Raw genomic sequence first — 136,432 nt, forward strand, 5'->3', positions numbered from 1 at the left:
AAGTCCAGATAATAGGATGGATGTGGTGGAACAGTCCAGCCTAAATTGGCAGTGTCATCCACGGTCTTCATACTAGTATGGGGCATGGAGTTACCGTGTTACAGGAGAAAGGCTGTCTTCTTTTTTGGTTTGTGTCGCATCCCGTCTATCAGCTAATTGTCATGGCAACAGCTTTGCACTGCAGGTGTTTGAGACATACCAAGCACACCCCAAAAAGTCATAAAGTATTTTTTGTTGATCTTTTACAGCCTGACTGTGGAAGTTTGAGCCTTCAGCTTAATCAGTGTCATGATGGTCAGAGTGGATGGTTTATCTGGGTTTCAGGAAATCCAGAAAGACTGCCGCTTTCCTATCTCAAAATACCGTGCAAATATTTTGCCTGCTGAGGGCTGCATAATGAACTTTTTCTTTGAGGAATTCACGCTCAATGGACTGCTGTTTTTGAAACTGGCTCAAAATTTTGACAGCAAATCTCTTCACCAGTAGTGATGCGATCCAGAAAACTATCACTTTCAGCCTTGCGTCGGATTCCTGGTCATAACTCACTGATTCACACAGATGGTCTGATTGAGACACTCCTCATTTCATGACGTGACAGCTGTGTACAGCCATCTGGAACATAGCTCGTCTTTCACATCGCTTACCACTGAAACGCACCACCCACTGCCTCGCTGTGCTCGAATCCACTGTTGATCTCCAGAAATGTTGTGTCAGTGAATGCCAATGGGTGCAATTGTTTCCTGTTTTGTTGGAGGAATTCCAATCACACGCACTTCACACCCACTTCCTCAGGCTGCCCCTCTGCTGCCATCTGTCACACGGCGACAAAATGTAATGGACTATTGGAGGGAAAGCTCAGCCTCTACTGCTGTACTACCACCATCTGCCTCCAACATTGTTGTCCGACGTAAAACAATAGGAGGCATTACTTTTGGAGCAGCTAACATACAATCAAATTTAATTCCTTCAGAGACATTAGCATTCTGTGTGCTAAATGATTAAGAGAAACAGGATTTACAGGGAGAATACTTACCAAGTTTATTAGAAAAGCCAATAGTTGGTCTGATATTGTAAAAGTTGTGGGATTTTTTTTGTTGTTGTTGTTTTTGCTTTAACAAATGCAGTTGTAAACAGGGGAAAGAAAATCTATATTTTTGGGGGTGTGCTTATTCTTTTAATAGCATTTCATGTCCATAACAGTTTGATTTTTTTGTTTTGTTTTGTTTTTTGTTTGTTTTCCTGTGGCCACGGTACCAGATTTCTTCTGAAATCAATTGAATTTAACAAAACATTTGTGGAAGGAAGAAGGGCCTGATTCTCTTTTTTAATTGAGCATCAAAGTAGAAACTCATCAGCTGTTGTAGGATACAACTAAGTTTAAAAGAGCAAACCTAAAACCATTTTTGTGTCTCATGTTGTGTTTGGATGCTCTTCCCATTCATTGCAAGATATTCTCACATCTGCAAGGTGTTTCTGTTTTCCCTTAAATACTGTTAAGTATAACCTCAATCTCTTTGCATGTGTTTTTGTTTTTTTTTCCCAAGTTTTGTATATTAGTACTAGTGAGTCTGCCAAAATGTGAATTACGCGTTTTCTACTGAATTGAAAAAACTTTAACTTTTAAAAAAATATTATTATTTAAAAGACTATTTCTGTGCTGCCTTCTGTTGTCTGCATTATGTTTGTTGGTAAGTAAAGTATGTACATATGCATACATATACACTGTAAAAAAGAATAATCTTTTTACATGCAGCTGTATTTGAACCAGTGCACAAATTCAGCCATATCTGTTAAATTTAAGGTGTAGTTTTATCCATTAGTGAACTAAATAAGTCAAAGTTCTTACGTAACTGGAAGCCTCGTTTGGTATCAAAATATCTTTATCACATACTGATTGATTCAGTGACTTTAAAATCCTCATACTGATTTTACGTAATGAACTGTTAATAATTTGTTGTTTTATAAATTATTTAAAAAAAAAACACAACTAAATGCATCTTACCTGAGTTTGTTTTATGTGTGAATGTGCTACCAGTCTTCTTTTTTATCAAAATGGAAAACGTCAGTAAGCAAATGCTCACAAGCACTGCTTTGACCCACAGCTGTTTTCAGAACTGGATGTACTATAGTGTATTCTGAGCATTAGCTTTGCCTGTGCTTGTATAGAAGTGGTAAATCTTTTATTAATAGTATTTTGGGGTTTGTTTATTTTTATTTTTGTTTTTGTTTTTAAATTATTGGCTGCTGTGAACTACTGTGTTTTGAGTTAGGTGGTTGGATGGCTACTACCGTTTATGTTTCTACAGGAAAAATAGCAACCTTTATAGCTGTAGCTACTGACCTTATAGTGCCTGAAATGAAACGTGCTGTTCCTGAGGGCTTTTAATAACTCCACTGTGTTAACTTGCAGATATTCTTGACAATAAGTTGGTAAGAATGATTTGCCAAGGTATAAATGATGACAATTAATTCTTACTTTCCTAAATGTTATAAAAACAATCACTTCTAGAATCTGAAGGAGAAATGTGGGTAACTCAAAGGCTTACACTTAATTCAGGGGCGTAGGGACAAAATGCTGAAACACGCACTTGCATCTTTTGTAAAGTCTTATGCTACTTTGTTTTTCTTCAAGCAGCAGGCTTAGCAATGCAGATCCACTTCATTTAGCATCTTCCAATTAGAAATCACCGTAGAAAAAGAATGTACTGTACTCAGGGAGTTTAAAAGAATGCACTTGCAGAGGGACCAAAATCACTGCAAAATATCCCGTGTTAAAAATAACACCTACTTACCCAAACTAAATTTTAAGTCATCAATAGAAGTTAAAACAACATGTACAGCTCCTCATCTATATAATTCGTGATGTCTTTGTAGTAATTGTGTTCTGGGTTGAGATGTGATAATCTAAATCAGATCAGTAAATCACTTTTTTTTTTTTTTTTTTTTTTTTTTCTTAAAAGTGATTTATTGAGCATTTTCTTTCTGTAAGTTTTAACAGAAAGGGAGAATTTATGCCATCATAGCTGTATTCATAAGTCATCTATGCTGGTAGTGACTGGACCAAATATTGATCTTCAGCCTTCTAATGCAGACTAAGGCTTGCTTTTAAATTCAAGTCATCACTGAGTGAGAAATATAATTTACTTTCTTAGCGGTTTCACTTAAAGCCAACTTCATTTACACTAAAACCTCAGTTCTACTGTGAGACTTGTGTGTACATTGCCCTTTGTAGGTGCAGAGATGACCTGATTCCTGTAGGTGCTGGCTGTGTGCAAGTAAAAAGGTTCTTCTGTACCTATTTCAGAGAATATTAGGGCACACACACAAAAACATCCTTTTCTTTGCTATTCTTACTCTTGTCACAACCTCATTTCTTAATAAATGTATGGGGCAGCAGAAATCGAATCCTGCTTCAGTAAGCTTCAAGGGGCTTAATAATATGTAGCTCACTCTGAAAGTAATGCCTCCTATTTATTTTCATGGAAACTACAACGTGTACAGAGAGCACAGTAACACTTTGATAGAGCAAATTCTCAGCTTCAGAACACTATTTTTTACCACAGTTGCCACCATTAGCTGTGCATTCTCAGCAGTAATGAACAAGAGCATGCATGCTACAATTGTAAAAATCTGTAGCAGTGAAGGTGACCCACTGTTCCCCAGCCACTATGATGCAGCATTGAAAATGTTGCCTATACAGTCCTTCTTTCACCAGCTTGAACAGAGGGAAATGAGAAGGCCCCAAATCCAGACTATGTGGTAGGTGTGGTAGGACAGTCCAGTCAAGACTGGCAGTGTGATCCATGGTCTTCAAACAGGTGTGGGGCCTGGAGTCATCATGTAACAGGAGAAAGGTTATCTTTGTCTCTGGCCTGACTCTGGAAGTTGGAGCCTTCAGCTTAGTCTGCATCATGATGCATGGGTCAGAGTTGATGGTTTGTGCACGTTCCAGGAAATCTGGATGGATCGCACCTTTCCTATCCCAAAAGACATTACTGTGCCTGCTGAGAGCTCTCTTGTCTTTTTCTTTGATGGGGAATTCACACCTTGCTGCTCCAAGGACTGCATTTTTGACTGTGTCTCTCAGTGTAGACACCACATCTCATCACTGGTAATGGTGCGGTCTAGGAACCTGTCACCTTCAGCCTCATATTGGTTCTGTAGGTACAGACAAACTTTCATACAATGTTCTTTCTGTTACTACGTTAGCATTTATGGCACCCACCTGGTGCAAACTGTGATATTTCAACCTTATTTCTAAAACATTGAAGCAGATACTTATCCTTTACAGCTTCCTGATTATAATCTGCAGATTGACATGGGTGAGTTTTGTAGTGTGACATCTGTGCGTAGCCATCCAGAATGTGGCTTGTCTTCCACATCACTGTCACCACTGCTGAAACACACCACCTACCACTTCACTGTGCTCACATCCACTGTTGGACCTCCAGAAACGTTCTGCAAGTGTTGTACATCAGTGGGTGCCATTTTTTCCACATGGAGGAATTGAGTTCCACACCATTATTTCAACTGTACTTCCATGTCAGGCAGCATTGTCAGAGTGCCATTCTGCAGCCATCTGTCACACAGCAACAAAATGGAATGAAATGTGGATGGGAAGGTTCAGCATCTGTTGTTGTACCACCAACATCCATCTCTGATGTTGTAGGGCAATGTAATAAAACAGGAGGCATTACTTTTGGAGCAGCCCTTGTAGCATATGGTGTTTTACTACAAGGGTTTGTCTGAGAAATGGATGTGGTTCTGGGAATCTGGTCTTCCATGATCCAAGTGTAGTAAATGGATGTCACTTAAGACTTCATTAGAAATCTTGGTAAGGGTGGAGCTGTTTCAAGTTATTTTTCAGGCCTGTATTTAAGTAGCTTCTGAGTTCTGTGGGCAAAGCAACTGCTAGTGAAGGCTTTGGTGTGTAATGATACTTGAAACATTAAGAACCAGATCACAGAATCACAGAATGACTTGAGTTGGAAGGGACCTCAAGGATCATGAAGTTCCAACCCCCCTGCCTGGCAGGGCCACCAAACTTCCACAATTACTAGATCAGGTTGCCCAGGCCCTGTCCAACCTGGATTTGAACACCTCCAAGGACGGGGCATCCACAGCCTCCCTGGGCAGCCTGTTCCAGGACCTCACCACTCTCCTAGTAAAGAACTTCCCCCTAACATCCAACCTAAATCTACCCTCTTTCAACTTAAATCTATTTCCCCTTGTCCTGCTATTATCAGCCCTTTCAAAGAGTTTACTCCCCTCCTGGGTGTAGGTTCCCTTCATGTACTGAAAGGCTGCAATGAGGTCGCCCCGCAGCCTTCTTTTCTCCAGGCTGAACAAGACCAGCTCCCTCAGCCTGTCTTCATAGGGATCATTTTTAGGTGCTCTACTTTTCAAGTTCCTGTTTATCTCCAGCTGTCCAATTCTGAAAGATGTTGTTCAGGTTTGTGAAATTCTTGCTTGAACTGTTGGTTAGAGCCTCCATGCAGTCATGTCTTCAAGAAGCTGGCTGTAACCTTTTGAGCTTTAGAAATGATTGGAATTTGCTTGAGTTTATAACAGGGGTATGTGAGAGTGTTTTGCTAATTCACATTTCTACCATGCTTTTATTGTTTCAAGCATGAATTGGAGGCGTATGTTCTCTTTTCCGCTGCAGTGGAACTTGTGAGGCAGTTATTTTTGCTACGTTCTATGTCAGAGGGGTATTTTCTGTTTTATGTGAAAGTTTGGGACTGTTTTGGTTTTAGTATTTACCTCCAGATTGATAAGCATTCAAATAAAAACAAAAGCCATCTGGCTAAAAGGAGGGAGGATTTTAAAAGCACGTTTCACTTGTCAAGAAGGTAAGTTGTGATCTTTGATCAGTTTGAGGGGGGTTTTGTCTATTTCCACCCCATCCTTCATGCAACACCCGCAAATCTGATCTTGCCTCAATATTTCAGACTTAACGTGTGACCTCCTTTAAAATTGCAAGCATACTTGTCTTTCCTTAAGAGGGTGGACATAGTGAGTTCCAGTCTAGTTTATTCATGCTTATAGCAAAAAATTATTGGCTTCACTTCTTCATTTAGCATCTAACTCCAGGAAGGGGTTTTGTTTCCGAATGAGCCAGGATGGATAAAAAGCACAGTGCTTCTGTGAGTTGGTTGAATGCTGCCTGTTGCCATTCAGCGCAATGTTATCTCTGTTTTAACAGATAATTCTTTTCAGAATACTACGTAAGGAAAAAATAGCTTATTTTTTCCCCACAGGTGTTGGCAGTGGTTTCACAGTGGGAGGAATTAGGCTGAAAAAAAGACACCCTTTTGAAATTCTTTCCCCTCTGATTCAGCTGGAGGGAGGCAGTATGTAATTTTTCAAGGCACCTGCTATTTCAGAAAGCACTACCAGTGAGAGGGGCTAGTAGCTGTGTATCGCGTACCCGGCAGCCTGCTTTTGTTACCTCCTTTGAAACATGCAGTTGCCCCACTTTCTGCAGTGTGGTAGCAGGCCTGTTCATACAAGTTCTAAGGGTTTGTGACTTTAATGTTTCTCCGGTCTCTGAGGTTTGCAGCCATTATTTCTTACAGACCTTCTGCCTTAGAAACGTAAGGGCTGCCTTTTTTTCCTGCTGATAATATGGTACATATTTGCGTCAGGAATGAAGCACTGATGCTCAGGAAGTAAAGGATAACATTCAGCAGGTCCAAATGAGAAAACAAAAACACTGCTTAGCTCATTATGTCTATTCTTCTGTGAAGTGAAGGTAAGCATTGTGTGCCCCGGTGGCGCAGCGGTAGAATTCCCGTTTGCAACACCAGGGGGCCCGGGTTCGAATCCCCGCTGTGGAGCAGGGAGCAGGGGGTAGAAGTGCCGCTCTGCTACACAGAGGGCTCGAATTCCGGGAGTTGGACTCGATGATCTCTAAGGTCCCTTCCAACTCGCACAATACTATGATATGGGGAGATGCAAGTGACCCTAAAAGTAAATTTATTTCACCTTTGTGAATGACAAGGCTTTTTTAGAAACAGAGGTGATCACATTTGTAGAGGTGTTTTGCCTTTTAAAGGTATTTTTCCTTGCAAAAGTAGTGAATTGGGCGCCTCAATCTTTAACGCTTCAAATGTGGACTTTACACATGCAAACAGTCCAATATAAGGAATACATAAAGCTCCAGGATACTTAAAGGAAAGCATAAAGGCACAAACATGATTAAACATGTGCCTAAGTGATTACAGGGCTTGGTAATCAAAGAAAACAGCCGGCCTGTTCTTCATTTAGTAACAAATACCTGGTGAAGTTACTTCAGTCAGCACGGTCTGTCCCATGTGGCAAGACGCACTGCAGGAATGAGGGAGAGAACAGAACGGGGAGATAGATGTAATCTGTTTAGAAAAGAGCTTGCCAATAGTTAACATGTTGAGGTTTTAGTGTTTGCAAAGCAATTTGAAGCTGCTTAAAATAAATATTAATGACTACTTTTGCATCTGTGTTCTATTTTTGAGTGTTTGTAAACAACTTAGATTTTCTCTTTGCGTGGGCTGACTTTAAAAGCAGTCATGTGCCAGGTGGCAGAAAAGTTTCACTGGATCTCTACTAATTTATATATATATATATTTTCACTTCCCAAATTAGAATTAATGCTTAGATAGTCTTTTAAAATAGCTTTCCATGGTCAAATACCTTTGGATTAATATTGAGTTGGTAGCTAGGGGAAAACCACTTCTATTTGCAGATGGTAGATTTGATTTATGGGTCCAGTAGAGGAAGCGTTGCTGTAAGTCTAGGAGATACAGTGTTATGTAGGACTGTACTGTAGCTGTGCTTAGGGGGCTTTTATTACCTCAGTGGAACCCACCTAACTTCTACGTCAGTTATGGGAACAGGTGAAGGGGAGAGTGAGCTATGTTTTTTATTTTTCCCGATATATTATTATTTTTTTAGATCTTTTTAAAGTATATGGTTATATGCTGGAGAATGCAATTCTGCTATAGTATCCCACTTGTTTCTAGCGTACAATATCAGAATGTTTGCATTGAAAGGAATGTATTTGATAACGGGAAAAGTTATTTTCGAAGTCTGCCGTGTTTGTGTCTAGCAATTGGAAATACTTTTCCTATATAAAAATAACATTATATATATATATGTGACCTCATATGTACATTTGGATGAACTGTCTAATGACCACATCAGGGCTGCTAGATACTTATCTGAAAAAAAATTAAGACTTGCCTCTTTTGAACTGTTTTAAAAAGCCTTTTTTCTTGTCTCTTTTTGGCAGAAGGTGACTATCCTTAGCTGTGGGTACAGTATGCTCAGACTTGCATTTGTGCTCTGTTCAGTTTTTAAACTGAAATATATATATATATATATGTATAAAAATATGTATAAAGAGAAGTGTAAATAAAATATTTTTAAGCTTTAAACCCTCTGCTGTATGCTTTGTAATACTTAGTGTAGCGTGCCTGGATTTCAGGACTCCAGTGTTTACTAAGCTAAACAAATCTTGAAAAATGTCATGTGTTGCTATCACTGATAATGCTGTGTTAAGGATAGCTGGTGTCATCGTGACAGGAAAAGATGGATGTCCTTTGATAGCATCACACTTGTGTCTTTTGCTATATTTTATAATCTTCCCTCTGTTAATTGCCTTGTACGTTCATTTGTATGCACTGTATTTCAAGTGTGAATCTGTGTTCTGAGACTTACTGGTTACGTTTGTAACCTAGCATGAAGGTACATTGAAACAACAGTGGGAATTAAAGCCAGCTTTTGGTGTTAGTCTGAGCTGGGAGAAAGATGGTTCAGTCAAATCTATCAAATGCAAGGAATCAAGGGCTCTGAAATAACATGCGTTTACACACTTGGACATCAAAGTGCCAGAAGCCTGAGTCATAATCCTTTAAGTTTTCCATAATGAAGCATTCATGTCAGGATTAATGCCTCAGATTAGGACAGCATCCAGTACCAAGGGAAGGGGTGAGGTAAAACAGGAGAGAGACCGTGATCTCGACTTGCTTTCATGAGACTGCTTGAACAATCTTCCCTGTCAGTCCCTTACCACAGCTTTGTTTCTGCTGCTGTCCGTTCTTCAGCAGCTCTGTGCGTCACAGTCCCTGCTTTAGAAATCTGCCACAAAAAATGTCTGAAGCAACTCTGAAGGTCTCTCTCTTTTTTTGCCTTTCTTTAATCTCGAGTTCTAAAATAGTGTTTTGATTTTGTTTGCATGAAATCATTTTCCCCCTCCCTCTTTGCTAACTGAACTTGATGCTACACTTAGTTCTGTTTAATGAGAGAACGGTGGAGATGTGGAGTGCATCACAAGAGAAGGGGCCTCTCTTATTTGTGATATTCCCTAATTGCATTGAAAAGGAGACCAAACGTTGTGGACTGATAGAGTGGAAGAGGAGAAGACTGCAGTCATTCCATGTTGTAATTTTATTTCTTTAATTTTTTTTGTCTTTTTAGCTTTCGGTTGTGAGCCAGCTTGTGTTTTTGGCAATACCTTTTTGCCATGATAGCGGCCCACGTATAGATTCTGATTCTATATGTTTTTGGGTTCATAACATACTTGTTGATGTATCTCCTCCCTTCTCCCAGCCATTAACCCATCAAGTCTTATTTACTCAGTGTCATCCTTTCACCAGCATACCTATTTGGCCAGTGTAATGTTCTTGGCACATGAAAAGTTTTTGCTTGTTGCAGAGAGAGTGCGGGGAACATGAGTAATTTCTTGTTTTCATTAATGCTTTTCACTTCTACATTCTTCCCTTTAGTTGCACTGACAGGTGCTCTTTTTTCTTTTCATTTTTTTTTTTTTTTTTTTTTTAAAATAAACCTCATCCTGATCTCTAAGTACCCCAGTGACTCTTCAGTTTTCTGTCCACATGAAGGAATGTCAGCATTGTGTCTCACCCTGATGTCACCCATGGTAACAGTTCTCCTAAGGATAAATGTTCAGTAAATGGCTCTGAATAAAAAAAATACTATTTTTCTAATCAGATAGATGGCTTTAATTGTTAACCTTTTTATTGCACTATTTGATTTTATGAGATACATCTTTGACATAGATTGCCAGCTTTCTTTCCCACACCCACCTTCTGCATGTCCTCAGGCACAGTCTAAGTATTGCTTCATGTACTCCCTTTTTGTCACGTAGCTCACCTCACACATTTGAGTTAAACCAATCATATAATCCTTTATTCTGTGTGAGAATCTTCTCTCTGCTGAAGTCAAAAGTGTATGTGATGGGTGTGTTCCTAGCTATTTCAGACTGTCTAAGTTTACCATCCTGAAACAAAATATTTCATCCATATGCTGCTGTGTGGTTTAATCCGAAGGGAGGAATTCCAGGCTGGTCAGTGTATTCCTCTCACGTTTACTTTCCGAGATTGCTGAGTCATCAAAATGCATGGAATTGTGTTTATGGTGGTGACGCTGGTGCCAGTACAGGGGTGGCCTAAGCACTTTCCTCCATATCGGTGTAGCAATAGCCTTCATTTTCACTCCTGGGAAGTGAGGGATTGCTGACTTCTTGCACCTCTCAGAAAGCCCCGCTGGCTGATTTATTCCCAAGATGGAGCCTTAATTATTTGCATGTTCTTGACCAGCTGTGGATGTTCTGTGAGATTTGCCTTGTAACAGCTCTTCTGGCTCTGGACCTTGCAGGTTGTTTCCCTTGGATTTCTTACCTCACAAGGGTGGCAGCTTAATACCAAGAAATTACTGTAACTTCCAATGGTAATTTTTAATATGACAAACTCAAAACATTAAAAACGTAGGCATTTTACAGTGCAAAACATTGCCCCTTGATTCTCACTACATTATTGCAGCCTTTGCTGTTTCTCCTGGGTCACAGAATCACAAGAATGGAAAGGACCTACAAGATGATCTAGTCCAGCCATCCTCCAATTACTGTAGCTGCAGCAAACCACTAAACCATCTCCTGTAGCTCCTCATCCAGACGCCTCTTGAACACTGCCAGGGATGGATGTGGATTATCCAAAGTGCTGGAAAGAATTGTGCAGTCAGGGGAAAAAAAACCAAACCACAGATTATTATAATTCACTGAACTAAAGCTTCTATTTTAATGAATATTCATGTTCTTAGTGCTGGGAGCTGATCCAGCTATTGCTAAGCATATTGGAAAACGTTAGCTGATTTCTGAAAGAACTGGATTTTGACTAAGTACTGTTTTCTGAAACCAAGAGGAGCAAGGCTCACCTCTGCATAAGTTAAATAAACTAAATACTCCAGCCAAAGGAATCTGCATTCAAGCTTTTAAACACCTAAATAACCATTTGTACTTCAGAGAAGTTCTGCTCCTAAGCAAGTGTGATAACTGCGTACATTCCAGTTCTATGCCAGCTTTGCGGTACAGTTGGATTTGGTTTTATTTTCTGTAGTTACAATGATCTGTTCTGCTAAAAACAGGTGTGAGAAGCTGTATTTTCGTATTTGCAGCTAACCTGCACCATGCAAGATGTAGCGCAGCACACAGCGGTTACATTCTCCAACAGTTTCCTTTGTATGTGGGAATGGGTAAGTCCCATAGATTCTCACTGTTAGAAGTGTGTGTGGATGCTGTTAGAAACATTAAAATACAGTTAGAATTCAGGTAAATGAAGTGCTACATTTTGTGTTTATATAGATAGATACTGAAGTCAATACCTCAGACAAAGATATACTTTCTCCTGCTAAGAAATTCAGCATTACTGTGAAAGTAACTTTTTAATTAATTTAATTAGCAGAAGAATTATTAAGCAGCGCTGGGATGGTGTAATTCCAAACGTGGAACTCGAGCTACTGATGGCTGCAGTAAGAAGTCAGAGACCTGGATTATGCAAGGAACAGTGCAGTGCTTAACCAGCGGCGCTATCAACAGTGAAACTCAATTCAATTGGATTACGCTCTTTTTGCAGGATACGTTGATCTGATTTACCTGTCACCCCTCAGGATTTAGACTGCACCAAGTATGTTTTGGAAGCTGTTAGAATGTGACAAAGTTGATGACACAGCATGTGCTAAAATGCAGAAGTGCCTTTGATGCAGTTCAAGGTAGGTCAGTGGGAAACCACGAAGAAATTTGCAATGGCACCTGTCCTTTAGTTTTCAGTTTAGTTCTTCAATGTATTGCTACAAACCTTGTAGCTTCCAAAACAGCAACTCTGAGAAGCATTCCACTCAGAACGCTTTAAAAAATACTCGCATTTAAGAATGGAAAGCAAAAGTTCAAGGTAAGTTTAACTCCAAATTAAAGAAAAAAAAGAAGTTATTAAACACAAAAATGATAAACTTGTTTTTTAACTGGGGAATGAGGAACACAGAATTAAATAGGATGCTTATGAGTATCCAAGCAATACTCCCTCCAGAAAGGCACATGGAAAGGTCCATCATTGCACATCCCTATGAAGGAGAGTTGAACTGGCTGTTTGTAACAACTGTGCTAAAATTCACGTGAAAAACAGACTATGTTTTGGAGACCCATCTGGCAAAGCTGTATACTTGACGTGCCATGTGTGACTGTGCTGACAGCAGAACATTTAGAAAGCCCACCAAAATATACAGCCACTTTCAGTTCAGTTTGTTGGAGCCCTGGTGGTTGTGTATATTCCATTAACAACATACTTTCAATGTAAGTTGAAAGGAAAAGAGAACTGCCAAACAGTGTTCCTTTTAGTTAAAACACACACAAGTGCAGTAGGAGGCAGGAAAGCAGAGTGTTTTATAAAGATTTTAGAAATTAGTGTTTAAACAGGCTGGCAAAACAGTAGTGGCAAGCCATGACATTATGCATTTCATTTTAGTGAAGAAATGGTGCATGGGAAAAATATGTTTTAAAGAATATACGAGATTTATCATGTAGGAGAACACCAAAATAAGCAAGCTTTTCAGGTCTGTAATGTTTTCCAGTGATCAGTGTTGCTAATTGCACTGGTATTTAATAAGTAGATATTACCAGCTCAGATTTTAACAAGACTGTGCAAGAAATCCATTTTTTTCTACCATGCCTTAAATATGTGCCAAATAAATACCTGTCATGCTGCTAGTAAAGGATTGTTCCTGTCCTACTGAGAACATTTCAGCTGTAAATAACAATCTAATATAGCATTAAGAAGGATCAGACTGGAAGGCAAAAAGTGAGTTTCCTTATATTTCTGCCTGGACTGGCATAGTTTATGAGCCGTAACAACATTTTCAATATTCTCTGAGCTGTAGCTTTCTAAACAAAATATTTCTTTCACGAGTATTTAGAAAAGCTGTTTACCAAGAAGAGGGAAAGGTACTGCATGCAAAATTAAACTCTACTTGGTATAGATTCTTACCTAACATTAGAAACAGCCATGAGGTGATCAGGCCAAAGGCCTTTATTCTTTAGCTTCAGCTGCAGAAACTTCAGTTTCGTTTGAAGTCTGACAACTCTTTGTCCTTTAGGTATTTATGTATCTATCAGTGATTGCTGTGTAGTCACTGCGTATCAGTGAATCACAGAAATACGTATTTGTAACATATATATACCGTTAATGAATAAAATACATCAAAAAATGTGCCTGCTTTGCGAACTGCCCAGTCACTCTGCACGCTCACAAAGCTACCAAAAAATACTGGAAACCACTTTTCCAGAAATGTTTGCTGTACTCTGATGGCTTATTTCCCACGTGTATCACTGACTGCATAAGTACAATTCAGTGGTGAAAGAAGCCCATTTGTATTCTTTAATCAGAGGTCATTTAGATGCAACTAAACATCAACTAACATTTTAGTTACAACTCTTGTTAAAGAGTTTACAATCAAACTTGTGATAATAGATTTAAAAGCATTCCTTACACGCATGTCATCTTTCACTGTAGCAATACGTGCTATGTTACCAATGCCTGTTATTAGTTGTGGTACTGAAACTCGTACCACTTGTTTGAAGTATTTCCAGTATCCCATTAACTCGCAAGCATCACCTGCTGCCTGTAAAGTAAAACAGAAAGATATGATAAAGCTTTAAAAAGAAAAGGCAGGCACAACCTGCGGTCTTCTCACTTCACCTCTTATGGCTCCTGACAATAGTTGAATCTATCAGCGAATAAGGACTGTGCTATTTTTACAAACAGCACACTGAGAAGCATTGTCCAGTTCTTTTATATGAGGTTTAAACATCCCCATTCATCAGGAAAATATTTATTCTTGCTTCACCTGGTACATCAAGTCTAGGCTGCAATGAACAGATACAGGAACTTTCTCTAGGAGGGACCAAGAAAACTAATCACAAAGAAAATCCACGATTGTAAGAGGTACGTGGCTCACCTGTCTTTCCATGATACACGTCCTGATGAACTATTTACTACTGTGTTCTTTCAGTGCTTTACCTTTTAGGTATTAATTCTTTTTGATATTTTCCGCAGGACTAATTGTCTTCGCGTTCTAAAGGCAATATTAAATATTTTAAATCACTGTGACTTTTGGACTTGAAAAAAAGAGAATGAAGAGAGGATCGATGTTATTTTCACATATTTATTTGCGTGTTTTAATTAGAAGTGTAGAATCACAGAATCACAAATGTTGGAAAAGAGCTCTAAGATCACCTAGTCCAACTGTCAACACATCCCACCATGCCCGCTAACCCTGTCTGTCAGTGCTGCATCCACACGGTTCTTGAACACCTCCATGGACAGTGCCTCCACCACCTCTCTGGGCAGCCTAACCCCGTGCTTCCCCACTCTTTCTGCTTCCTATTATCCAAGCTGAAATTCTCCTGCCACAGCTTACGGCCGTTTAGCTCTAATTCTATCAGCAGTTACCAGGGAGAAGAGGCCGACCCACACCTCACGTTGGCTTCTCTCCCGGTCTCAGGGAAAAGGACTGGGTAGATCGCAGAGCTCGTTTCAAAGCAGAGCGTGGGTGCTCAAATGCACGAAACTGCGTTACTATGTGAGCACGATTAAGCAGGAGATATAAGTGTCTACCAAAGCGCTGCCCGGCTCCATCCCGCAGACACCCCCACCTTCCCGCTCCCAGCCACAGCGCAGGCCCTACCTCTTACCCCGCCCATAACATGGCGGCGGCGGATATGCGCATGCGCCTCACCACAGCGCCGGGCGCAGGCCGTGACGTACGCACCCAGCGGCCGCTCACCGATGTCATCACAACGCGACGACGCGTAGTTCTACGTCATAACTGCGACGCGGTTGGCAGGGGTGGCCGTAGCCGGGTGGCACCATGCTCAAGGTGAGGGAGCCGTTGGTGGCCGGCACTGCCCGCCCGCCCGCGCGTCTGCCTGCTCCGCCGCTGAGCCCCGGGGCTGCTCGCCCTCACTGCTCAGCCTCTCTCCGCGGCCCGGCCCCGCGTTTCCCTCTTGCCCTCCTCCGGCCTCCACAGCCCCAACCGAGCCTCGCAGCAGCGAGGAGCCGGCGTGCCTGCGGGCGGGAGGCGCCGGGATGGTCAGGGGGCGGTGCAGCGCGGTGTGGCCGGCAGGGGGCGCCCCAGGAGCGGTGCCGAAGCCCGAGGGGGGCGCGGAGCTCGGCCCTGCGGAATGAGCTCGGAGACGCGGCGCCGCTTTCCCGCTGTACGTGCCGGAGCACGCGTTATTTATAGCTCCCGGCACTGCTATGGCTGCGTTGCTTTGGGATAGGCCACCCCGGTGCGGCTGTGGAGTCACTGTCTGTGATGGTGGTGGTCGAGAACCGTGTAGATGTGTCAGTAAGGGATGTAGTTAGTGGGCACGGTGCGGGCAGGTTGGATTAGCTGCTTTGTCTTTCTCTGTGCGAATGATTCTGACGTTCCGTGATTCTATTTAGCAACTTCATACACTACGGCAAATACCAGCTTTCCCCAAAGGTACGGTGAAGGACTCTTTCTGTTGTTTTCATCCCCGGCTTTTATAAGCTGATAATAATGATAACAAGTGAAACGTGAAACCTCAGATGTGAGGAAAAAATACGGCACAACTTCTCTTCCATCACTTGTTTTTGAGAACTGATATGCGATTTATGCCTCCTATTGGCGTTCTGTGGTTAAGAACTCGGAGGAGGGCAGTATGGAGCCAGGAGGCTGCCTAGAGAGGCTGTGGGTGCCCCGTCCCTGGGAGTGTTCAAAGCCAGGTTGGATGGGACCCTGGGCAGCCTGGTCTAGTATTAAATGTGGAGGTTCGTCACCCTGCCTGTAGCAGGGAGGTTGGAGCTTGATCATCCTTGCAGTCCTTTCCAACCCAAGCCATTCTGTGATTTCATGATTGCTGTTGGTCCCTTCCACCTCGAGGTATCCTATGTTTCTTTGAAATGTGATTATCTTTTCCACTCAAAATTGACTTAGGAGTGTTTTGGTGTCTTCAGATAAACTTTATTTCTTTAAAATAAATACAGAGCACTGCCCAGACAGAGCCTATTATTTTTTTTTGTATCAACTGAACAGCTGTAAGACAGGCAAACTGAAGGCACAGCTCTACCAAAATGTGACACTAAGTGATACTAAATGAGTTGGTTTGACAATACAAGATTAATATGGAACTAAGACATGAAGTCCAAATGTAAGGTTTGGAAGCAGGAGGCAGAACTGCTCATCTCTCACACCAGTGAATATGAGATTTATTGTGCTTGTATGTATATGTGGTACTTGATTATTGGTAGCATCTGACCTGGGAATGTAGTCGATATGGAGGGCCATTGCTGTGTAGCTTGGTTGGTGCACTAAGGAGAACTTGATCTCAGACTTCTGATGGTTAACATGTAAATGTGAAATGGTCAGAGACTTCTTGCACTTCTGTTATGATTAATATGAGCAGCAGAAGTTTTCTGTTTGAGTAGTTGTGTGGTCAGTGAGGTTTCTTTGGGGAAACCGGGATTGTTCCATACTTGTGCTTTACAGCTTATATGGAAAACTCAAGTACTCTGAAAGCATTTTGGACTTATTACTTCTGCTGGTGATGTTTAGAACGTAAGTAGTGTTTGAAGCAGAGCCTTGCCTACTGTGTAATGCAGCAGGCTGGATTTGTTTATCCCGATGAAACAAATTATGCTTTTAATTTTGTTATTATTTCACGATGATGCTGGGTTTCATTGTCAGTTTAATACAGTAAACACTTGTGGAAACATTATGTGGAAAATGTCTGCGTGTTTATTTTGCATAACAAACCTTTGCCATATTTGGGCATTAAACTTCAGCTCCTTGTCTCTGTGCCTTCCATGGAGTGATTTTTTTACAAGGCCTATTTCAAAAAGAACGTGCCTGTTCAGGTAACTGGTAGGTGCAGCTTAAATTTGTTTGAAATCACTTTGATGAAGGTGGATGGGTATCTTGTTCTCTTCTGTAGCCACGGGTTTTATTCTTAAGCGTTTGAAAGATCACAGGAAGTAATATTTTACTGAAAGCGTATTTCTCGGAATGAAAATGCATTTAAAATCTTTACCTTTTCAGTGAGAGAACAGCTTTGCAGTGAAAAAAAAGGCAAGAATGAGGAAATATATTCTGCAGTTCTGAATGGTTAGTGGTGTTTGTGCATCTTGGCTAATGGGAGTACGTGAAAAGTCTCTCAGCATCACCACTGCAGATCGTTCCCATCTTTCCTTAGCTCTGAACAGAGCTGACCCAGCCTTTGTGGTGTTCCATTATAGTGCTGTAGTAACGTGTTCGTAAATACAAATACAGAAAAACTTCACTTTAAGTAAGTTTTTCCATACCTTTTGATCCATCAGATCCCTCATGTTTTATTCCGAAAAGCAATCCTACGACATGGTTCCTGCGCTGCCTTCTCCTTCTTCATCCTCCCTTCTCTGGCTGCAGAGCCCTCTGGTGCTTGTCAGCACAAATATGTTCATGAGTAGGTTCGACTTGCTGACCCCACACGAAGCTCTCCACTTGTGCACGACTGGCCTGTGCCCAAATGGGTCAGGTTAGTTGCCTCATGATAGAGGTGTCTGCCACCAAAGCAAGACTGCTGGGAATGGACGCTGCGGGCAGAGCTAGGCCTAGCTGTAACTGCTGCACAACTGAAGCACAGGCTTATCAGAGCAGAAATGAGTGTGTGAGACACTGAGAGGTTTCTTGTTGAACTGTGTTTATTGAGTAAAGCATCGCTGTTAATAATGAGATGTGTTTGTTGGAAAATGCTTGCTGCGTATTCTTGCTTCATTATGCAGCTGATATTTTTATCTTTTATTTTTTTCTGTTAAGAAATGCAATTCAGTGTAGGTCGAGAACATAGGAAGAATTACATTCACCTTCTGTGAGGAAGTTGCGTTGTGTGGATTGAATCACGACTTTCCTACAAAGGCGGGCTGCACTCCCCTGCAGTGAACAGGGACATCAAAAGCTAGATCAGAGTGCTTGGAGCCCCATCCGGCCTAACCCTGAGTGTTTCCAGGGATGGGGCATCCACCACTTCTGTGGGCGACCTGTGCCAGTGCCTCACCAGAGAAGCTGTGGTGCCCCATCCCTGGAGGTGCTCAAGGCCAGGTTGGATGGGGCCCTGGGCAGCTGAGCTGGTGGGGGGCAGCCCTGCCCACTTGCAGGGGTTGGGGCTGGGTGGGCTTTGAGATTCCTTCTGTGATTCTGTGTCATTCCTAAGATTGTTAGAAATTGATCTGATGCTTTCAACAACTAGAAATAAAATGTTGAATTCTTTGGTACTGAAAAAAAAAAAAAAGAAAAAGAAAGAAAAAAAGAAAAAACAAAGGTGCTATGGGTACTCATAAAGCTGTTTAAAACATGAATATCATATTGTTAGAATTTATACTAGCAAGGTTGACAAATGTGGGAGTAAACAGAAGATCTCTCGTGAGATGAAAGCTTTTATAGCTACTCTCTCCTTTAGTGTTAGGCTTTTCTAAATACCATCCTAATATTTGAGACGTTGTCATATGGGTGCCTGACAGCATTAGATGTTGCACTGCTGACTTCTCCCTCTCTCCTGATTTCCGTGTTAATTTATTGTTCATCATCTACTGGGCCATATATATGGTCTATATGGGTGGGGTGTATTCAGACGTGTTTGCATTCTGTTTGAACTTACAGGTATGTTTGTCTTCCCCTCATGTTTCTAGGTAATTCGGCTGGGGGCCACCCCAGTAAGCCTGAGCTTGCTTTCTATCCAGGTTTATGCTTCCTCTTCAGAGAAGGAAACATCCAAAAAAGTGTTGTTGAAAATTGATGAAGTAAGTATGGTTAGAGCAGCTAGCATTCTATACAGAAATACCTGCACTATTCTGACAGATGTTATACTTTGATGTGTAAAACCCATTTAGGTACTTCTCTTTATACTTTGTATTCCTACCTGTAAACTTGCTTCTCAGTTTTTAGCATTAGAGACATTGATGTGACTGTGCTGCTTTTACCTAGGGCTGCATCTAATGCTCTCTGCTTGACAGCGTAGACGTGTCTGTGTGCAAGACTTCTTTGTGTTGAAGCCTTCTGTTCTTCATTCAGAAATTACCTACTCCTGTTTGTGGACGTACTGTTTCATGTTTAAAATCCACGGGACTGTTTTTTTTTTCATCTGAGTCAAACCACATATTTTTAATGATGAGTGAACAGTGCTGGAAAATTGCAGTAAAATTCCATTTGCGTTTTCCAATAAAAAAGCAAAATCAAAAGGTTTTATTATTAAAAACACAGCAATTTATTCTCTTTTTTTCAAGCGGAATTTTTTCTTGGTAAAGTTTAGTCCTGAACAGTGTAGCCTACAGGCTGGGCTGCCTCTGCCAAGAATTATACCAGTTTTCCCTGCCTCGCAGCATTCAGGTGTAACAAACAACTAATATGAGTAGTAATGATAATAACTACCTGTTGCTTTATTTCTTCTCTAAGCTGTTACAGATGTTTTGGTTGTTTCGTAAGGAGAGGTCTAGAACGCCTTGTTAGACTGTAGTGTAATTACTCACTGGCATTGCTGTATAGGCTTGAAACAGTCTCCAACAGTGAAATGATGTGTCTTTGTAGTTGATAACCATATATGGCTTTACGGTTCCCCTTAAAATGTTAAGTATATCAGCCCGAGCTCAAGTGTTATGTGAGCAGTAAAACAAAACATAACCTATGTTTGCGCGTTCCTGCGTTGTCGGCGTGTGTCTGCATCAGCAGCTCCCGTGGATGGTTTGAGAGGAGCAGTGGTTGAAGCAGCCTCCTGACCTCGTGTTGGTGACCATAGCCTGGACCCCTGTGTGTCCCGTGCCTCCACTGGCATGACCCGGTGATGAGGCAGCAGGCTGACGTTAAGTGTATGCTGAGTCATTGGTTTGCCTACCAGCAGCAGAGCAGACTGCAGCACTGGGTTTTTGGCTGCTGTTCTGAGCATTCACAGCCTATGTTCATTTCAAACTAATCAGCTGTCCAGCTTCATAAAATGTATGGGAATTTCATTCTCCCTGAGGCTTCTGCTCTGGTGTCAGGCACGTCCATTAGGGTGTCTGTCGGGGTCAGAGTTATAATGGTACTGAGTATGATAGCAAGAGATGAGCGCATTTCCTGAGAAATGAAACTTAAGATGTTTGTCTTTTAAAATATTATGGGAAATCCATATCTTACAAATGTGCTATAAAATGAAAATCTTCCACTGTAAGCATCGGTGCAGTGTATAAACCACTAGGAGCAGTTTTTAGTTTGATCTGAACTTTACTGCTGGGCAGTACGGACTTCGGCCTTTTAATGGAGTGCTGCAGTCTTGAATGTGTTAAGGTGATGGTAATAAATATATTGCGATGCAAAACTCTGAACACTGTTTTTGTATCTATCACGGTCTATCACGTGAGGCTGCTCACCGCTTTTCAGGTGGCTGTTACAGTTTCTGTTTGCTCAGGCACATGGTGCTATTAATTCTGACAGTTGCTGATGTGATTAATGCCTGCAACGCTGGGATGTAGCACCATTTTCTTGCTCAGTAGTAGCTAAATTTGTATTGGATGTTACCTGTGTTAGAAACAACTTTAAACTCTTTAATGATGGCTTGTGCAAATATAAAAAAAGATCAACTGTGATTTCAGAGTGTCTTAACTGGGAACCTGAAGTGCTGATTAAGACCAGAAACATTTTTCACTATTACGTTTTGTATTCTTATTAACTAGTTTAATATTAATCTACAACCTGTGACTGGGATCATATAGCAGCAATGGATTAATTGCATAGCAATTAGAAGTCATCTTCATCACAGTGTGTAATTAAACTTCATTCATAATGGTTGTCTCAAAGCTGTACCTGAATTTTTATTGCTCATTGTTCATATAGTAGGCACCATGTTAGATGTTCTCTGGTTAAGCTGTTTGTATCCTGAGAACTTATTTACACTTACACCTTTATTTTTAACCTCTTGTTTGCTAATATTCACAGCTGTCACTCTACTCCTCTCCAGCTCGTGAGACTAAATATGTGGAGAATCCACAAACCCAATTGGAGGAGGGGGTTTCACAGTTACGGCATGCTATGGAGCCATACACAGCCTGGTGTCAGGTATAACAGTTTGTGTTGCATCTGGTATTGGTATTTGCTGGTAAGGATGAACGTTGGGTCCTGGTTTTAGGCACAGAATTAATGGATAGCAACAAAGCATTTTTAGGAAGGAAAAAAACAGTTATGTGAGTATTTTTTCAAAATGCTGCACCTCCTAGTATTTTCCACAAGCTAGCTTGTATTTACCCCTTACCACATAAGCTATTTTTTCTTTCTGTTAATTAAACACCTACTTTTACACACTTTCTGTTCCAAAAAAGCTAACTAACTAAAGCTTAGAATTACTGTCTGTAATGTTCTTACAGTTAACTTTCATGAGGTAGTTATCAGGGAACAAAGTTACTTGAGAGGTTGATGATCAACTTCATAAACTGAGAATCAGTTGTTGTTGAAAGTGCTGATGTCTCCACAAACAAATCTTTTAAGTTTTATTTACTTATTCACAACAGGAAAACTTACTGTTTTGGAGTTGGTTTTTTTCTGAAGTTTATCTTCTAATGTTTGTAAAATTATCTTTTATTGTTTTTAGGGTAGTGCTGCCTGTAAAGGAAACTTTCTGTGCAGAGAGCGTTACAAAGGCTTTTGAGGTGTCCTTAGTGATAAAACTAGATACTGGAAGCTAATCTTTTTGACCAAAAATCTGTTCAAGTAGGTTAATAATGTAAAGTCATGTTTGTTCTTTTATAGCAGGCCTTTAGACTTGCTAATAAAACCTGAACTTATTTTTTAGTACGATTAATTTGCTGCCTGTTTTCTTATATAGAAGTTCAAAAGTTTATGGTATCACAAGGTGTGGTATATCTGGATTTGGTACTGTTCTGTGACTCAAGAAGACGGTGGCATTTTGCATGCTCAGGCAGTGTGTTTTGCAGGCAGCTGTACCGAATTGTCCTCATTACAGCAATGACACGTGATAACTTTGTAAAATAAAAAATAATAATAATAATAAAATAAATAAAAATAAGTATTTAATGAATTGGAATGTTGAGAGCAGGAACTTGGCTCTCCAGAGGAGCAAAAAATCCCCTAGCTGCTATTCAGGAGCAAACTTGGCCTCTGGGCCTTCCCCTGAAGCTTGCTTTTATATTTTGGTTAGGTATCACACTTATAATAAATAGTCATGCAGTACAAAAGTAGTCATTGGAGCATAGATGATAGCGAAGATCTTTGTAATCAGGGTTTAAGTTATTGGTGTTAGAGGACTGAACTGTATTGTATCTCTCCTGACCCAGGGAGTGTTGAAGCTTACTTTGGAAGCAAGGGCATCCTTGTCACCTGGTTGCCTCTTGGCAGTGTTTCTCTACTTTGCAAACTGACAGCTGTGAATCCTTTCGTTAAGCTGCAAACTGTTTCTCTTGCTCTGCATAAAGAGCCAAAATGTTCAGATCGGGGTGTCCTTCCTGCCTAGAAGTTGTGTTCTGTGGTACTGACCATTATGTACCATAACATTTGCAGAAATATTCAGTTCACAGAACGAAGTGTTTGACATTTTGAGAGATCATTCTTGTTCTCAGATTAGCGAAGTGTTACTAGTAAAAAGTACCATCATCAACAGAAGTACTAACTTCAGTTCTGAAGATGATGGGCAATTTTCTGTAATAGTTAAGAGTTCTGGCCTCTAATTCCCTCTTGGGTTACCTGTGGTAATTCTGAGATGAAATTTGAGATGAATTGAGTTGGCTGATAGGGCTGATTGCTCGTAAACTCTCAACACTGCTTCATGTCTCACTGCCTGGTGTCTTTTCATTTGCCTTTTTATTTTGTTTGTCTGGATAGTGGTCATGTACGTAAAACGTGCTGTTCTGTTTACATACAACAAACCATTTCCTGGCAGTGGTTTACTGACTCGTTCTGTGAAGAGAGCATGTAGCCTGTATGGGCCTGAGATCATCTTGCTTGCTTAACTGTAGTCAGGGATCATTTAGATTTTTACCCCAGATATGCTGAAGAAAATCATCTTTTAGTTGTCTAACAGTTGTCTTTAGAAACACAACCCACACTACCTAGGAAATTGATTATATTCATAATTTTACTTCTCTGAAGTTACTTGCTTAAGCCTATGGGAAACTCAATTCAAAACACAGACACAGAAATGAACTGGTTTTGTGTGAGCTGTGGTAGATCAGAGTTGCTTAGCCTATGTGATCCTTAGAACGGTGTGTTTGTTGTTTCCTTCACTGGCTTTTAATAACACCCATATAAATTTGTTGTGTGTCCCATGCTAAGACTTTTTTTTTTTTTGCCACAAGTTTTTGTTAGGTCACTGTTGGCTTTGAGGAAATGAAAGTTCTTCTAAAGGTGCCATCCATGTGCAGTATCTCCAACAAATGCTTTTCCACAGATAGAGCTCAAGTGGTATTGCAAGACCATTCTCTTCTTTAGCTTTGGGCATATGTGTTAATGAACTTGTTCCCTAATTAATGAATAGTCTTATGCTGTCTAACTTGTCAATGATTATTTGCTTAGTAACGATTAGCAAGGCTATACTTACCCAGTTGTTTGTTTTTTTTAATTTGATAAAAGATGATGTGAAGTCTGCATATATATTTATGTCTGTCTTGTATATTTTCAGTCCAAGAAGAATCTTACTTTGATACAGTCCCTTCAGTCTACGTAGGACAGTGTACCAGCATCTCTTTTTTCCAAGTCACCTCAGAAATCCATTTTTGTTAGACATAATTTCTTGAAAAGATTAATGTATCACCTCGCAAAATGAGCTACATCTCCCCATGTAAAGCACTAGGAAAGAGTTTGTTGCAGTGCTGTACTGCATTGACTAAACACGCTGAAAACCCTGAAATGATCTCTGAAAATAATTTGGATACGTGATCAGGAAGTCAGTGAAATACTGAAGTAGACTCCTATGTTTTGAGCTATTATGTTTAATTTCCATCCAAAGACCACTTGGAGGAAAAAAATATGTGCGCTAGCATAAGCCTGCAGTAAGTGGGTGGAGAAGTGGGAATAAAAATAAGTAGCTTTCTTAAGATGGGTAAAATTGAAACTGAAATTGTTCCGTTTTTCCTTGGTTTCTTTGCTGACTTTGTGTATTAGTATAAAGCAATGCATGTTTTTCTTTGTTTGTTTGTTTGTTTGTTTTGTCTTTTTTGTTTCCCCTTTATTTCTTTTTTATTGACTCAAAAGATATACAGGTAGGTTTTATGGGTCCAAAACTACAAAGGCATTAATAACTAGTTTAACCAGGAGGCTCTATGAGGGACACAGCAGTTTTTGGTTCTATTTTTTTGTTTTTTAGTGAAAATCTATAGTTAGTGTTTCACCTAATTGGTATCTATTTACCATTGTTTTCTTTTCTTTTTTTTAGGATCTTTATGCCAAAACTATGCCCAAATTAGAAAAAGCTGTTGATCATGGTAGAGGTAAATCAGTTTAGTTTTCTTAACTAGCAGTTTAAAATGTAGGACTGTACTGTATCTTTTATCAGAAGGTAGTCTCATTAAGAATCATTGCGTATGGTTTCCTTTATCCGGCTGAGGCTACTTTTCTGTGCACAGTATATCAGTTTAAATTTTCTTTTCTAAACAACTAGAGTCTGAGACTTGCGTCTATCATAACCAATGTCAGTAAGAAAGACACATAAGGAAGAAAAGACTGACAAAGTATTCCTAGCTGAAACCAAGCATAATATATTAATATTTGCTTGACTCGGCCCAGTAAATGACATTTGCCTCATGCTGGTTTGTTTCCTTGAGTCTCCTAAGAATTTTGAATTGATTCAAAGTACCTTATTATTCATTTCTGTTCTGGAAGCATCCTTCCATATCTAGTCTCATTGAGACTGAGCGTGGATGCTATCTAGGGCTCCTTTCAGATACTGCACCTCTTTTTCCTTCCTGAATTCAACAGTCGCAGTCTCTTGATCTCTTTAATGACAGGTTTTTCATCTTCCATCAGACTCCCATCTTGGAGTGAGCTTTGTTTTTGCTGTGTTCTTCCTTTGATCTGTGATGTTTTTTGTACAGTGTTTCACTGACACTAATACTTGTCATCATGTAAATGCAATAATCTATTTTGTAAAGGATATTGAACATTAATTTGAAAAGGTTATAATCAACATGCAAAAGAGCAAAGCAAAGCAGATGGCCTGGTAGCAAAGGCAAAATCTTCTATGAAAATTGGTAAATACAATGCAATATTCAGTTTCATTCATGTGTCACTAGAGAAGATCTCAAAGGCTTTGAATTTTATGCCAGCAGATCTCAAATGTGCATGATAGTTAAATGTGTTTTGATAACTCAGTTTTGTAACAATTGCCAGCATATATTGATGATTTCTTATCACAAAAACGCTTTCACATTACATTAATGCACTGTGCTCTGACTTCTTTTCAGAGGGCTGTGTATTTCTGCAAAACCCCCCTGCTGGATTTTATCCAAGGCTCGGTGTGATAGGTTTTGCTGGAATTCTTGGATTGTTTCTTGCCAGAGGTCAGTGGGAACCTTTTGAACTGTTTATGGTAAAATTTGGAATAAAGCATTTATTTGTGGGATTCTTTCTTCTTACTAATTTTTAACTGTGTCACGTGAGATCTGACTTAATTGTGCAAGCACGTTTCTACAGAATTCCTCAAATTATACAGAACCTTCTTGTAAAAGGTTAATATAACCATTAATTAATGTTTATGAATTTTGTATCTGTTACTGGACTCTAGCCTTTGATCCGCTTCAATTCTAACTTAATATAACAAAAGCAGGAAAGGTATTTATTTTTTTTCCTAGCCAAAAAGTCTTTTTTAGTTCTTGATCACATACATACGTTACTGTAGAGAACTACTGAGTTAGTTTCATTGCACTAGTTGAAGAAACTAATAACGTTCGTACTTTCACAGAAAGGAATGTTAATGTTACAAATGTTAAGAAATGTGAATTATGAACAGATATTTTGTGTTTGTGGTGGGATATTCTTAATGTGGTGAAATGAAGTAATACAAGATGAATACTTTTTGGTACTGGAACTGAGAAGTTGCAAAGCTTAAATCCTAGGGAGGATTCGCTTTGGTTAACGGTATACCTTAGTAGACTCCATGTGTGTTGAAGAAACAAAGTGTATGCTCGGCTACTCAGAAATTGAAGTAATCCTATGAATATATACATTCATATGTGTACTCCTCAAAATATTTAATAATGCTTTCTTTTCTGGTGTGTGCACTTTCATGACAATCAAGGTCTCTGTTTTAACCCATTTGACATTTTCTCTCTGAACTCCTGCTTCTTGAGTTACACAATTATGAATTATATCAATTTCCAGTTGACTGTAGCAAAATTATGAGAAACACAAAGATCATGGTGGGGGGGTGTCATGGTTTTGTGCTGTTGTTGTCAATATTCTACATCATGACATCATGTGCAGTATGAATCATTAACTGAGGGTACAAATAGTGGTAAACTGTTTTGGTGGTATAAGAAAGAGTAGTTGTACGGGGGGGGGGACGGGGGCGTGAAGGAAGCAGTATTGAGACTGAATCTGAAAGTGAAGGTCCTAAGTTTAATAAAACTAAAAATCCCATGTAATACAGATATTTGATTTTTATATAGTTGGAGCTTGATGATCCCTGAGGTCCCTTCCAACCCAAGCCATTCTATGATTTCATGGCAGTTATAACTAAAAATACCAACTGTTACTAGAAGTGCATATGACTTTGCACATAGAAAAAGACGTTCTATGAGGAACAGAATTACTGAATCCTGACTCCAGTATGTCTCTTCTGTGACCCCATTTCCCTTTTTTTTCTGCTTTACTACTTGCTTTGTTCCTGTAGCTGCTCCCATCTACATTCCTTGTTAAACTGCACTGTGCCCTGTGACTGACTCACCGGCACGCAGCTGTCTCACTGGCCAGCCAACAGACACGGCCTGTGGCCAGCTGTGATAGAGGATGTACTTTTTAGGCAGTTACACTATTCAGACTTGTGCATAACTGAATAGAGTTTGAACTGATTAAAATGTTCAGGATTTACCTGGTGATCGAGCCGTAGGCGTACAGCTTAATTGTTAGTGCTTTCTTCTGAAAAATACTTCTGTTTTTTTGTGAACTGCTGTAGTGAAACAAGAAAACTTAGTCTTAAGAACAGCTATGGACATATAAGTACTTGTGAATCAAGGGTAACTTACAAACTTCATAGTAAGCTTTTCTTGTTCTGTGTGATATATTGTAAGAATGGTGACCTAAACTTTCTTTGCCTCAGCTTTTCTTCCTTTAGAAAAGAATATCAGTTGGTATAATTCTCTTAGGTATCCCATAACTGTGGTTTGTGCTTCATTGGTTAGTTTGCAAATAAATTATGTATTGCTCAGTAATTGTAGTTGTAAGGTAATATTCACTACAGAAAGATGTTAGTGTTCCAGTAATACTTTTTTGTTCTTTAAATCAGTCAGACTAAGCAGAAGATATGTTAAACTCTACATAACAGAATGATGTTATTTATAAGTAAAAGTTGAGTAGGGGCATTCAGTTGTCTGTTAACATATATTCTAACAGTGTATTTTTCATTGCAAAACAGGATCAAAAATAAAGAAGTTGGTGTATCCTGCAGGTTTCATGAGTATTGGTGCTTCCATGTATTATCCTCAACAAGCAGTTGCTATTGCAAAGGTCAGTGACTATGCCTTTCTTTAAAGAAGTGTCTTTTACTTGGAATTATTGCTTGCTATCTTCAAATTAATCTGTTTTGTTAGAAATCTGGTCAGCATGCTCAGCACTTAACAAAATAATAGTTTCATCAAAGAAGATGTGGTATAGGTTGAAGGGCAGGCATGTTGTTTGGCGCCACATTCCTGGAGGAGTTCAGGGCCCGGCTGACTGGGGCCCTGGGCAGCCTGATCAAGTGGGTGGCAACCCTGCCCTTGGAAGGAGTTGGAAATGGATGGACTTTAAGATCCCTGCCAACTTAAGCCTCTCAATAATTCTAATTCTTTCAGTGACTTTGTTTTGTTTTTGAAAATCTGATGTTGTCTTCAGTTTGAGGTACATAACCTCCTTTCTGAATCCCAAACCTCAAGGAATTATAAATGAACATAAATGAGCTCAGTACGTACAGTTTGCAGGTTCAGTTACCAGGAAGCCTGAAATGTCTTGAGAACAAATGAAAACAGGGTTTAAAAGAAAAAAACAAAACACAAAAGGAGATTCTGTACAGAAATCACATGAATAATATTTTTGAGATAAAGATCATTAATTAGGTTTTGCTGAATAGAGTTTGAAGAAAGATACTGTGCACGTTCTGAAATGAGGTAAGGGTTCTGCTGCTTATTGAATGCCTTCTCTGTTGATGCATTTGTTGTTTCAGGCACTTGCACGTCATTCTAACTTAGATTTATGGTGCATTTCCTGGGGTGGGGAGGAGGGAAGAAAACTGAAGTGACAATTGCTGGCAGTCCCTGTTCATCTTATATGCCTTGTTGTCTACACACACTTTACTGTACTGGTAGATTCCCCACTTCTACATCAAATTCTGTTGTTTTTTTTTCTATCTCCACTAAGTGTCTGTACTTCAGTGTATTTGAAATATTATTTCTTTTTTACTTTAGGCTTTGATAAATTGGCTTGTGTATAATGCTGATATGTAAGGATTAAAGAATGATGTTCTCAAGAACGTAGGGCTTGAAAACTGAAATGTCATTGACTTAAGGAGAGTTCAGATACAGCATTTTTTACTTTGTCAGCATAGTGATATGCTGGTGTTGGAAGGAATTTGCTTTTAATGCTTCCAGGATTCAGATGCTCTAAATATGGATAATTCTGTTGACTTATCCACAGAGTGTGAAAATTTTATAAGTGGCAGGAAAAAGGACTCTTAACATTTAAGAAGCTTAGGTATTTCTGTTGTGAAACTTGACATTCTGTTTGTCTTCTGAACAGTGAAGTGGGAAAAGATAAAATGGTGATCAAACTGATGTTATTGTATTTAAAAAAAAGCTCTGTTCAGTCTTAACTGGACAAGCTGGAGAAGTGGGCCCATGTTAACCTAATGAGGTTCAACAAGGCCAAGTGAAGGGTGCTGCACTTGGGTCGGGGCAACCCCAGGTATTTATACAAACTGAGAGAAGATCTCCTTGAGAGATCCTGGGGGTCCTGTGGACAAGAAGCTGGATATGAGCCAGCAGAGCACACTTGCAGCCCGGAAGGCCAACTGTGTTCTGGGCTGCATTAAAAGACAGGTGGCCAGCAGGGAGAGGGAGGTGATTGTCCCCCTCTACTCAGCTCTTGTGAGACCCCATCTGGAGTACTGCTGCCAGGCCTCGGGCCCCCAGTACAGGAAGGACCTGGAGCTCTTGGAGCTGGTCCAGAGGAGGGCCACTGAGATGATCAGAAGGCTGGAGCACCTCTCCTGTCAGGAAAGGTTGAGGGAACTGGGCTTGTTAGCTCAGAAAAGAAAAGGCTCTGGAGAGACCTCATTGCAGTCTTACAGTACTTGAAGGGAGTGTTTAAACAGGAGGGTGGATAGTGATAGGACAAGGGGGAATGGTTTTAAACTGAGTCAGGGGAGGTTTAGGTTAGGGATTAGGAAAAAGTTTTTCACACAGAGGGTGATGGCACACTGTAACAGGTTGCCCAAGGGGGCTGTGGATGCCCCATCCCTGGAGGCATTCAAGGCCAGGCTGGATGTGGCTCTGGGCAGCCTGGTCTGGTGGTTGGTGACCCTGCATGTAGCAGGAGGATTGAAACTAGGTGATCATTGTAGTCCTTTTCAACCCAGGCCATTCTATGATTCTGTGATTAACTGTGGATTTGCTACTAACAGCTTCACAATACCTTGTTTATTTTATCATAACTTTGAAGTGCATGGTTGTGCTTTGATCAGTTCATGGTTCTCAGTTCAACTTGAATAACAAAAACATCCAGTGAGGGACTCTGAGCCTGGAACTTGATTGGAGTGGGTTTAGCTCTATTGACTTGGTCAGGGCACTAGATGTAAGAGTTTGAAAACTTCTGTGGAGAGAGCGATATCCTAGATACACTGTTTTGGTCCCTCTAACCTCACACGTGCTTTTCTTAAAGGAGAAAAGTTTTAAGCAGATCACATCTTTGTCATGGTTAACCCGTGTCTTATCTTTTGTATGTTTTAATCTGTAGTTGGAAACACTCCCCTAGTAACTATTTGGAAAAGTTTCGTAGGCCTGTGAAAAAGAAATATTCTGTAAGACTGAAAGAGATGCCTGCAGCACTAAGCTGGTGTGCCAGGTTAGTAGAGGACTATAGGAAATATTCTGGAACAAATCACGATTTTGTAAGGGATTTATGTCTTCACTGTCAGCATTGTTTTCATTTGTGTAACTCAGAACAACCAGTCAGGCTGTGTACGTGGTAAGGGAACCAAATTTAACATTAATGTTTCTTTTGTTGTAGTGGAGCTTCAACTAGTGTGTTAAAAGCTGCATTGCTTTTCAGCTAACCATAATGCATTTCAAAATGTTTTGTATTAACTGTGGTTTATATTCCAACTGGAAAACTTTCCATTATTAAATTACTTACATCAGTCTCTTCGTCATTAGAATTATTATTTTTTTCCCTGGTATTATAAGTTCTCATGTTCCATGTAGCAGCATGTGTTTTATGCTTGCTTGCTTCTTGAAATGAAAACTTCCTAATACAGAAGCTTACTTACTTGTAAACAAACACAATTGTTTTTCTTCTGAATGTATATCTCTTCCCATGTCCATTTGATTCTGCAAGGCATAAACAGCTACGCTGACGCAACTGAGAGCGTGACACAATTACAGAGACTATAGATTGAAAAGGAGGAGTTGGGATCAATTGATCCACATTCACTGCAGAATAAAAGAGGCATGTAAAATTGTACTGTGACTATTTCATTAGCAGTGTGTAGCAGAAAAGGCAACAGATCCTCAGTTTAGATTCTCAACATGCAGTTTTGGTAAAGATTTGCTACCTATAATTCTACTTGATAATCTTGATGTACAGAATACAGCATATTCAGTATTATATACTTACAGTCTTGTGTGGAATTAAAAGATGGAAGTGTGTTCACATGTGCGTTTGGCCTTAGGATATGCAGATGGTGCTACAGCAGGGCCAAATATGGCTACTTGTAGCCCAAGGTCACTTTCAAACTATTTCAGAGGCCCTGTGGAAAACCAGTCAGTCTGACTTTTGAACTTGTTTGTTTACATTTTAGCACGCAAACTTACTTCCAGTGTTGCACCGAACAGAGGTATTTTAGCATGTAACAATTCAACGCAAACAAACTGAAAATTACCTTCCTGAAATTAAGAATTGCAGATGATTGTCAGAAAAAAGAACATGTCCTTTTCTGTAGGGAACTCTGTATCAGTGCTCAAATGAACACTTAGTACAGTAGAATGAACTTCTTGTACTTACTGTTCCTTTTACTTTCCTGGATTGAAACTGCCACTCCCTAGAGCAGTGGTGCTTACTGCAGTACCTGCCTATTTCCTCTGAAACTACGCCATGAGAAAGAGAGAGGTATAAAGTACAAGATACAACACAACCTCCAGCGTTCTGCTAACAAGAGGGTGTCTCAGATGATTATCAAGAATTTCTTGGCAATAATTCTGTTGACCTTGTAACTTGCAGCTTACAGTCTTACTAGAACTGTGTTTCTCAGCACACATGAACTGTGAGCTTCTGTGTGGGTCCTGCCTCTTGAGAGGTGTGTGCAACATTGGAACATTGATTGACTGTGGTAGAATAACCTATGTGGGCTGCTGTACCTTATGATGGAGCTACTTTACTCCAACAACTTGAAGGGCCAATTTGTCATTTAGTATAATTCATAATAAATCATACGGCTCCTGTTATTAGAATATTTTTAAATTGTGCTGTTTAGTTTTTAAGCAGGACCAAGAGATATTTTATGGATACTTTTTGTTTCACATTTTGTGTTGATTTCTGCATGTCCTCAATGACATTGCAGCAAAAAACACCCAACCCGGCATTTGTGTTTTGTAGCAGTTATCTTCCAGTCCTGGTAGGTTTATGCTCCTTGCACCACCCTTCCAGATCAGGCAGAGGTTTTCAGAACTGGTTTGTTGGAGTATTCAACAGTTTGCACTCCTGAATACTGTTATATCTGTTTTGTTTGCATTGAAGAATTCTGGAGGCTTAACACCTTCATCCCCAGAACTGTTTGTATTTTGGGTTGGTTTATTTTTCTTCTGAAGACCTTTATAGACTTAAAATATAGGGGAAATCTCTGTGCATTGTATCAACTTGTTTAAAATCAAATCACTACTGTAATCATCAAAGATGATGACAGAGATCTTAGCTGTTGGCATTTGAAACATCCTACATCTCAAATTTAGTTGTGGCTGAGAAATGCTGTTGTTTATATGCATTTTGATTTCGAGTTTGTTTGATTTTTAATTCCTGATACGTTCATTATGAAGTAGCCTCTTCAGTAAGGTGTGTGCAGATTTGTGGCTGGCTGTTGAGATTGTCTGGTTTTCTCTGTATTTTGATAAGTCTGGATTTAAGAATGAGAGATTTGTTACTGAGATGTTGATGCCAAGCTCCTTGCATGGTGACGGTGGGCTTAATATATCAGCAGAAGGTCAGTGATGCTGCATAAAGCCTCTGGGTTTTCAATACAGTGTTTTTTAGAACCTCATGCATTTGTGGACATAAGCTGGTCTGTTAATCTGTTTCAAATCCTCATGTTACTGATCTGAGTGGAATTTTATTTGCCACCTGAAAAAGAACTCTATGATCCTTACTATGAAGTATTTATCCTTGTATGCAGCTTGCAGATGGGCAGGCTTTTATTTGCACTTCTAAAATATAATGCAGCACTAAAAAAAAAAATCACAATATGAGGCTGGAGTACAGTTTGAACGTTTGTTCTGTAAACTGCAATACAAGGGTGGCACAGTGATCTCTGCCCACATCTGTCATGGTGATGGAGCACAATTGATGTCGCTAATCTTGTTCAATCAAAAGGAGGTAGTTCTTTGTGTGATATGTGCCTAGCAGTAGAACTCAGCATGTGATGTTCTGGATGCTAAAAAGACGCATGTGACTTCAGGGGAGATGGGATGAGTTCATAAGGAGGTGTTCACTGGGCATTGTTACATACAGGAATTGCCTCTGTGAGCTCAGGGAAACTCTGAGCGGCGCATTGGTAGAGGCTGGAAGAAACTTCGGACAAATCACACTTGCTCTGATCTCATAGTGGTGGTTGTCCAGTTTTGCTATGGAAGAGAGAATGATACCTTCTCATTTCTCCATTTCATATAATCTTTAGTTTAATCCGTCTAGTTGGACAAATTGTCTTATTTTTGCTTCTGTCTTTATAAGAAAAAGGTACTAATCTGAAAATTACTACTGATGTGTGCCTGGAGCTGTGAAAACCTAAAACTCTTAGATGTTAGGATGCTATGGATCTATCAGTGCTATCGTTACTATAGTTCCATATCACAGAAGGGGTGGGAATTCTCTTATTAGACTTAGGAATTTGTCCTGTTACAGAATTCCCTGTAGGTGTAATATAGCAAACACTGTCTTTCCTTAGCTGTCTCCTGTTTTGAGGCTTAATAGCTAATTATTTGTTACAGCCATCTGTCAGCAAATCAGGTTTTTCTTCTAAATTGTAAATAAAAAGAAACAAGGGAGCATTCCTACTAGTTTATCAAGACAGCATAGATTACTCAGATTATAAAACCTAGAATTGCTTCCGTGCAGCATCGTTCCACTCCTTTTCATACAGATGTATTTCATGTAGTCTTCTAACAGCTTTTTCTAGCAAGTTGGCTTTTTAATTTCCCATGTATTATTTTTTCCCCAAAGATGTTCATTAGGTCTTTATTCTCTGAGTTTGAACAGGAAGATGTTAAAGTTTTTGGGTTCTGGGATTTTTTCCACGTGAATGAGAAATATGTTAATACTTCTGAGATTGTTAGACTCATGCTTTCAAATATCTTTTGTTTCAAAGGTTGCTGGTACCCAGCTGTATGACTGGAGTCTCCAGGGATATATTGCTGTAGAATCTCTTTGGAAGGATAATCCTAAAAAGAAGAAATCTGGGAAAAAAGGTGATAAGGTAAGAAGGCTGAGCAACTTGATTTCTGGATTAGGAGAAAACCTACCAGCGTGTTTTCAGACAAAGGAATGATTTTACCTACTCTGACGCAGCTTACATTTCTAAAGACAAAGATTTTATATTATATTTATAAGCTATGGAAAAAGTACTGGGCTTATTTCAATTTCAGAAAGTGGTTGGAAGTTTAACGATATGTCTATCATTGTTTATTTTTATTGGATCTGTATGTCGTGACTGGATAGCAATGCCTGATAGAGCAGCATGTAGTGGCATTGCTATGCTCAGGCAGCTATTCATAAATACTGCACAAAAAAGAAAACCCACAGAATATGAAGGAAGGTGCTGTTTTACTTCACACGCATTTTGTAGGATGCAAAGATTCAAAATTAGTGCAGTGTGATTGGTAAGTGATATTAGCTGACAATTAGAATTGACTTGTGAAGAAAGGGGAACTCGTTTTGTTGAATCATTACATTATGTAACGTCTAGATCATAATTTATAGGCTGCCTAAAGCTTCTGGAGTTAATTATCTTAATGATGCTTGTTTTTTATCTACTGCACGTTTCCATTAGCCCTCAGGGGCAGGCTGTCCTTGTAGTTGTACCTCTGATATAGATGAAGAAACTTTATCCGCATATATGTGAATGGCTCAGTGAATTGCAGTGTAAGACACCGAACGATTGTGCAGGTTGGTAAAATGTGCATGAGGGGCAGCCTGTAAGATTTTTCAGGGACATTTTTTAAACTTCTAGTTAAAAATTCGACTATGTAACATAAAGGATCTGAGGTTTAAATTCCACTGCTAGACTCAGTGCATATTTTTAATCCTCATTTCTAAGCAACTGTATTACTTCTGTTGATACCAACTGCTGCCTTAGCAGCAGTTTGCTTCCCTTCTCTTACTTTAGTTATTTGATTTAGCGTAGCAGAACTAAAATGGGATTTAAAACTAATTTTGAACCAGCAGAAAGCCTTGGTGGTTCACTGTGAACTGGTAACAGTTCATACTGATAAGTATGTTAGCACTTCATGCTAGATTGATGATGATGTGTTGCTTTAACGATGGTGTTCTGGGAACAGAAACCAGAAGTACTGTCTGACCACAGCAAGATATTTGCAACCCAGAGGTCTAAGAAGTTGGATGGCCACAAAGAGAAACAGTTTGCAGAGGGACAACTGCACTTGAGAGAGTATTGGGTATTGGAGTGAGTTTCCTGCGTGGGTCTAGGTGTAGCACTGGTTCCAAACAAAATGGGTTGGAGAAATGCTCAGCTGTCTTAGCAGTTGCTGAGTCTTTTGAGCGCTGTTGTCAGTTGGCTTTTCTTGTGGATACTTACCCTGTTTTGACTTCTAGGCTCTTCAATTAATGCACCTGTGTTTCTCTTTGAATAACCAAAGGTTAGTTAAGCATATTGTACCTCTCCTAAAACCTTGTCTATCAAAAAATGTCTCAAAAAAATAGGCAACATAAAAATATTTCAGGAAGGCAGATGGACTGAATCAGTAACAATTAGCCGAGCTTTTTATTTTATTGTGTCCTAAGATGTCAAAAGGAAAGACGTGGTTGTTATTGGAAGGCAAAAACTTTTGAAGCTTTCATCATACTATAATGTTTAGTCAAGCACTTGCTACCTCAGCAGAAAAACAAAGAACATGCAAAATTGAAGAGATCATTCAGTAAACAAGCTTCTTTCTCTTCCTCCTTGCAGAATCTTTATACCATGCTCCTCAGTTTCCAAAGTGTTATTTGCACAAAAGATTGAACAATTCCCTTCTGGTGTTAATCTAACTGGTCAGGTGTTGTTGGTGTTAACTGTTGTCAGTTCAGTTGGTGATGAGATAAACTGCCTTCGTTTCAGAAGTTTGATTTATTTTATTTTATTTCTATCCTTAGGTCTAGGTTGGTGAAACAGTACCAAATACGTAGTTGAGAAGATATGGGGTGTTTTGTTTTGTTTGTTTATTAGTGATAGTGTAGTGATGTTCTATGATGATGTGGTCAGCCATAACCTATTAATGAAAACCTCCACTTTTTCTTTTGTACATGTAGACACCAGAGCACCACTAAAATGAGAGGGGAAGCCTCCGGTAGAAAATCTTTTTATCTTTAATGCTCTTTTGCTCTAACGCACAAAGGTAGTTTTTGTTTGTACAGTTGATGAGATCCAGCAAAAGAGTACCAGCTATTACCGACCTTTACAGAAATGTCAAGAAAGAGAAATAAATACTTGTAATGATCATATACCAGTGCTGACAAAGCATTCTGGCATAGGTTGTAGGACTACAGGGTTTTTTTTCTACCTTAATTTGACAACGTGCTGAAATTATCAGGTTGTTTTTGTATATTCTTTCCTTCTTGATGTAGCAGGCAGCTCGGCTTCTTAAGTTCAAGCAAAGTTGTGCTTGAATTCTTATCCTGGTGGTTGTAACTTATTTCCTGAGGCCATGCCAGAGCAAATGATGTTACTTGTTTGTTTTTGTGACATTTGCACTAGCGTTTCTTTGTTGCTACATAAAGGATCCTTGCAAACAGTTGAACTGTATATGGGTGGCTCTTCTTGGCTTGTGTTAATTTGTTACACAGCTCATGATTTGTTTGATGGTCATAGGCACCACAGCTGTGCATAACTTCATGTTTGTGCAGCAGTAAGTCATTAAAATAGATGTGGTATGCTGATTTCCTAAAGGTTTTATGAGGCAGTAAGCTATGCCAGATTGAGGTCATATCACCTACGTTCTGCCAAGAAAGATGAATTCCAGGACTTTTTGCTGCAGTGTTTGAAATGCTGACTGGAGCCCCTCCATGCACCAAGTCAGTCTGTAGTTCTGAATATGTAATTTGCAGTGTAGCATTCTGGTATCCTGACACTGGCTCGTAGAAGGAAGTGGTTGTCAGATCAGAAGCGTTCAACTGAAACTATACAGGTACCATAAGCAACAATCTATGTCCGTGTTTACTATTTAAAGAAGGATGAAACACTTTCTTTGAAAAGGACACGAGGAGTAGTTATTCAGCTTCTGTGTCTGTTACCTTGATATCAAGTGGACAACTTTCCTATGTCTTCCCCCAGACAGAGAAGACAGAGCAGGAAATGTAACCAGCTAATTGGTGGGCCAGGTGTATTTTGAGCATTCTATCTTCTGAATATTTTTTGCTTACATGATTACTGTCTCCCAAGAAGTGATTTCACAAAAATCTGTGAAATTACTGTTAACGTTTATATTACCAAGTAGTAAGTCTTCAGGAAAGGTGACGGTGAAGTGTAAAGGTGGCAGTGAAGTTCAAACCTTGTTTATCTTGGTTTGCAGTTTATAGAGAATCATATCTGTGATTTTATACAGTTTTTAGGAACGATGAATACTGTTTGGAGCTCTTTTGAGTAGCCTTAGGCCATACCAAACTTTCATTACTGTAATTTTGCAATTATGAAGGCTCATACTCTGCATTGGCTCTGGTTAGTCTTTGTTAAGTAATTAGTCTCTTTGCCCAATTAAATCCATGCAAGATCTCCTTCCTCTACGCTTTTCTTCTTGCTTTACCATTCAGTGCTTGCTGAACTGTGAATTGCAGCTTCTTTTTCTCCCCCCTACAGGCTCTCTGTTTAATTCTCCATGAGTTTGGTAACTGTAATACCTGCTCTTAGATAAGATGGCTAAAACAATAACAATGGCTGGAGTATTTTTGCGCAACTGCTTTACGGGCTGTAGTTTTATATGCGAAAGATGATAACTTCTTTACTGAAAGCTACTTAAAAGTCTGTATTTCAGACCCTCAGTTTAATGTATCTGAGCTGTAAGTTTCTTGTTTGTCACTCGGCTCATCTGATGATAGCTGTCATAAAACGCAACCTTTTTTGTCCTTCCCCTTTTTGTCTCTGGTTTTGCTATTTTTGTCCTCTGTACTGTTCTGTAGGGTTGTTAGCTCTCATGCAGCAGTGGTCGCGTCTTCCAGTCATGAAGGCCTGTGTGTTGGCACCGAGTCACTTGCACACAGGTTTTGTTCCAGCCAGTGAGCTGAAACATACTGAAGCACAGAAAAATATTGTGTGCTTTTTCTTACCTTGTTCCAATCAGTAACAAGATCTTACAGAAGACTGATCTTTAGTTTTTCCTTATGCTGTCATTTGTTTATTTTTTTAAAGGGCTTCAGAAATACAGGGAAACTCATACAGCTCATTGTTTGAGTTTCATTCCTGGTCTAGTGACAGAAACTATCTGTAATTTACCAATGCTTTCTGCATATGCATAAGTACATATGTATGTATGTACGTAACTACACATGCTTAGTTAAGCACAGCTGTTTGTCTATCTTGTTAAGCATCAGCTGGTTGCAGAGTGCTTTCAAGCCTAAGGACTGTTCAACTTTGGGGTGCTCATTTCCTGCGCTTGCACCAAGGGAGTGATGAAAGTGGAAGTTGTGGTGTCAGTGTCTTGACTGGGTAACTTTACCATGAACACGATGAATGGTCACCACAGCAAACCTAAATTGTGTTTTTGAGAGTTTTGAGTCACTTGTGGTTTAAGTATATTTTAAAACAGAGCATAAGCAGCTGACAGATAGATAGGACAGATAGATAGGCATTTCCTGTAAAAATAAAACATTAACAATTTGGTGGCTTCTTGAGATTGACAGCTACCTGAACTAAGTGATAAACATCTGCCTCTGACAGAAAGTACTGCCTGCTGTCATGTATTCACGTCTTATTGTTTGGTAGTAAGACAAAAACAGAGTAGAACTTGAAAAGGTTGCAGTTTATTTTGGGCTGGATCCTTAGTTTGGGTTGTGATGAATATAGGTGTTGGGGTGTAGGGAGTTGGAACTACATGATCCTTGAGGTCCCTTCCAACCCGGGTCATTCTATGATAGGTGTTTGAGAGGTGAAAAAGGAAGAATCTACCCTACAAAAGGTTGTGCTTTTTAGGGTGACTTAAAATACAGTAACATTTTTAAAGTGCTCCATAGTTCTGAGAGGGCAAATTTGAAGCTCAACTAGAAGTAAGCAGCTGAGAATGTGTTGTTATTGACTGACTGGGAGAGGATATCTTTATGCTAAGCAATAAATACCTGGCAAACAAGAGACAGAAGAAAGTGCAAATTAATTATGTGTGAGCCTAAAAGCTTTGTTTTTCTTTTGTAATTCCTGTTCTTTTCTGGGGCCATACTCTATCTTTTGTGAGCCCCACTGCTCCCTCCCTCTTACTTCTATTATTTTCAATTTCAAATAATGATATATATATATATATATATTTCTTTAAGTCTTGTGGAATCCTGGTGTATTGAATGCGTTAGGGAGATTTGTTACAGTCACCACGCAGTTGAAAATGTCAGTTGCATAACAATACAAAATATTTCCGCTCCTGCTGTGGGATAGAAATCTGATGCATGAACTCCTCTGTTCACCCAGATGTGTTATGAAGTGCTTGTGTTGAGCCAGAAAATAGGAAGATTTTTGACTATGTGCCTGCTTCTAATTACAAGAAGGCATTGTGCCACGGAGGAGGCTGTCTTTTGGGTCACTGACCTAAACGTGTTTGTTTGCTTCTAATTTGTTTTGGGTGTGACTTGAGGACCTTGGCACTTGGTTAAATTAAATGTGTTTGTATCCTGTGCCAGCTCGGAGGACTTCTTTTTCTGGCTACCTGCTTTAATGCTTTATCAGGCTCACTACTGATGCAGTAAGCACAGGCTGTGGATGGAGTTAAAAGAATTTATTAACTGCTAATTGAGCAAATGTGTTTGTATATGAGGAGTGATGGTTTGGCAGTGGTTTGACTAGAATTAAACAACTCCTGATGGTTCTGATGAAGACAAGCCCTGTGATGAGACCTACTGATCTCACCAGCACAAAGGAACTGAGCAAAATCCCTGTTTCCCTACATTTGTTATTGTTTGTTGTATTGGCTTTTTTGTTTGTTTGTTTGTTTTTTCTCCTTCCAGGACCAAAAATACCCCCAGACAAACACAAAAAAGAAAAAACACCCTACCAGGGTATCATTTTCATTTTTACTAGTCAAAAGCAAGCAAGTGGAAAGAGCACAAACCTCTGTGAACAACTTATTTTTAGTTCATTTGCTCAGAATTGAGTAATCCCTGAGATGAGGCATCGTGAGTCACTTTGTTCATTGTGGACTGTGAAACGTCGGAATGTACAAGTTCCTGTACATGAGAATTATGAACTATGTCATTGCTTTGACATGGGTGTGTTCTGCGGATGTGACTTCATTTACTATGAAATATCCAGGATAGTGATCAAAACGGCGCTTTTTTTCTTTTTAAAGAAAGATTTATCTTTTAAAAGTCCTGCTAGTCATATTTTGAGTAGGAACTGTGAGAGTTATATTCATAATCAAATCTTAGTGCATTGGGTCCTTATCTCCAGCACAGCATATGAAGAGTTCCATGGACTCTGTGCCTCTACCATAGTATTTAACTTGTGCTGGAGCATAAATTGTAATGATCCTGTAAAACTGTCGTGTTTTCTAGTCTCTTCCTGCTTATTTTGTTATATTTTTCCATCACATTTATTTAAGGCACACTGATAAAAATCTCTCTTCTGAATACAAACAAGGCACAATTTAATTTTAGTGTTGAAAATGTAAAAATAACTGAGGTTGGGTGTGGTCTCCCATCATTTCATCCTTCCCTGTGTTCAAGGGAGAACCAGCTTTGAAGACAGATTTGGCGGCATGGGCCTTGTCCAGTCAAGTGGTGAATATCTCCAAAGATGGAGATTCAGTAACTTCTATGGGCAACCTGTGGTGTGATTTACTCTCCTCTTTCCTAAGATCTACTACTAGAAATTTGCTGTGCTGCTCCCATGTCCTTTGTTCCTTGTCCTTTTGGTGTGAACCTCGGAGAAGAGCCTGGCTCTTCCAAATATGTAAATGGCCATTAAATGACTGTGTATAGAAATTGGACTTCCCCTTTGTCTGGTCTTCTCGTGTCTGAAGAGGCCTAGGTCTTTCTGCCTCTTCTACAATGTCGTGTTCTTCATTCCTCTGTCCGTGTGCATGCCCCTTTAAGGTTTTTTTCTTTTTTATTGACATCTATTTAAAACTGTAATCAAGTGACTGTTTGTTATAGCATACTTGGCAAATAGATAGACCAGATGCTGTAACAAGCCTCTCTTCATTCTTTGATTTCCATCATTTATTTCAGAGAAAGTGTGAGAACCCTCTTTCAAAGGATATGTACTAAAAGAGGCCTATTGTATAAGTCCACACAGAATTCAAAGAATGCAAAATAGCAACTACTCTGTGGGAATTCATCCTCTGTTATTAGTGCAGGCAAAAATGAGTCAATTAAAGCATCTTCTCTTGAGCTACTTGTTCTTTCAAATCCATTAATTGCTGAGCTAACTACAGGAAGACTAAAATCTAGAAACAGTTTGGGGAGGGTATCACAATGAACCGGCCTCATCAATCACTCGATTTTTTTGCAAGAAGTTTTTGTTCCAGCTTTTGAGAAGGGCTCCTGTTCTAGCAAAAATGCTACTAGTGGCTTGCCTCAGTTGAAGTGTTGTGCCTGTTTTTCTCTCCTTAAGGGTGAAGTGGAGGGTGACAAGCACCTGGAAGTCCATGCTGCTTCAGATGAAGAGCGAGCCCTGAAGTAGAACACCAGATCACTTGATGTCAAACAGGTAGAGGATAAAAATCAGTAATAGTATATGACTGCAGCAGCAAAGTAACATGGACACATGCAGATTTGACTTTTAGGTAGTTATCTTCTTTATATTGATGTAAAGGAGAAGAGAGGTAATAATTTCAATTGTTTGTTTTTTTCTCCCCATCCCATTTCTGCCTCTAGTACCAAAAAACTGCTTGCCTGTGCAGGTATGAAGGGGAGAGGATCCTATTCTCTGCTCTTATGTTTTCTCTAAAGTTTTGGCAGTTTCAAGGTGCAGCCTCATCTTACAGCCTGTAACAACCCATGGTGTGCCTGACCTTTCATGGTGGGACACCTCACTAATGAGTCTTGCTTCGTCAGTTGGGAACCACAGTGGAGGAAATGGAGGCATTGTTCCCCAGTGCTCTGAGCCAGAAACTAGAGTTGATGAGACTCCAGTTGTGTTTTAGGCTGCTTTCGAAACTGTAGGAAGTCCTGTGATTGTTAATTTTCTAGAAAGAAAGAATACAAAACAAAAGACAGAAACATAACTCTTAACTTCTAAAGGTAGTTCTAGTTCATAGAACAGAAATAGCTGGGTGTGCAAGGCCTATTATTGCTAATGGTTATGTAATTAGACATCATTTAGGACAAAATATCTGATTACCTTCTCACACAGAAGATAATAAGAATGTCTTTTATTTATTTATTTACTTAAGGAAAGCAAAGAGGAAGTAAAGCTACTCTGAAATTGTGCTGCTTTTTAGTTAGGACAGCATTACTAAGTGATAAAGTGGTACTTTGTGCTTATGGCAAGATTTCTTTAAGAAGAAGAATTAAAATGAATAAAAAGAAAAAAAGGGAGGAAAAGCTGTCAGGAAGATTTATACTAAAGTTATCCAAAACCATTGTCCTCAGGATTTCAATCTTAAGTATACTCATACTGTATAAGTAAAGTGAGTTTTGAGGCATGCTTTTTTTAACAGCTGCTGCCTCCGATGTTCTGTTGTGAGAGTTAAGATCACTCGTCTGCTTTAAGTATCTGGGTGCTGCTGGTTTTGAAATCTGCTTGCTTTACCACATGTTGTTTCTGGAGGAGATACATAAATACAACTACTAGAGTTTTGACCTGGAGCAACCAAATGGTGGAAGTTCAATTCCGTCTCAGTTTTTAGCTGTTGCGTGGGGGTGGCAATTTGTTACTTCTGCTTGAAATCAAATCTGGTTATTTAACTCCATACTCAAGTCCAGCTGTTTTGTTGGATTTGGGTGATCCCAAACGTTGGAGAACACTGCTGTGATCTTTGAAAAGATGTGTTTGTTTATTCTGAATGAGATCAGTCCTGAAAGTATCGCTGTATTTTAAACTGTTGGCAATACTCCTAGTTGAATCTGGTTATACAGCAAACACGGTCTCATTTTCCTTATAAGGATTTGTCACAGTTTGGGTCTTTGAATTTTGACTAATCAGCCAGGGACAAAATTGCTTTGGCTTGGAAGGAGTAACACATTTCTCTGTTCCAAAAAAACCAGCAGCATTGCACTTCCTTTAGTGCATGTTTGTAGTTGGCAATTATATGCGAACTGCGGCCCAAACCACGTCCATCCCATTGTGAGAGAGACAGGCTTTAATTTTATCCAGTTATAGTGCTGGTGAACTTCATGGAGGTGACAAAAGTTTGTGGTTTTCCATGGCGTCTGTCATTTTTAACCTGCTCAGGTTCTATTTGTTCCAATTCCATTACCCTAGATTTATACCAGAGTAAATCAGATTAGAGAAAGTATACCTGATGGGGATGAAAATAGAGTTCCATTTGAGAACACTCATTTATTACGAAAGATGACAATTAATGCTTTGTTGCTATGAAATGTTCTTTCTCTTCTGTGTTTCCATACAGCACAGCTATAGGAACCAAGGAACTTGATGATCCTTGGGGTCCCTTCCAGCCTAAGCCATTCTATGATTAGTGCTGTCATGTCAGAAATGTGAATGCTTAAATCCCTACGCAAGATGTTAGTAGTGAGTGTTCATCAAATAGATTTTAATCAACTTTCAGTGTCAGAGAAAAAAGTATAAAAGGCCGATGTTGTAATTCTGTTTTTTCTCTCTTCTTCACCCCCATCCCAATATTATCTGTCCCCCCTCTTTTTTTTTTTTTTTATTTTTATTTTTTTAACTTCAGGCGAATAAAAATAGAGATAGAAGCAACGATTCCCTAGGAAAAAGAGGATAACCATCGGAATCCATTTTGATTTTGAGTATGACTAATCTGCCTTCTGCCTCAGGAAAGACTGCCAGTGTGCTGCTCGGGCTTCTGGAATGGTGTTTGTGAAAGGACACTACTACATATTTCGGGTCAATCTTGAGACCTTGTCCTCTGCTCTGCAGTGGGAGTTAAGTCTGCCATGCTTGTCCCGTTGCAGGATCAGCATTGCAAGTGGCAAGTCTCAAAATTCTTCAGTCTTGTTGTTATTTATGTATAAAATAAAATTCCTATTACATAAAATGGTTCTGATTTCTTTTCCTTTCCTGTGTTCTTTAAGATCATGTGTCTGACCTTGGTGTAATCTAGGAAAGGTTCTTAAGATGCTGTTGATAATGCCAGTACATCTAACAGTGAGGAAAAGCTTGCAGTAGCACAGTGTTTTGGTTGACACTAGCTAATGGAATTATGCATTGCAACTATTACAGCGAATCTTGTGTTTTGTCTGAGTCTCCCTCTCCTTTCTATAGGAATCTTCTGCCTCACCAGTGCCAGTGGGAGGTATATAATGAAGCATCTGTGAATTCCTGTCTAGTAGACGGCTGGGAATGGAGCTGTTAATGTTTGTCCTTGTTTTTGCTTGACTGCACGGTTCAGTGGGAATGAGAATACTATGGGGGTGAGAACCGGCTATAGAATAACTTGTCTGTTTTCTCATTCTGGGCTAGGGAGGGGAGAAAAAACAAAGCAAAGGGAAACACAAGAAGATTTCAAACGTTTCGAAATCTTTTCACTATAAAACCATTTCTCACAATAAAACCATCGTTTGGTGCCATTTTCAGGAATCAAATCTCTCCCTTGATGGTGCTTCAGGAGATTCTGATACAAAGTCAGTTTTGATGCTTGTCATCCAGGCAGCTCGTAGCATTTAAAGTTCTGTGGGTGAATCTTAAAATGTTCCTAAATTAATCATCAGTGAATACGAAGGAAGGATGGAACTAAACGAGTGCCTGTAAGATGAGTTCTGAAAGAAAAAGGCAAGAAACGACAAGGTAAACTGGATTTAAACTGTTTCTAAACGTCTTTGTTGTTACTTGCTGCGGTGTTCCGGCTGGCTGTGTTTCCAGACTTCCACAAAGGAAAAACAAATGAACCTTGGCAATGCTAATGCCAGTCTGTGTGGGCATTATAAAACAGGCACATTCTTTGATACAGGCATAAGGCACGTAGTTGCCTCAAGCAGAAAATAGTATCCCGCAACATGTTCAGCACATGTTTTTATGAGTGTTTTAGGCTGGTAAATAATCGTACGTGTTGTGTTTAAAGAATCCCAGGTTAACTAAGCGTAGTGACTTAAATGCTTTTCGTTTGGGTGCATCCTTATTTTGCCTGCTTACGCTGCTGCTTAGAAATGCCCCAAAACAATAGACTGCAAATGCTTTTATCTAGCAGGAAAAAGGCTGCCTTCAGCCACCTGCATACTCAGATGAGGGGATGGTTCCAAAATGGGAACAAGACGTCCCGAACTGGAATCCTTGTCTTACCTCTGCTAGCAACAGTTTTTTACAAATACAGAAAAATAATGTTGTGTGCTTTTGAGAGTGCAGGAGGTTGTAGGCATTCAGCTCATTCGGCACGCTCCCGATGAGGAACAGGAGAGCAGTTGGCTGCTGTTTGTATGTGTGTATATGTATACAGATGCTGTGGCCTCTTTTCTGCATGTGTTATCTTTTGCCTGGCTTTGCTTATGAGTATTATAAGATAAAAGCAGTATATTCCCCACCCAAGTTTCACATCAGCTATTTGATCAACCTTCCACCCTAAGCCTTTCGACTTGGTAACTGGGATCTGTGTAAATGAGGAAACTGTCCTCATCTCAGCACCCTCAGTCGCAACGTCAGCATATTTGTTAAGGATGGGTTGCAGTGCTGCCTCTTAAAAACACGTTCTTTAAGCTCTGCAGCTTGTGAAGATGTTCTGGTTATCCAATTCAGCCCTTGGTGTATTGTATTTTGACACAAGTGTTTACTGAAAGAAAAAGGAAAAGAAGTTGGGTCAGTGCTCTGACTGCAGGAGGCCCCCAGTACGAGTTTATCAGCAGAGGTGGTAACCGAAGTGTTCTGGAACCTTCCTTGTTGTAGCTGTCACTACTGAAGAGAGTTACAATTCTTCAGTGTGAGAAAACAAGATAGGGGACAGCAGGAGTGGTATTTTGGAGCTGGACGAGTGGCTTGCTGCCCTTCTATAAACTCCAAGGTCATTGTAAAGCCAGTTTTAACATAATAATTTGCTATTAATGGAGAGCGTTTCAGTTCTTCAGGCTTGCCAGAGGAGCCCACGTACTTTCCCTCTGGGCTTTTCTGAATCTTTCTGAATGTTGCATCTCAGAACAGGATCAACTTTTGCACCTGGATGGCCTGGCAGCCGCCTGGGTCAGCAGCCCTGGGCAGTGTTTTTGACAGGTACAAAAGCTGCTTGTTTACAAGGAAAACCTTTGATAGCAATGTGGTAACTACAAAGCAGAAGAGGAGATGTCTCTTAGCAGGAAAAGAAAAAGTGTTGTGTAACAAACATCCTGTCCTTCTGCATCTGGGCCATCAGCTGATTCTGGTGTTTCTTGGCTGTGTCGTCTTCTTGATATGTCAGGAGCTGACTGCTTTCTCAAGGCCTCTCTGAAAGCAGTGTAGGTGTATTGATGCGATTGCATTGTTCTCTCCCATTCCATGTCAGTGAAGTTCATTGTTGGTCATCTTGCTAAAGCCCAGTGCGTGATCTGGACTTTCATGTTGTTATCTTTATGTTATGGATTCTGCCAGAATGCTGCTCTCACTACCATGTTTTCACCTGGTGTTGCTGGTAGATGTTGCGTTGGGCTTGAAAGCTGGGGAAATCAAAGGTGGGCTCAGGATGTCTCACAGGTGGTTATTAGTCCTCTTCCTCTAAAAATGTTCTGTTCTCCAGTGCCTGCTCCAGGCCAAGCTGTCAGGTCTTTTGATTTCTACCTACCTTTTGTCTGCCAACACCCGGAGCCAGGTGGGTGTGTGAACCTTATCCAGCTACAGCAGGTGAGCTGGGTGTGATGCTCCATGGTGAGACCCAGACACTGAGGGGTGATCTTGGTAGACAGTGAGGTGTCCTGGGGGCTGACAGAGCTTTGCTGGGTGTTTTGGTTTTTTTGGTTCTGTAAAGAGAGAGGCTGCCCCTGGGTGACTTGTTAGTACGTTCCCAGGAGCAGCCATGCAGCAGTCTGAGCTGCACACGAACAGGATCCCAACATTCAGGTCTCTGCCCACCGTAAAGACAGAGAAGGTTGGGAAACTTACGTGTTTATACTGTGAATATTGGAACTGCATAAGCCTCGGGATGTTAACATGATGGAGATTAAAGCTAAAGGATGTGCTTTACTTGTAGTCTGAATGCTGAGGTTAGTAACATAGCCACAGAAGGTAGCAAGGTGGGTTGTTAGTTGTGGTGTGCTGTGTGGCAGAGGGCAGTTGCTCCAGAAGACTCTTGCTGTAGTCCTTTAGCTACTTGGCTTCTTCAGTCCTTCTGCCCAGGGAAGGCAGGTTGCAGGTTAGCAGTGGGGAGCTGGTCCAGGTGTTGGACCAGGACTTGCTCAACATGCCTTTTAACATAGAAATGAGTGACCATGTGGCTGAATTAACTTAGAAGCAAGAATGAGAATCTCCTTTTTTCAATGTTGCTGCATGATGGCTACACAACCACACCACTTCCCATACTGGAGTTCTTTGAAACCCTATGGTCTCTGTCCCATCGTATTAATAAACCCAATTTCTATGTAGTCAGTGTGATGCGCTCAGCTCCAGGGCACAACACCCACACTGCTGGAGGAGTCACCCGCTGCATGGAGCTGACCTCAATCCCCAGATGGACCCAGATGGAGCCTGCCAGAGGGGAAAACAGGCCTAAAACAGAAATGCACAGAGGTACTGCCTTGTGATGGCTTCCTGGGGGTGCAGGAGAGCACTTTTGTGTTCCTGGAGGTAGGGAGAAGGGTTAAGCATTAAGCTGGGCAGGACTTAGTGGCTGCATGCGTGCACCAAGCAAAACTTGTAAGCAGAAAGCCATGGAGGCTGCCCAGGGAGATGGAATCACTGTCCATGTTGGTGTTCAAGAGCTGTGGAGACGTAGCACTGAGAGGAACGGTTAGTGGGCATGGTGGGGTTGGACTGATGGCAGACTAGGTGATCTTAGTGGTCTTTTCCGACCTTAATGATTCTACGGCTTTGTGTTTCTGGATCCTTTCGTTTTTGTTAGTATCTGTGTACAGAAATGCACGGAGCTGTGCAGTCATCCATAGTGAAAGGGATTCTCCCCCTCCCCCACCCCCTGCCCTAGATTAAGTCCACAAACGTCTCTGTAAATACAGCCGGCCTCAGACTCACTTCCTGAGGGAGCCATTTCCTGACTTGTAGGGCGCTCAAGCAAGTGCTCATTCATACCATGAATCATAAAGGTAACCTCAGTTCAAAGCGCTGTGCTATGCTTTGGCTTCCTACAAAAAAACGGGTTTTGTTGTTGAACGCAGCCTGCTGACATCAGCTGTGCGCCTACCATTGAAACTGTTCCCATAGGGTTTTTTGATCTATCTTAAAAGAATAGTTTCCAACTTTGCCTGGGCAAAAGGTGGTTGCTGAAGGCAGGGAGGCTGTCTGGGAGCAGTATGTCTGCTGTCATGCATCAGGCATGATACATGTTTAGAGTGGCATTAGCCCGTGTGGGACCTGTCTCTATGTTCTGAGGTGTGCTAGAGGGCCCGTGCCCCCTATCTGGCTGCCTTCCCAATGCTGCTCTGGCCTTCGGCCCTTCCTGGAGTAACTGGGAGAGCTGTCACACCCTGGCCTCCCCTGCTTTCCAGGCTCCATTGCTACGGGTCCTTCAGGCTCCTCACGTGCGGTTATTGCTGCAGCTTTTATCACTGATCGCATGACTACGTTTCCATAAAATGCAGGCAGTCGTTACCTGCAGAGACAGAAAACGGTATGTTCACTCTTTTATGTTCATTTATTTGGAACGTGGTGCTTTTTAGCTGGGTTAATTTGTCACTGTATTGGCCCCGTGGCCTCACTGACCTGTCATGGGGCTGGACTCTGTGCCAGCTCTGTACCTCCAGCTGCATGGCTGGGCTCCCCAGAGCCCTCTGCTGCATTGCCTTGTGCCAAGGCAGCTGCCTGAGACTGTCCCCTGTTGCACAGCAGCCTCTCCTCTGCCAAGGAGGCAGTGAGAGCTTGCAAAGAAACTGCACTGGCTTCTTTTTTGTGTGTACCCTCATTTCAGGCCTTTCCACACCGGTTTCCTGAAAGCAAAACTCAACACCCTGAAGTAATTTATTGTAGGATAATTCCAACCTGGTGCTTGTTTGGGGTTTATAAATGTTGTGGAATGCTTTGCTGAAAAGAGCACCAGATGTTTGTTATGGTGCACACTTGAAGGTCACAGCTGCATCTCATAACTTTATGGCAGATGCAGCAAAGGCAAGGATTTCCTGCTGAGTGCTGGGCTGCCAGTACGTTGTTTACCTCAAGGTGAGCCAGTTTGGCAATGGATCGTGGTGGGGCAGGAAAGAGCAGATAAACCTCATGCAGTGGAACCTCTGCTTGAAAAGAAACCATTGAGTTTCGGATTCCTGACTGGTATTTTTATGGCTTGTTTGAAGGGGCACCTGGCACTGCAAGAATTGTTGGTGCTGAGCCATCGTGCCACACTATAGAGCAGCTGGAGGAAGGCGTTCCCACAGCATGGGATTTTATGCTCTTGTCAGTGGTGCCCAGTGCCAGTAGCAGAGGCAATAGGCACAAACTGCAGCACAGGAGGTTCTCTCTGAGCACCAGGCAGCACTTCTGTGCTGTGCAGATGATGGAGCGCCTGCTGGAGCCACCCACAGGCTATGGGGTCTCCTCCTTGGAGATCTCCAAAAGCTGCCTGGCCATGGGCCTGGGCGTCCTGCTCTGAGTGACCCTGCTTGGACAGGACCTGACAGTCCCATAGGACCTAACAGCCTCAGCCATCCTGTCATTCTGTGATTCAACCCCTGGGAGCACATACGTGCAGCACTCAGTTGCAGCGGGTTGTGGTACAGGCCCTGTGCCTCTGGCTGCCTGCACTGTACATGGTGTTCAAGACACACCATGGTGTGTGGAGGCAAAGTTGGTCCTGCTAGGGCATGCAGCATGGATCCTGAGGGCATCCAACTGCAGGGTGAAAAGTGCTTTGGCTTTGCTTAGCCCGAAGCAACAACCAGTTCCAAATGGCAAAAAAAGCAGTGCTGGCAATGTGGTTGTTGCTTAGCTTCCTCACGCATGCAGAGCTTCCCCTGGGCATAGCTTCCCGCATGTCTTCTGGTCAGATTTCAGGCAGTTTGGTGATGGCAAGCTTGGCTTGGAAATGCAGAATCATTTTACTGCTTCCCTGTGCTGAGAAGGTCATCGCCTGATGCCTATAAATCCCACATATTTGCTTATGGTAAGGCTTTCTTCTCTGAGGCTCTCTAACCTTGGCCTCAGTCACTTCCATTTGAACTGGCTGCACTGTGTCATGCAGTGGACTTCATTCCCTTGGCCTTGTTTACTGTCTGCCAGCTCTTGGAGATGCATGGTTACATAAGATGGGTGTGTTTCCCTGCAAGGCTGAGGAGCACTGTGTACTGACTGCCGTTACCCTGGAACCTCCAACCAGTTTGGTCTAAAAGTGAATTAATACAGGCTTATTTCTTTGATGCCTGTTTGGTGCTTATTTCTGCCTCTCTGCCAGGCCTGCCCGGTGCTGCTCAGACACAAATAACTCCTGCTTGCAAATGCATCAATGTGTGGCTGAAGAGATGGATGGAAGGTAACAGTAATCCAGGGGGTACCTGATATATCCCAAGAATTTATCTATGAGATGTCCCCTGCTGCAAAGTAAGAGCCTTCTGTTTCTGGGCCAGTTTCACAGCCAGCCCTGCATGTGATGCCCCGCAGTGTTGCAGGCCCTTCTCCTGCCCTTCCATGCTGTGTTGGCAGCCCCCACATCTCAGAGACCCCAGAGGAGACACCAGTGAGTTCACCCTGGCACCTCCTTGGCCATTCCCACGTTGGGTAGGTGTCTGTATGGGCCACGCTGGAAGTTTTTCCTCTGTTTCTTTGCAGTTTGGCCTGTGCTGTTTCAGATGAATCTAATGAGCAATAAAAAGTAGCAGCAATTTAAAACCAAACAAACAAATAAAAAACAAACCACGGTACCCCTACCAAATACTGTGGGCTGATGCACATCCTTTGCTAAGGGCTTCTTGAGTGCAGGGAAGCTCCTGGAGCATCTTCTGCTGCTCCTTTAGCATCCCAGACAAGGAGGAAGCTGCTCCTTTGGGGTAAATCTTGATGTTGTCATTGTTGTCTTTTAAGGGACAGGGGACATTTATTTCTGTAAATGCAGCAAAATGTATTCTGGCTTTGTGGGGGTAAATGTTCTTGCGAATGTGTGTTAGCCCATGCTAGGAAGTTGGTTTGAGGGGGGAAAAAGAGGAATTCAGCTGTCCAAACTGATTGCACCAAGACTGAGCTTGTAAAGCAAAACAGAGAAAGGTTCTGTGTTTCCTCCTATCTGTTTGGTTGTTGTTGTTGTTGTGCCAGTCACTGTAACGGGGCTAATGGAAAGGTTCATGGAGGTCACAAAGACCCAGAGTGGAGTTTGACCCACCATAAGTAAGGCTAGAGGAGGGCAGTTCAAAGGTGCCTTTGCAGTGGTAGTGGGATGCCAAGTGACAGCAACCAGCCTTGAAAATACTCCCCTTGCACTTTAACCCTTGTGTTTTGAAAACACCTCAGCACCTTGGGAACGCTGCTGGCTGGCAGGCAGTCACTTGCTTCTGCCCACAGCGGGCTGGGGACATCCTGCCCCCCTGCTCTGCATTGGTGAGGCCTCACCTGCAGTACTGTGTCCAGGTGTGTGATCCTCAGTACAGGAGAGACATAGACCTGTTGGAGTACGACCAGGGGAGGGTCACAAAATGATCCAAGGGAAGGAACACCTCTCCTACAAGAACAAGCTGAGGGAGATGGGGTTGTTCAGCTGTGAAAAGAAGGCTATGAGATGACCTGGTAGTGGCCTTTCAGTCTCTAAAGGGGGGTGGTAAGAATGAAGCAGTCATAAGCAGGGTTGGTTGTGATAGGACAAGGAGAAATGGTTTCAAACTAAAAGAGTGGAGATTTAGAATGGATATAAGGAGTGTTTTATAGTAAGAGTGGAGAGGCACCCACACAGGTTGCCCACAGAGGTGGTGGGTGCCCTTGTCCCTGCAGGTACTTGGTGAGGCTCTGAGCACCCTGATGGAGCTGTAAATGTCCTTGTTAGTTGTAGAGGAGTTGGACTTGATTGCCTTTAAGGGTCCCTTCTGTCGTTCTGTGACTATGGTCCTGTGCCAGGGAATGAGCAACCAAACATGCCTCACTGCTGCCAGTTCTTCAGGCTCTGCTTGGGAGAAGGAAGAGAGCCTTGGGAAATGGAGGTGTGTTTGTTCAGAAGGAAACCACTGCCAGCTCACAGCTGCTTGGTGAATGGTGCAAACGTGCAGGCATCCAAGTGCAAATAAACAATCTGTGTAACTTACAGGCAGTTCTACAGCCAGTATTTGTTTTGCATTCTCATGAGTTAACCACCCCCTGGGGCTTTTTTATCTGAAATCCTTCAAATGAAACTGACGCGGGTGTGAAGATGAATGTTATCTCCCTGCCCTGTTTTCAGCAAAGAAGCGTACCTGTGCTCGGTTCAGCTATCAGATGTATCTGTTGTTTCTGCCTGCAAAGAGCTTGGATCAGCTGGGCCTTGGGGGCAGGGCGGGAGCTGTACCTGGGTGGCAGAACTGCAGCCTGCTCTGAGATTGCAGAGAGACTAAACAGCAGCTACAAACACACTAGCTGTGTTTTGTTGTGTTTCAGAGCACCTGATGCTTCTATTGTAATTACATCCTCTTCTCTGAAATAGAGTTCCTGGTGTCTGCTGGAGCAGCCTTGCCCATGCAAGCGCATTGATGGCAGGTTTCTGCACCACTGGGGAGACTGCAAAGAGACCTATGGGCCAGGGGCTGCAGTGGGACAAGGCATGGGGGCACAGCTGAAGTCAGGTGCATGGTGTTGAAACATTTCAGTCTCCCTCAGACGCTTTGTAAGGTTTCCTCCTTTAGGGCATTCCTGTCTTGTGCGTTTCCTTCCTGTCTCATCAACAGTGGGAGCTGAGAACCAGTATTATGCTAGCATCCAGCCTATTTGCATTATGTTTTGCAATGGCTTTCTGCACCGGGCTGCGCACATCCTGGTGTTTTCCCAGCATCTATGTGCCAGGCTGTACTGTCTGTGGCAGCATGTGAGGTCATGCAGGCACTGCTGGCTGCTCTGGGAGAGGTCCACAGCCACTCCTGGGAGCAAGAAGAGGGGAGTGGGTAGTGCTGTTTTTCTTGCATGTTTTAAGTGAAATGGACAAAAAAGAAGTCCTCGCTTTAGGCTGTCACTATGGCTACGGTTGTGAAGGAGCCTGTGAGCTTGAAAACACCCAGAGGGGAGAGGCAGGGAGCTGCCCCTGTGTCCTTCCCCTCAACCCAAGGCTGCCTTTCCATCCCCATCTGATGAGAAGGTTTTGGTTGCAAAGGTTTCTCTGGCTCGCTCTGCACAAAGAGCCTTTTCCCAGTGTTTCTGGGAGGGCAAGGGTTACACCCCCTGCTGCAGGCAATGCCATCTCTGTCAGTACACCCCTTTTCTAGCTTCCCCAGAGGCAGGAAAACCAGACCAAACAAGTCAGATAAGGCAGGAGGCTGAGATACCCTCAGCCCACACACAAGTACAGGGCTGGTTTTGTGCTTCCTGCACTGAAAGTAGCTGGTTTGCCAATAACGTCAAACTAAAACCAAACCTTAGCACTGCTCTTTCCTTGAGCTACGCCCCATCACTCTGTTAAGGGATGGTTTCAGAACCCCTACCACAAGCCACATCACAAAGGTTGTCTTTACCTCTGTGTGTGAAGGCTTAGCACAGCTGCAGCTGGCTGTCTTCTCCATTACCGCCACCTGCCTCGGTTTTCTGTGATGCCTTCAGAGCGTGCTTCAGGGAATTCATTTAGGAACAAAACAAACAACGCTTCTGGCAGAAGAAGATGAGCAAGATATGAGAAACACTTCTAAATTGCTTGAAAATAATGTGTCTGGGGTGCCTACATTCCTAATTACAGCGCCTAATTAGTAAGCTTGTTGCATTCAGTCATGCTGCTTTGATAGCTTGATTGTGCTACAGGAGCGGGGCTGGACGCTGAAGCAGTTCTGTCCTAGATATCTAATGAGCTGTTAATTTGAAACTAAAAACATACTTAAACTACTCTACTAGGAATCAGCCTCTGCCCTGACACACATCCAGCTCTTAAATTTAGGTTAGGGTCACCAGGGGCTCGATGAGGAGACATGGGTGTAAAGCTTCCTTTAACCCATTGCACTTTACAAGGCTGATTGAGTCTCTTTCCTTGGAAGCGAAAGCAGCATTGGTCATTTCATTGTGAGCACCCTATGGAGCAAGAGGCCAGGACTATGAAACTCACACATCCACTCTCACTGTGGCCTTTTGGGAGAAAGGCAGACATTAGTGGAAATAAATGTATCAACTTTGCTTTGCAAACATCAAAGATTAAGGAGTTGATGAGCCATTCAGCTTTATGCCCTCCCTACAAAGTATATGCTCATTAGTGTGTTCCCCACAGTGGAGGCTGTGGAGATGCCCGGCCATTGCAGAACCTCACCCCTTGGCTTGCAAAAGTGTGTTTGTGTGACACAAGTGGTGCCATCCAACTCAAAGGCTACACATGAGAATGAAGAGTCAGACTACAGCCATCCAGTGAAAACTATTTATTTTATAAAAGGAAATAAAACAAACCCTACCAGTGTGTACATTGTACACATTTGAATGACACTTACAAGAATGAAGTTTCCATATACAAAGATTACAAGTTCACACTGGTAAAAGGATGGATACAAGCACGTATTCAACTTGAGATGCCTCCACTCCAGCTCACAGTACCAATTACTCTATGACCACAGTTGCACAGGACTATAGCATCCACACTATTTTATTCCACTACGAACACAGCAAGCAAGAAGGAGTTTATTCAGAGAGCGCGTATATTCATTTGAAGAGTTTAGTTGCTGGAATCTTCTCTCACTACTCTTCTGTCGCCATCTTCAAGAGATACTCTTTGTCGATTTTGAAGAGCCTCCAGCCCTCTTCGGTGGACAGATCGGAGGCACCCCTTCTCTTGTAGAACCTGATGGAGGGCTCATTCCACTCTGCAACTAGGAAGTGCATACTGCTGCAGCGGCACTTGACAGCAACCTGCAGGAGCGCAACAACATTTCAAGTAGCAGCCACAGGTCAGCAGGTCTGACACTAAGCAGCAGCCAGCTGCGTATCGCTCCGAGTCATTAAGTTCACTTCATCTCTCAGTTCAGCACTCATTTAACAGCCACTAGACAGTGCTTAAGGCTGCCTGGTGCTCTGTCATCTCTCTTAGTAACTCAGATATGCTGATCCTGTGTAGTGCTCGAGGAGAAACTTGATTGCAGCTAACAGTAAAGCAAGACTAGCAAGACTACCGCTCTATCATGCATCCTCAGTGCTGTTTGTTTAGCCTTAACACTCAGGCATACCTGACTCAAATTCTTCAGAATTTCTGATCCAATGCCAAGTCCTAAGGGAAAAAGCAACAAAAAAAATACAGTTAAGGAAAAAACAGTGAGAAAACTTGAGTTTTAAAGCAGCTCTGTAGGAATCAGCTCCTTTAATTCCATACTACTCACCTCTGTATTCAGCCATCACATAGAAATCTTCAAGATACAACAGCTTCCCAATCCATGGATCGTAAGTGAAGTAATACATAGCAAAGCCCACGATGCTGTGCCCTGAAACAAAGCACGCAGCTTTAGCTGGTCTGAAGCTACTAATTTGCATTCAGCCTTACATGCAGATTTAAATATACAGATAGTGACATGCAGCCATTTGCTATAAGGTTAGAATAAGAATTAAGCACAACTGAAAACATCAGTATAAACTTGCATCAACCTAACGGAAGACTGCCCTCTTCACACCCTGAAATGCTCAAGAGCAATGTTATAGTAAGCAGTGAACAAAGGCTTTTTATTCTACAAATACATACCCTACTGATTTATCAGCACTTCCCTTCTGGAATACAAAGCAATACAGAGCAGTCCAAAGCCTATGTAACCGCCCCAACGCTGCCTTTCTTGGCAACCCCGGCAAGCTACAAAACTCTACAGAAGGTTCACCTTCCAATGTATCTCTCAGTAAGTACTGCGAGAGAGGGGTATGCTCACAGACAACTGTTACATTCTGATACATTTCTGATGCACTGACATACCCATAGTATCGCTGTTTTGAATTCAGCACCAGCAAGTCAAGCTAAATAGAACTGCAGCCTCAAGTACAGCTGCGCTGCTCAACAGGGAAGAGAACCCAACTCTTCCAGCAGTAGCATATTCAAATCTAAGCCTTGAAAATCGCAACGTCTACCACAATACTCTGCACATACTCTAAAGGAAGCGTGCAAAAACTTCTGATCTACTGTGTCTTTGGTAAAGGTTTGGGAATAGCACTTGTCCCTGTAGACCTTACCTCATATTATGATCATCTACTTTATTGTGTAACGGATCTTTTAGTTACCTCCCCGCCCATCCATGTACACAGAAGGGCCATGTACATGGCGAAGCTAGAGACTGTAACCTGAAGATTGGGGACAAATTAAAGAAAACATGTGATTCAACAGGATTACATAAGGTTAAGTTAGGGTCAAACAAGAAAAGCCATTTAATTACTTGGCATTAAGTACATTGTTACACCTGATCATCCAGCATCTCCAAGGTTAGCAACTACTTCAGAACAGCATCACTTCTATGTTACCGCCATTTTTAAGCTTAGCCTGTTCCTCCTACCCCGACTCCTCGCTGGAACCTCACGTAAGGTACGTCACAATAAGCACAAGGCATCTCTTACGCGAAAAACAAACGAGCGGCGCAAGATCTCACCTTCAGCCGACCACTGCTCTTTTGGCACCTCCGCAACGAGACAGTGGTAGAAAGGGTGCTCTCCAAAGCCATCCTCAAGCAGCTCTACAAAAGCAAAACAAACGGGACACCTCAGATGCGGCCGCCGGCACCGGCTCGCAGCAGGGCGGGCAGCCACCGCCGCCTGCCTACCTTTCTCGGTTAGCACCACTTGATCCTCCATGTCCTCGTACTTGGCCAGTTCCTGGAAGAGCACAACAAGTCAGTCGCCTCCCCCGGGCCGCTCACCCCCCCCCGCTCCCTCCCCCCCCCCTCGGCCTTGCGCAACGCCCTGTTTGCGCTCAGCCGGGGCCTGCCCCGGGACCGGCCGCCTTCCCCACCCCCCCGGCCCCCCCCTCGCGGCCTGACGAAGGCCGCCCGCACCTTGATCAGTCGCAGCAGGTCGGAGCAGTCCTCGGGACGCGCGGCGCGGATACTGAACGAAGCCATTTTCGACGGCGTTTCCCCCTGCGGCCCCCTCGGCTGACGAGTCCCCGGTGTGTGAACAGGAGGAGCAGCTGCTTCTTCATTCGTGTCCCGGGCGCGGCGGCCACCTGCGGTCAGTCAGGCTGCGAGCATGTCCCGGCGGCGCTCAGCAAGCAGACGACTTCCACCCGGCTACGCTTACACTCGAACTCTAACTGCGCTAGCGTCGCTTCCTCCGCCTCCATTTATAGATGACCGCGCTCCGCCTCTCCCCGCACAAGAGCCAATGGGAGTGCCCGCAGCGCTCGCCCCCAGCCAATGGTAGCGCCCCTCCCCGGAATCTTGCCTCGCCCTGCCAGCAACAGCTGCTGCGGGTGTCTCGTGACTGCCGGCCTCCATGGCGCCCCCTGGCGGAGGCGAGCGGCGCAGCAGGACAGGCCCGCCCTTCGCTCTGAGAGGCTCGGGGTGGCTGCGCCACTCACAGCCTGTTTTTCAGTGCACACAATAACTTAAGAAGTTCACCTTCATTCAGACACAGGGACCAGTATGGAACATAATACTGCAAAAGGATTGGACGGAGAATTGTATTCCGGTGGCCAGGTTCGGTCAAGAAAATCATCTGGCACATGCTTAGAGTCCTGGAAGGCTCTAACATCTTAAATTCACCCTAAATCCAGTTTAGCCTCTATTAGAACAAATATGGAACTGTCCAGAGAACAGATGCGTATAAAAAACAGGAAGCGGCGGTCACAAAATCACATAATCACAGAACTGTAGGGGTTGGAAGGGACCTCTGGAGATCATCGAGTCCAACCCTATAGCAAGTTGCACAGGAAAGCATCCAGATGGGTCTTGAGTATCTCTGAGCAGCCAGTCCCAGGGCTCTATCATCCTCACAGTGACGAAGATCTGCCTCATGTTAGTACAGAACTCTTTGAGTTCCAGTTGCATTCCAGGTACTTATAAACAGTTATGAGATCCCCTCTCAGCCTTCTCCACACTGAACAGTTCCAGGTTTCTCTCAGCCTTTCAGTCAATAGTTAGTAGAAGAAAAGATTCAGGATCTGAAAATCCTGAAAATCTAGTAGGGACGCAACCAGAATGAGCTATTGAAAACAGGTCTAGCCTAACTACAATGCATTTCATGAGTAGACATCGTTTCAACTCCTAGACGTAATCTCTCTGGGATCAGCAATGGGGAATACTGTCTCTATCAAAAAGAGTAGGTGAATTGTCTCAGCTGTTTTTTATTTCACAATGAGGAAGTCACACTATCAGAAAACGCTGTTGTGTAAGAGCAGAAAGTGGCTGGTTTCTTTCACTTTCAAGTCAGAAGAGTCGTGTGATTTTACAAGTTTCAGGGGAAAAAAAAAGCAAAGACAAAAACCAACCAACCAACCCCAAACCCCACATTTTCCAGCATGAACATCTTTAAGTCTTGCTCTAAGTAGCCTAGAAATATGCTGACATATATGCTAACCCCAGTTCATTGGAGTTAGACTTCAAACTCACAAGGCACAAGAATAAAACACTTCAAGAACTCCTAGCCTCAAAAATAAAAAAGCTTTATGAGCCTATAGGAAACACAGAAAAAAACAACCCATCAACCCTCCTTCACCCCATAAGAAAAACCCCACTCATGCTTAAGATATCCAAATCTCAGAGCTTGTGATGCAATTCTTTACTTATATATTAGCGTTGGTATTTTTTTCAGTGTAATGGCAAGCATATTTAACAAAGAGGCTTTAAGAATGTTTTACGTCATCTCAGCATCACAGAATGACTCACCCAGTAAGCTGGAAGGGACCCTAAGGATCATCTAGTTCCATCCCCCTGCTGTGGGCAGGGACACGTTCCGCTAGATGTGTTTCTCAATGTTGCTGATGTCACTCTTGGTGTAGCAGAAACTGATACTTCAGTTCCTGGTGATTTCCAGAGGGCTTGGTCAGTTTATTTATTTACACTTCTGATGGGAATAAGCGTGAGCGTCTTGGTATCCATAGTATTAACTGGTATTTATACAAGCATATGAGGTGCCATGTATTTAACTAAGGCATGTTCTCCACAGAGACAGCAGCCCAGTCTGGTGTCAGCCCAAAGGAAACGGTCCTGCTGGTTCCCCACTATCCTTTTAATGGCGATGTGATCCAACCTTTTTATTCAGAGCGTTGGGAAGCTCAGCTGGACACTGATAACGTGCTTTTAATTTGCACCTAATTGCCTCAGTTTTCTCCCCCTGATGAAGGCTGGTTCTGTAAACATAGAGTCATAGAATCACAGGAGGGTTTGGTTCGGAGGGATCTCAAAGCCCACCCAACCCCAGCCGTGGGTAGGGCTGCCCCCCACCAGCTCGGCTGCCCACAGCCCCATCGCACCCGGCCTTTAGCGCCCGCCACCTCCCTGCCTGGGGGCGGGAGCACCCAGCGGAAGGACCGCGCTGTCCAGCCGCGCCTCTATGGTGCTGGAGGACCGCGTGCCTGCGGCAGGCGTGGCGCCGCGGCGGGGCCCCTCCTGGCCGCGGTGGGGACGTGGGGAGCACCATGCTGACCGGGCGGTAAGGCTGCCCCGCGGCGCGGGCTGGGCTGGGCAAATCAAGTCAGGGGGGGGGCATACCTTCTTCCCGTTACCCCGCAGTCCGCCGGGGTAGCCCCTAACGGTAGGGCTGGGCGCGGTCACCGGCTGCGGTTGTAGTGGGGGAGTGTGGGAGCGGGCAGCGGGCTCTGAGGTGAGAGGCAACAGGTCGGCTGCTGGCCGGGCCGTGGGAGGGCGGCTTAGCCCCGAAGCTGGGTCCTTATGGAGGGCTGCACCATCACCACCGCTCTGATCGCTGTGTATGGGGCTCTGCGGAGCTGCGCGGACTTCTCCTCTGGTGCCTGGGATCATCCTGCTCTTTGGGCTTGTTCAGTGTTGTGCCCGTACCAAACCATGTGCAGAAACACCAGGGTTAGCCGAGTGGCACTGAGTTGGAGACTGTGTGATAGGCGCTCCAGGATACTCCATCTAACACTTCTGAACATTCCAGCTCTGTGCAGTCAAAGTATATATTTAGGGTCATGGCCGATTTTCCAGATGCACACAGATCCTGTCTGTGTCAGGATGTCCATGGTGTAAAAGCTGGTGTTCAGTCTAAGCTGGTGGCCTTAATGCATCAAAGAGTCATACAGTCACAGAATGGCTTAGGTTGGAGGAGACCTCAAAGCCCACCCACTCCACCCCCTGCCATAGGCAGGGCTGCCCCCCACCTGCTCAGGCTGCCCAGGGCCCCATCCAACCTGGCCTTGAGCACCTCCAGGGATGGGGCACCACAGCTTCTATGGGCAGCTGTGCCAGCACCTCGCTTCCCCCTCATGGAAAAATTCCCCTTGTCAACTAACTTAAATCTAGTCTCTCTTATTTAAAAATCGTTCCCCCATGTCCTATCACTATCTACCCACATTAAAAAAAAAATGATTTCCCTCCTGCTTCTGAAAGCCACAGTCAACATTCACCTCCAGTGATTCATCCTTCCTGTTTGCAGACGGTAGCGGCTGGCTTGAATTGCTGTGTTCATTGCATCTGGTTCTAAAACTTGTACTAAAAGCAAGGCGGGGAGGTTCTGAAGTAATCAGCGCCATTCCAAAGTAAATCTTATATTATTCTCATAGCCTTAAAACTAATCACACTGATTTTCCTCCATATAGGTTGTACACCATGCAGAAACTTCCTTCTCTTCTGGCTAGAACGCTGGTGTCTGGGACCAATGGCTCGCCATTGCTTCCAGACATGGCTGAAGGTAAAGTAGTTGCCTTGTACTTTGAAAGATTTATAAACGTTTCTTAGCAGCTCACTTTATTCATATGGTTTGTGTGCATTGTGGATGGGCACACCCTTGCCTCTCTCGTTACAAATGTTTAGGAAGCATCAGAAAATTACTGCATGTTTTTGGAGTTTCATGGCAACAAACATATGTAGGTCACTGAAGTTACAGGTGTCTGGATCTTTAGTCTTGGAAGAGCGAGCAGTTCTATTTGGAGGAATGACTCTAGCTAGAAAGGCAGTGCAATAAAGGAAGGTGCTAAGGGACCTGAGTAAAATGGCCAAGAGACAGGAACTGAGTGGAAACAATGAGTCGTACAGAACTTTTAAGTTGTCAGTACTGCTAATTTTATGAAGTTAGAGAAACCTATTAATCTGATTAGCATGATTGCCTTGTGAAAGTGCACTTTGTCAATAGAGCTTTGTGTGGAAAGATTGTTTTAACACTGCTACTAATAAACCACAGTGTTGCTGTTTCAGAAGCATTAAAAATGTTTCCTTGCGTTCTTATCCCATATACTGAGAAATAGGAAGGAGGAAGAGGACTGAAACTAGATACAAACTATTCCTTTGTGGACTTCTGCCTGTTTCTGATTCCTTTTTTTATTCTTCCCTTTACTCTCCAAATAGAAACCCCGGGTTATCCAGTTAAAGAGAAGATGAAGGTTTTTGGTTGTTAGGTGGCTTATCCTCAGTATTTGTTAGAGAAACATTTGCTGACATAAGTGGTAGCACTGGGTCTGAAAAGTGTTTGGAGTTACACTGCAAGCAGATACTACATGGAGCCAGTAGGTAAAGGAATTGTAAAGCTGGAAAGGAAGGACTAACTCAGCTGAAATCACAAAGGTATTGGCTATAAATCTTAGCCGTGAGCAAGGACAATTTGTGTACAGTTGCTTACTAAACTTCAGGGCTATCTAATTAAATGGAGTTTAAGCAGGTCAAATAATTAAGTAAACCCCTTAATGGGTGTAATTTCCGTTGTTTCTTTTCACTGTTAACCTAAGCTGTGTTTTCCACTTCACAGGACACTTACCCATTCACGTGAATAATGGTGTGTTGTGGTAACCTGTATATATTTTAAGATTTGCTACAATGCTAAACTTCCTTAGCTACTGTTTTGCCTTACTTCAGCATTCTTGACAAGTGAAGACCTCTTCTTCTCTGCTGACTTGCTTAAAGCCCCTTTTGCCTTCTTTAAGGCTGTTGGACATGACAAGTGAGTGTCTCTGGTCATCTTTGTGACCAGATTGTTGTACTAGACCTGTGCTTGTTTCTGATAGCATGCTGGATAACACAATGTTAACTGCCTTGGTAGCAGCTCCTGCAGTACTTAGCTTTGTGTTAGGTGACTGAGTGAAGAGGGCTGTCAGTTCAGATGCAGTGGGTATCTTCATCCTTCCCAGAAAGCCAGACCAAGGTCTGCACCAGATCTGGTGGTAAAATGTATCCTGGTAATGCCTGGGGAGGCACCTGCCTGAGGGAGTGTAGATGGTAGAGGTGGATGCAGTGAGCTTGTCCAGCAGCCCTCATGTACTTTCTTACTGTACTACACAGCTTAAACAAACTCAGGCCCCGCTGCTCTGGCTTTAATGATCCATTGCTCACAGATGAGGAATTAGTGTGAAATACACAACGTGATAATAAGGGATACAATCCATTGGTTGCAATTGTTACGTGTGTCTGAGATATTTGCAAATAATAATAATAATAATAATAATATTTTTTAAAAAGTGTGTGATTTTTTATTCTTTATTCTTTATTACTTAATTCTTCAGTATAAAATAATTGCCATCTAGAAAAGCAGGGAAAAAAGAGAGGAACTACATACTTACGAGCCTGTAAGATGGACTGGATTTAGATGGGCAATATCTTAGAAACACTTTTACTATATGTCCTCTTATTGATAAAACAAAAATTATGTGGTTTCAGCTTGGCAAATGTATGCCTAGAATTGAAATCAGAAGTATGAAATGGGACTAACAGTGTATATACATGTTTGCAGGTTTGGACCCACGATATTTCAGAGCTTTTTACCTCTCTAAAGCTGACAAGGAAGATGAACCTAGTTTAAACCAAGACAGAGAAAGTGCTGTTTATTCCCTTTCCATCCCTGCACAGCCTACGCACTATTGGAAACTGGTGGTTTTGGGTTCTAGAAGCCAAAACAGTGTTTCTGCTAACATTATATTAATCCGTGCATGCTATGACAGCTTCACAGGTGGAGTGTGAGTAACAGGAAAGTAGTACTTATTGTGCAAGCAAGCCTGCTGCTTCTTAAGAAAAAGAAGTCAGAACCTTCTGCCTCTTCAAAAAAGCACATACACACCAAAAAATCAACTCTTCAATCCTTTTTTTTTAATGGACAGTTTGTTGTTGGAATTGGTCGTTGAACTCATTTCAAAACGTATTTAGTTTAGTTTCCCCCCAAAAAATGAGGCCTGAGTAGTCTGTTTTTTGTCTGTCTTCTTGTCCCCTTCTTCTTCCAGAACTCTTTGTTGTCTGATGCCAGCACAAACCTCGAACCATGTGTCCAGAAGGTTTGTGGATATTGCCTTTTGAATCAGGGATTGTGAGGGTGCTAGACCTAGTGTTGCAGGTTGGCCAGTGACCTGATGGCAATTGGCAAGTACCTGGGCTCTGTATGTATGGCAGCTGGCTGTCAGCCTGGCATAGCTCTGGGCTGACCACATCTCATGCTGGTGCTTGAATGGAGGATGAGCAAAAAAGAGATAGAGATGTCCAGAGGGGAGATGAGGGTGCTGCAGGTAAGGAACTAATGGAGGGCTCTGTGATTTATATTTGTCGGGAATTGGGCTTAGCTCCAGAGTTCATTGGACAGCTGGCTGGTCTGTGTGAATACTCACAGTAGTGTAGGGAATGGAGGGAGCCTCTGGAGATCATCTATCCCAACCCCTGGGGCTCAGTTTGTAGTGTGCAAGGTCTGATGGTGTCTCATAGAAATAATCAGCTCATGAGTCATCAGCAGCCTGCTTTCTGTTTCCTTGGGAATGGCTTTTTTTTCTTCTCTTTTTTTGGTAGCCTTTCCCCGATGAGTCAGCAACTATTTTCTGTAAAAATCTTTGTAAATAACCAAGGAATCCATGCTATCCAATTCTTAATTTATTTTTTCCTGAATTTGGGAATTTTTGCTACTTATTTTCAGGTGTTTCCAAGTCGCATACATTCACCTGCCTAACAGTGATGGATAATTGTCATAGATGTGATGAGACCTTAGCATGCTTAATACTCCTATCCAATGAAAGAGTAGAAGAACTGTTTAAGGGGGTTATTATTGATATTTAGGAAAGCCTTGGGCAGAGCTAATATTTGGTAAGCAATTTTACAGAGCTCTCTTCAGTGCTTTTCTTTAAGGCTGATAGAAATTTAGGCTGTAGAGTCTTCCTGGCAACAGCCAGTGTGCTGTCATTGCTTGCTCATCATGGGTAGATCTAGCTAAAAGTAATCTTTTTTCACCCTCTGTCCTCCAGCTGCACTATTCTTTTAATGGTCCCTTTATGACTTTCTGATCTGTGTTATCTTTGTTGTCTGTTTGTGCTTAGGCTAAAATATTTTCACATCGGGATTTTGTGATCTGGTCCTGATCAGCTCTTTCATTTGGCTGTTAATTAGTGCTGCAGGCATTTGATTGCATTAACAGGCACTCAAAATGCATTCTTTATTGGTTGTACAAAATAAGCTACGGAATCATGTTACTCAGCCCATTATTGTGATACACCTACTAACAGCATTGGTGCATTTGGCCAAACTTTCTTTTTTCAGGCTACTACTTGCATGAATTTGCTTAATTTTCTTATTCTGGGATGAGGATTGTGCTTTTTAGCACCAAGCAACCCCACATTCATCATGTGCAGAACCAAGCTTGGTTTGCTTTGATTTTTTGTTTGTTTGTTTTGTTTCAGTGCGAAGCAGATTGAGGGATATAGTGGGAGCATCTACCAACTGGAGGTACAGTGTATATTAAATGTATATTACTTCATGTCTTAGTCCTGAGGGAGCTCAAAGTTGTGGTATTAGAAATGAATAGCTAGGTGATGGGAAGAAAACAAGATTGAAATTAAAAAGTAGTGCAAACAAAGTTGTAAGTTGTTACTTCGTAAATCACAAACTTCTGGGGTTTCTCTGGCAGATCTTCTGCACCAAGGGAACAAAATACGTGAGCTTGACACTTACAAGATTCTCCTGTTAAATTAGAATCTGATGGAAGTTTAAAAGCTTTAGAGTTATACTAGAAATGTTATGTTACAATTTTCTCTTATCTGCTGGTGTGTTATCCCCATGGTGGCTTTATCCTGCACTGGATTCTTAGGCAACTGGGTTGGTTCTACTTTAAGCAGGCTGTGCCGTGAATAGTCTGGCAGCATCTGTGCAGACATAAGAGTGTCACCCTGGGGCCTGTGCTCTCCATTTGGGAGTATCTCAGGCATTTCCTCTCTCTACTATAACTTAACTATAGATTAATTTACATTTAATTTGCATCATCTTAAGTTTTGCCTTTATCCAGCTTGCCTACCTCCCCCTCTACTATCTTCAATAAGCCAGAGTTTACTATAATCCTGTAGCTCTTAAGAGTTCTGAATCTATCAGCATAGCAATCAGGGGAAATTTTGTTGCAGATTGGCTGGTTCCATATTTATTTTCTTGATCTTATATTTGCTGAGCTCATTTCACACTTAGCGCACTGATAAGGAAATGTGGAGAGGCTTGCCTCAGTGGAGTGTCTGATATATCCTGGCACCCTAACTAGGTTCATCTGAACAGTGTTATAGGCACACTAAAGGAAACACCTGAATCTGGGAGGATGGTTTTTATTTGGTAGGACTGATAACCAAGCATGATGGGTCTTGAAATCTGTGGTGGGTCACCTGATAATGTGAGGAGTTGATAGAAGTCTTTCCCTCGGCCCAGAATGGCTAAGGAGGAAATGTGCTATATGAAGTACTGTCTGAGGGTCAAAGCCTGACAAGGCTCTGGTCAAATCTAATTTTCTATCGTTTCTTTTCCCCCCACTGACACCTGAAAGAAGAGCTGGGTGAAGTCAGGATCACCACAGCAGTGTTTTTCTTAGATAGGTACATTTCTTGTGCCATGTAAAATACAACACGAGTGGTTTGCAGGCAGTTGTATGCTTTAACTATCATGCAGAAGTATGGTCATGGAGCCCATAGTTGAGAGTGCTGGAGAATGACAGACTTACTATGTTTGAAGGATGTGGATCATATAGACTTTGAGATTTCACCTCCATGATGGGCCATCATGAAGTTGGCACATGTGGAGAGTGAACAGCCAGTACCTTCATTGAGTTAGACCATGAAATGACCAAAGAGGATCAACCCAAGGGAACAACTTGATGGGGTTGTGATGTGGGAACATCAGTGGCATTTTTTTATTAAGAAGAGACATCTTGCTTATTTAGTGATTCCATTTTTGTTCCTGTGTAGCTAAAACAATGTATTTTTTCATAGTTAATATGGCACAGTAATTGTTACTATGAGTTTGACGTGTTTTTACATAAAGCTAGATCTAGATTATGGAGGATTTAGCCACTATTGAAGTCAGTAGGAATAAGTAATCCATAGAAGTGTATGTAAGAAGGCCTGTAAAACTGTTCTGAAGTACAGGCTAATGCCAGATTAATGGGATGACTACATCAATTGTAACGAGGTCTAGTGTAAAACTGTAGCCATTTCAGAAACAAATAATGTTGTTTTGCAGGACCTTTCAGGCAGTTATTAGCTACTACTTAAACTGAATATTATTGCTGTATGACTGATACTGCAGTATGTAGAAGTATTGTTGGTTGAAAAATATTATTGCCGCGAGCCCGATATTTCTGTATATTGAAGAGTACGTTCTGAAGCTGAAGTCAAGAAGAGTTCTGCTGCTGACCTGAGAGGAACCTGGAAAGCACTGGTGAAAACAGAATGTAGTTGAAATTTTGTTGTTTTTCGTGTGCTTGTAGACAAATTTTTGATTGCTTCTGATTAATTTCTCTTATACCTTTCACTGAAAGTGTGAATATTTGAATACAAATGTTTTAAGAAAAAAAGCGAACATAAAGGTGCATCATCTTGGACACTGCACCTTTTCTTAGTCAACTGATATGTTCCGTTTCTGTGCAGTGGCGGAACTTAGAAAACAGCATCTTTAGAGTTGGTTGTTATCTTCTCTCTTTTTCTGAAGTCTGTGGTAGTCGTGTTGCCCAAATGAGGTAAAACATTTCTTTTTTAAGAGTAAAAAAGAAAAAAGACATTTTATGCTCAACTTCTGCTGTTTTTAACTATGGAGTATTACTGCTTTCTCCCTCTCCTCAAACATAAAAACCCAAGCCAAAAAAGTCATTATCTCATATTATGACTGATACTCAAAATTAATCCGAAGCCAAAACTGAAGACAAACTTTCTTTTTGGTGAAAAGGTTCTTTCTTTTTTCTTTTTTTAATTGACTTTGTTAAATGGGATGGCACTCAAACCACAGCAATGCAGCATGCGCTATTGAATGAATGGCACATATCCACTACAAGTTTACCATTACATTTGGTTAGTGTTTTATGCCTTCTCCTGCACTGTGAAATGAGTTAATAGTTGTCCATACACATCTTGCTTTACACCTGAAATATCATGTGCTTAACCCTGAGTTTTCTAATGCTTTATTGTGGATTCAAAGGATGCTGTGAACTACTTGCTTTATTCAGTTAGGCTGCACTATTAAGGTGAGGATGTTTTGGATGAACAGGTAAGAGAATATGATGGGCAAGATTGTTGCATCACAGATAGCTGTGCAAGGAACAAGCTTGGAAGATTGGAAGGAAGCGAGAGTAAGTTGGCTGTACTCCCTTGTGAGACTTGCAGCCCCTCTGGACATGGTGGGGCTGGAAAAGTAACTCTGAATTATTTCCCTTCTATGTATTATTTCTTTTCACAGCTTTCTGGTTTAGTTGTAAGATAACTGAATAGAAAGGGAAATACGTAGATTAATTCTCATTTTATTTTGTGTGTGTGTGTGTGTTAGTTAAGTGTATGCTGTGTGAATTGATGCCGAGTGGGAAGAAATCATCTGTAGATGATAGCAGTACTTGGCACATTAGTTCTCTTAGTTCTTAGTACTAACCAATACGTCTGCTTTACTTCTTGAGGAAGATTCTAAGTTGAAGGTCCTCTAAAATTGGAAGGGCAGGAAGAGTTGTAATACAATAGCTATGGAAGACATGAATAGGCACAAAACATTACAGGTTCAATTATGCATGAGCTATGTTTTTGTTTTACTTAAAGCTACTTAAAGCTTTCCTTCAGTAGTCTTGCTTTGTAAATCAATTTATGTGCCTTTCTCTTTCATTTCAAGACACGCTTGTTTTGCCTTAGAGTGTTCAAGTATTTTTTGTTTTCCTTTTGATTATATGAGATCTGTTAGGTATGGTCTCAGCTGTCTAGTATACTCCAGAGAGTGTTTCTTTCCTTGCCAGGGATCATGTGCAAGCAATGCAAGAAAGAAAAGCTCTTCATACTTTACTGGCAAAACGGCAGGAAGATCTGCCCCCTAGAAGAATGAAAGATAGCTACTTGGAAGTTCTTCTGCCTCTAGGAAGCCAACCTGAAATACGAGAGAAGTATCTGAATGTACACAATAGTGTAAGGTAACAAAGCAAGTATATTACACCTACAGCAAAGCGTTAAGTTTGATGTATTATGGATTCATTTATCTAATTGTCAAAAAATGTATCTTACAGGTTTGGAAGAATACTTGAAGATCTTGACAGTTTAGGAGGTGTGTATGTGAGCCTGTGAAAAGAATACACTAATAATGCAAAGAGAGTGAGTTTGAGTACTGCTTGTTATAATGCAGTATGTCCACAGATAGGGGATCACATCAACATGATGTCCTTCTGTTGGGAGAAGAAAACAAGATACTGATGTTGAAAGAGAAGGAAATCCTAGAATCGTAGGGTTTGGTGGGGACCTCTGTAGATCACCCTGCCCAACTCCCTGCTAAAGCAGGTTCCCTAAGCACAAGAAAGCATAGGGGCGTTGGACCATCTGCAGAGGAGACTCCACCACCTCCCTGGGCAGCTTATTCTGATCAACTTCAAACAAGATTTTGTCTTTGGCAATGGGATTCTTGTAAATCCCATTCAGACTCTTATTAATTGTGTTGACGTCTTGACTGATAGGCATAACAGTTCTTGGCATTAGGGAATTATAGAGAAGAAAACCTTGCATTTCCTTGATGGGCAGAGATTTTTTATGTCATTAAGTACAAATAGATAATTTGAAAACTGTACTGCGAGAAAACCACTTGAATACTAAGAAAAATATATTTGCAACATTGTTACTCTGAGTCTGTTTACTTGCATATACTCTTCTGAGCAAAGCTAATTGAGTTAAACAGTCATTTGTCTAGCAGGTATTACAGCCTGATAAATACCTCCAACCATGCCTTCATGCCTGTGAGGCATAGTTTATCTAATCAGCACCTCTTTAAAAGAATCAGTATTTGAAAACAAGTTCTCAGATAGTATGTATCCCTGAACAGCCTCCGTGAAATCAAAGTAGACAGGGGGAGGGTTATGAAAGGTCCGAAGCAGACAGCTGCAAGGATAAGGGAACAGATGAGGTGGGAATGGAAGGAGTGGAGCGATAGGTTGATTTACATTTCTCTTTATAGTAAGTAAATATCCATCTAGCTGATATGGCTGCTAAATTACTGTGGTGTTTATTTATTGTTCTATTTATTTTTTTATAGTGATCCCCTGAGTTATGTACATGAAAACGTGGACGTTGGGCACTACTGTAGTATGATACTTCTGATTGTGTTTTGTAGATGCCTCTTACACTTCACAAAGATGGTTTTGATTGGTTTTGTTAAAGTTCTTGTTAAAAAACAACAACAACAAACAAACACAAAAAACTGGAAAACTAAGATCTGACTGCATTTTGGTCTCTTCACAGTTCTTATTTGCTACACTCACACCAAGCAGGAAGCGCAGCCCAGATCTCCCTTATCCATAGTTACAGCCCTGGTAGATAAGATCAGTAAGTGGCAATTTAATCAGTACAAATGTTTTCATCTGTTTATCTTACTCGCTCAGCAGCTACTGTGTTGCCATGGTTGTTGCTCTTAGCTTTGTTATTAAACAGTATTTGTCTGCTGGAGCTGGGCCTCACTCCTGTCACTTTCTGCTGAACCCCTCTGTGGCTCGGCCATCTGTCTGACAGGTGCATGCCTGTTCCTTCTTCTTGTTTTAGTAAAAACAGGTAAAGCGGAAACCGCAGTGTTGTCCTTTGCAGTTCCTATCTTTTCTGACTTCATGTGTGTTGCTGCTCACACAACACAGATACACACACCCTAGAAAAAACAGTCTTTCTAGTATTAGCTGTGAGTGAGCTGTCTCCAGCAGTCTCCAATGTTTGTCTTGTAGATTTGTGCAAGAAAGTCATATATCCGGACTGTGACATCAAATTTACAGGCAATGTTTCTTGGGTTGGGAAGACCTCAATGGAAGTGAAGATGCACATGTTGCAGGTCAGTTCCTGTGCCTTCTCTCTCTGCTACGACAGTCACAATTTGCTTCAGAGTGAGATCTGGGTGGTTACATTAGCAGTCTAAATTACATTTTCTAAAATAACCAAGATGATTTCCACTGGTCTAAGTGCTGCAAGGTACTCAGTTGCTATCCTTTCTTCAGTACGTTAAATTTCTTAAGCAGCATTTTGTAATTAACTTTGAGAACAGTATGCTCATAGAGATAAAATGGATGGTTCCAGTGTAGAAGCTAATGCTACACACTGCATCCTGATGCTGAGAGTGGTGCCAGTTTGGTATCAATAACACACTGTTGTTTTGTCTTTTCTCAGAGTAAAGGGTAAGTCATTTTATAGTGCCTGTGTTGACTTTATTCTATTTTATTTATTTTATTCTATTTTATTATATTTATTATTATCATTATTATTATTATATATTTATATAATATAATATAATATAAATAATATTATAATTATAATATAATACATTTATATTATATAATTATTATATATATTTATAATGTATATAATATATATAATATATATAATATATATTATATATATAATATATAATTATATATTTATTATTATTATTATTATTATTATTATTTTATTATATTTATTATTATTTTATTCTATTTTTCCCTAGATGCAAATAGCATATAATTAACTTTCCTTCACATAATGTTTTTGTTTTAGTATTCCTGAAACTGGAGCTTTGTGTTCTTTTCTGCTTAGCTTTTTGTGAGGGGTTTTAGGTGACAAACTGGAAGTTAACTGTGATCGCATAGGTGATGTCAGCTGAACAGATTGATAACAAACCTTTCGTAATTTGAGAGTTTAAAATATATTTGTTTCCTATCTCTCCCAGCTACACGATGGTGATTACAGCCCTGTGTTAGATGCAACCTTTGTCATGGTGGCCAGGGATCCAGAAAACAAACGGTAAATTGTAGGATGATAAAAGTCTTAACAGGCTGCTGTTGTGGTGAAAGTGTGATACATGGCAGCTGTGTATGTGTGAAGCTGTTCAGAGTGGGCTATAAATGATTTGTATAGTTGATATATTCTGTTGGCAAATTCGACTTCGCTAGGGCAAGCTTCAGAGAATTGAATTCAGGAGTCAGATGGCACTAGGAATTGCTGTTAGCCATGTGGTCTGTCCCTTTTTTGTGTCAGATTTTCCTCTGTTTGAATGAATTGTCCTCATGAAAACAGAAACCCACGTGTTATACAGTAATAGTTAGAATTAATTGCTTTCTTGCCTAAAAACCTGAAAGATCGAGTCTCAGTGGTTCAGAATCACAGAGTGGCTGAGGTTACAGGAGGGTGCCAGGCCCACATCCAGACAGCTTTTGAAGATCTCTAGGGAGGAGTCCCCACAGCCTCTGGGCAGCCTGTGCCAGTGCACCATCAGCTGCACAGCACAGAAGTGCTGCCTGGTGTTCAGAGGGAACCTCCTGTGCCCCTGTTTATGTCCACTGCCTCTGGTCCTCACGGCACCTGCTTTAGAAACGGGCTGAGGAAAACTATGGAGAAATCTGCATGGGCTTATGCAGGTAGCTTAAGTCTTCATACAGACTTCAGTGGCTGTTCTTCAAGCCAGCTGACCACAAGCCCACTGTGTTCAGAAAGTATTCAGTGTGAGATAAAAGCCCTTCAGGAAGGTACAGAGTTTGCTATGTTGGGTATAGTGCCACATGTGGCTGTGTAGCTTTTGGACCATAGCAAACTTGTATTTCTTGCATCTTGGGACTTTGACAAGAGAACTAAAGGAGAGGGGTCCTGAGCTGGAGATGGGGAGAATGAGCTGTGCGATAGAGCGGGAGCTGGTGTGATCCAATGGTCCAACATTATGGCAAACCAGGGAAAAGAGCAGACAGTTCCAAGTGAAAGGTCTTCTGCAGGCTTTTTGTTGCCAAAAGATAAAGGCTGAGGGTGGAGGTGAATTGCTTGGCAGATTTGCATGTTTCTATGTGTATGTATATGAGTGTTTGTGTGTATAAATACATACTATTCTGAGCATTTGTATAAATATTTAAAATTTAAAAAACAATCTGTGGAAATTACAGGGAAGAATGGGTCTTGAAAATAAGCCTCTGCCTTGCTTTGTGAGAAGAAATAATTAAGCCTTATACAACTACATTAGAGTACATTTATTTGTGCAGTTAAACAGACATAGGAATTGGGACTCGAGGCAGCCTCACACCATCTTTTTTGATAAGCAGCACACACGTAAACAGCTTTTGGCTGTTGATAAGGCTGTCATGGGAATGTGTAGATTATAAGAAATTTTGCTGGCTACATCACTGTGTTGTTTCTCTTCCAAAAGGAATGTTACTGTTGAAGTTTTGTTCACCTGCTTTAGACTGCTAGATCACCACTTCTTGAGGAAAACTGTTGAGAAACTCAGCAAATACTTTAATGATATTCCATGTAATCTGTGGGTACACTTTTAGCTCTTTAAGAAGCATTGCTTCATCAGCTATTTTTTCTTAATTAAGCTTGATTGTGGTTGGCTCACTTCACTGGCTCTTCAGGACTGAGGTGAATGTGATATTCTGTTGGCAGTTGCCAAACTATGAAATAATAGAGTTCATTTCTGTGATGCAATCTGAAGTACATCTTTTAATCTTGTAGCACGTTTGTGAACACAAATTGAACACTTAAAATGCTTTTACGAGACAAACTCTTTTATAGTCTGTAACTTACTAAATAAGTCTCTGTCCACAGGCCAGCCTTTGTTAATCCACTTGCTCCTGAGAGCCCCGAGGAAGAAGAAATCTTCAAGCAAGGAGAATGTATGTTGTATTTCCTATCAGAATGCAAATCTGCCTTAGGCCCTATTTAGTAGCAGGAAGGAAGTAAATTGCAGAAGTTCTGCTTATTTTAACAAATGATCCTAATTTGTTTAAAATCAAATTTTTTGTCTTGTCTCATGCATCAATATTGCCGAGAGTTTCAAAGCCTGCTGGAAACTCTTTGGCTAAACTGATGGGCAAGGATGCTCCTGGTGTATTCTGCACCCCACACTTCTATTTCCAGACTGCTACCTTGATGTCAGTACTGAGAGGAATGTGGGCTTTGAGTTTGGTTGGTTGTCCCCTTGTCCCCGTGGTGGGTTTGCTGGAGCACATCACAGCTCCTTTTCTGTCTGGGTGTCCATATTTGATTTTTCTTAGTTGCAGTCAGTCCTAAAATCCAGATCTATGTTTTTGAGTCTGGTAATGTGAACCTCTAGCTTTTAATTCAATGGAGGAAAAAAAGAAAGGAAAGTCAATTGATTCCAGATTAAAATCTCGAGAGCCAAGTCAAGTGTGTGGTTTGGTGTTTTGTTTGTTTGTTTTTTTTTTTCCTTTCAATTCTAATATACCCTTATATTTTCTGCTTAGTGAACAAGCTGAAGAGGATTGATTTCAGCACTGCTTCGTTACTGAAAATGGCTCCCACTGCAGAAGAAAGAAATGTCATTCATGACATATTCCTTAATACACTGGACACAAAGTAAGGAAGGGAAGGGTGGAGGGGAGAGGAAGTCTTGAGAACAAAAAGTAATGCCTGTTTTGAGTGGGCTCTTTGTGGGTAGTCTGGTATAAAGGCATACATTTTGCTTTCCCATTTCAGCATTTAAACTCTGAGGCATTTCACTTGGAAATGCAGGCACAAACTTTCATGTCCAGTCTGTGCTTCTTGAAAGCGTTATTCATCATCCAGGAGCGTTAGCTGTGCCAAGGTGATGGAAGGGTTAGCGCAAAGAACTTCTGAGCAAGCTGTTATGAATAATCTCAAGAGCTTAATGATGTTTATCCAAATAAGGGCACTGAATGGTTTTACAGCTGTGTGACTTGTACAATGCAGGAGTTTTCTGCCTCAATAGAAAAGCCTCTTTCAGGGCAGGAACTGACCATATTTAGATCAGGTAACCTTGCAGTGCATTTAAGGTATGATACCTGCTAACATTTTTGGAGTGAGATTTCTGTGAAATTGTCCAGTGTATGTGATTGTAGAACAATGTGCAATACCATCAGTGCACCGTTGTATGATGTTAGGAAGTTAAAGAAATTATACACAAATGCAATTGTTATTTTTAAAGCTGTTTACCACAGTGAGACATACCTTCCATTACATTTAACAGCTGTGTTTTGTACACATTCTGCCTGGATCTGAACAGCTCCAGCTCTCTACATGCTTGATGTTGAATTTCTCTTTGAGCTCATTATGTGCTTTCAGTTCATGGTGTGACTTAATGAGTGATGTAGAGCTTTTCAGGAAAATGGTATGCTTTGTGGATGAGGCTTATCTTTTTTCATGTACCTTTCTCTTGTTGAGATTAATGGTTCACATGGGCTTGGACATGAGCAGACAGTTCGGCAAGATGAGAACTGTAGGCTTTATGATGCAGTAACAAATCAAGAGTATCATTTTAGATAAGGCTTCAGGATCAGTTGGAGCTGCTTTCAGTGATATCATTTCTGGGTGGTGGTATTTTTTTGTCTGTGTGTATGTGGATGTGCATTTGCTTCTTGTGCATTTCTGATTTTCTGCATTCTGTTAATGTAGGTTGTAAAGTGTATTGTCTCATCCGTAGGACAGTAAGTTTTCGGAGTCGTATACTGCCACCCAATTCAGTGTGGATGGAAGATGCAAAGCTAAAGGGCCTTCAGATTTGCCATCCTCAGGTATTTTGAAAAACATAAATAGATTACAAAAATAGTTATTTACTGAATTATGATTTGTCTTTTAAGACTACTCAATCCATTATTTTGTTTAGGTCCTGCAGTCCTTGCAGTGTATTTGATTTTAGTTTTTGTCATTTTTCTACTAAAAGAACAGAAAATCCATTATTTAGAAAATAATAGAATAGAAAATATCGATATGGGTTGCCACTGTAAAATAGGAGTTTTTTCACTGTCTTTTTTTCCCTACCAGACTGCTCATTTTGTCTAAAGAAAATCGTTTGCAAATTACTTAAGTTGGACTTTCAGTTGATGACAGCCTTGAGTTTTTGTGTTATGTTACCAGCCAGATGAGTAAAGCTGCCTAGGACATTTGAACTTCTATGTGTATATTTCAGTAGTGCCCTTCATGCATTCAGAAACTTTGAGTTGAATTGAGGTGCAGTCTTCAATACAGCACTTTAAGAAGAACAGATGTGTTGTAACAGTTTGATTTTTGTTATTTTTTTCCGTGTACAGGAGCGGAACATCTTCAACAGGATCTTTGGGGGTTTCCTCATGAGAAAGGCATTTGAACTGGGGTGGGCAACTGCTTGCAGTTATGGGTGAGTTGCAGACTTGCAGTATATATAGAATGACTTAGGTTGGAAGGGACCTTAAAACTCACCTAGCCCCAGCCCCTGCCATGGGCAGAGCTGCCCTCCACCAGCTGAGGCTGCCCAGCACCCCATCCAACCTGACCTTGAGCGCCTCTATGGATGAAATCCAGAATGCTGATTGGGAAACAATGCTAACTGACCTATTGACGTGAGTAGAAGTTGCCTTCGTGTCTAATAGGATGTTCCACCATTTGTGTGCAGCACTGTTTTTCTAGGCTCCCCAGGGTGGTGGTTGAGTCATGGTCCCTGGATGTGTTTAAGAGCCAATTGGATGTGGTGCTCAGAGATATGATTTAGCAGAGGGTTGTTAGAGTTAAGGTACTATGGTTAGGCTGTGGTTGGACTTGATGATCTTCAAGGTCTTTTCCAACCTGGGTAATCCTATGATTCTATGATTCTTAGAGTGCCATGAAGAGATTTATATCTTATTCCTTGGAGCTTGGTTTTTCTGTTTTGTTTTATCTTGCTAAGCTACTGGGATGGATTTTTGAAGTTTTCTTTCTAGATCTTTAATAAACATTCTATTAAATAAGTACTGCATCTGCACACAAGAGGAATAGGTTTTGAACAATTTTGAGTAACAAGTTGTGCTTAGAGACTGAGGTCATAACCCAAGATGGATGGCATGAAGATTGTCTAGCAAGTGTAAGTTGTAAGATACAACAATAATGCTTGCAAGAGATTTTGTCCACTTACTTCTGTCTTGGGTGATAGCATAATTCCTTAACACTTCCTATGGTCAGCATTCTTCTCTTAAACCAGCTGTTTAAGAGAAGAATTTTCCCTTTTTCTTGCTCAGGTGTTCCAGACCTTTTATTGTCTCGGTTGATGACATCATGTTTCAGAGGCCAGTTGAGGTTGGATCCTTATTACTGCTTTCTGGACAGGTAGGAGCTGATTTCTCTTTGAAGAGTAGAAAAACTTATGTCTCTTGTTAGCGCTGTTAGTCACTGATAACAAACAGCACATTACAAGAGAGTATGATTTTCTCTAGTAAAATGAAGTCTGCTGCAGTTTTTCATTGGCAGTGATATATACTATGAACTGTAACTCCCGTTTTAACTGTTTAGGTCTGTTACACAGAAAAAAACTACATCCAGGTTCGAGTCCACAGTGAGGTTTATGACGCAAATACCAGAGAGCACCACACAACCAACATCTTCCATTTCACATTTATATCAGAGAATGAGGTCCCACGTGTTGTCCCCAAAACATATGGAGGCAAGTATCCAAATAATGCATTGCCATGATAACTGTGGAAAAGACTTTCTGTTGTAACACTGATTATCTTACTAGATGAACAATTGGCATTTGAGTAATGTAACTGTCTTGACGAAGCACATTTATTTTATGCTTCAATGATTGCCTCTTAAGCTTGCCCTTCTGTGGAGTTTCCCATTATCGATACAAGTTTCTCATGTTTTTCTCTTTACCTTCTTTCAGAGTCCATGTTGTACTTAGATGGGAAGCGACACTTTGCTGCAATCATGAAAGAAATCTGAGAGGCACCAGTGCTGTGTCACTTGTGTAGCAGCAAACTGCCTTGGAAGGAACTATCTGCGAGCCGTCTCTATGGCCATGAGCTTGCAGTACTAAAAAGAAGCAAAGCAACTCCCCACTCCTTTTCAGTGCTATTTATATGTTTGCACATAAATGGGTTTTGTTTTATTCTCTGTTCTGAGGAATTGTTGCCATCTACTTTGGCACATCAGTTCTGTTAGGAAACAAAACTGAAAACTTTAGATGGATGGCTTCTCTTGTCTGCCTCGAAAGATATCGTTACCCCCCCTTGCTGTCTTGTCCCCATCTGCCTTCTTTCCCTTGGTAGCTCCCCTTTGTGTTTCTCTGGGAGAGGATAGAAGTTCTTTCAGAAAAATATCTGCAATCAGTAGATACACACAGCTCAAGCCATTTGACATCTTACATCTGCATGTAAGTTAGGTTTAAGGTATTGTTTATGAGGAAGGGTGCAGGTGTCTTGGCAGCAGCAGAAGCTCAGAAGTTCTGAGTGTGTACACAGTGTCCAAGCAGGTGTTTTCCATCAGCTGGCATTTTACAAGACTGTTGCAGCTTCTGGTTTCAATGGTTTCCTGTCCTCGTGGGAGGAGTTCTTCTGTGCTGAGGTGGCTGGATGGTCTGTTCTGATGGTCTGGTTTTTCACAGCTGGCCCTGTCAGCCTCTTTGAAGAACTCTTTTTTCCCCTTTGCTCTAACTGCATGCTAGTTCTTGAACGAATGATTTCCTACTGCCTGTAGAGTTTGGATTGGCAAGATAGGGTTAAAACTGGGAAACAGTATTGTAGAGCAGAATGGTTTGGATTCTTAGGACTTGGAGGCAGAGAAGTTCTTTAAGATCTTCTCCACTTGCACTTGTTGGCTATCGGTATCATACCGGTATTTAGCATTAGACAGTTTACCACTCACTTTGGGCTGCATTTCCCACCTCAAAAATGGGAATGGCTGCGTTTGATTGATGCAAGAATTAGTCCAGAGAATCTGAGCAGATGGATGAAAATGACGTGACAACACAGATGGATGAAACAAGTTGATTAAACTAAACCAGTGGCTTGTGGTTTATATTTCAGAGTAAGAAAGTTTTAAAGATTTATGTTTAAGAGCAGCTTTCCTTGATCCTAGAAGGATAGTGTGAAGTTAATGTCTCTTAAAGCTGATTGCTTTTTGTGTAATGAGACTATTAGAATAATGATGTTACACATCTGCCTTTTCTTTCTAAGAATTTGCTGCCTGTATTTTTGGCTAGGCAGCTTTCTGCTGGGGGAACCAGGGCTATTACCTGATCTGGATGAGATTAACTCATAATGCACTGCAGAGATAGCAAGCTCCTGGTTCCTGGCTCCTTCAGTTTCTCTCCTTGGTTGCTGATTCAGACACATATCAGTTATTTTCTTTAACCATTATGCCACTATGGGTATGTATTATATTTTCTGTTTTCCTTATTTCTGAAATTCTTTGGAAACTGAATATATTTAACTGACCAGACAAGTAGAGAACTGAAATTCTATCCCAGCTTCTTTCTTCCTCTTTGCCTATGTCACTGCTGGGTATTCAGAAATAAGCAGGAATGCAGGAAATTGAGAGAGAGGTTTCAGAACCGTTTATTGTTTCTGAATATGAATGTGTGCCCCCAGTGGCGCAGTGGTATAAGCTGCTGCTTGTGGCACTGGAGGGCCTGGGTTCAAATCCCCCCTGTGGCGCAGGGGGTAGAAGTGCCGCTTCACTACACAGGGGGCTCGAAACCTGGGAGTTGGACTCGATGATCTCTAAGGTCCCTTCCAACTCGCATGATACTATGATACTATGATGATATGCAAGCTTTTATCATTGACCCAGTGGTCCTGCGTGGGTTGTGTCTGCATGGTAATTGTTCCTCTGTTGCCCTTTTAGTTTTATTTAAATATGAAGTTATCATCATTTCTAAATTAAGCCTTGGGGAGGGGGGTGGGAGAGGAGATGGCAAAGCCTGAAGTGGGGCATCACATCACACCTCTGGGCACAGGAAGGAAAAGGAATCCACAAATGAAGATACTTAAAAGAATGGGTATGTAATAGTTCATGATAACGTAAACCATTTACTGCAATCACAGTAGTTACAGAGATGTCCTTACAGCCATGCAGAACTTGCGTGTTTATATATACACATGTAAAACATGTAAAATGCATCTTTTGCTATTTAGAAATACAATTTGTTCTTGCATATTTTTAGTCTGGGACAGTAACTCCACGCTGTTACCCTCTTTGAAAATAGATAATGAATCTTGGCTCAAGGAACGTTATTTATGCATGTCTCTGTGTACCTGTGCATATGAGATGAAAATCATTTGGTTTTAGGTCTTGCATTGAGAATAAAAGCATTTTACTGGAGTAATTAATGCTAAGTTTGTATTGGAGTTCAATGAGCAACCCCTTGCTGGACTTGGTCTGAAGTTATTAGTTGAAAATGTTTGTATTGATAGCTAACATATCTAGCTGGAGCTCTGTAGCAGGACATAGATGTTTCAGTGCTGTCATTCCATGGAGTACAGAGAGGAGGGGTGCTGTGGGAGTTGGATGGCCTCCCCCTGCCCTTCTCAGTTAATGCTGCTGTAAAAGGAGAACTCTGTAGTTGGCTGAGTGCCCAAAAAGCACTTTGTTTTCAGTGCCTCTATTTTTCTGTGTTTAAAACACAACCTCCCCGTAACAGCTTCTGGTAGCACCTCTTCAAATATTTGTGGTACTGTGGCAGCTAAGCCACAACATAAACCTGCTGCAGCTCTTAAAGCACTGGCCAGTGAATGAGGGCTTTATTTCAGAAACTGCCTCTAAAATTACTGCACGTCTGATTGCTTTTACTGTGTGTTCAACCGTTGGTGACAGACTTGTTTGCTGGCCCTCCTCTGAGTGCATATTAACGTTGGTGTGTGAGACAGTACTGCTTCACCAGCGAACAGGAAAAGAAGAGAGTGAAGGTCTTGGCCCTGCATCTGGACGTGACACATTCCCAGGTTTGCTAAGGGGACCATGGACAGCCTTACCCAAGGACAGGAACTAGCCTTGCACCTAGAAGAGGCAAGTGGTTTTCCATACTGCCTCAGCACTTCATTAGCACGAATGAGTCAGAATGAACTTCAGATGTTTAATTGCAACTGCCTCTGCTCTGCCTTTGCCAACTGCAGACCACATTGACACAGGTGTATGCAAACTCTAGTTTTTTTTCTTGGTGGTTTCGCTGGAAGATCTCCGAACCTCTACATGTTGTCTGTATCATGCTAAGCGTTAAGCAGTCACCCCAGACTCTGAAGTAGCAGCTGTCACAGCATCATCCTTAGTTACATGATTGGTTCATTGCTATTTTGCTGCTTTTATCAGGCATGTATTTAACATGAAGAACATAATCCTTCCAGCAAATGTCAGTGCAGAGTACAGCTGTACACTTTGAAGAGCTTTATCTACTATGTTCACATGCTGTTAGTTTATATTCTGCTTTCCATCACTGCTTCCTTGACGTTTCCCTGGAGATAAGGGAACTGTTGCCTGGAATATTCTGAGTTGTTTCTCATGCCATTTTATAATGGAGGGTGAAACAGAAATCAGCTGATGCCATTAAATGGCATATGGTGGCTGAGGGTGCTCCGAAATGAAGTTCTCAATAGATTCAGTAGGGCAGTGGCTTTAGTAGGCAGCAATAAGCAAGACTCTCAGCTTACCTTTCATTTTAAATCTGCAAATCCTACTAACAATCCCAGAATAAGACACTTCAGTGGTTTTCTTCCTCAAGTTTCCAATATTCTTTCATTCACGTATCTATCTCTGTTGTTCATCTTGTTCCTGGAACTTCTGCCTTTCTTTGTGCCAGCTGCCAGCTATCACCTCTCTCCCCTCAAACACCAACACGTCTGTGTTTTTTTTACTCAGGCTTGTCTTTCCATAGCTTCCCTGCCAGCATACCCAGATCACTCTGTAGAGCCCCATTCTTTCCATGGAAATAACATTTCAAGCCTGCAGTGTAATATGGCGAGTCAGGCTTTTGCTTAAGGACTATTTCATAGAATTGTTTGAGTTGTAAGGGGCCCTTAAAGTGCCATCTGGTCCAACACCCCTGCAATGAACAGGAACATCTACATCAGGGTGTTCAGATCTGCATCCATCCTGACCTTGAGTGTCCCCAGGGACAGGGCAGCCACCACCTCTCTGGGCAACTTGTGCCAGAGCTTTTTTCTTTCTTTTTTTTCTTGATCCTGTTTGCTCAGCTTGGGGTTTGTCCAGCTTTCCATGGCTGCTTTTTGTTTGATGCTGTCACTATGATCTGCTAGAGAGATAGAGCCTGTGGCTTTGCTCTCTGACTTGCTTTTAGCTGGCTCAGCAAGGAGCTGTAGGTGGGCAGGCATTCAAAACACAGGTGATAGCTTATTGCTGTTTTGTAACATCTCATTAGCTGGCTTAGGTGTAACAGAGGCTCTTGCTGCTAGCAGTAGGTGTGAGTGACCTGGCTGGAGGCAGGCACAGTTGTACTGATGTTGCTGGAGAGCAGGGTACAACTGCTACAAGCAGACATATAGCTGAGCTTGTTTGATGCCTTTGGCTACTTATGACCAGCCATGAATAGCTGCGCCTGCATTAGTCATGCTGCAGTGGCCTGGAAGATGTTGATAATAGTTTGGGTGCTTCAGGCTTGCTGAAGGCTTTAGGCAGAACCCAGAGTAAAAACCAAATGGCTGACTAACAACACAACCTACCCTCTACATGCTGTCCTCCAGTCTTGGAAATGGTAGGGGCTGCAGCAGCACGTCAGCAGCCCTCGGCACTTTTCTTTATACAGCTGTGCCTCTGCCACCCTTTGGTGGAACCTGGGGATAGGGCAGTGGTGCTCAGTGCCCCTGTGCCTGAGTGAGGCATGCACTAAGGTATTACTTCTATCAGAGCTGAAGCCAAAGCCCAGCAGCTGTGTGTGCTGCAGTGACACAGCTGGGCAGCACTCATCAAAGTTTACAAAACCAGGTAACTTCATGGTGAAAATGCAGCTGCTGGGCGAGTTCTGCAGAACCTTAGTGAGGTGTGTGCACGAGGATGGGTATTGTATGATCTGGTGGGGGAAGAGGAAATGAGGTCTTGGGAGTGGGGTGCCCAAAGCCAGCAATGCAGTGGTGCTGGAGTAGAGCTGGGGGGAAGCCTTCTCTACCTTCTTTGCAAGGATGATCTTGGTGAAGGTCATCTGCTCTCAGGTGATCTTTATCCAGCTGCACAAACACTAGATACTACATTAAAATGAGGGTGAGGTAGGAACAAGCAGTAAAAGACCTGCTTATGAAACGAGTCTCCAATGCGCACAAGGATTAAGCGTATCTGATAAGGTCATTGTTTTTTTTTTCCCTTTGAAGAAGAAATGTGTGTACGTGACCCACAGGAGTTTCTGAAGGCCAACTGCAACTGTATTTCTGGCTTCAGGGTTAGCTGCCATTTCCACTTCACTGTGGCCATGCCATAACCAAATGCCTCTTCTCTAGCTGTAGTTCTGACATTGTGACTGAGCAAACAAGATACTTGAAGAAATTAAGCTATCCATCAACAGAAAACCTTGTAACTCTTAGCCCAAGGTGCTAAGAAAAATATGTTGTGGGAAAACCAAGCACATAAACAAAACTTACAGAGAAAATGTGTGTTTCACAAGAATGCTCTGATAATATACCGTCTATGCCTCTAACAGGTATTTAAGCTACCAGAGCTTTAGCTGTCTGCTGCAGATATATATCAGTCAAACTCAGGAAAGTTAAGAAAATTAACGAAATTTTATTGGCAAAAATCAAGTTGAATGTGACCTAAGTAATTAAATGGAAGTCAGCCTCAGTTTAGCTTATCAAAATACTTCAGTTTTCCAGCTGGATCTGGAATTATCTGCACAAGAAAGAAAATGAAAACATTAGTCTAAAAATAAAACTTTACAAGTGCAAGAACTTGTGAATCCAGAACAGTACAATGGTTCAAAATATCACAGAAAGCTTGATTGAAAGGGACCTTAAAGATTGCTCAGACCAGAGACCTGTGGCTTGCGTAAGGACATTTTCCCCTAGATCAGGTTGTCCAAAGCCCCAACCAGCCTGGCCATGAGTGCCTCCAGAGATGAGACATCTCAGTTCAGCCTGTTCCAGTGCTTCACTACCCTGAGTAAAGAATTTCTTCCTAATGTCTAATCTAAATCTCCCCTCTTCTAGTTTTAAACCATTCCCCTTTGTCTTGTCACTACATCCTGTTGTAAGAAGCCTGTCCAGCTTTCCTGTAAGCCTTCTTTTGTAGTGGAAGGCCACATTGAGGTTTCCTTGGAGCTTTCTCTTCTCCAGGCTGAACAAGCCTAGTTTCCTCAACCCATCACCCTAGGAGATATACTCAAGCCCTCTGATCATCTGTGTGATCTCCTCTGGACTTGCTTTGATACAGCCCAGGATATACTGGCTTTCTGGACTACAAATGCACAATGCCACTTATGTTTTTATCAACAAATAACCCCCAAATCCTTCTCTTACTCTATCCTCTGCCCAGACTGTATCTGTGCTTGGGATTGTCCATGTGCATGTGCACTTGGCCTTGCTGAGCTGCACAAGATTCATGTGGGCCTCAAACCTATCAAGGTCCCTCTGGCTGGCCTTTCCCTCCAGGGTCATGACCACACTACGCACGTTCGTGTCATCAGCAAACTTGCTGAGGGTGCACTCAGTCCCACTGTGCATCAAGCTGTTGACTGCAACTCTATGAGTGTGATCATCCAGGCAGTTCCTTATCCATCAAACCCATTTATCTCAAACTCAAAGACAAGCACATTGTGTGAGACAGTACCAGATGCTCTGCACAAGCCCAGGTAGATGACATCAGCTTCTCTTCCCTTATCCACCAATACTGTAACCCCACCACAGAAAGCCAAATTTTTCAGGCATTATTTGCCCTTGGTGAAGCCATGCTGATTGTCACTGATCACCTCCTTGTTTTCCATGTGTCTTATCACAGCTTCCAGGAAGATCTACTCCATGATCTTTCTGGCCACAGAGGGGAGACTGACTGCTCTATACTTCCCTGTCTTCCTTCTTTTCCATTCTTAAGGACAAGAGATATGTTTCCTCTTTTTCAGACAGTGGGAACTGCACCAGACTGCCACATCATCTCAAGTAGGTTGCAAAGCAGCTTGGCAACTTCATCAGCCAGTTCCTTTAGGACCCGCAGATGCATCTCATCAGGATGCAAAGCCAACCCACAAACAACAGCTGAAGAGTAGTTTATCATTTGGCCTGATAATAGATTACTTTTCATCGCTAAATATACTTAAAGGGAGTAACAAAACCAGTTATTAATTGGGGAAGAGAGAGTGCAGCCTACCAATGGAAGAGTTCTGGCAGTTGAAAGCAAATACCTTTATGCTCCTTGCCCCAGAAGCAAGATAATTTTAATCAACTAGTTGCTACAATCAAGTGCCTTAGAATTTACTTACAGTTCTTCCCTTGGCCACCACACTCTCATGGTTTCCTCTGGTTTGATCTAATTAAATCAAACACATTTACAAGGCATGGCTACATCTTCGAGAAAGCATCTGAACTACCCTGCTATTTAAATTATCTGCATATTTTGCAGAGAGGAGGAAGTCACCTGCTTACATTAAAGTTTAAACTAGTACTACCGGACCTATTCTCAGCATTCTGATGGGTTTTCAGGATGCTGGCTGCAAACAGGTGACTCATGGACTGCAGTCATCAAGGACGATTTTCACACGCAGTAAAGAAACGTTCCGCTGTTTTTAATCTCAGTTAAAATTGTCACTACTCTCCATATTTACAGGGTACTGGGACCTGCTTCTGGTTGAGACAGCTCTTAAACAACAGTGCTCGGTCATCACTGAATGGTTTAAAAGAAAGCCACATTCTCAAATTAACAACAGTGATCTCATCTGACCTAAGCAGCTCAGACCTCTAGTAAAAGCTTCATTATCCTGCTGAAGCTTGATCCAAGCCCAGAGAACACAAACAAGTTCAATGGGTGTTTATCTGAACACAAGCTCTTCTGCTTGTGTTAACATGTGGGTGAGTATCAACAAACACTCAAGAGCTTTTGTGTAGCAAAGCAGTGCTCTCTGCTGGAGATGCGATAGTGGCACACTGTCTCTACCAGATTCTAAAGCAGCTTGTGAACTTGCAACCTTCTTCATGGGAGTGCCTAAGATCCACTGCGAGATTCCACAGAACAAGGATTTATATGGCCATGTCACTGAGAAGGCAGGACAGAATCAATCTAATCCTTAACCTTTCAACTTCCACTCAAGCTTTAACTACAATAATGTGAACCGACTCCTCTCATCTTCAGAGTTGTAAAGATTCTGGATTTGACTTTAGAGGAAGTTATCTCGGTGTTTTCTAACAGGATATGCAATTAAATATGAACAGCGACTTACCGTTTCACTGCCAGGTTTCCAACCAGCAGGGCAAACTGGAGGAAAAAGACAAAAAAGAGACAAAGCTTGTAAAAGTACTTTTACACACACTTCCTTCCCTGAATTTCCCTCATGTTCCCTTCCTGAACTTGAAGTAAAACACCACTGACACATCAGAAATAACTATCTACAACTAACTGACATGCAGTCTTCTTTATACATGGGATGGTGTCAGTAGCACAGTTCATAACTGATACCAAGTAGCACTTTTGTTAACTGAAAACTGCCCCTCTCTGGGCAGTAGCTTGGTTTAATCTGTGACTACAGACCTATCTACCTTTCTTTAAAGTGGAGCAATGGGATGACAGCACACGGGTAACGTGCAGTGCGACCAAAAGCTATGAACAGTTGTACACTCCAGATTCCATCCTGTTGTGATGCTTCAGCCACTGACGTTATGCCTTATTACGCAGATACAGATACATTAATTAGAATATTTTAAAAACAACACGACAAGTTCATCCTATGCATGAAGTGCAGTGAGGGAATATAGCCGTATTTGAGACAGTTACAATGAGCCAGTGAAACATTATTTGCCAGTGGAAAATTATCACGTAGTGCTTATAAAGAATACAGCAATGGCAGCACAACCTTCACAGCATAACTGTGTTTCTTGACAGTTACTTGTCACACATCACCCACAAATGACACAGCTACATGAAGTGCTGCTACATGAAGAGCCCTGTCCAGCTAGAGATCACTGTAGCAGAACCATCAAACCACTTCATTCACTTGATAAGGCTAATCTCTAATGCTACTGAGTACTCTTCTTCCAAAAGCATCTATAAATACAACTTCTTCCAGTCTAAGTCAAACAATCTTCAATATGAAAGCATTTAAAAGAGCACCTTCTCCATGTTTGTCTGTGTATTGGAATGCTTGTACCAAACGAAGCGTTTCATCCACTGATCTCCCCACGGGAAGGTCGTTCATGGTGATCTGTCGAAGGATTCTCTTATCGTCAATTATGAAAAGGCCCCTGTAACAAATGACTTCTGTTTTTTAATGAAACAAAACCGACTGCCTCATTGTGTTCATCTCTGCAAGGACTATACAATACCTACCTCCTTAGGATACTACTAACACACTGGGCTACGGGATGAGATGAGGGCAAGTTAAAAACAGCAAGGAAAATACACTTCTGTGCAGAACATACAAGTAAGCGACGGCAAGCCCAACCAGGGGATAATGCAGATGCTATGGCATCAGGTGGATCCCAGAGGTTCACAAAAGACCTGTCTCTTGGGGCTGCTAGCTACCAGCATTCTTGACTCCAGTTGAACTTGGGAAGTCCCTGACTAACAACCATTCAGGGGAATTCTCTCCACATGCTTGCCTTGCCCTCACATCTGCTGGCTGTAATGCAGGGTTATCAACCATGCTCTCTGTTCTGATTCCTTATGGCTTGTCTTTGTACGTTCTTATTTTGTCTCCGGGTATGAATTCGCAAGCAAAAACTGCTCTTGCTTTGCAACAGTACCACATTTTGGTTCTATGTAGTTTGTCAAAGGAGTACACCAACATCTACGGCAGGTTATTATGACCCCAATCAGACTTCTTATTACTTGTGTGTTTTCAAGCAGTAAAGGAAGACTTCATATAAAAGTTCCTTAGCACATACTACTTTCTTTAAGGATAAATAAGTGGCATGATCTGTTGTTAGAACATTTAAACTGTTTACATGAGAAGGGAAGATCTCTTGTAAGTCCATAGTGCAGGCTTGCTAACATGCCACAAAGAAGAGCTCAGAGTGCTAGCAATGTTAGATGAGACGTGCTAGTTTGTACAAAATAATGTGAGCCACCTCAATATTAATGTACAGAGCTCAATGGACCACATAAAAGAGAGATGTCAGTGTATCTTCAGATACGAAGTAGCAAGCACTAGTTCATCAAGACAAAATGAACAGTAACCAAGTGGAATACCTAAGTGTGTGTCCTTGATCTTCCAGATATACACCATAGTCCTTGGAAATCTGGTGCGTTAAATCTGATAGAAGTGGAATCTTCATCGGTCCGAGTCCTCCTTGTTTTCGAGGAGTATTAATCCTTTGAAAGAAACAGGATACAAATGTATTATTCACAATGATTTATTTCTCTACACAAAATTAGAAGCCAAAAGCCATTAGAGCACTGACAGAAGAATTCAGTGCAAGTGATGTTTTTTTGTTCTGCACGCCAGGAAATTGAACGCTATCTCTGGTTCCAGCGACGTGTACGGCAGCTCTTCTGCAGCGTTTGGCCACGTCGATTAACAGTGGCCTCCTTCTTGTCAGCCATGTTTGCTTTATACTATTGTGCCCAACTGGGAGAGCGTACCTCATTTTAATAGACATTGGCATCTGTATCTCATTTTTAGTATTTGAGGAATTCGGGACTGGGACAGGATATATTTCAAGCAATGCACATTAAAACGAGCTTCAAAGATGAAGATATTTTCACACAAGAGAGTTAACAGAGTTTTATCACTGAAAAATAATTCTACCATTTGTGTCAATAACGTCATGCCGTTACACATTATGATACACCTACACAATCTATAAATCCAGGGATACAGCTCCTCAGCTCAGATGGGCCCATGAATAAGCTTTAGCAAAAGCCAAGGATAAGATACATACCACGCTAAGTGAGTGAACTTGGAGTCCACGGAACATGCCACTACTTCCGTATTTATTGCTCTGAACTCCTCAATTCTGTCACTGAAGGCGATTATCTCGGTTGGACATACGAACGTGCTAGAGAATTTTAAACAAAACAAAGTCATATTTTCACGAAACACTCAGTAAGCTCTCTGTTTAACATACCAATAAGCAGCCTCATCAAAGCACTTACATTTCCATGTAAGATAATGGAAAAACAGTGGATTTATCAGAAATTATTTCAGCTTCCACGTATTTTTTCCTGCTTCTTCAAGTATTTACCACAACACTGCCTGCAAGTTTCGCAGTCTGATCCTAGCCTGGTTCCAAATGCTTTACTGCTGAAGGTTCTAAACCTACAGTTAATTTGCAGTCTAGATACAAATGTTTTTACAGACTTTCTGAATACTAATTGGTTGCATTTAAGCACAACATGCCAAGTTTTTCCATGAGATCATACTGGTAATTTCTTGTTCAATGGAAAACACCATCCCTCAGCACCCTACATATACTCTGCAAAACACAGATGGGATGCTGTCCTCTGTTTGCAGCAGTGATGTACAGCAGAATATGGGATGCTGAGGTTGCCCTATTGGTTACAAGAGACTGTAGATTAGCCTTTTAAATTGAAGCACAAATCAGCAGACACACCTAGTACAAGCATCGTGCTTTAATTTTACCACTGCATGATGATAATACGAAGGCAAAGAAAGCATTTTCTTCTATTGCTCTCTTTTTCTACCCCAAAACTAAACAAAAATATAAGAGAAAAATGGGGGAATTAGGTGTTTTGTGTAGGTGAACTCAGTGTTGCTTTTTCTACTCGTGTCATACTTACAAGTCAAGAGGATAGAAGAAGAAGACAAGATATTTTCCTTCATAATCTGTTAGTTTCAGCTCTTTAAACTCTCCATTAATGACCGCTGTTCCTTCCCAGTAAGGCGCTGGCTTCGAGACTGAAATACAAAGGACATTCAAATTAAAATCAGAGCATGAAGCATGTGTTCAAAGCAAGCTGCTCCTTAGCTCACACACAAGGACAACTGTTGTCCTTTTGCTTGAAAAACAACCTACTGCACATAATCACAAAATCAACCTTTCTTACTACTTTGCAGAGGTCAAAGCTGGTAACAGAACAGTGAACGCATGGAAAACAGCTAATCACAGAACTGCAGGGCTTTGCAAGGGACTTCAAGAGGTCACTGCGTCCAGCCCAATTTGTGCTTACACAGGAGTTTCTCAAATCACTGGTGATCAAGGCCGCACAAGCGTTATCTCTTCATAGTTCACAAGCCACAAGTCTCCTATCAGCTTATAATAGAACATCTGTTAAACCGAAGGAGAAACTGGTTTAGATTTCAGGAAATCACACTATTTATCCTGAATAACTGCTACAAAAAAAAAAAGAAGTGCAAGATGGTTCAAATTCACCCTGTAGGCAGGAAAACCTGTTTGCGATTCAAGTTCAGGTGAGAACTCATACTACTGCAAACACCTCAAAATGGGGTATTTATTAGCCAAATTACAGCTCCTGTGCAGACTGTATGTTGAAGCCAGCTGATGTGAATACACCTGTCATGTCCAGGATGTTGATACACTGCCCCAGGAAATTATTATGCTGTTGAGATAAAGATATATATAGAATCTTAATTATTATCCAGATGATGACTGTACCGTTAAGCTTATAAGACCCACGGCTACAGAATTCAGCTGGTGAGGGGCTGGTAACAGGGACTGCCCCAGACACGGGGCCTATAAGTGTTGGAACGGCCTCTGTCAGTCTCACCTTGTGTAAGTTACAGGGGATGCAGTAATGCAAGCCCGAGTTACTCAGAGCAGTCCCAGAGCCCTCCAAATGCCTTACTTCACTGCATTACAAAGGGAAAAGAACACAGTTCTTATGCATCTCGACTGCTCGTCCGTTCTCATTGCATCTGCTGAGGAACGCTTAAGATGGAAGCAGCGTCCTGCTCCGCTGCAGGGGAACGACGTAACAGCGTGAGCTCTCACGGCAAAGATCGTTCCCAGCGGCTGTCTGTGCGCTCCCCGTTCCATCGGAGGAGGCTCTCCCAGCCCACGTGCCGCTCCAAGAGGTCGCGGCCGCGGAATGCCGGGCAGAGGCACAGAGGCGGGCGGCCAACCAAACCCCGCACCGACTGCGGGCACTCCAATCACCGCCCGCTTGGCTGCGGCAGGGCTGACGTGGAACGACACGGCGAGGCGGCCATTCGGTATTTCTAACCCGAACCAGAGCACAAAAGATTCCCGTCCCGTCCTGTCCCGTCCCGCCCCGCGCTCTCGGCCTGACGTGGCCGCGCCGCCGCACCACCCGGCCCCGGCCGCCCCCAGCCCCGCACCCCGTCCCGGAGCATCTCCTTCCCACCCGCCCGTCCGCCCCGCACCTACTCTTGGCCTGGCTGAGGTGCAGCGAGTGGTCGGTGACGGGCACGCGGGCCGCCTCTCCGGGGTAGACCTGTCCGCCCGCGTAGTAGTGGCACTGCTCGTCCCCGCGCTGCCGCTGCGACCGCGGCTCCTCCGCCTCCGCCCCCGTCGCTCCGTGCAGCAGCAAGGCCAACAGCAGAGCGCGGCTCCCCGCCCGCGGCCCCCGCCGAGCCGCCTCCATGGCCCGCAGAACGACTGCACGTCCCCGCCGCGCGGCGCGGAGGGGCGGTAGCGGGGAGGAGCTTGGCCGCCCTCCGGCGCGGGCAGGGCCCCGTCATCGCCTCACGGCGCTGCGCCGCCAGGGGGAGCGGCTCCGCCCCGCTGTAGGATCGCGGGGTCTGTGGGTCTGTCTTGACACCACGGATCACTTGACAGCATCCTCTGGAGAACCTGGTAAGAGAGGTTCTTACAAGGGAACACCTGTATCACATCCATCTCGACTTATGATCTGTGATAGATGCACCTCCAGGTGTCCCCTCATCCTGTGTTTTCACAGTGAGTTGATGACATCCGGCACCTGATGATATCTCCTAAAATGTTGGAAGCAGGATAAAATTCAAGTCGTTAAATGGGTGGACAAAACCCATTTGCTCATGCACAGTGTTAGACACTCTGGCCCCAGTGGAAAAAAAGCAGTTAAAGAATCTTTGTACTCCCATCCATCTTGAGTTCAAGTGTACCTTGTGGTTAACGTTGCTAAAATGTAGTGGTGATTGATAGAACACTATCTTATGTGATCCAGCTCTAGTAGTACTGAATTTAACACCAAGCCTTCCTAAACGTCCCTGCTTGTAAGGAAGGTGACAGCTATGGCCTCCACGCACGCACAGAGAAAGTTATTTCAGTTGCGCTGCTCTTCTCAGAAAAAAATTATAGATTAAATCAGTGATGAAATCCAAATACATATCCTTCAGTGTTCAAATGGAGAACACTGAATTGAGGGTGGTGACACACTGGCACAGGTTGCCCAAGGAGGCTGTGGATGCCCCATCCCTGGAGGCATTCAAGGCCAGGCTGGATGTGGCTCTGGGTGGCTTGGGCTGATGGTTGGCAACCCCGCACATAGCAGGGGGTTGAAACCAGATGATCTTTGGGGTCCTTTTCAACCCAGGTTATTCTGTGATTGTACGATAACACAGACACCCTTCTCTCTTTGTCCAACAATTGACCCAAAGATTGATTTTTTTTTATGTTTGAATTGCTGAAATTAGTTATGCTGTTAACATGAAATAATAGAGACACCATGCTACATTGATCGCTGTGCTGAATATCATCCATTGGTGCAGTTCTGAAGTAGGAAGGGTTTACCATGTGTGAAGTGAAAGCTTGCTTATAAATCCTTCCCTTTATCGTACGCATGAAAGGCTGTGTTACTGCAAGCCATGCCACAGTTGGGCCCTCAGTTATGATTCATTTTGAGTTATGGAATCATGGAATGGCTTGGGTTGGAAGGGACCTTAAAGCCCATCTAATTCTAACTCCATAGCTGAGATCAGGCTGCCCAGGACCCCATCCAACCTGGCTTTGAATGCTTCTAGGGATGGGGCATCCACAGCTTCTCTGGGCAGCCCATTCCCCCACCCTCTATGGGCAAGTGCTTGTGTCAGGGTGTCATTGCTACAGTGGTGCTTCAGTTGTAGGAGCAAGGAGCGATTTAGGATATTGAACTAGCCTAGAAATGGTTGTACACATTCTGTCTGCTCATTTGTTGTTAAAAAAAAACCAAAACACCCACCTTGCTAACATTTAAATAATCAAACATAAGAGTATAATGGAAAATATAGCAGAGAATGCTGCAGCAAGATGCCAATCATCACTTCCTGGAACAGATGCATCAGATGTTCAATATTGCGCTGGTGAAACTAGCAGTTGGTTTTGTCCTTGTCATAGCTTACAAGTATATTTGAACAAATACATTGTCTTGCTTGCCATGCATGAGAAAAAATCTGTAGTGTAGAAAACTTTGCTGGAGACAGGATGGTGGAAAATAACTGTTGTGTAAGTGATCACTGTTACAATCACCAATTAGAGGAATGTTTTCCTTGTTGGCTCCTGATAAGGCAAGGCTGATGGGACCAGCCATGTGTCTACTGACTGCTGAGGATCCCTGAGGACCCTGTCAAGCTGAGGGTTGCTGGGTGGTGGTGTTTGTTCCTATGGGAAGGTCATTCTGGCTCTTAACTGCAGCTGTAAGAGGCACTGCTGAAGCAACAGGGCTGGTTAAATGCAAACAGCAGCTTCATAAAGTCCGTCGCTAGGTGGCGGAGTGGCATAAAAGTTTTTATTCCTGTCGCCTACGTTTGGGGAATGCGCTGGTGTTTGGGAATGATGTTTTTCCTCTGCAAACACAGCTGCCAAGGAAAGTTGCGTTTAATTTATTTCCCTTTCTCCACCTTGTGCGTGAACTGCAGCCAGCTTTGTTTCCTCGTGGCATCAGTGTCAGGAACCCCTGAGGGGCTTGTGTGATAGAAACAGTGCTGAGCATGTTATTAATGTGTTTGACCAAGCATGACAAAAAAAAGAGTGCTCGATATTTCTAGTTGTGGGAATACAGTTGCTAAAGCACCATCCGGTCAGAGCTTTGTTTTACCTGTGTAAGGGCTGACAGGAGCTACAAGGAGGTGAATACAAACATGTCCTGCAAAACTGTGTCCTTGACCTCACAAATAATGCTGTCCTTGTAGGGCCCTGTCAGTTCTGCTTTGGCTGTCACCTTGCAGGTGAGTACTAACGTGTTTACTCTGTATTTCAATTCTTGTTGTGTTATAAAGCAAGTGTTAAAGTGTCCCCTGTTTCTCAGAGAAATTGGTGCAGTGTTTGGACAGTGAGGACAGGGAAAAACATCACTGAACAGTAGCTGTTAGATATTCAACATCTACTATCGTCATCATGGACTAGATTTGCAGCTCACTCAAATAGCAATGCAGACAACAAGACCTAACCCAAGACCAGCACAGCTAGGAGCCTGTGAGCAAGGCCCAGCTGCCTGCACTGAGCCTGCAGAAAGCAGGTTATCACATCACCACAGAGTGATAAGCGCAGCTGTGTCAAGTTCAGTGATCCTTGTCGGTGTCCTTTGCAGTGGTTCATCTGCACTTTTGGGGTCCTGACATTGGTTCTGCCTCCTCGGGCCTGCAGTCAAGCCCGTGAAATGGAGCCCATCAGGGCATGCAGAGAAGAGGATGTGACATTTCCATGAGACAAGGATTGCGCTTTGGCAGGGGGGTTGGACTTGATTATCTCTGGAGGTCCCTTCCAACCTCTGCAATTCTGCCATTCTGTGATACAGTGGTCTTAAATAATTCCCAGCTCCTCTCCTAAATCCCGTCTGCCTGCTCCTCTTCCCTCCTAGTTGAAGAACAAAGCCTTTTTGCGTTATTAACTTTCTAGCTGTTCAATATCTAGCTTTGCCTTCCTGATTTCTTTGGACACTGAAAGTGAAAAACGGCTTTAGACCAGAAACCCTCACTTTGCGTTGGTCTGTTTTACATTGCTCACTAGGTGGCAGTAAAATGTTGTTCTTCCAGTGAAAGCGGGAGTTGGGCGTTCTGCAAGTGTCTGTGAAGTCCTCAAATCTTTCTTTATTCTTTCTAAAATATGAAATCTACAGGTGTTTATAACATCTGTGAGAGGAAAAAAATAGGGATCTAAAGTGTATTTGCTCCATTTACAATTACCATAAATAAATGAAATCGTTACCGTTCTAATGGTGATATTCTCATTTGTTCCAGTTCAGTCTTGCATAAGTTTCGGCTGCCTGAGAATTTTTAGTGTAATCACCGAATCATAGAATAGCTGAGGTTGGAAAAGACCACTAAGACCATCTAACCCCACCATCAGCCCATCCCTGCCATGCCCACTAACCATGTCCCTCAGTGCCACATCTGCCTATTACTTGAACACCTCCAGGGATGGTGACTCCACCATCTACCTGGGCAGCCTGTGCCACTGCCTCACTGCTCTCTGAGAAGAAATACTTCCTCATATCCAACCTGAACCTGCCCTGGTGCAATTTAAGGCCATTACCTCTTGTCCTGTCAAATGCGAGAAGTTAGGTATTTTCTTGCTAAGGAAAATTTCTTTATTACTGGAAATGATATATAATCTACGGTAGGTATCTCAAGATCTTGTATCTCCTTGTGTGTTGTGCACAGTTTAAATTAGTGTATAAGCTGTATTAGTGGTGAGCTGTACAGTAATTTCATCGCATCCTAACATAATCCTTTGTTGGGCCAAAGCTCCTTCTCTGCTTTGGACTGTCAGCTTCCATGGGACCTTGAGAAGCCACACCTCTGTGAGAGAGCCAATATTTGACCTACCACATCTAAACGTTGAAAAGAGCTGTTGTTTTCCCATAGTTTAATGGAAAGGAAAAAAAAGTTACCATCTAAGAGTTTCATTTGTTATTTCTTTCTACTTTCTTTTTCAGAAGAGGATTATTCACAGTTTACCCAGCGATGAACTCTTAAGTGAAAGCGTAGATATTTCAAGATACTTCAATGTGTTCAGGACACTACACTTAACATAAACTACTTGTGTGCAAACTATTTATATGCCTATATCCTATGATCTCACCATTGCAGAATCAAAAAATAGAGGAAAATGTTTAGAACGGACTAATCTTTGCTACGTTGTCTGCAGCTGATTTTCTTGTATCTGCTGCTCTCTTTTTTCAAAGCCTGTGGTAAAGCACAGCATGCGGTTTAAGCACTGAAATTAGAAGAGTAAAACCCCAAAATACTGTCGCCACTATCTTCAGTGTGGAATCTAGGGTGTTAATGCAGTAAAATAGTGGATTGGGTCATGCCATTGAGATGGTAGGTATCGGTGGGATAAATAAAATAACGTGTTGACCTGTACTACGCAGCTGCCTGTTAAATGGAAGTGCTCCTCAGGAGTATGCTTTGAAATACTCTTTAAAAGTTGGCTGAGTGAGCTGAAGTTCCCAGCTAAAAACGTTGATAATGCAGAATGGTTTTCAGGGCAGAGTTCCTCTCTTAGACGTGAGTGTTGATTTCTGAGATAAGATTTCTGCCAGATGGTATTTTTAATGGAAGTGAAGCAAGCAACACTTAGAAAAAGAAAACAGACCTCTGAAAAGTCAGGTTCCATATCTCTTGATCTTCCTGTAAGGAGGGAGTCTTCAAGGTCATTTGCAACATTTGCTGCCATTTGACAGAGGGCTGATGCAACACTTTTAGTCCTGGTGAGTTTATAGCAGCATTATGAGCAGAATGGAACATATAGGTGGTTAGCAAGGCGTAACTCAGAATCGCCCCATGAAAAATGCCCCAGGTCATCTCTTTGGTGATTTCAGCTTAATTCCCTGCAAGGCCGCTTGATTTACTGGAGCACCCTGGATGCAGTCAGAATCAATTGTGGTGAGCAGCTTCGCCATGCTATGGGTTTTGTTCTCCCTTTCTCTGCAGGTAGCAGCAGCGTGCCATGCAAGTTACCTGCTGGCATGCAGATTGGCTGGGTGTATCTGAATAGGTCACCATAGGTAACGGCTGTTTGCACATACCAATTTATTTGTTAAGGATCAGTAGCTCATTGCAGTCCTACGCTACTTCGTGCTTCAGCGCATCCATGTTTCTCATCTCCTGGTGCTTCTGATAACGCTGGGAGAGCTGCAGGGCAGCGAGCAGGGAGAAGGTGGTGGGAAAGGACTGTCCTCAGCAGCACAGTGCACGGCCTTCTCCCCACCTCACCTAACAGACACGTTGCCATCCCTGTTTTGATGCTGTGATTTTTTGAGAAGTCTTGAATAAGAAGCCAACAGAAGGCTCTGGGAGATGGGATGCATAGTTAAGTGTGCTAAATCCTCCTGCACCTCTTAGTAAAATGCAGATCTGCTCTGTCTGCAGCCACGGAGGCTGTCTGCTTTTCAAAAGCTATGAAGATTTCTGCTTTTAGCCCGAAGGTCTCTGGTTTGAAGCCTGCTGTCGGTGCTACTCTCACAAGTAAAGCAGCGTGAGGTTTGCTCAGCAGCAGCAACACGCTTCTCAGCACAACAGCAGAGGAAATAGCTGGACTGAAATGTCACAGAAAAGCCCCAGACCTGTCAGGCAACCATTTTCCTGGAATTCTGCAGATATATCTCTGTCCTGTCACAACGACAAATTTGCTATTTAAAAGAGCCCTCCTCAGCTGCAAAAACTACCTAGAAGAAGCCATGATGAGTCACATCCCTTCAGCTTTGGCGCAGCATTGCCACATCCAAATGCTAAAAAGTCAGGAGGTTTGAGATAGTGACAGTGATGGACTGAAGAGTCCCTCCTTTCTGCCACAATTTAGGCTTGGTCTGTGGTGCTGTGCAAGAGGCAGGGTGCAGCGCTTAGCTTAGAGGAGGCTGGACCAGCTCTGGGTATCAGGAGTTACAATGCATCAGGAGACTCAGGAGGCACAAACACTGCTAAAATATTACTTGAAGTGAACATTAATGAAAAAAAAAAATAGTGAGACATGCTGAGCTGGAAACATTGCTGTGGCTGTTAGGTTTTAATTAGCCAGAAGCTGTCATTCACACTGTGCTTCTGTGCAGTGATTGTCCTAATATGGTTGGGTCTGGGATCCAATACAGCTGGACTTTCCTTTCTTTAGGAATGCTAAGCACTCAAACATCCATTATACGTGTCCTCCTGGTCCTCCTACCTGCTCGAGTGCTGTGGAAGGAAGCTTTTTGCACACTATACTTTGCAGTAAATGATACCAGTTGTTGACTAGCGGTACTTACTGTAGCACAGTGACACAAATGGCCCCATCTGGCCCATCCAGAGGCATTCCTTCTGAAGTGAAATGTCTGAATGTTTTACAAAGGGAGAGTAGCACCACCTCACCTGTTTCCTATTGAAGTTTTAAAAGGATGTGTGTGCTGGGCAGTGCAAAGATTGTTGCATGTACTTCCACAGTATTCTGTGAGCTCCTAATGTGCACGTACACACTCAGACATGTGCTGGTGAGAAAACTCAAATGAACTTGTTTTCTTCTTTTGCCTCTTCAATAGAGGATGCCCTATTAATATTAACGTACTTCATAATATCTGCTTTCAGAGACAGGAACACTTTTAATCCTCAGTCTTACTTCATGTGAGCGCTTATTTACTTGCTCAGAGTTAACTGGAACGTTTGTAATCTGAATTATACTGATGCCTTTTTGGGCATCACTGTGTGGTCTGTTGGCTGACTTCTTGTCTGGAAGTCTTCATCTTTACTGTCTTATCTGTCTGGTACCTTCTGGAAACCATTTTCTCTTTATACCACTTATAAAATTCTGTGTACAGAACACTGCAGCTAGGACTGCAGGTTCTGGACCATTTCTCACATTTGGTAATGAATTTTCTGATTGAATTCTTTTACAGATAGCACTTCATACATGCAAAACAGTGCCTGTGATCTTGGTGGATTTTTTATGTATTGCATTTATAAAGCTCTCAGGAGTTGTGTCATCATCTGAGGAGGTGAGTTGTCTTGTCAGATTTTTGTATTTCAAGGCATTGAGGGAAAAGCCTAAAAAACATGAAGACAAAAATATGTCTGCTAACACAAAAATAAGCAGTGTTAGAAGGAATCTAAATATGTTTGCTTAGTTAAATCATGTTTTGAGTAACCAGACTAATTTGGAATAACTACCAGATATGCAGCCAAATGGCTGGATGCTATTGGAAGAATTATATCATGGGCATTCACTTATTTAATATCTGCTGTTCCACAAGTGGTGTGGAGGGCATGAACAGTTCTCATGGGGAGTAGAGAGAGAGGCTGCAGTTCTAAACAGTGTAGGTGGTTGCTGTTTACTCAGAGATTGGTGAGGTGCTGGCACAGCTGCCCAGAGAAGCTGTGGTTCCCCATCCCTGGAGGTGCTCAAGGCCAGGTTGGATGGGCCCTGGGCAGCCTGAGCCGGTGTGGGGCAGCCCTGCCCACTTGCAGGGGTTGAACCTTGATGCAAGCTTCTGTGATGTCTGGCCTGGAAAGTGTGCTGAACTCCAAAGAGCTAGATGGTCATTAAACTAAATTATTCAGGGAAGAAAAAATGAAAATCTTCCTTTCAAAATGTGGAAGAATCTCACTCCAAGTGGCACTGCAGTAAAATGGCAACCTCTATCCACAGCTAACAAGAGCAAAATAACGCACATGGAATGAAATCAACCAACTGCACATTGCTGAAGATGAGCTTTAAGTTACCCATTACCTCTCCAGAAATGGAGTTCAGAGTGACTGTGAGTAGTTCTAGGAAATGTTGTCTCTGTCAGAGCAATGTTCAAAACAGCAAACAGATTGCCAGAAATTATGAGGGAAGACACAGTAAACAAAATAATTATTTTGTTGTGCAGTTACCTCTTGATTACTATGAGCAGTTTTGATCTCCCTGTCTGAGAAGTAGAGTTGAGATGGAAAGGAATAGAGGAACCTGACAAGTATTTGCTTGGAATGGAATGGTGTCTGAATTGAGACTAATTAAATGGACTCCTCACAGTGGAAAAGAGAAGGTAGTAAGGCTCAAGAGGCATGGAGGACGTATGTAGCAGATGACTGCTTTTCTCACAAAACAAGAATGTAAGACATCATGTGGAACTGACAGGTTGCAGTTTAAGCAAACAACAGCGAACAGCCTTTTCCTCACAGTCAAAGCTCTGGAGCACACATGTTATGGGGGGTGGCTGAGGGAGCTGGGATTGTTCAGTATGGAGAAGAGGAAGCTCGGGGGAGACCTTATCGCTCTCTACCAACTGCCTGAAGGGAGGTTGTGGTGAGGTGGGGAGTTGACCTCTTCTCCCAGGTAACAGCAATAAGATGAGAGGGGGAGTGACCTCAAGTTGTGCCACGGAGGTTCAGGTTGGATATTAGGAAATATTTCTTCTCAGAAAGAGGGGTGAGACATTGGAACAGGCTGCCCAGGGATATGGCACTGAGGGATGTGGTTAGTGCACAATATTGATTGTAGGTGCATGGTTGGACTGGATGGTCTTAGAGGTCTTTTCCAACCTTGATGATTCTATAATTACACTGGAATCAGCCCCACAGCATCTTGTGGGTGTCAAGGGTTTGAATGGGCTCAAAACTAATCACACAAAGTAGTACGAAAAATAATCACAGAGATGATGACACTGCTGCAGGAATCCCTAGGGTGGCAGGCTGCTGGATGTTGGGTGTAAAGGAGGAAAAAAAGCCTGCATGATGACTCCTTTTAAAAATTATTTCCATTAGAATCTGCTACTGGCTCTTGTCAGCAGCAGAATACTAGACCAAATGGACTTTTGATCTGATCTAATTATTCTGTGTAATGTTTATATGAGGAGTCAGTCTGGGAGAAAGTCATGTGAAATACACCAGAGACCCACAGGCTCCTGAGGCTTTCTCTTCATAATTTAGACGTAGTTTGGATATCCCCTCAGAATCTGAAGGGAGAAGGTCTTATTTCAGTCATGTGAAAATGGGAGAGCCCTGAGGGCTGTTGTAATGAACCAAAGAGCCCCGTGCTCTTCAGTGTTGAACTCATTTCCCTGCAGGATGGCACATAAGATGAACACTGATGCTGCACCTTGTGCATGGTCCCATGGTGTGTCTTGTGGGATGGAAGGAGTCACTTGGGAAGGGGACACACAATATACTGAGCAGGTGTAATGCATGGCCTTGCCCTGTAACCAGGTGTGTGGTAGTTCTCTGGAGGCCCACTCCCCTTTCTGCACTGCACATTGCATTGCACTGGCTGCTTTCTGAGCTTCTGTAGAGCAACAGGCATGCAGAAAGGAGCCAATATATTGTCTCTGGTTAGGGAGTGCCACTTCCAAACAGTGACAAAATTGCTCTTTAACTGAAAGTGCAACCGTGAGCACTGCACTTTCAGTGAAAGTATAATGTCGAGCTGGAATTAAATTGAATTTCTGTTTCTTCAGGGAGGCTAAATTTAATCAGGTGCTTAAAATCAAATTAAGGTAGAAAGCAGTTTGGAAAAACACAAGAATTATAATCCCACTAATGTCCTGAGGTAATACTGGGAAGAAAAGTGCTTTCATGCAACATGAGGAATAGTGTCTGTAGGAGGCAGCTGCACATAGCTTGCTGTATTGCTGTAGCCCCACATTCTCTTGAGGGAGATGTCACTGAGCTCTGCTGGCTTCGCCTTCATTACAGCAGTAGCAGCAAGTGTGCTCCAGCCTGATCTGCCAGTGCTTCTGTCAGGCTGTTGTTTTCTAATCTGGCTGTTAATCTGGAGATGCTTTCCCTGAATCAGCCCCTGAGATGCTGGCCCATGAATGATGCAGAAGTGTCACTTCTTTAGAAACGTGGGAATAACAGGCATTGCTTGCTGCCTGGGGATAGAAAATGGATCCCACTCTGTGCTCTGGCCTAGTTGCATGGAGGGCTTTGGGTATTGATGTCCATGCAGTCTGATCACCAAGAAGGAATGGAGGGGCCCTGTTTAGCCTGGCTGCAAGGAACGAGCCTTCCCCCACTGGTTTCCTTCCTGCACAAAGGGAAGATTCTGTGGCTCTAAGGTGCTACTGCTGTCCTCATCCCCAAGGCATTCCCCCCTCAACTTGAATTTGTCTTTCTTATTGATGGAGATTTTGGGGACAGTGGCTGGAAGCTGCAGCTGCAGTTCAGTACAAAAGGGAAACACACTGCTTTGATATCACCTGCAATTGCATTCAGCTTGAACCAGCATGATGCCTTGATCTGCTATGACCCATACCCACCAGGAGTTATTAGCTAATTGAATTCAGACGGTAACTCCCTAACTGTTTTCAAACTAAATTAACTTGCTTCAAGGGACCAACTCATGTTTGTATTTCCAAGATAATGGATTTAGGCTTCAACTGAAACCTTGCCAGATAATGAGGAAAAAATAAATCAATGACCTCATTCTTATCTGGTCTTAGCAGGCAGGCTTTCCTTTGCTAAAAGTGACCCTGAAATTGCCTGGATTGATTTGCACACAGGGAGCCAAGTCCTGCTAATCAGAGCCATTTTGTGGAATGCTTTACTAAAGGAGGAGTGCTAATCCGGACATCAGCAGAGCTAGAAGTATTTTAAACACTGCTTTTCTTAGAGTCAAAGTGAATGCTCTGAGAAATTCAAATATGTGGTAAGATAAAGAGTTAAGGAGGAAATCAGCCTCCGTGTTAATTAGAGGGGAAAAAACATTCTCACAGTTGTGCCTGGGACCGAGTGGTCTCCACAGGCAGATACATCTCTGATTATTTAATTGTCTGCCATTGTTAAATAAGAAATACTTTTCAGATGTTAAAGGGAGAGCACTACTTGATGCAAAGTAGGGTGGCTGTAGCGGTGGAGATGCTGTTTTTGGTGTCTTGGAAGAAGTGTGCAGCTCTGCAATATACCACTCCAGTACTGTGTGCTTCTTTACTCTCTGTATGGACTTCTCAAATGAAGGCCAAAATCTTCAAGTAATAAGTGTGATTAATATCAATTTTACAAAAAAAGATATGACACAGTCGGAAGTGAGTCAGTAATAGTCTACTGGTGAAGAATCCATAAAACCTACACTTAAAGCCATATAAGAAAATTGAAATTTTATAGTAGCAATAGCAGCAGTACTGGTAGCAACCATTTTGGTTCGTAAGAGATGTGAAGTTTTAGGGAGAAAGATCTTTTATTAAAATATAGATACAGGTTTTTATAGAAACATTGCATCATTTAATGTTGAGCTCCCCAGGGAAATTCTCGGACCTGCCTGCCAGGAGACTACTAAATACATGAAATTCCATGCAGAGAGAGCAGTTCTTGATGCTTTCAGGTGACTGACTAATAAAGCTGGAGTTACTTCAGGAAGGGGGTAGCCACATCTAAGGATAGCAAATTCGTTGATAGTATAAAACTGGGAAGAGAGGCTGATACACCGTCTAGTTGTGCTGCTGTTCAGAGGAACCTCAACTGGTTGGGGAAGTATGGATGCCTCAAGAAATTCAGCAAAGGCAAATGCCAGTCTCTGCCTCTGAGGAAGAACAATCCCATGTACCAGTACACTGTCTGGAAAGCTTTTTTTCACCTTCTTTGTGAGGGTGAGCAAGCACTTGCACAGGTTGCCCAGAGAGACTGTGGAATCTCCCTCCTTGGAGATCTCGAGATCTTCAAAATGCAGCCCTGAGCAACTTGCTTGTTGACTCTGCTCTGAGCAGGAGGTTGATGACTTCCAGCCTCAACTGATCTGCAATGTTGTGAATCTTGAATACATTTTTACGTTTTGACTAGGCCCTTCTAATGAGGAAAGGAGCTAAGAACAGAGCCCTTATGTTCAGTAGAGATGATTTAAGATGACTCCAATAAGAATCTCTACTTAGTCAAATCCATAGCTTTTTTCTTCTTTCTCTGAAAACTAAAAGCTTGCAGACAGCCATTCTCCTGTGAACTGGCTGTAACTCTAGATTTATCCTGCTGCCCCCATGAAAACTGTGAAAGCTTTCCCGTTGGCCATTAGTGGCTGCACTCAGTGTAATCTTAATTCATGACAGAATTTGTAAATACCAGTGCTAGCTTTCTGTATCTTTTAAGATGTTACAAGAAAGGCAAGAAAAGAACCTTTCTTAATTAGCACTGATTAGGAAAATTCCTTCTTGGATAAAGTGAAATTCAGTGATTGCATTGGTAGTGCCTCTATCATCTGCTGTCAGTGCTTCCTTGGAGCTGGGGAGGGGAAGCTCAAGCAGATATATGCTAGACCTAGAAGAGAATAGCTGCTTCCCTGATGGAGTGCTGGTGATTGTAGGGCACACATGAATGAGAGGGCTCTTCCCCAAACACAGCTGGAACCACTCATTCAAGATGCCTGAAGCCATCCTTTTCCCTGGGAGTACTCTTCTTTGCTTACTTCCTTATCCTGTGTGGTCTGTTGTATGCTCAACTGGCTCTGGGACTGCTGCTAGCAGAAGCAGTGAGGTGCGTGAGTGGATGAATGCTGGGGTTTGTATATCCTGAGGGAAGCCTATGTCTGAAGCAGGTCCTGATCTGTCCACCAATGCCTGGATGTGCTCAAGGGCTGAACTTTGGGCACCAGATGAAGACTATGGCTAAAAGTGCAGGTGCCTACATAGGTTGTGAGTGAGACCTTTATTCTCTGTTTTGAGGGTTTCCGTGTTGGACTGAAGTGCCTTCAGGGGTCAGAAGATAGCTAATTTCCATCCAATCTCATTGCCTTTTTCTTTTTTCCTTCCATGGGCAATATTACAATATCTACCCTATTCAGTGTGCAGAAATACCTCAGCTAGTGATCGTCCATCACATTTGCTGCAGACAGGGAGCTGTCACAGTAATGTGAGCATCATATTTCACCTAACCTGGCTATACCTGCTTAGAGGCCAGGCTTTTTAGCTCTATTGCTGTTGTGGCTGTATGATTTTTTTTGGAAGCAGAACTGATCTCTCATTGGTATTGTGCAGGTTTGGATGTGCTGCGTCAGCAGTTTCAATGTTGCGCTCCATTGAACTCTGGCAGCGTAGCCAAAAGAATAAGTAAGCACAGCAGGGAGGTGGCTTGATCTGAGCATAACATTCATTCATACTAGCAACATCATGGAATGAAGAAAAACGGACATAACACTCCCATGAAATAAATTGGATGCAGAAATTAAATATCACGACGCTAAGGCAGAAGCTGAAAATGTTCTATGTAATACATTTTCTTTACCGAGTACTTATAGTGGAAATTTTTCTTTTGAAAAGGACAAATATTTGAAAATACTATGCTTAAAAAAAAAAAAAAAAGTTAAATAAAAACATCACACTCCATACTTAAAACTTGCTAATTTTTTATCTAGAAGTTAAGATTAAAATAAATTTAAGGTTAAAAAAATATGTTTGAAAAACTCTTTTAGGCTGTTGTCTGTAAGCAGTTGCTGTAGCTTTGAGGTGAAGATCACTGAAGGCCATTTTGTTGCCAGAACGTGGTAGGAGTGCAAGAACTGAGGCTAGAAAGTTAGGGGAGGAGCTGTGAGGAACTGGCTGCTAGTTGACTCTAAGCCATAAATAGACGATGTTATTGAAGAGTCAAAGCTGCTCTGGTCAGCTGGTTAGCATCTCCACACAGAAGCAGAATATTTATCTAATATGTGAACCACAGCCTCAAATCTGATTATAAAACTTTCATCTTAGTTTTAAGCTGTTTTGTGGAAATCAAATGTTTTCTTTCCTTTCCTGCAAGCAGTTGCCCTTGCGCATATAATGCCATCTTTAGCGTGACTCACCCAGCAGCCAGGGCTCCATCAATGGCCATCAATTATCAGCAGTTACAGACAGCAGTTTCTCAGGCTCAGGGTAATTGATGTGCATGAGTAAATTTTTTTTTGTTTGTTTGTTTTATTTGAGGTTTTTTTCTTTCCTATATGAAACTTCTGTGAGCTCAGAGATGTGCACAGTTGGCCCCCTACACAGACATACCCGGTTCCCTTCTCATTTTAGGTAATGACACTAAAAAGGTAGAATTTTCCCAAATGATGAGACCAAATGTCAAAAACAGATTTAAAAGGGAGTTTGGATTTTTATAACTTCAGGTTTTTTGTTTGTATCCTCTGCAGCTGTGTGAAGCTTTTCCCATACTTGACATACTCTCTACTTCTTGCTTTCTCTCTTAGTTGCAGTCTGATTCCTAAAGAGGTGGTAATTTGCCCACTACTCTTTCCCTCACAGACAGCAACAAGGAGGTCTTCTACCCACACCATATTTTCTGGAAATATGTATCACAGTATCACAGTATCACAGTATCACAGTATCACAGTATCACAGTATCGTGCGAGTTGGAAGGGACCTTAGAGATCATCGAGTCCAACTCCCGGGTTTCGAGCTCTCTGTGTAGAGAAGCGGCACTTCTACCCCCTGCACCACAGGGGGGATTCGAACCCCGGGCCACCAGTGTTGCAAGCAGCAATTCTACCACTGCGCCAAGAAAAAGTAGGAACTTTAAGACATAAAGTAGGAACTTCATGTCTTTGAGACTTCCTACCTGTTGTATTAGAAGAAAACTGGTCAACAGGCTGAACCAAAGGACAAGAAGGCAGACCAAGATCATTGTTGCATAGCCTTGTTTTCTTAAATGTTAGCGTGTTAGCTTTCACTCTTAAAATAAGAACTGAAATTGGTTAAAGGAATGTCTGGAGACAATCTGTGGTTTTCTGCTCAAGCAGTCCTTTGGGACTGGGGAACTCAGTGGCTGAAAGAGCCTGGCTGCTGTTGTCAAGGTCTTTACCGTGCTTCCTATCTTCTCTTAAAAAACCACGTACCTGTAGATGCTGTAGATGTGATTTTTAGACCAGTGTTTTGGGCACAGTGCTAAGACTTTTTATCTGATAATTCCAACCAGCTCTCTGTGCCATGTAAAGCAGGGAACACAGGAGGTGATTACCTATACCGGAATGTTTAACTTTTAGTGATACCTTTGATAGAAAAGCAGAGAGAAGCTTGCAGGTTTTTGGACCTACTCTGGTTTAATGTCCCATCAAGAAGACATTACAGCAGCAACCTAAAGCTTACCGAAGATGGAAAGCACAAATTTACTGTGCAGTTGTACTCATAATAATGTTTTAATAATGTTGTCCATATTTGAAATACTGTAAATGTGAAAATGAATTTGATTGAAAGAGTGCCAGCGTGAAGCAGCGTATCATTTTGGTTTTGTTTTTACTGTACTCTGCATAATCACTGTAATTATATGTATTAGTCTGCTCTGTGTAGCGGCAGCAGAAGGTAGATAATTCTGTCAGTAACTGGCTGTAGCAGTTTATATACATTTTGCGCCATCCACAAAAGTGCTTTGGAAATAATTTAATGCTGATGATTTTACCTATAATAGATCAGAAATTATTGCTGGTATTTTCAGAATATCGATAAGGGCATGTAGCAGCAGGACAAAGGGAAACTGTTTTAATCTGGAACAGGGTAGATTTAGACTAGGTATTAGGAAGAAATTATTTACCCTGAGGTTGGTGAGACACTGGAACAGATTGCCCAGAGGCTGTGAATGCCCCCTGCCTGGGAGCATTCAAGGCCAGGCTGGATTGGGCTCTAAGTAACTGGGTCTAGAAGGAGGCATCCCTGCCTATACCGGGGGGGGGGTGGAACTGGGTGATCTTAAAGGTCCCTTCTAAACCAAATCATTCTATGATTGTTTGATTCTATTGGGAAGAGATGTTCTCCAGAAAGAAAAAAAAGAAAACGATGGCCAATAAAACAATAAGAATTTTATGTCTGAGAAAATACAGAGCAAAAAAAGGGCTCACCATTTAAGAAATTAACTAGCTAATAGGGATAATATCAGTATAACATGGCAGAGAGCTGCAGAGGCTTTTAGCTATGTATTTCATTTCAGATTATGCTTAGCACAAATTTCAAATACGCTTAATGCCATTTATTTATTTATTTATGACAGAATAAGTTTAGATGGACTAATCTAAAACTGTAATTTTGAAACAATATTTAACAGAAGCTTACTGCTAATAGAGAGGACAAGTGTAGAAGGAAGTGCAGGTGGAAAAAGCAGTCGCTTTTTCTAAGTGACTAAGTTGCTAAGAGATAGGCACCGAGTGAAATGTTGGGGTAAACCTGGAGATTCAGAGGGAAGGTGGTAAGTAGGGGGTGGTTCTTTCCAAGAGTTAAATAAAAAATCACCATTCCTGAGGAGTAACCAAATTGTTAGTGGTAACAGCACGTTAGCTGGAGCCCTCAGCCATTTTTGGAGAGGATCTGCACCGTAATGGGGGACATGAGGCCAGGTTGGATGGGGCCCTGGGCAGCCTGATTTGGAAGGTGGCAGCTCTGCCACTGGCAGGGGGTTGGAGCTTGATGATCTTTTAAGTCCCTTCCAATCCAACTCATTCTATGTTTCTGTGACATAGTCATGGTGCTGAGGCCAGCTTTCCCACACCTCTGGCTGTATGTGGCGGCTGCTCCCAGTTACTCAGTTGCAGTGGGCGAGCCTTTCTCAGCACCAAAAAATTGCATGAGGCTTCTTTTTTGCCATGCGTGGATGGATGGTAACTCATTTGTCAGAAAAGTTTGGAAACTAGTTACTGAAAGCAGAAGTGGAGGCGTCTAGGGAGATAAGGAGGCATAGGGTGTAAGACTGTTGTGATTCACTGCTTTATTTTATGCTCAATGTACTCTTCAATTAAGGACTCAATTCCGTGGGAAGGAATACCTGAGTGACACTGCTAGTTTGATGCTTTAAAAATGTCCTCAGTGCTGGGGAAGCAGGAATGCTGTTGCTAGATAAGTATAATTTCTCTGAAAGGATCTGCTTTTTCTTTACTTCTATTCAGGTTGAATGAATTCACCATAAAGTACATATGGCATGAAAAATTTCAATGTCATTTTAAACTTTGCTTCAATAGACGTAGATTGACGAGGTTGATTTAAGATACATTATCTACGTGGGATATGCTGTGGTTTATCATATATTGATCTGGCAATAATAACCCATGCTGCTTTCATGAGATTTAACAAATGTAACTCCAGTGTTGTTTGGTAAAACTGACCCGCCACTTGCAATTGATCCAGAATGCAGCAGCACACCTCATCACAGATTTGAGTTAGCCTATACATCCTTCTCTGTTTTATTTTTTATCCAAATCAGTGTAGCTACAATAGGGAACTGGAATTGGTGGTATGTAAGAACCCCCTTTGGCCTGTTTGATGCAACTGTCCACTCACCTGCCACTTGGGATGCTCTTGCAACAGGTTAGAAAATGATTAAACATTTGCTATGGTGGCTGTGGTAAAAGGTCATTTATATATTTATATATACCTCTGAAAGTTGGCTAAATTAGTTTTCCAGTCTTTAAAGCAGCCACAGATAAACATATTCTTTTTCCCTGAGTGAATTAAAACTATGATTGTTGCTTTACTGATTGATGTATTTTTCAGTCAAACTCACTCTTACCGTGCTGACTTTGTAGAATATTTTATCTACTGAAATGTCGTTTTGTCTTTGTTGGTCACCTCCAGCGTATTTGTGCTCTTTAGATAAAAGTGTTATTGCTTTGGTGTATTTTTTCGTGTGTTTTTTTTTTTTTTTTCCCTTTTTTTTTTTTGTAAAAGAAAGGTCACAAAACTTGCATAGCATTGTTTATCAGCACATAGTCCTGGGGAAGAATGCTGTTGTTATTTAAAACTTGAATCAAATTCTCTCCTTAATAAGCAGGATCAGAAAGTGCACTCAAATGACAAAATATTGGTAAGAAAAGATAAAATTAATCTGAAAATTCAGAATTAAATCTGACAGTGAGATTTAACTGTAGGTGAGTCATCTAAGGAAAGTAAATGGACCGTCATTTTCAGAGTGCTAAAGAACAGCATAAAATTACAAATTAGTAAGTTGCCTATAAATTTTGAGTCTAATCATAATTCATAAAAAGAAGTCATTTTGGTTTTGATATATATATTTTTTTTTCTTTAAAAATCAACCAGACATCTAACAGAATGATAATTCAAGTAATTCAAGTCTGGGTTTCAAAGTTACTCTTCAGTAAACAATAAAGATATTCTATGCTTGGGCTTGTCCCATCCCAATGGGCTATATATGATTGGCTTCACAGAGATTTAATCATGTATTTACTAGTGAGCCTAGACGTAGAATAGCTTGGGATGGAAGACACCTCAAAGATCATCTATTCTCTAGGGCAGAGACACTTTCCAGTAGACCACATTGCCCAGAGCTCTATCCAACCTTGAACATCTCCAGGAACAGGGCTTCTACAGCTGTGTAATTTGTTCCTGTGTCTCACCACTCTCTGACTGCAGAATTCCCTCCTATGATCTAATCCAAATCTCCCCTCTTTTAGTTTAATACCATTACTTCTTGTCTTGTCACTATACTCCCAAGTAAAGCGTCCCTCTCTATCTTTCCTGTAGGCCCCTTTAGGTACCGGAAGGTCTCTGTAAGGTCTTCCCAGAGCTTTATCTTCTACAGGCTGAAGAACACCGACTCTCTCAGCCCATCTCCATAGCAGAGGTGCTTCAGCCCTCTGATTATCCTTGTGGCCCTCCTCTGGACCCCCTCCAACAGGCCCACATCCTTTTTGTGTTCCAGAGCTGAATGCAGGTGTCATTGCTCTCATGAGAGGGGACTAGAGTTGAGAAAATCATCTCTCTTGACCTGTTAGTTGCATTTTCTTTGATTCAGCCCAGGATATGGTTTGCTTTCTGGACAGTGAGGGCACATTACTGGCTCATATTCAGCTTTTCATCCACAAATACCCCCAAGCCATTTGCAAGGCTGCTCTCCATCCACATGTTGCCCAGCTTATATTCATGTTAGGAATTGCTCTGACCCAGGTTTTCAGAACCTTGCACTTATTCTTGTTGAAGTTTATGAATTTTGCATGGCCTCACTTCTCAAGCCTGTCAAGGTACCTCTAGATGGCAGCTCTGCATTGTGAATGTGGGGTTTAGATTTAGTGTTCAGTGGGCAGAAATCTGTTGAACACTCCTTCTCCAGGATGGGTTACATCTATGTTTTGGTACTCAGTTGGGAGCGGCAGGTCTCTGTAGCTTTCTCGAATCATTGGCAAAGCTGGGGCTGGTTTTGTTCATATGTAGCTGGCGTTTGAACAAATTCTTCAGGCACCGCCCACATTATTTCTCTATAAATTTACTAAGTGGAGAGCCTTTGTGCTGCTTTGTTTAGATGGCGCATAGTTTATAAACTTTGCTAGCTGCTGCTCTGTTATTAACTCCGTAGTTTTAAGACTTCTTTGCCCCAGCTTTTCACTTCCAAGACAATTTTTGTCAGTTATGTGTATAACAAGGGGATGTCAAACAGGCACAAGTAATGGCACTCTGTGCTGTGCCTCCTTAGGTGAGCAGCTCTGAAGGCAGGGAAAGCCAGATCTTAAATATTACAAGCCACACCACACCAAATAAGTCATGTGCTGATTAGGTCATGGACAAACAACTTTTTTGGGTAAGTTTGGCACCATGTGCCCAAGGGAGGACATTTTGGATTATGGTAGAAAAGTGAGTTGGTCTGTTGTTGAATGTTAAATTCTTGCTTACTGAGACTTTAGCTTGGAGCTAATCAGCTGAAGATTGAACAAAGTGCCAAGAATTCTTTTCTTATCAGTCTCATGGATTTTAGCTCTGAATTAATGAACAAAATCAATGTCCTCGCGTTATCAACATGTGAGAAACACTGGCCTTAAAACTACTGTGCTCCCACCTTTTAACATAGAGAAGTTTGGACAATTGCATTTCTTTATATTTTTCATATTTTCATATATTCTTTTTGATAACATGATTTCTTTTTGTCACGGATTAACCGAAAATCTACCTGTGCCCGTGACAGGAGGGCAGCTGGCCCGCAGGGCTGATGGCCCAAAAAGGAAAGGGAAAAAGGGAAAGGGAAAAGAAAACAGCGACAACGATCTAAGGAGACACACTTATTTACTAAATACTATATTGAAATACCAGATAACACAATATAATACAATATAATTGAAATTAAGACTAATGAATCAAGCAAAATAGGAGAGAGAGTGAGTCCCAAAACTGAGAGGCCTACTGTAACTCTAGGCGATACGGCTGGAATGCTCCCCCACACTCCGAGAATTCAAGACAGTGATTCCAGTCTGGAAGTGAGATTATATAGTGTCCTTGTCCCGTGACTTATCCCTGACCGTGATGTCCTCTGGGATATGTAGTCTTTTTCTATGAGCTGCACATTCGGTAAAATTATCCATTATCCATACTTTACATGATGTTATGATGTGGAATACTGATAGCAAAATTACAAAACCATGACATTCTTAAACGTTGCATATCTGTATCGTACCAATGTGTTGTGACTTGCTTATTTGCTTCACCTTAAGTCTTCTCTGTGTATCAAATGCATCATCATGTCCTGTGTGGCATCTAAGTGATTTAAACATGAGATCAGGACTGAACTATGCTACTTGCTTTTGGTTGTAATAGAACCTGAAAGCCGAAATGCTTTTCCTTTGCCTTTAACTAGTTTCTTTCCTTTTGCAATGTTTCCTTATTATTATTATTATTATTATTATTATTATTTTTTTTTTTTTTAGTGGGAGTTAATTTTGGACCAATAGAGATGATGGGTAGACATAGCAGAATGCTGACATGGATAAATAATGGCAACAAGCACCTTCTGAACCAGTTTAGTTACTGCACAGCTGTACTTCATTAAGATATTTAATATTTTTACCATCAGAACAGGTAGAAGTTTTTTTAGAAGTTTTATCTGTCTAATTAATTATATCTCTCTATATACATACAAGTATAAAGATACACATATTTAGAAATACACATGTGTAAAATATTGAAATCTGCATATGCAGTGATGTGCAAGGGAGCATTTTCTGTGTGTATGCACACAGTTATAAAAAAGGATATCCTCACTTTTATTTAATGAGTGTCTGAGTAACAAACTGTATGTTCTTTTTGAAAGGGCACTTGGGAACAGTCTGATATCCAAACAAGAAGACACGTAACTCCTCTTCTCATACTGAGACATGCAGGGTGTTTTGGGCAAATAGGCCTTTGGAAGCATAAATCATTTTCCAGGATTCGTTAAGCTTTTGTCATTTTTAAGAGAAATCATTGCTCTCCCTTCCCACTTTCTGCCAGATAGAAACGGGAATTATATTTAGGAACAATATATGAGAGTACATACAGTACAAGAATGTTTGACTTTCTTGCTCCCTTTTTTTTTCTTTGGATGGTTACTCTCAAGATTGGAAATGGCAACATGTGCCTTTGTAAAGTGATTTACCAGTTCCCGAGAAGATTATGTTGAGAAGAAAACAACAAATCCAATAAGGGAATAAGCCAGGAAGGGAACAAATGCAAACATTTATAGGCACAGGAGTGAATACAGATACAGATAATTCAGGTTCCTCTCTGTCTGGTAGGAATGAAGGACTAGTATTAGATGGGTTCAGATAATAGAGTAACAAGTCCTTTTGAACACTGTAAGTAAGCTCTCTCTTTGAGGCTCTTTTGAAAGGACATTAAGCTCACTTTATGACAACCACATGGTTATTATTACCTCCCTGCCCATCACTTACATGGAGAGGTTGAAAGTTGTGAGAGGAGGCTGTGGATTTACTGAGGCCCATTTGATCTCGTGCAGTGGAGATAATGGTAACTTGAGTTCTTGTCCTTAAAGCAGCGTAGATGGTTGGATAAGGGAACAAAGAAATTAAAAATTCTGGACATTTGAAGTAGGTTTTAACAGTACCTTTTTGTTCATTTGTTTGTTTGTTTTAAATTCACAGGTAAATGCTAAGGTTAATGACATCAGATGCTGGTGTCATTCGCATGGGTGGTGATGCTGATGGTGATGCTTATAAGCACTTCTTGAGGCTTGTGATTCTTTATGGGTTTTGTTTTTCTGCTCTGTGTACCTGTAGCTTGCTACAGCTTACTGGCTTGAGGCAGGAAGGAAGCAGTGGTCTCTGCCGTGCCTGTGCTTGCTGGGAACTGGACATGAGGTGACCAATGAGGCTAAATTACATCCCTCCTTAAAGTTATAATTTCCATTTTGTTTGTGTTAGCTAAATTCCCCAGTGTCTTTTCTGTCTGCTAGTGAGAAAAGGATCTTAAAAACTGGGGACACTGCCAGAAGTTTTAAAGATGGGACCCAGACCCACGAGGGAGCAAGACAGCAGTAGGCAAACGCTTGTCTCAACTACTGTGTTTGTCAGCTGTGACTTTGGCTCTGCTAAGAGGTTGGATGCTCTTTTGGTCCTATTCTGTAGTAGCTATGGATGGAAGAAGACTGCCTTTTCCTGGGAAGCTGCTCTGTCAGTTCCTAGATGCATTCTCTAGCGAGAATCAATTGCACCAGTATACCTCTACTTGCATCTTTTACATGACCTTTTGTCAGGTGCAGAAAAGGCTGAAATATTGGCCTGGTCAGAAGCGTGAATTGCACTTCTCACATACCGAATCAAACCTCCACTCCAAGGTATGAATGAGATGTGTAAAGTAAAGGCGAAATTACATCTCTCAGGCTTTGTGTTCATAGAGTAGAATCACTGTATCATTGTAGATGGAAAAGACCTCCAAGATCATCCAGTGATGATGACCATCCACATACCACCAATACTTCCCCACTAACCATGTTCCTCAGTGCCACATCTCCACACTTCTTGAATACCTCCACGGACAGTGACTCCACCACCTCCCTGGGCAGCCTGTTCCAATGTCTCACTTCTCTTTCTGAGAAGAAATATTTCCTAATATCCAACCTGAACCTCCCTGGTACAAACTGAGGCCATTCCCTCTTATCAATGTTACCTGGGAGAAGAGGCCAACCCCCATCTTGTCACAACCTCCTTTCAGGCAGTTGTAGTGAGCAATAAGTTCTCCCCTGAGCCTCCTCTTCTCCAGACTGAACAATCCCAGTTCCCTCATCCACTCCCTGTAAGACTTATTGCCCATCTCTCGATATGCTCCAGTGCCTCGGTGTCTTTTGTTGTGCCAAAACTGAACACAGCACTTGAGATGTGGCTTCACCAGAGCTGAGTACAGTGGCAGGATCACTTTCCTGCTCCTGCTGGCTACACTGTTTCTGATACAAGTGGGGATGCCACTGGCCTCCTTGGCCTCCTGGGCACATTGCTGGCTTGTGTTCAGCCAAGTGTGTTCTTCAGATTTGAAAAGTAGGGCAACATTTTTTACTTTGATGACTTTTTTTCTGTGAAGAGTATGGGATGAAATGCACTGGAATTATGGATGAGCTGGGGCTAGAGAGAGCCCTTGCTGTAGCGGGAGGCGGTGCTGGTACAACCACTGCTGGCGCCAGTGCAGGCTCTGAGCTGACAAATGCTGACTTCTGAGAGGAATCCTGAAGACTGCAGAGATAATTGAAGTTATACACAGCCATAAATATTTAATTCCTATTATTGCATGCTGAGACTTGCAGTACTGTCTGCAAAACACTATAAAACATAGCAGCGTAAAACATATCAGCAATGCAAATATGCTGTAAATATTCTAAGGAAAATAGAAGCATAAAATTAACTCTTAAGCTTATTTATAGCCATTGAGCTTAGAATTCTCTTGTGCATTGTGGTGGCATTTCGTAACGATACCAGTTCAAAATGATCAACTTTTTCCTGGCATAAAATAGGTTGTGATTTAATTAAAGCAGAAAGCTAACTTAAGTAGAATTGAGAAAGACTAAATCAATTATGAAGAATACAATCACTAGATTTCAAAGTCTAGAAAAATTAGCCAACATGTATTGCACCACATTCTCTCTTTTTTAATGTAAGAGGATCACTGCATTGCTGTTGCCTATGAATCAGGGAGGAGAATTCCCAAAATTTGAGGAGTCAACATTTCTAATCATTAAAATGTAATAACATAATTACTCAATGGTTTCTGGCAGGAATTTGTACTTCTTTTCACTGGAAATAAAACCAGTATCTGGATTTGCAAGTGTTGTGCCATTATCCTTTTGAAATCTGTCATGTATTTTCCTCACACTCCCATTCTACCCTTTTAACCAGGTTTCCCAGAAGTGATTATTTCACACAAGTGAGTCGGGCATGACAGGATGTGCAGTTGGACCACAGAACTCAGCCTACAGTAGAGGTGACATGAGTCACTCAAATGGCAGCTACTACTTGCAGCTTTGTGAGTGTTTTTGATGACAATGCATTCTTTTTTTTTCTAGTTGAGATATCACTTTTGTTTCTTCATTTACTTATTTTAGTAGCAAAAATAAAAAACGTTAACCTGCTTTTAACTCTTTCTGTTTTCAATCTGAATTTCTCGGGTAGTTTTTGAAAGTTCTCCTTTGCCCTTACCTTGACCTTCACAGTCTGCAGATCTGGGCTGATAGTTGTTTTTCAGATGCATCAGTATGTTGAGCCTATTGATCAAGTAGCAAGTGAAAATGCTAGAGAGTCATTTAGTATTCCTGAACATTATGAAGTGCCAGTCATTCCACATTGCCAGAAAAGAACACTGCATCTTCTTGATACATATTCTTCCTTGTGCTCTTCCCTGCTTGCTCAGTAGGTTGCTTATAGAAAACTAATGTATTCTCTACTGAAATAAGAATGTTATCAACTTTTCTAGGTGAGGAGAACTTCTCTGGGGACAGTTTAAGAGGCTGGAGCTGCTGAGAGAAGTTACACCAGTGTGATTTCTTTGAAATAGTATGGCTGGGTAGTAGAGATCTGGGAGGGCTGGCTGGAGGGATGGCACTGAATCTTTGCTTATCTGTGGCTTGAATGCTGATATTTCTGCTTGTTCAGTAAGAGAAGGAAATACTGTCAAAATGGTGCAAGTAGAGTCCCAGTTCACATCTTCCTGGATCATGGGCGTAGGCTACTGCAGAAGATAGGTAATGTAGTGGAATAGCTGTATTGCCTATCCCTCTTATAGTATAACCAGACAAGGGAAAAATCCTGAGTTGAAGTGGTTCAGAAGGTTTTCAGTGCAGAAGCTGTGACTGCTTAGCTGGCTCCCAGACTGAAAGTTGTTGAGGCTGTTCAAGCTGTGGAAGTGGTAATTTGTACCTCAAACTGCAAGAGCCAGAATTATCCAACCCACTTCACAGTAAACTGGACTGAGGATGTGCAAACAGTGCACTAAATCTCTATGAACTATGAGCTGAGCAGTAGTAATGTGATTGCTCACAATTGTGTAATATAGTTGTAGTCTTTATAAGGTTCTTACGTCCAAAATGTTACATTTGGTATTGCTATTTATACCATGTATATGAATAAAAGAAACAAAGTTAGCTACAGTGATTTTCCAGCAGAAATACATCCATGCTGTTGAGTCTGAAAGCATCATCTGATCTCATTTTTCTTCTCCCTATTTTCCTCTCTGTCTCTTTTTCTCTCTTCCTCCTTTCCCATACATGCCTGGGAGATGATTATATTGAAAATTATTCCAGGAGTGGATCTTGCTTCAGATGAGGTGAATAAAACCCTGCTGCAGGGAACAAAAACTCCAATAGATATCCCCAGTAAGCAATTTAACTCAAATATTCTCACTCTTTCACTTTGTCTGTTAATTTGTTTCAGTCTGACCAAACACTTCAGTGCTAATTCTGAATGTTAACATCTGGTGGATGGTAGAATCATAGAATCATAGAGTGACAAGGTTGGAAAGGACCTGCAAGATCATCTAGTCCAACTAGTACATTAATTAAAAAAAAACTGTGCCTGGGACTTGGTAGATCCTCAATGGCCGTCTAATAGTCCAAGCTTCAGAGTAACTTACTTGTTGTAAGTTCTCAATATCTTTTATCGACAAAATAGCTCCTTGGTGTTCAGACAAATTGCTTTGCGGCACTCAGGCAAAAAGCCAGCCATGCTAAAATGAAGTCCTACAATGCTTTAGAAATGAATTTTGGAAATATAGTAGTAATAATAAATCTCTTCTCAAGAAACAAAAACCTTCCTCGTTACTTTGTATGCCTTGCTGAGAAGTTGCTTTTTCAAGGCTTGATGAAATCAGCTAATGGTGTGCTGTCAACACTGTGATTTTACTTCAGAAGTGGTCTATACTGAGTTTTTAAAAGTCTGCAATGATTTAGCTTAATCCAAACTGAGAGAAAATGCTCTTAGTTTAAATAACGCCATCTACAGATGATTGTGATATGGTGAAAGATAGACTGTGAAGATCATTTATTATAACTGGTACAGGCAGTCCTCTCAGAAGCCTCATTTTAGGAGACAGTGATATGCATTTCTTTTGAACCGTGGTGCACCCTCAACTTCCATTCCCCAGGACTCATTTGCCACATTGATCTGGCTGGAGGAGCAACTTTCTCAGCTCGTCTTCTGCTCTCCGGCTGCTAATCCTTCTGGATTTGTCTGTAATTTAAACTGCAAAACACTGTCGTGGTACCCAAGACAAATACACTGTTGAGGTGAAGGAGGTGGTTCTGCCCCAGCAGCATGCAGCTTCAAGTAGCATTCAAGTAGCTTCAAGTTCACCCAGCTGAAAAGCAACTACAGTGGGATGGAAGGCAGCGCACACATGTTATGGGCCCTGCTCACGTCTGACATAGATATGGTATTTTGTATTCAATTGTGTTTCAGAACGCCCCATTACAAGTAGATGCATGACCATACAACTTAACCTTAGCTGGTACTTGGGGTTTTTTATTTACTATTTAAAAGCATAATGAATAGGATGTTACAGTGCCTGCAGTGTGTAGCAGAGTTTAATGTCCTGGGATTCCTGTTAAATATTAATTTAACAGCAGGCTCCAAATCTGTAGTCCAGGTAAAAACTTGTCCATTTGGAATTACAGCTTTAATTAACTTTTGTTGCAAGTCATCCAGGGGTTGTGGATTTTCTTCTTTCCTGCAGCAGCAATGGTGAAGCTCTGGCCGGTATTACAGATGGAAGATATCTTTACATGACTCTAAAAGTCCTCTCCAAGGCTCTCCAAGGCTGTTCTATGGGAAAGTCCTTGTTACTAGTGATGACAAAATGATATTACATACCTTGGCTTAAAAAGTAGGGGAACGTAGAATCATAGAATAGCTTGAGTTGAAAGAGACCCTTAAAGGTCACCTTGACCAACTCCCCTGCCATGAACAGGGACACCTACAGTTACATGAGGGTGCTCAGAGCCCTGTCCAGCCTGACCTTGAGTGTCTCCAGGGATGGGGCAGCCACCACCTTTCTGGGCAAATCGTGTGCCAGTGCCTCACCACCTTCTTGTAAAAAACTTCTTTTTATATCCTAAATCTTCCCTATTTCAGTTTGAAACCATTAGAAATGAAGCCATTGATATATTTGAAACATGTCTACCACCTGCTCAGAGCTTACCCTGCTTCAGGCTCTGCCAAGCTGAGAGCTGTATGGAAGGCCTTTTTGAACCCACGTGAAATCATTAATAGCAAAATTTATATGGATGGAAATGGACAATTGTGATTTTCTCTAATTGGTCAGTTTGTAGATGACAAGACCTCCTTTTATCTTTTCAGACTTCTGAGAGCGTTTCTTTGCCTATTTGCACTCCTTTGTCCCACCACCTTCAACTCCCCCTTTGGTAGTGTTGGCACTATAGTGTTATAACTAAACTTGGTTGTGCTGAAATGAAATGCACTTTAGTTTACCATCTCAGCCTGCCTGTAGACTGCATCTGGCAGCTCCAGTTCTGTTAGCGCTCAGCCAGCAGTAAAACGCCTTTCACAGTATCTGTGAGAGTCAGAAATGCGCATCAGTACGTGTGGATAAGGCTTCTGATGCTCTGGGTTCCTCCTCCACACCTCATAAATACAACAATTTGCCACGTATTTCATGCCCATAATTTGCAGTGAAATTCATCTGAGAGGGTGCAAAGAACTGGAAGAATGCTTAGTGAAAGATGATTTGTGTTGTTTCCTTTTGACCCAGCTTTCCTTCATTGCTCCCTCGGATGGTGTTTATCAGATAATAGGCTGACTTCTTACTCTTATCAGCTGCGTTATCAGTTATGTCCAGTGCATGCCCAGAACTGTGTGTGCAGCAGCACCTACAGTGTCTGTTACAATTGGGCTCCCCCAACAACAGGTGTTTTCACTCACTTTGCAGATTTTCTTTAGGAGACCCTAACCTTCACTGTGCAGTTGTATGTGCTGTAACCCCAGGAACAGCAGAACCCCAGGGTCAATTTCTATGTGTTGGTGGCAGTCGGAGCCCTACAGTTTCTAGTTGAGCACTGTAAGTTACAAAGGCAAAACTAAAACTTTTGTGGGCAGGTGATATCAAAATTACAGTTTTTATTGGTTGAATAATTAAATATGATCTGAGCACTATATAAATGTTAATATTAGTGATTTGCAACTGAATAAGAAAGATTTAAATGTCCTGCAGTGGAGTGGTGCTTTTTCCATCATCATTTTTAAAATGAATGGTTTTCTTCCTGTTGGGAAAGGCAGATTCAGTGTTAAGTAATGAAACACAATTGATACAGGCACGATTCGTCCTCACAAAAAGGATATGAAGAAGGGGGTGGATGTTTAGGTGCCTGGAAAATGGAGTGGGTGCATGCACTTCATTCTACATAGCCCATCTGTGACTCTGCCCTTCATGCAATGCATGCTGCATACTTTGCAGCAGCACTACCTTACCTTGTGGAAATGAGGATAACAGGGAGCATCACTCTCCAGAGCTGAAATTCTCTGCTGCTTTCTTTTCTTTTGCTGCAGAAGAGATGATGCTTGTTGCAGACACTTTCTGTTTTCCTTTTACATATGTATATTTTCTTTGGCATCCCTGAAGTTTTCTTATTATTATTTGGGTGTAAATGGAAGCATGACAAATTTCCAGGTTGCCCCTGGGAGCAACCTTCATCCCCTCTTGATGTGCTGCTCGAGACCTTATTAACCATGAAGAGTTACTGCAGAAGCCACCTGTTGCTTGTGGAAACACAGTTGGCACATTCCATTGCATCAGTTTTTAAATCAAAGAACTGAACGTGGGTGGAGAATGTCAAGAGGCAGAACCACCTCATACTTCTTGTGATTTGGTTGTGCACCTGACATGCTGTGAGACAGGGGCTGGCACAGCCCGTTTCTTCATTTCTAATGGCAGAACTGTTTAAAAAGAGCGTGGTGAAAGAGGAACACATTAAATAGCCTTAATGAAATCTGGGTGGGTTGTTCAGGTGTACTTGTTTTGTCTATTTTTTTTAATTTTTCTTTTTATTTATGACTCTTCTTTACCATAATCACTGCGCTCCGCTGTTCTTATTTTCACATATTCTATCATCTCACATATTCACATCTTTTTCTATGGAGATCTTCCCTCTTAAAATGGATGCTCAGTCCTTCAAGTGATCGGATGTGTCCTCCAAAGGCTTTTAATCATATAGTGAGCAAAGAGAAGAGGAGAAAACAATCTGGAAGCAGAGCCACTTTGAAGGCAGAAACAGAAGAGTTTACATAAAATAAGCTTATTTGAGGAAAATGTCTGTTCTAGGAAAAAAAAGGTGACTAAGTTGAAGATGAACCTGTGCTGTATTACGTCAGTTGATTTTCAGAAGACAAACTGACAGCTTGTTTTGCAGGCTGAATTCCTTTCCAGATCCAGGTTCAAAACATTTCTCTAAATGCTGGGCAAAGTGCGAGTTGTATGGAAACAGAGGGGTGCTGATACCTCCTTCTGGTTGTGAACATGCAGAAATGCAGATTTACTGTGTGTAATATTTTTACAGTGGTCCAAAGCTGTAATATGGAAAACAATAGATTTAATAGTCCTAGTGAGAAAAATGATAATGGTGACTGATTTTAGTGAGTTCTCACAGGAGAGGCTGAAGGTTTGGATTCTAGTATTTATTCAAATATTCTATCTAGAGAACAGGGAGAACTTAGGAGAAAGAGCTTATTTTGCTGCCACTGTGAAACGAAGCAGAGCGGTGAGGAACCACCATCCTCCTCATCCATCCTTCTGTGTGGCACTTTCTGGGGCAGCTGCTCACCTGGATTTTGGGGGCACCTGGTGTGCTAAAATGGGCAGAAGGGTCATTCCAGCTCTCCTGGCATTTGATGGGGCTCTTTCTGTTGGGGACAGTGAGAGCTGAATCAGGCCCAGAGGCTTTATTGATCTATCTTTTTCCTATTACATGCAAATTTTTCTAGTGGCTGAAAATGAAGTATGGGCTTTTCTGCAAAATACAGTCAGTGTAGGTACCCAACTCTGGCAGGAGACCAGGGCTGTGGTAATACTGATTATCTACAGCTGCATTTATTCTCAGGTCATTTTGTGGTTTGGAGGAGCACTGCACGGATTGCTTTTTCTCAGAAGAACTTCAGGACTGAACACCTTTTTCTCTGTCCAAAATAGGTTAACTGGTTGCATCTCTCTCACAGGATGTCACACAGTAAGTCTGCACTTTCAGCAAGCTCAGGTGCAGCCAGCGAGGTGTGTGCCAACAAGTTCAGCACAGGCTGCAAAACCAGGGCGAGCTCTTAGAGTAACAGCAGCTTTCCTCTTAGTGCTATTTAGGCTAGCTGGCTTCAAACCAACCTGCCTGGATGTTTTACTGCTCTGAAATCTTGCCACTGCCATCAAAACAGAACAGATCAGCCTGTAGGTGGTGATGCCCATTAGGTGGTGAGGTTTGGATCTGCACCACTTACTGGAAGGGTATAAAAAATATATATAAACGTATTTTATATATATAAGAGATATTTTCATATATCTCTTTGAATTCAGCACTGAGGCTGCATCATCTTCTGGGGTGGTGGGCTGCTCTGCCTCTTGTTTCCAGGGCCTGGTTTGGGCAAACACCTTTCTGACTCAGATTTCTTCATGCTGGACAATGCTCTCAGACATATGGTTTAATTTTTGAGAGGTCTTGTGTGAAGCCAGGATATTCTTTGATTCTATGATTCTGTGCTCCTGTTCACTGCTTCCAACTGGGACGTGCACAGGGTGCTCTCCTTACTACTTCTTTCAAAGAACTATCCAGAAAAAAAACAACAAGGCCATATTGACTGTGGTTTCCAGCTATTTGGTTGGGACAGATATGGTAAAACATTTGGATCCAGTCCCCAAAATATTGGTGTCTTTTTTGAAGATGCTACATAAGTATATATATATATATATATATATATATATATATATATTTGTCCTATAAGCTTGTGTTGCTGATGAATCTACTTGCCTGCAGCCTTTCCTAGAGTCTTGTTGTCCATTTTTGTTGTAATTAGCTGTCAGCACAAGCTGTTGACATAGCATTTGCAATAATAATGCTTAATGGGTCTGATAGTTAACTAGAGTTGCAACATGAGCAACTCTTGTAGGCTAGATAAGCCTGTGAGACTAGCTGTTATCCTGCATTCCATGAGCTGAGTTTAGCTTGGATGCTCTTTAGTCACCTTCTGCAATAAGGCTCCAAAGCCAGAGTCAACAACTTAAAGTATATTCAATTAATGGCTTGTCAGATATAAAGATAGCCCCATTATGCTTGACCAAAGGGCTGTCAAGCTCAGTATCCTGTCTCTGACAGGAGCAGCTGATAATTAGGGAAAGGGTGTAACAGCAAAGAAAGTACTGAGAGACATTTCCTCGGTATGCTGTCCCACCCTGAAGTAGTTTATGGCTTAAAAATGTACTGATCTTTGTGTCTGATAACTCTCTGTGGACTTTTCTTCTGTTAACTTGTCAAATTCTACTCATGTTTTTAATGAGCACAGCATTTTGTGGCAATGAGTCTGGAAACTGAAGGATCATCCTTGGAGGAAGTCCCCATTTCTCTCTGTTTCAAAGCTCCATCTGGAAGTTTCATGTGGTGCCCCATCTTTCTTGTCTTTCGGGGTACCCCTTCAGGGACTGTGTGGAACTCTAATGAGAACCTACGTGGACTGAGTTTTGGTGTGTGATTTGAGCCTCAGTATTATGGTTTGTACTTTCTGGCTGTTTATATTCCAATTGCTTGTGCTTTATGTTTATTTCATCCTTATTTTGTTAATTTAATCAGTTTGAGAAAATTATTTGGTCTAATTAAGGTAGAATTAATCCAGAGACAGCGATAATTTGAGAGCCAGGATTTGAAAGTAGTTTATTAAATCTATGTGTCTTCAAATCCTTTGGATTCAATTTGCCTAGCTTTCATGCTGATGGATGCTGTATTAAATTATTTAAATAGATGAATTATATCTGGAACAAACAGAGGCTAATGCGTTTCGCCCTCAAATAACATGCTCCTGTAGCCAGAGAGCTTTTCTAGAAGACCTAAGGAGACCATTGGGCATTATATGCAAAAGAGGTGGCAAAGACCACATGAAAGCCCCTTTGATTTCTCTTCTCGAACTAGTTTGCCAATTCCCTGTGGTCAGGTTAGCAAAGCCAAGCCAAGAAGGCAGTTACTGACCGTGCACGATGGAATAACAAGAGAAAGCTCCGACCGCAGTTGAAGAAACCTTATGATCAGTGGTGGCCTGGCCGAGAACTTGCTCAATGCCTGTTTGACGGGCAGCGGAGATTCTCAGTCTCTCGTTCGTCCTTCTCGCTGACAATTAGGGAAAATTGCTTTTTAGAATCCGGGAACGCTAGATGGGGCTATTTGCTCACTTTGCAACGCCTTGTGTCTCGTACCGCTTCAGGTGGCGGTGATGCTACTGAGGCATGAAGGAGAGAAGCTCACCGTGAGCTGCCGTGGGAACTGTTATTGCTGTTTCTTGCCCTTTGGTTCTCCATGTCAATCGGGACCCGCTTGTGCAGCTTGGGACGTGCAGAGGTCTCTTTTCTGGCTGTGAGACACAGCTTAGCATCATGAGGGAGAGAATGTCTGTTGCTCTTCCTCTGAAGCTGAAGGAAGAGGGGATGAATGTTGCCCGTGGAACAGAGGAGCAGAGACCAAGACATGTTTCTTCTGCATACCTGGTGAAAGCTCTTCTGCCACTGTCACTGATCTAAGCAACCCAAAGCTACTATATATATACTATATATGTACTCCTTGCCTATCCACATGTTTGAATCTCCAAGGGGATATTGTACAAAGGAGACTCCTTCCCTGTCCCCAGTCTCAGCTGCCCATGGTGCTTGACCCAATGTGAAGCCAGGCTGCTGAGGAGGCTCATGGATGGTCCTTGTGGAGATGCAGGGTTAGGGTAGGGTTTGGGACATCTCAGGGCAGAACACATGCACCAACATGGGAGATCCATGTACCAGGACAGATCCTGGTACCCAGGACAGATTTCAAAGGGGACCATGGAATGCAAGATAGATCTGACAAGTGCTGGCTCTGTGGGCTGTCAATGAAACATTAGTTAATGCTGTTGTACATGTGTTGGGCATGGTCAGGCTGCAAAAAGGTCTCTAAAAATTTGAGAGCCTGGATTTCTCTTGTTTGAGGAACATGAAGTGAAACAAAAGCTGCTGGTCTTCACAGAATGTAAGGGACAGGCCATGGGTCTTAGCAACCATAAGACATATCTATTGAAATAACTGTTTTGGACCAAATATCTTCGTTTAGTGAATGAGAGAGCTCTGTTGATTTCGTTATGATGCTGATGATTACTTTATGTATGTGTTTGCTTATTTAAATGCCTGCAGTACAATACTGTGGAAATCCTATAGGAACAGAGCCAAATATTTAGCTTAATGTCTTGTAAGAGAGATTACGCTAGCGCAAATGTTGTCTGTTAATATGCGGGCTTTAAAAAGTTTAGACTTAAAAACCTATAGCTACTTTTCAGAGGCAGCAGATACTATCCTTTCTTGCCCTCCAGTTAGGAGCACTGGCTTCTTTCTACTTCTCACAAAGTTTGCATATCGTAGGCTTTGTATACTGCCTAACAGCTCAGCATTTGAATCCCTTTTGTGTAAAATCAACAGCGGATGTGAAGCCCCTGGCTGAGCTAGTAGAGATTTTGGCATTTCTCTTCTCTTGGGATCAAAAAGCTGCTCAGGCTAGATGATTTTCTTGGTTTAGTTTCCAACTCTCTTATTGTTTGCTTGTCTGTTTTTGCTTTGAGAGCAGATGTTTAGATGAAAACAGAGGGCGGTGAGGTTTGAGAGACTTTTTTGAAGAGGATTTGTGATAGGAGACATTAATTGATATGAACATGTGCCGAGTTAAGCGACTGCCATTATTAAATTAGAATCCATATCCTTTTTGTATAAGAGCTTATATTTCTCAAATGGATGGATTTCTGAACCTTATTTGATTTGAATTTTTTTATTTTTTTTATTATTATTAATTTTTTTTAATTTAAATGGAAATGGAGTTTTCTCTTCAGCAAACTGCAGCCTCCAATCCTGGATCTTGGGCTTGCCTACATTTGAAAATGTACCAGAATAACTATTCCAGCATAAGCTCCCAGGAGGATATTTTAGAGCTAGATTACATTAAATTGGAATCAAGAACTCTTATTTTGGAATAAGAGTGCCCACTTTGGGATTTATATTGAAATAAACCATCTCGGAATAACTGTAGCTATTTTGGTAAATTTCCAAGTGCAGACAGGAGCTTAGCAATGTTCTGAAATAATTATATTAAAATCTCACTGATGTGATAGCTAATGGGGAAAAATGTCAGTACTGAGGTAGAACAAATTGGAATGAGTGTGTCTGATGGTGTCATATACTTGTTCTGTGTGTTGGGTTGGTTTTTTTTTGGTTGAAAAAGAGTCATATCCTTGGGACTACGTGTACAGTTTGTTACTGCTGTTGTATTAACAACCCCACTGTCCTGCAGACACAGGCCCACCACTGAAAAATTTGGCAGTTTAAGATGAATCCAATTGCTTTGTAATGCTGTAAACATCAGCAAGTTTGTTTTGGAGATAAAATATAGATTCACAACTCCTTGTTTATGCCATTACTTACTCAGACAAAACTGCTGCTTACGACTTTTCTTTCCTCGAAGGAGAGTAGAACAGGATAGTTAAAAGAAGATAGAAATTATAAACCACACAAATTTGTTCTGTGTTTGTATCTATCGTGCCTCCCCTCTCTGCTTAGTTTAATATAGATAGCACATGAGTCATTATTTACAATGGAAAATGCAATGTGCTTCATCACAACCCTTGGCAAGGAATTAGTATAGATGTGAAATGAGTATGTCACCAGTATTTACATATATAGAATATGCATAGGGAGATAGCTTAAAATAATTATTTCTAATTCAATAAGGAATGCTACCAGTGGGGTAAGTTTTCCTATGCGCTTGAGTTTGCTTTTCCTCTCCCACTCGGGAGCTTTCATTTGTGCCTTGACTCCCGATGAGTGGAGGTGGCAGGGCTTTCTCTGCACAAAGGAAAGGTCACACTCTGTATTTACCAGCATTCCTCCTCACTTTAATCTTCCGCATACTTTCAACTTTATTTTGGTCCCATCTTGGGGATCTAAAAAAAGATGTAGGAATTCAATGGCACAATTTCAAGGTTATCCCACAGGCCAGCAAATCCATAATGTAATACTTTTCCCTGTTATGGTACATCATAATAAGAAAAGTTGATATAATATGAAATGGAAAGGCAAGCTCTACTTATCAAATTATTGTATCTAGCATCAAATTCATGCTTGATCGTAATGTCAGCTAATCCTTTGTAGCAATAAATATCTATTACCTTTATCACATTGAATTTGTTTCCCCTTCACTTAATCCAATTACCTTTTATATGACTGGGATATAATTCTGAGTGGTCTCAACACAGTTTTTTTTTTTGTAAGGGATGTTACTTCACTATTTTCTTCTGGATCTTTTGTCAAGAAGTGCATTAATTAAAATGCTTGTGTAATTTGTCCAGGTTTATCCTTCAGTACCAGATAACTGGTACATTTACTCTGACAATTGGAATGCACCAGCCCAAGAACTGCTCTGGAACTGAAATTCACAGAATCCCAGGGGTTGGAAAGGACATCCAGAGATCATTGAGTCCAAAGCAGGTTCCCTACACCAGGTCACACAGGTAGGCATCCAGACAGGTCTTGAATATCTCCAGAGAAGGAGACTCCACAACCTCCCTGGGCAGCCTGTTCCAGTGCTCTGTCATCCTCACCGTAAAGAAGTTCTTGTGCACATTCATGTGGAACTTCCTATGCTCCAGTTTCTGGCCATTTCTCCTTGTCCTGTCTCCACACACTGCTGAAAAAAGTCTGGCCTCACCACTTTGCCCCCCACACCTCAGATATTTATAGACCTGGATCAGGTCCCCTCTCGGTTTTCTTTTCTCAAGGCTAATTCTGTGGGCGTGGAAACTTCTGCACAGGTTGCTGCAGTTTGGGATGTTGGTAGTAGTCAAAAGTCTGTCAGCATTTCAATTATAAATCTCTTTATCTAGCAGTTTGCTGCTTAGCTATTAAAATGTGCATAGAAAAGATGGATATAAATAGCCCCAAGGTAACTTTAAAAAAATTAAAAAGAAGTACGTTTTCATAGTACGAAAATGTACTCTGTGCTGTTCTCTAATAGGTAGCTGCCTCTGAGAAGCTCCCCATACATGCATGACACCATACCAATTTCCTGGGGAAAAGAGCTTTTCCCACTGTTTCCTTGTGGTAGAGGGGCTGTAGGTTCCCCACATGATGGATTCTCAGGGATTCCCACTTCCAAAGTGCCTTTATGTACACCATGCAGGGCCTGTGCTGCTTTCTTATCACTTATATTTTATGTATCTTGATGCTCGTCCCCTAAGAAATGCACAATGTGGTGTTATAGTAAGATATGTTGGTTGTTCAAATACATCGCTTGTATCCACCATATGCATTTTAACTGGGGAGGTGTGGAGCCAGATGATAGATTAAGACAGAACAAACCGAGTGATTCTGAAGTCAGTAACCAGTAGAGTTCTCATTAAGTCCATCAGTACAAAATTTCAGTACATTAATGCCATACATCAGTACATTAAATGCCATCAGTAAAAATTTCTCTCTTCTTTAGGGTCAGTCTGAGAAAGTATAGGAAAGTATTGGAAGAAGGGCAAATTTGTTTGCAGCTCTTGGTTGGACTCAGTCCTCATGGATCCCATCCAATTTAGTATGTTCTATGATAGCTTCCTTTTCAGTGTTTCTCCTTGAAGGAGCTGATGCAAGAAACCAGTTACTGAGGTTTATGTCCTGAAGTGCTTCCTTGCTCAGAACTACTGTGTGTGGTTGAGGAGATGTTTAAGGTCTGCAATCAGTCATTGGCTCATGGGGAAAGATCCAGACCTGTTGGAGGCTATGGGGCTTTGGCTCCTGATTTTAGCAGTCAGGGGTTGCCTGAAATCCTCTCTTTTTATCTTAACTGTCATGGAAATCTGTGAGTCTGACTCAGAGGGGTTGATCATAATGAGATCTGGCACGTACCCCAAATATCTGTTCTTTTCTGGTCTCCTGATGCTCTATTGATCATGCCTCAGTGTGGACAAAAATATTTGGAGTGTTCCAGTTTGCTCTCATGCTGGCCAAGTGGTTTGTTACTGGTTAGAAAAGCCCTTCCAGGGACACCTGATCCTTCACTTAGCAGCACTCACCTGGGACAATGGGGAACCACTGTGGACAGTCTATGATGCTGCAGTTCATGCTGATACTTTTTACTCAGGAAGGTGGGTTGCTCCAGAAAAAACTGCCTCCTATTTATTTCCCTTCACAGGCCATGTTTAAACTTGCAGATGTACTAAGCGGCATCAGTAAGGAGATGTGCTTAAAGTACTTAAATTATCAGCAAGCTAGGGCAATTCAGTCTGCACCTTGTCTACTTAAATTGCCTTACCTCTAGAACATCACGCCACTGCAACCTGAGCGTCTGAGCTGAACAAATGTGTGACTACCTCAGCTTCAGCATCCATCACCTTAAAACTGCTAAACTGAGCATCTTCAGATGGGAAGCTATTTTTCTCCCTCTGGGAGGCTTATGCCACAAACTTACTTCTGTGTTAGGACAATCGACCATTTTTTCCATTACATAAATGGAAGATTTCGCTTGAAATGTATGGGAAATAGCATTTTCAGCTTTTCATATTTTTCATAAACAGAATATTAGATAAGCCACTGCTTGTCTGAAGCCAAATGTAGATCATTAATCATTCTGGAGCACTTTAAATATCAGAAATGTGTAAAATGAAAGTTGTGTTCAAAGCTTTTTTTCCGCCCTTTTTACCCTCTCAAAGTCCTGAGCGAGGGAATAAATGTAGCTTCGAATGGAAATTCTAGTAGAATGAAGTTTTAAATTCAGCACTCACTGAGGTTATTGCGTGCTTTCTGCCGTAAGGCCCAAAGGACGGGTGCTTTTTATGTGATTCCCTGGCTGTAGGCAGATCACCAGGTGCTTTCCTAGAGATTAGAAATACGCGCTTCCGTGACACTGGCCTGGTGCATCTTCCCTGTTTCTGTCTTTCTTGAGGGCAAAAACCAGATGCCTTGTTCTGAGGATATCTGACAATGACTATTCCATGTCTGGCAGTCACTACAATCTAATTCCGCTGGACTTAATTACCATAATTTATTCCCTGTAGGTGGCTTCCAAAAATAGAAGTAGGTTTGATCCCTGGCCTACGAGGCTCACACAAAGGACAGAATTAAAAAGACTTGCAGATAGGGGAGAAAAAGTAAGAGGAGTGATGGCTATGGAAAGCACATGGAGAGATAGACGTAAATACTAATAAACTGGTGTGATGGTGTGACTTAATAAGCAAGTGTGTTAAAAGGAAAAAATATAATTCAACTAGACTATAGAGATACATGAGTAGTTTTCAGAACAGCACAAGGAATGGCAGCATCTTAGTGGTGTAAATCCTTAACCACAATTGAAGAGGGCTTCTTTGCAGTTCAGATTACTTTTCTCTGGTGTCATCCCATCTGTGTGATCCAGTGAGTAACTCTGTCCCTCCTTAGTTACTCCACCTCTTTCCTACATCTTTCCAGTGCCTCTTCTCATTCCTTGAACACAGCCCAGATCATATATGGAGACTGTCCTGCCCACCGATAGCCCTGGAGAAGCCTCAGGAACATATCACACAGAATCACAGAATGACCCGGGTTGGAAGGGACCTCAAGGATCATGAAGTTCCAACCCCCCTGCCTGGTAGAGCCTCCAAACTTCCACATTTACTAGATCCCCCAGGGCCAGAGCTCTGAGCAGTCCTGGTGGGATCAGAGCCACATTTCATCTACTAGTCAGTACGCTGGCAGTGCTTGAGGTTTCCCTGTATCAGATAACCCTTGTGCAAGGCAAGGATGTAAACCAAACCTTTTTCTTCCTCAAGCTTTTGGTATGACTTTGTACCTGCTACTTCAGACTTGTCTGTGTTCCATGTGCCTGTCTTCATCTCCCCTCTGTGATGTATGGCCATGCTGCTGTCTCTCTGACAGATGACCAAAAAGCTTGCTTGAGGTTTGAAAAGTGAATTTGTAGTGGAACAGGCTTCAGCATGGCTCTTCTATGCTCTCACATGAGTTCTTTAACTAGTGCAGCCTCCTTCCTTTTCTTCTAATCTTTCTGCAAAGTGGGGGATAAATAATCCAACAGTTGGGTAGTGACGCCCCAAAAATACTTGTTATTATGTCCCAAAGCTGTCTAGGCTTAGAAACTGACGTTTGCTGGGTCAGTGGCTCTGCTGTCATGAGCTGGACATCAACCTGGCATAAATCTCCTTGAGAGGATGGATGCTGATGAAGACTCAGTAGACTGTATCTGTCTGACCCTGTGTGAGGGGATGCTGAGATGGGGCTGCCTGCCCACTGCTGCCATCTGCAGACCCTCTCTGCCTTTCCAAGCTGCTCTTTTGAGGAATGAAGGGATCCCCCTTGGAGAGGGAAGAGGGTGCTGTATCAGGAAATTGATTAGCAAATTAGAGAGATGCCCCTGGGTGGTGAATGCCAGGCTCACCACAGCAGCGCTAGGATGGGAGGATCTTGTCTGCTGTCATCACATCACTAAATAATTTATTGCTTCAATTCTGAAATCTCCCTGCACCCTTTACTGATAAATATTACTCAGCTTGAAAATCTATCTATGGTTGCCTCATTCCATAAAGCCACACAGGCTTTGCACACGGGAATTTCTGGATAATTTGGGGACAGGAAAAGGGCCAGTTCTGGTTTTATTCTTGCATTAAATCACTTGATTTATTTATCACTGTCTCTCACTGATTTCAGGAAGGAGTCTCCAGGCCTCCACATTAAAATGCAACTCCCAATGTTTTTGTTTCTTTGTTGCTTTGTGGCTTCCAGGACAGTGAAAGACACGGCCCAAAGGTATGAGCTGCTGCTCAGCATCAAGCATACAAATAAGGGCTGGATGGAAATGTGCCACCCTGTAGTTTTCCCTGTGTCCCCAATGCACACTCAGGACTGCCACATCAGCTGTGGCTGCAGCACACTCCCTGCCTTGTGGTGGGTGGACCTGAGCCATCCTGCTCATCTTCCCATGAGAAAAGGAAGCGGAGGGCATCGCATCCTGCATACAGCTGCCCCACTGGTGCTGAGTGACTGAAAATCAGGTGCTGACTTACCGTGTGTGTGGGTGGAGATCCTGTAGGTGTCTCAGGCTTGTTAATGAAGCCAAGGATGTGAACGGTACTTAGCTGCTCTGGCATAGCGCTGCTGCCCATGCTGCTCACTCATGTCAGTAGCTGGGTGAGGGGATGCTGCAGGCACACACAGAGCCTTCCTCCCTGCTCTTTGCCTTCTGCTTCCATTGGAAGTCAAACAATCAGAGTGTATCAAGCAGAAGATAACTGTACTGAAGTCTGCCTTTAAGAAAGTGAAACTGTGTGATTAAGTAGACACAATTATGAAATTAAAAATAAAATGGATTTTTGTCATAAGTTCCATTGATGACAGTGCTGCTCATTACTCAGCTCAGTATTACATTTTCCTTAATATAGCATATACTTTCTTATAGCTTTAATGTGCGAGGAAGACTTTATTTATCTTTTAGATACATATTTATCTTGGGGATAAATAGAGAAGGAGAATATTTGCATTTGTACTTTCGTTACTGTCTGTTTGCCATGATAGAAGACTACAAAACAGCTTTCTGGAGAAAGGAAGAGAGTGACCAGAAAAAAGCTTCTGAGAAAAAGTAAATAACTGGGAAAAAGGATGCAGTGAGCTGAGGCTGCACCAAAAAACAATCACCAGAGAGACCGATCTGGCTTGGGCAAAGCACAAGCACAAAGCAGCTGATTAACCGGCCGGTCCTCTCCTTCGGCTTATTGAATATGACAAGAAATTTAACAGAGAACAAAATCAAGGTGTTTGTAGAACAGCAATGGTGAAACCACTCACCAGTGACAACACAGCATCTTTATCTTGGGTTTCATAGGGCTTTTCTAGCTGCGTCCAAAGCAGAGCCTAAAAAGAATAAAACAAATATGGAATGGTGCATTGTGATCACAGTCCTAGGCTGTTTATATGTATGCTTCAAATTAAGGGTTCGGTGTCATGGAAACAGCTTCTTCATTTGGAAAGCTCTGCAGTGTCGTGAGGAAGTAAAAGACCGATGAGAGGGTGAAGGAGGGAGGGAGAGAGTGCAGGAGCTGGGTCTCCCAGTGGCATTCCAACACTGCTTCCAGCAGGGAGCTGCTCCCTTCTGCCCCACCGAAGCTCCTCTGCTTATTGTTTTGTAACCAACTTCAAGTACAGCTCTGAATGATTCTTATAGGTGTTTGCTCTGCTGAAGGAATGCGTGTATATGGAGAGGCTGTGTACTTTCGTGCATAGATTTCCTCTAAAAAAGACAGTATTTATCTACTGAAGCTAGTAGGTCTAGAATTTGTATCTTGTTTGTTCTGTAATGCTTGTGTACATACCATCATAGTATGCTTTGGATCATTTTAGTGCTAAAATGACATTTGATGGTATTTTGCATCCAAGAAAAACAGCCATTTATGTGAAGAAATGTTAAAATTTACTAGGATGGGAATCTCTTAAATGAATACTGGATTACAATACCAGGCCAGGAATTAACAACACTGATTGCATTGTCCTAGATTTGATGGCAGTTTATGCTCATTTTATCATAGAATGTCTCAGATTGTAACGGACCTCAAAGCCCACTCACTTCTAAGCCCCTGCCATGTCCAGGACTGCCCCCCACCAGCTCAGGCTGCCCAGGGCCCATCCAACCTGGCCTTGAGTGCCTCCAGGGATGGGGCACCACAGCTTCTCTGGGCAGCTGTGCCAGCGCCTCACTGCACTCTCAGTGAAAATCTTCCCCTGACATCTAATCTAAATCTCTTCTCTTTTAGTTTAAAATCATTTTCCCTTTGTTCTGTTTTGTGTGCATAATTGAAATTACTCAGTAAATGATTACAATAATCAGTAAAACAAGAACTTTACAGGAACTAAATGAAGGGCATGTACTATATTTCTGCTATGGTGCTATCACGCACGTCACTGAATAGCAGAAACGGACCAGTTTACCATTCTTGAAAATGGGAAATATTTAGAAGTATGATATATCTGGGTTTAGCAGCCAAGCAGAGGATCATTCAGCAGCTTGTCACTAGAAAATGTTGACCAAAGGTATTTTTGCTGCAGGTGGAGATGCTTGTGCCAGGGGCTGTCTGACCTCACTTCACCTGTCAGGGCACGTGGAAGGGTGGAAAAGTGGGAAAAAAAGCAAATGTACTTGTTTAAACAGAGTCACTTCGGTTGAAAGCTGTCATTTACTTTCCCTATTGCCACAAGAAATGGTATTGCTGTGTGCATTGGGGCTGGGAAAATTGAAGTATTTATGTATTTATTCACTTACATAATTCCCAGTTTCAGAAAGGTGCACAGTGAAGGACTGGAAGCACCTGCCCCCACAACCAACTTCGTGAGGAAGCACTGCAGCTTTGCCCACCTTGCTGAGGCTCCTGCCTCGGGCTCCTTCTTGCTCTCATCTGCACAGCCATGGGAAGTGTGCTTTGGAAGCTCTAATTCTGTTGCAGCAAAATCAGTGTGTGAGGAAGAGTTCGGTATTGCTGTGAAAGGTGCTCAGCAATGCAGCGGCGGCAGATACCACAAAGCTGCAGCCGAACAAAAAGCAGCTCATCCTTTGCTATGCAGAAATAGGTGTTAAGGAAACGAGAAGTAGAATAGTTAACTTCAGCAAACTGCTGAATTCTCAGTGAGAAAATGAAAAATGTCTCATTAATGCAGAGAAAAATGTAAAAAAATACCAAGTATAGGAAATTTTCTGTCTTAAAACAGCTCAACAGTTAAGATAGAAAATGTCTTTCTTCAAAACAAGGCAGTGAAGTGTGGTTTAGCTGAATAGCTCTGCCTCAGACTTTCCCTCTCTTTATTATCAAAGCAACATGAAAAGTGTACGAGCCAGATCAAAAGAGAAATGACTGCACAGCCTTTCTTCTCCTTGAGCTGTGCCTTTGTGCGTGACTTATTTCAGTGTTCTTGAAGGTATTGAGGAGCAGGATGCTAGATGGGAGGAAAAGTGTGCATTTCAGGAGTGGTTTTGTTCAAATCAGGATTGCATCCCGAAACAGTTCTTCCAGCTGTCTGCATGGACATTGTTGATTTGCATTGCAGAGTGGTCTCAGAGCTAAATGAACTCAGCTCCTCTTAGAGGACATGGAGACAAGCACTCCCAACTGCCCATGGGCATTCAGCTCATCGGCCCAGGCAGGAGCAATCTGAAGAAAATCTTCCCCATTTTCTGAATAATGTGGGCATTAGGTCCTCTGTACCAACTGTTTCTCTCCATATGTATTTTCTAATTGCGATTTAGACGCTGCCCTAGGCTATGGAAATGGATTCGGCTGGTATCCCACAGCTCCCTATCTGCATCTCTGGAAGATCTGTAACCTTCCCTCATTGTGAAGATTGATAGTGGGTGCCTGTTAAGCTCTTTGCGGAAGAAAACAGCTGCTTAAAAAGCAATTATTACTGGTAAGTGTACATGGTACAACCTATTGCTGTCTTTCTCCCGAATAAGTGATGCACAAAAATCCCCCCGGGAAGCAGAGTCATTAAGGAGCTATCTGGATACATATGCTTTTGCAAGTCTTTCATCTAGCTCAGAAGTGGGAATGCAAATTCTCAATTGTGGGGACATCCTGTGGCTTTGTAACTCTCTTTGGGGGAGAGGAACTCACCAGCAGCTCTCACTCAGTAGCTCTCACTCATTCACCCTGCTGCTCCCTCACAGGCCTGTACCTCCATCTGCTGCCCCCAAAGACAGGCCTTGTGACATTCCTACCAAGAACGTGGGTCCTAGATAATGTTATGCAGCCTCTGGAGTTTCTTTTCTGTTAACTCTGCTTTAGGGTGATGTTTTCCTGGTTATACTTTTTCTTCTCTTTTTTTTGTTGTTCATCTGATCATCACATTTGGAGGGAAGATCATGGCCATTTCCTGGAATCGAAGCCTGTGTAAAGATTTCCTAGCAAGCCTTTTTTTAGATATAACAATTTTAATAAGCACTTTTCAGAGCCATTTTGAGACTCCTGCTTGCTTCAATAGCTCTGGTACAAAGACTTGAAGAAGATTTATCTGAATAGATGCAGTCATAAAAATAGTTTTTTTAAATTGTAGAACAAGAGCTTTCTTAAATTACAGTGTGATGTCAGGAATGAAAATGGCTG

General features: G+C 41.9%; 4 protein-coding genes across 9 annotated transcripts; 2 read left to right on the top strand and 2 right to left on the bottom strand.

The window, feature by feature from the left end:
• The first annotated feature begins 15,077 nt into the window (after positions 1-15,077).
• Positions 15,078-45,104, top strand: APOO (apolipoprotein O). 4 transcript variants are annotated; one of them, XM_072339648.1, is made up of 9 exons: positions 15,078-15,204; positions 19,014-19,124; positions 21,292-21,411; positions 24,737-24,791; positions 25,764-25,859; positions 27,932-28,023; positions 34,340-34,447; positions 41,993-42,088; positions 44,238-45,104. In XM_072339648.1, the coding sequence occupies exons 1-8, from the start codon at positions 15,196-15,198 to the stop codon at positions 42,059-42,061; spliced, it is 660 nt and encodes a 219-aa protein (XP_072195749.1). In that variant the 5' UTR covers positions 15,078-15,195; the 3' UTR covers positions 42,062-42,088; positions 44,238-45,104. The 4 variants fall into 4 exon arrangements, with proteins under 4 accessions (XP_072195749.1, XP_072195760.1, XP_072195770.1 ...); XM_072339659.1 differs by having other exon boundaries at positions 44,341-44,557; XM_072339677.1 differs by lacking the exon at positions 15,078-15,204 and adding an exon at positions 17,387-17,454 and having other exon boundaries at positions 44,238-44,566.
• A 10,015-nt stretch (positions 45,105-55,119) lies between these two features.
• On the bottom strand, positions 55,120-57,990 carry SAT1 (spermidine/spermine N1-acetyltransferase 1). The gene is made up of 6 exons (XM_072333881.1): positions 57,727-57,990; positions 57,496-57,547; positions 57,325-57,408; positions 56,083-56,184; positions 55,933-55,973; positions 55,120-55,618 (listed from the first exon to the last, which is right to left on the bottom strand). The coding sequence occupies exons 1-6, from the start codon at positions 57,790-57,792 to the stop codon at positions 55,448-55,450; spliced, it is 516 nt and encodes a 171-aa protein (XP_072189982.1). The 5' UTR covers positions 57,793-57,990; the 3' UTR covers positions 55,120-55,447.
• A 2,193-nt stretch (positions 57,991-60,183) lies between these two features.
• On the top strand, positions 60,184-79,168 carry ACOT9 (acyl-CoA thioesterase 9). 2 transcript variants are annotated; one of them, XM_072360837.1, is made up of 16 exons: positions 60,184-60,322; positions 61,449-61,540; positions 62,591-62,617; positions 65,487-65,532; positions 69,047-69,217; positions 69,311-69,348; positions 70,530-70,613; positions 71,000-71,103; positions 71,974-72,047; positions 73,836-73,903; positions 74,495-74,606; positions 75,691-75,781; positions 76,298-76,383; positions 77,237-77,324; positions 77,508-77,658; positions 77,881-78,080. In XM_072360837.1, the coding sequence occupies exons 1-16, from the start codon at positions 60,309-60,311 to the stop codon at positions 77,937-77,939; spliced, it is 1,305 nt and encodes a 434-aa protein (XP_072216938.1). In that variant the 5' UTR covers positions 60,184-60,308; the 3' UTR covers positions 77,940-78,080. The 2 variants fall into 2 exon arrangements, with proteins under 2 accessions (XP_072216938.1, XP_072216946.1); XM_072360845.1 differs by lacking the exon at positions 62,591-62,617 and having other exon boundaries at positions 77,881-79,168.
• Positions 79,169-83,700: 4,532 nt separating this feature from the next.
• Positions 83,701-91,703, bottom strand: PRDX4 (peroxiredoxin 4). Of its 2 annotated transcripts, XM_072336830.1 has the most exons (7): positions 91,445-91,702; positions 89,877-89,994; positions 89,018-89,134; positions 88,326-88,448; positions 87,249-87,379; positions 86,362-86,396; positions 83,701-83,825 (listed from the first exon to the last, which is right to left on the bottom strand). In XM_072336830.1, exons 1-7 carry the CDS (start codon positions 91,659-91,661, stop codon positions 83,775-83,777), a joined length of 792 nt encoding a protein of 263 aa, XP_072192931.1. In that variant the 5' UTR covers positions 91,662-91,702; the 3' UTR covers positions 83,701-83,774. The 2 variants fall into 2 exon arrangements, with proteins under 2 accessions (XP_072192931.1, XP_072192922.1); XM_072336821.1 differs by lacking the exon at positions 83,701-83,825 and having other exon boundaries at positions 86,207-86,396; positions 91,445-91,703.
• Between the last annotated feature and the right edge of the window lie 44,729 nt (positions 91,704-136,432).

Source organism: Excalfactoria chinensis, chromosome 1 (assembly GCF_039878825.1).
Source record: "Excalfactoria chinensis isolate bCotChi1 chromosome 1, bCotChi1.hap2, whole genome shotgun sequence".
Classification (NCBI taxonomy): domain Eukaryota; kingdom Metazoa; phylum Chordata; class Aves; order Galliformes; family Phasianidae; genus Excalfactoria; species Excalfactoria chinensis.

Coding starts and splice junctions, on each gene's coding strand:
- SAT1 (XM_072333881.1), bottom strand. CDS start 57,792: ATGGCTTCGTTCAGTATCCGCGCCGCGCGTCCCGAGGACTGCTCCGAC. Junction 57,548..57,726: donor ACCTGCTGCGACTGATCAAG/GTGCGGGCGGCC, acceptor GTGCTCTTCCAG/GAACTGGCCAAGTACGAGGA. Junction 56,185..57,324: donor AGAGCAGTGGTCGGCTGAAG/GTGAGATCTTGC, acceptor GCTTTGTTTCAG/GGCACAGCATCGTGGGCTTT.
- ACOT9 (XM_072360837.1), top strand. Junction 65,533..69,046: donor GGAGCATCTACCAACTGGAG/GTACAGTGTATA, acceptor TTTCCTTGCCAG/GGATCATGTGCAAGCAATGC. Junction 76,384..77,236: donor GCAACTGCTTGCAGTTATGG/GTGAGTTGCAGA, acceptor TTTCTTGCTCAG/GTGTTCCAGACCTTTTATTG.
- APOO (XM_072339648.1), top strand. Junction 24,792..25,763: donor AGCTGTTGATCATGGTAGAG/GTAAATCAGTTT, acceptor ACTTCTTTTCAG/AGGGCTGTGTATTTCTGCAA. Junction 28,024..34,339: donor AAGCAGTTGCTATTGCAAAG/GTCAGTGACTAT, acceptor TTTGTTTCAAAG/GTTGCTGGTACCCAGCTGTA.
- PRDX4 (XM_072336821.1), bottom strand. CDS start 91,661: ATGGAGGCGGCTCGGCGGGGGCCGCGGGCGGGGAGCCGCGCTCTGCTG. Junction 89,135..89,876: donor TTCTTCTATCCTCTTGACTT/GTAAGTATGACA, acceptor AAAATTCTCTAG/CACGTTCGTATGTCCAACCG. Junction 87,380..88,325: donor GATCAAGGACACACACTTAG/GTATTCCACTTG, acceptor CATTTGTTACAG/GGGCCTTTTCATAATTGACG.